The sequence below is a fragment of the Arachis stenosperma genome, chromosome 3, assembly GCF_014773155.1.
Source record: "Arachis stenosperma cultivar V10309 chromosome 3, arast.V10309.gnm1.PFL2, whole genome shotgun sequence".
Lineage (NCBI taxonomy): Eukaryota > Viridiplantae > Streptophyta > Magnoliopsida > Fabales > Fabaceae > Arachis > Arachis stenosperma.
Genome location: NC_080379.1, coordinates 162,664,075 through 162,787,435, shown reverse-complemented (window position 1 = coordinate 162,787,435; position 123,361 = coordinate 162,664,075). Strand labels below are relative to the sequence as shown.

Genomic DNA, 123,361 nt, shown 5'->3' with positions numbered 1-123,361 from the left:
GTATTTTTAAGTAAATTGTAATGATATTTAATATTTTATTAATATTAAAATATAAATTAATTTTTTAATTTTTTAAATATTTTTAATTATATAAAATATTTAAAATATTTTTTATTTTAATATAAATAATAATATATAATATTTTTAAATATATTTTAATAATATATATTAAGAATAGAGTTAGACATATAGATAAATAATAATATTTAAGTTTGTTTAAAATATATTCAATTTTTTATTTTTTATTAAAATATAATTAAACATAATAAATATATATACTGAATAAATATTAATGAGTATTATATTCAAAATGTATTCGACATACGAATATAACAAGTCATTAAAAATTCGTATTTCGGATAGGAAATAACTAATACCATTATTATCATAATTATTATTATACGTTTATACTATCACTATTCACTATTATTGGGGCAGAGAGGGGGAAAATTTAATGTAGAAAACAAAGGAAAAGCAAGAATAGAAAGAAGACTACTACTAGTAAGTTTTGATTAGCCAAACCCCCAAAAGGAGGAAAATTCCGTATTCTTTTTCTAACTTTTCCTCCTTTCACCCAATATTTTGAGCATTGAAAACAGAACATTCACATTTTAATCTTCTACGATTATCCATTCCCTAGTTATTTTAAAAAAGAGTGATGATAATATAAACTATTGCGAGTAAGATTTCAAGTGACTATTGTTTACTAGTTTTTTAAATAATTACTTATACAAATTTCAAATTACCTTTTAAGAGTATAATTTTGGTATACCCACTGATATAAATACTGGTACAAACTCATTTAATTATATTGTTATATTATTAGAAGTATTTAATTATTGCAATGCTTATATCAAAAGTCATATATCTAAATTAGCATTAATCTTAAATATTCTTTCTATTCCTTAAAAAAATATGAAAAAAACAGCTATATGTCACGACAAAAGAGAAGTGGTCTAATGAAAGTTTATTTGATAAAAAATTCTGAGAGAAAAACTAGTACATTCTTCGTGAATTGCGGATCCGATATTACCAAAAATATTGATCAGATATACAGATTCAATATCCTTTTTTTTAGTTTGGATCCGATTGCATATATTCATAAAATATAAAATTTTAAAAAAAATTATTTTTATTAAAAAATATTAATAAAACTTTATTTTTTATTCATTTAAACATGTTTATTTTTAAAATATTATTAAATATTTTTTTTAAATAATAAAAATAAAATAATACAATATATATGATAATTATTAATTAAAATAAAATATAAAAAAATTTATTTATTTATTTTTTTTGTAAATCCACAAATATATAAATACTTTAATTTTTTTATCCTAATGTATGTGGAGGATAAATATTCGCAATTTTTTAATCGAATCCGGATAAATATCATATATATGCGCATCAAATACGAACTATTAGCACCTCTAATTCATAACCCTTTTTTTTTTCTTCAATCATATTTTAACACCTAAAGCTAAGGTTGTAGGTAGTAACTGGCATGCATACATATGACGGGAGGAACGAGTAAAAAGGGAACACATGTGACAGCTGACAACAAAGTTTGATTAATAGACTACTTGCGGATCCAAGGGATTGCCCCTTGACTTTAAGGACCAGCACTTGCCATAACCATTCACTTCCCTCTCTTCTCAGTTCTCACTACTTATAAATAAATTAATCATTCAGTTAGGGAGCAGTAGTTTGATGCTAACAGTGTTTTTTTTTTTTTTTTTTGACATGAGATACAAATTATTGTCTTAATAATTTATACCATGTCTTCCTTTATATATGCTGTCTCTAGATGAGTTGAACCCACACTGCAGCCGATCTTTGACTATCTTAATTTTTGGTATATTTAGAAATTTTATTTCTTAAATGCCTGATCAGACGAAATGATATATGCGGGCGGGGATCAGGAGTAAATATTAAATAAGGATATCTGATTTCTGTTTCCCTCGGTGCCAGGCTGCCAGCTTCCAACCAAAGTCATTAGAATTGAAAGTACAAACTCAATTTCAATTTAACCAATTCTAAGGGTATGGTTTGGGGTAAGAAAGCAAAAGAAAAAGGGCCATTAAGAGATTAATTTTGGGTGTTTCATAAATATCTGAGAGACTAGAGCCACACTTTTCACATAACCCATTCCCCTTATCTGCGACTTTGAAAAACTCGGATGCAAATGTAATCACGTCAATAATGTACATTAAATGGCTAAAAAGAGTAGGAAGCAATTCATGGGTACAAGGCTCTCACTGAAGACCAATTGAAACACACTCACTGCTCATTGCTTTCAACTCTCAAAAGACCAAATACGTACATCTTCACAAAAAAATAGATTTATCTATAAAGATTACATTCTTCCCCGTAAAGGGGTATGTAACAATAATCTATGTTAAGCTCGTGGTTTTAAAATACAATAAAAAGTGAAGCTCTATTTCTGAAACAAATGGACATGCCAATAACCACACTGCTACCCTATCCAACGATACCTTGGTGCCACGACTGTGTGTCGGCAGAGCAATTCTGAAAGCCGGGTAAGCAACCATCTCTATTTACTGCAAAGGTACTCAATAAATTGTACAATGATATTCAACCAACCGTAAGCCTCTCTTAAATAATGCCCTTGGAAATGCTGGAAGTTGCATTTATCTTCAGTGAGTGCTCAGGGATATAGGCAACACCTGTGGAGATTACAATGTGAGCCTATAAGAACTTGAGCAATATCATAGATGCATAAGCAGAATCATGATTGCCACTATTTGCATCGCTTTAAAACTTTATCCCGCTCAGGAATGACGCCGAATGCACAAAACAAACCATACCCGGTAGTAAAAGTGCTTATGATTCTCAGACATAAATAGAAACAGTGATCAATTGGTACATAAATGACCTAGAATAAAATGACACCAAATGAGCACATGGGGGGAAAGGTTTGCCAAAGCTAGGTGAAGGCAAAACAAGGCTGTAACATCTCGACTAAAAACTGCTGTCTGTAAAGTTCCAACTCTTTTTGCTACACCCATAACCGTGTGTGATTCTTCAAAATAACCATACGTCAAGCAGAGAAGAAAACAGAATTTTAGGCACCGATTCATTGTTCCATTGTCTCATAAACAAGTATTGACCTAATATTTCTTTAGGTAGAGCACAAAGCATGCAGTTAAGAGAGAAAAAGCACCATCCAAAAGTTTGGTTATCCATACCTTTTTCTTTGACATTAATTTGCAATGAGTCAAGCGTGATTATGCCATCAGTCAATGGAAGTAGCTCAAGCTTAATAGTTGCTGTGGATTGAGACGGTACACAACTGATGCAGCCAAACACATTGTAAAATAAATCAGCTTTAATTTTAAGGAGTTTACAGAATTAACAAAGAGGCCTGGATTATTACCCAAGTGGAACTCTACTCTGCAGCCATAAATGTGTACAACTCAGACCAGAACTAGGAATGACATCATTCATTGAAGATGACTGAGGTGCACCATGATTGCTTTGTTTCTCATTTTCTTTTACAAGAGGACTGAAGCTCTGTCCTTGGGTAACATTAGTATGCCTTTCAACATTCACCCTTCCCAAAAACTCAGTGAAACCAACAAATGGACTAATTGAACTAGTGGGTGAATTCAGTGAGACCACTGAAGGTGGTGAAGTAAATGAGGCTGGAGCAAGCACCGTCAAAGTTAAATCTTCAGATGTAAAATTTGAAGCTTGAAGAGTCAAGACCTGATAAAAGGCAATTAGGTAAATTCAATTGTAGCATCACTAGGAAAATATAAAAGCAAAATAAATATAGGCTCCAATGTACAGCCCCAAATTAAGACAATCTATAGCTAAAAACATATGTTGACCTGCACAGGAAGTGGGGAATTTCTTGCATAAGGTCCAGGAGACTCTCCTGACATCTCAGATGCAACAGAGATCAGTATATCCCTTGATGTACGTGGTCGCCAACTGGTTGGTTGCTTGAAGAATAATTGTGAAGCTGTATTAAGCACAAAACCAAAACAACTGCTTAACATCTTACTATTCATTAAAAAACATGACAACAAACCGTAGGTAAAAGATGTACCTGTATAATTACATCGACAAGATACCACAATTGCATATTGATCATCATTCAAAGCAGCCTTCCTTCGGTCAAGACTCTGAGATGAAGAATTTAATGATGATGCCGAGTTTCCAGAATGTGATTTTGACAATTGAGAATTTGTTTCATCCTGCATCTTAAGATTCTTCCAAGTTGCAGGTTTAAGAATAAAAGAATGCTCTTCCCCTCTCCTGTAAATAAAGATTCCTAATAAGAATTATTGAAGATTAGAGCTACCTACATCAACCAAACTCTGAAAGTCACCAACCATGTTTACTCTCTTCCCTTCATTTACCATGTAATAATAAGGCATGCATAGTCCCATGGCATTATCAGCTAATAGACAGTGACAGAAATTAACTGATGAGAATTTTTATTATGGTGGAGGTGGTGGTGGGGTGTGCGTGTGATTATTTAAGCAGTATTATTATATGGAACTAATGAAAATTTCATCCCTTCGGGTACAAAGTTTAGGGCCTTGCATGTCAATGATTTTGCTTCCTTAACTAATGTTGAATCCAAAGATATAATAATAGTTTGCACGCCATCACAATTAATCAATTCCCACTCTTTACCAGGGTAGCGATTCTCGAGCACAAGCATATTCAAACAGCAATATGCAGTGTGAGATCAGATTACCACCAATAGAAACATCAAGACATGCAATATGAACAACAACCTGAGGGCTAAATTTGGTAAAGAATGATCATGTCCAGCTTCAATACATGAAATTGGTAATGATGATGGTAGTCCACTTTTGGTAGCCTCATCAAAAACAATTGTTATGGCATCTATAAATATCACAATATCTGGAGCATCTGCAGGAGCAACATTCTGCAGAAGAACTTAAAATTAATACCAAAAAATAGAAAAACCAAACTCAATTTGCAGTACTACAAAGTATGGCAACGTTCATGAGAGAGAGAGAGAGAGAGAGAGAGAGAGAGAAAGAGAGAGAGAGAGAGATTCCAAAAAATTTGGTCCATTGACACCACAGTTCGAACCTTTATCTGAACGCACAAAAGATCATCTGTGTTGCAGTCGGCAGCAAAAGAATGAATCTCCACAGGTTGTATTATTTCAAGTTTCCTTCTCCACCTTCTTCCGGGTGTATAAATACCTTCTAATCCACAGCAAACAGAAAATCTTTCTCGCTCTAATGAGACTCCTCGAAAAGATAAAAGTTCTTCAACATCATTTTTTCTCCTTAACTTCTGAAATGAGATCTGATCCCAATCCTCCATGTCAAAGGCTGGCTTAGAACTAGCTGCCTTAACAGGAGCAACAGGTGGAATACTAGTATTTTGGGGTAATGATGACATGGAGTAACTTCTGAAATGGGCAAAGAATGACTGAGACCCAGCGGAAGCAGAATAATGGTGTCTGTGAGAAGCGCTTCCAGTTCCTGTACTTGAAGGTAACTTAGTAGGAGATAATGGTCGAGAAGGGGAGGAGTGAGTGTTATCTAATGGAAGTAACCACATCAACAGTTCACCACACTGATCCTGACTCATGTTAACTGAACTGCCCTGGTTCTGTGGAGACAATACATTATCCTGGTACTTTTCATATTGAAGGATTTCTATACAAGGGTCTCTAAGAAAATTAACACCCACATTCACCTGTAAAAGAACCTGGATCCTTCCAAACAGGAAAATAGAATCAGATCAGTAATCTAAGTCAGTGGGGCTGCCCATGCATAATTAGGGAAATTTTTGGTAGTGAATGCTAAAACTATATAATATTAGGTTGCAAGGAAGCATTTTCCGATCAACTGGATATGTTTCTGTGTCAGTTTCTTTGCTTCATTAGCATACAATGCCTCAGCACAATTTTATTCAAATACAGTAACACTAATACCATGTCATGATCCATGTAGCCGACCCACGTAGTGGGATAAAGCTTTGTTGTTGTTGTTGTTGTATAGTGACACTAATACATTTGTATTAAAAGTTAAAACTCTTCATAAGTTTTACAAACACAATGAGCAAACAAATTCAATGCCATATCTCATTTACTTAAAAAGCTATTCATAGACTAAACCCAAAAAAAATGTGTATTTGAATCCCAAAACCAAATTGTTTGGGCATAGAAGTAAAAAACTTTTCTCCAAACTATGATCGTGGCTTTCAACAAGCCGAACAACACAAAGTATATGTCTTAATGATTGTATATTGGAACAAGATTGCCAAGTTGTATACAGTGCAGATGACAAATTAGTGGGGGGGGGGGGGGGGGGGGGAGTGAATTATAAGACAAAGTCCCACACTTATTTGGGAAAAAGAAGAAATCCATGTCTGTTATTGCTAAATCTAAATCAAGAAAAATGCATGACGATAATTTTTGAAGTTTTATGGCACATACCACTATGTCTCCATTAGGGAGAGCAAAACACTTGACAGAATTTCTTGCCACACCACCAGAAATATTTGCATCAAAATTTCCTCTATCAACAATAGCACTAATAGAAGACGAGTCTTTTGCAGTCTCTCTAACTCCAATTGTTGAGGCCTTCAGATCATTGAATTCAGAGGAGCCGGACTTTTCTGAAGAACTTCGTTTGGACCATAATGGTTCATCATACTCCGATATCCTTACAAAGAAGTGAGAATTCTCAAATCTTTGCAACAACAATGCAGTTTGCCTTTTGTGAACCTCCATCCTTAAAAGGGATTCACCAGCAGAAACATCTGCCGGGTGATCAGCCTTTGGTTTCGACAGGCTTTCCTCTTTCTGCTCTTGACTACTGGAACTGATTTGCCCTTCTCCAGATCCTGAATTACTTCTGTCCTCAATGTTTCCATTTTGTTTCTCGGGGCTGTGACCTATGCCATTCTTACTCATCATTGCAGCAACTTTAAATGGAGTGATAATCTCTGTATCATGCTTACATGCAGACAAGCATGCCACGATTTGAACTTGCTCCCCTGAATTACAAGTAGAAAGTAAGGTCAGTCAACTTTCCACGAGTCCAGCAAACTGAATCACACATGAAACCAAAACTGAGATTCATGAATATATAGAATGAACATATCCTACCAGGAAAAAGAAATGAACGATCAAGAGAGTGCAGGGACTGTATATCCGACACGTCATTCCAGCTTTTAGGAAGTTCCTCTACAAAAAGACATAATAAATAAATAAATAAAAAGAAATAATTGAGAATTGGCCATATTATATTACAAATGGCCATAACATCACATATTGTGGAAGCTGAAATAAAATGTTCAATTAATTCTACCACTTTAAATTTAATATACTAATCCAGCTGCAGTTATAATTTTATTAATTTCATATGTATCTTATGAGCATGTCTATATAGCCAACAAAACTAACACACTATAGAATGGTACTACTCAACACGATTGCTAAGCTTGGATCTGGATCAAGAAACTATAACCATGTTCAAACCTCAGTTGCTAATTTAAGATCAAGAAGTAAAAGAGTATTGCTGTTGGAGACATACTGCATGGAATGGCAATCCATCCTTCTTCTTCAGAAACATCCACGTGCTTAGCAAGAATTGGCGTGTCCTTTCTTGAACCGTTACCAGACACATTGCCATTTTCACCATCAATTTCTCCATCAAACTCTTCAATTGTGGACAATCGTGAATATGGATCCTCAGAGTCAAGAGTCTCCGAAGAAGTCCCAGAAGTAGTCTGGGGAGTATCCGCCTGAGGCGACTCTGGAATTGGTGTCCGCTCCACATGCACATGTGAAGTAGACCGCATCAAGAAATTCATGGTGCCACCAACTTTATCTGCAAATTTAAAATACTAATATTGATAAGGACAAATCCAAAACCGACATATAACTTGACATTATAATCATCTCCAGATTTTGCACATAAATATACAATGCACCATGTCTAGCAAGGGTTTTTCCTTGGTTCGTGGCAACTAAAAACTTCCCTGAATTGTACTTCTATTATCAGAATGCTGAATTTCCACATCAGAGGATCATCCTAAACGTAAACACCAGATATTGATCCTTAGTAGCATTGTAAATTAATCAAATAAAAATAAAATTTCCCTTTGAGTTCACTCATTAGCTACTAGTAGCGACTTTCAATAATGCTATAAAAGCTAATAATTCAATTAAATGAAAAGAAACTGAATTAAACTACGGTGAAAAATTAGTAATAGAAGCACATAATAAGCAAGGTAAGAGAAGACACTGTTTGGTTGGACGATGCCAAATTCTAACGAAAACAACGACATAAATGAAAGATATATACGTCAGCTGAAGTAAGCGGCGACAAATTTAACATAAACGAAGAAAAATGGAAACAAAATTAATCAGCGATTGTGAAAATTGAAATTAAGTGAGTAAGAAGTGAAGGAAATGGGAAGGATCTGAGGTTGGAGGAAGAGAATGAGTTAGTTACCTTCAAACAGAAGAGGAGTGAGTGATCGATCACAGTTGCAGTTGCAGTTGCGGCTTCAGAGTACAATCGGAGAGAGCGATCTACTGAAAGCTCTCTCGCTCTTTCTCTCTCTCTATCTCTATTCTCTCCCTTTCTCTCTCTTAACTCTGTCGTAAATCTCGATCTGAATTTTCTGGTGAGGTGTAAAACGGCACAGTGCAAAAGAATTTTCCTTAAACCTCAATCCACTGGAACGCAGCGTTTCGTGGCTCTCTGTGTGTTTCGTTGACAGGCCGAAAACTTTTGGGCCAGTCATGGTTTGGGCTGGAACTCGATGGTAAGCTTTTTTAACCAAAAAAAAAATTCGAAACGGGAAAAAATGTAAAATGTAAAATTGGAGATGCGGGGTATCGATCCCCGTACCTCTCGCATGCTAAGCGAGCGCTCTACCATCTGAGCTACATCCCCGGACTTGATAGCATAATATATTTTATGCTATTATAAATTTTTATTAAGTATTTTATTTACAATTTTGACTTCTTTCAACTTTTTTTTTCCCCTCGTTGAACAACTTTTTTTTCTTTTCATTTTCAACAGCGAACAATATTCAATCAATTCATGTTGTATTTTTTTTTTCTCTATATCTACTATCAAATACAGTCACTAATCTTAATTCAATCAATTTAAGACATTACATTTATTTCTATCCTAATCATGCTCTTGGTCACTAAAGTGTATTGTCAACACATTATATGTAACATGAACGTGTTACCCTGGCGTAGAAGGTTTGGTTATTTTGCAACGATAAATATCTTCAGTTACCTTTTGCCGTTTTGAAATGGTTAGGCATGGGCCTAACTTCGCTTCAATAAGAAAGAACATTTGCATGTGAATCATTTGCTCTCGCACTATTCATAAATTCAAGGGACATGTTGATTACATTACGTGATGTAATACATCCATTTGATTCCTTTCCTCATTCCTCTCCCCTCTTTTTGTTAAGAACTAGGTCATAGGATACCTCTATTATATTTTAAGATATATTACTTGTATATACAATTACAGCCTAGAATGGCTTAACAGTTCTTACTTTGATTCATGGCATTGAAAAATGCACATTAACCATTTGTGAAAAGTCCCCATTTGTTATTTTTCATTCACTAGAAATCCCTCTCCCTCTATACTTGTACTTAATAGCCCAAACCAGGAAATGAAGGAAGTTCAACCCACTCAGCACACACATAAGCCAATAGAACCTCTCTAGATGATAGTGATTAAGGTTTGCCCCAGAAAGCCATGGTTTATGTGATGAGCTACCAGTGATACCATTAACTATTGAAACGATCACTGAACTCAAGTAGTACCCCATAGCCAAAGATGCCCAAGATAGTGATGTGGCCAATGATCTCATCTTAATTGGTGCTTCTGTGAAGAAGAATTCCAATAAACCCGCCAAGGTGAAAAGATCTGCAGAACCAAGGAATAAGTACTGAAATGCAATCCAAAAGAATGTTATTGGTAATCGCTTTGTTGCATCATCTGTTAGGCCTGAATTTGTTGCTACATTTTTCCTTTTCACTTCAACAATTGCTGCCACTGCCATTGCAATTATGGAGAGTACTAATCCAATTCCTACTCTTTGGAGGTGTGTTACTCCCATCTCTGTCTTGGTAGTTTTCCTTGCAAATGGAATTATTATGTGGTCATAAATTGGTGCTAGGATCATGATAAAGATCACTGGGAAAACCGGTAATGATGCCGGAGGAATATTTAGGGAACCAAGCTTTGTGTTCATCGTCGAAGCTTGCTCAATGGAGAATGTGTTTAGCTGAGCAAGGCAGCAATTAAGCATAATGGTGCATGCAAATATTGGAAGCATTTTGAGTACTATTTTGACATCTTCTACTTGCTGCACTGTGCATTGGATTGATGAGTGGATTGCTTTGTTCTGAGCTGCACTGTTGAGGAATTTGAGTGTGTTTGATGTGGTTTCATTCTCAGTTTCCTTGTTGCTTGCTTTTGCAGCATCTTCTTGTTCAATGTTATTCCCTGGGAGTGGATTTGAAGGACTTGAAGCCATGTTCACAATAGCATTGCTTGAATCCTTGAGGATGCAGCTACTAACTGAGGCGGCAATCAAAACCTGCTCAAATCAAAGGCATGTATTAGAGTTAGAAATTTATAATTTGAATACCTCTTCATTGAATGTCAATGTAGAACATTAATATGGGACATTATAGGAGTAGTATATTAAAACATACTCACATTTTTTTTTCTTTACCGATTCTATATTTTGTTTTAATTCTGTTAATATACTATTCAATCACATGATGATGCCTAAGACATTGTCCATTTCTATGATGCTTATATGATTGATTACCTTCAAAATGGTAGTAAGAGGACTTCCAAGAGGGATCTTGTTCCTATAAGTAGGAGAACCAGACAAGAAGACAGGGATAGACAGAAAAATGGTTATGGTAGATATTCCAAACCCCCATTGCCAACCTTTGTTGTCCTCAACCCACACTACAAAAGTAACTGCCACAAGGGCCCCACATGATAAACAGAACACAAAGTAGTTGAAGAAGGTTGATCTCTGCTTCCTCCCAGATGGGGTACTCTCATCAAATTGCTCAGCCCCATGTGCTGGCAATGACCCTTTTATCCCTCCAACACCAAGTGCCACTAGGTAGAGTCCAACAAAGAACATTGCTGCTTTTGCCCCGGTAACTTCCTCGCATGGGGTGGCGCCGCCGCATGGCTGCAGTGACGGCACTCGAGCTTGTATGGTGAGCACAACCAGTCCCTGCATAAATTCCAAAATCCTTTATTCTACAAATTGTCACAATGATTGGAGAGAATGATTATTTTTACTCTAGAGGAAAAAGTAAGTTGTTATCTTTATCATCAAAACTTGAATCTTATTATTAAAAAATTGATTAAATCAAATAGAAAAAGTGAAAAACTATAGTTGCATCTGCTAGTGTAGACTTTTTTCTACTTGAGATAAACTTACTTACCATTCAAGTAATTAAGAAAATAACTTTAGCTTTAAAACAGATCTACCTGAAGTCCTGTTCTTAACGTTTTTCTAATAAGGGGAAAAAACAAAAGCATTTCTCTATATTTGGTAGGGAACTCTAAAAACTGCAACAAAACAAATTAAAATATCTAGTGGCCGGTACCACTACAAACCAATTAAAATAGATGTTTTTCTGTCTTAATAACATTAGTGACACATGCCTTTTTTTCTTACTCTTAGTTCCCACCACGTTAGGTCAAGAAATGAAAGTTAGCCCAAGGAGTGATCAAATCACATAATGAGAATTGAGAGCCCTTGTCTCTACTAACATACATACCTAATAACAACGTTGCCAAAATATCAAAATTATGGTACTATTTTATGAAAGGTCAAGTTCAGTGGATAATTAATTAACACGATATCACAAAAGGAGGGTCCCAAAACCACGTGTTAATTGATCCCCAGCTAAATCCCCTGGACTGTAGTACAGACAAGGACTACTTAATTAGATTCCGATATACCGTTGATTAGTAAAATTATAGACTTTAATAATAAGAGGCTGATAGAATATACTTGTCTATATTATCATTTATCAGCTATATTGCATGGAATAATTCATTGAATCAGTAGACATATTCAAATGAATAGAATAAAAAACAATAACAAAATATGAAATTAGATGAGTATCATTTATTATTTAAAAAATGCTTTAAAAAACCTAAAAAGACTCATGAATAATACATTAAGTTGTAACATAATTCATGACATGACAGAATGACATATTATTTAATTCATATAGTTAATTTCACCTAATATATAGGACAAAATTATATTTTTGGCTGTATACTTTTCTCTTCAATAAGTAGGGTTATATACTTATATATTTGTCTTAACAATTAACACAATCTTTAAATGCGACGTATGATATGCATGCACATGTATATGTATGTTGCCGTTTTGAGTAAGGTATATCCTCATATATATAGTGTCCTAAATTCGTGATTGCAACTGGTGATGATAATGTGTATCAATTTATAAAGGCAATCAAGTACGTACGTGGTTTCATGAAAACTTCTTTTGACAAAACTATGTGCCAAACATTGCCATATTTAATTGCTAGCTGAACCTACCATACTGCCATTGAGCGAAACCATAAGTTCATGAAGATTTGAAGGAGAATCATGTTTCATTAATAAGGCTGGAGTTTCATTTCATCTAGCTATATACCATAAATAGTGGTGAAAATTTAAATGCAGTCAATTTTATGTGAAGTTAATATTTGAAAACCATTAAATAATTTGATTAAATTTTTATCTAATGATTCTCAACTATTAAATTTATGTGAAGTTGACTTCACCTGAATTTTTACCATAATAAAAACTTGTATACAAATGTGTATTATTTATAATTTAAAAAATATTAAATTTATAATTATTAATAATTATTTTATTTAATATTTTTTAATTATAAATTTTACATAAAGATAATTATATGCGAATTTTATAATCATGAATACTCCTAAAAAATATCATCATATAATGATCATGATGATAGGGACCACACGTGTTAAAGTGTTAGGCGCAGCACAAATTATAGCTAAAGAGATCTGTATTTGACTTGTGATATATGTACCAATGGGAAACTATATATGCCAATTCAATGATGATAACAACGTATAACTATTTCTCACCTCTCTTTATATTAATACTATGCACGTAAGATGTAACTCAACAAAGAAAAAGGTGTAGAATAAAGAAGCTTCTATCAAACTATGTTCATTCATATAATTAAGTGGTGAAAGTGAATTATTGATGATGGTGTTATTGGTGTGTAAATGATGGTTGACTATTTTGTGTTCAAACTATATGCAACCAACACCTTGAAAACTTATAACTAATTATATTGCGCAAATGAGCAAAATTCCTGTAATTGAAGTGCTACAATATAGTTTGTCAATAACTTTTTTTTTTGTCATTCTGTTGATTAACATTATTGTAGTATTGTTTTTGGGCTTTAGATATTTTAATACTAATATAATAATAAATCAGTCAATGATAATACAAAATATTTTATATTATCAAAAATAACTCCTTTTTAATGGATAACAAAAATTTTATTGTTATAATTTTTGTAAAAAAAATACAGAGGGTAAAAAATAATACAATCAGTATATATTAATAAACTATTAAGGCCCTATAAACCTTAACAAAAAGGGCTATTATTTAAGAACATATATATATATATATATATATATATATATATATATATATACGTTTCAATTAGAATAAAAAAAACTATAACATTGAATAGGAGTATTTTTTATATATATATTTTTAATTACTAGCTAGCTAGTTATTAGAAGTTATGAATGCTTTTTAATTTTTAAAGTATTGAACATTGATATCCATTTTTTAATTCTTGAATTAGTTTCCCAATATTACTTATTAAAACTCTCTAATATACTACAACATAAAAATATGTAAGACAATAATGTATGTTTCATTGTTTTGAATACATATTAAATTCAAAAAACATATAGTATCTCTCATTTTTAATATAATTGTCCAAATAAGTTGATCAAGTATTGCTTAATAAAGTAAAGTCCTTGGCACACAAAATTAAAATACTGTCGTGCGAGAATAAATAAGTCGGTCCAGTAGCCTTAATAAATTCCTCTTTCTGACTTTTTCTTCAAATCCCAACAGAAAGAAATATTATACGGAAAAGAGAAGCAAATTGTTAAAAAAAATTTATAATTAACTTTTGAATATATTATTAACATAATTTTTTATATAAATTATTATCCAAACAAGTTAATTGATTCAAGATATTATAAAATAATCCATAGCTAAAATACACTTTTTTATCCTTAAATTTTACTCATTTTTAAATCTTTCCGCTTACCTTTTACTTTTCTCAATTTGTTCTATCATGTTTTAAATTATTTTTAATTTAACTCCACGCTATCAAATTACCGAAAAAGATTGTAGGCAAACACTATCCCTGTCAAATCCAAGTGTATATACCATGTTAGCACAATTTATGACACGTCAATATTTTTCATCAGTTATTATGTTGGTAATAGAACCAAAATTGAAAATCATTTAATTTAAAATATAAGAATTAATTCGTGAATAGAAATGTCAAGGAGTTAATATTTTTATTAGTATTAATTAATATTTTAAGTCAATATTTTACTTTTTATACTATTAAAAATTTAAAGTTTAGAATTTAGCATAAAAATATTTTTGTAGTTAAATATGAATAAAAAAATAATAAATGTTGTCATGTTGCATTCATCAGTTGAGGATATATATACCTACTATTTTTCCTAAAACAAACAACACAACAAAATTCAACTAAAAAGGAAAAAAAATGAAAAATTCAGCCTACTACTTTATTTCATTACTATTATGTTGTCTCATATACTCCAATTACGCAAGGATTAGTAATGGCGTCCCCAACCAGCCATGTTGATTCTTTTGTTAGACGGTGGCCACACAAGAAATGTAAAAAATAGTATATATATATATATATATGTGTGTGTGTGTGTGTGTGTGTATATGGATATGTATATAACTATATATGTATATGTTGGCCCCCACTAGTAATAGCTCTCACACACACTTCTTTAGGGAGTTACAATCCAAGTCCAAGGCTAACATTGTACTAATGTGAAGAGAGAGAAATTAAAGTCACCCCTTACATCAACAACATGGCTTTTATTTTTATTAGGTTTATTTCTTTTCCCATTTGGTGGCTGAAGAGAAGAAGCTAGCGATGAGAAGAAAGAAATACACTGATTCTTGACTTGGTCCATAGGATCTTATTATTAGTTAGTGGGAGTGTTCACTCATGGATTTCATGAGGTTTTATATATCTATGACCCTAAGTTGGAGGGAGCCACCCAAATGCACCAAAAAGTGATGTAGAGAATCAAAAGGAGGGGATGGACAGGACATATATATTTGTTGTGTTTTATTTATTATATTTTCAAAAAAAAAGCATATATATGATTTGTTTGATGTTTCAATTCTATGATGGGGATTTGGTTGCACAGTTTTGATGCAACCCCACTTTGCAACTTGTGTTTACAACTTGCACAAAATTGACTCTCATTCTCTTTACTTCAAAGTTCAAGCACATCATGGATTTGAAGGAGCTAGGATCCTTGTTCCTTAAAAAATTCGAATATATATAGATATATACACACACATAATTTTCATGACACTTTTGTAAATTAAAATTAAAATTATAAATTTTTATTATTCGAAGACTAAAAAGAGAAAATTTAGGATATAGCAGGCAGCATCAATTTTAGCTTGGTAATCAAGGTTAAAAAAAATTAAATTACTAATAATATAATAAAAAAATAAGAGTAAGAAATAAAAAGGAAGTAGAAACTTAGATCCAGTCGACTTCAGGTGAAGTTAAATGATTTGACTTATTTGTCTAAATTTTCATTTAACAAAAATTCACTTTACGTGAAATCCACCTGACCTGAGTTTTCACCTAAAAAGAATAAGAATAAAAAAGAAGCAGAAGCGAATTGATACCAGGAATTCGATGAGTGCGCTAACGAGGTAGACGTGATAAGTGGTGAAGAAGGCGTCGGAGAAGAATCCTCCGACAAGGGCGAGGAGGAAGGCCGTTCCCATGAAATTGGTGACGTTGATAGCGGATTCGGAAGGCGAGAAGTGCATGAACTTGCCCATATACACAACTATATTGCTTGCATTTGCCAAAAACGCCAGGTTCTCCATCACCTCCACCACTTTTCATACATATGCACATGATGTAACCATCTCAATCAGTGCCAAAAATACTATATTATTATTATTATTATTATTTAAAAAAAAAAAAAGAAAAGCTATGAGATTTAATTTGAGACGGACCAAGAACAAACAAGGCGGCAACCATGCCACCATGGCGGCCTCTCAGAGCCGGCTTGTTCCTCCAATCCACATAGCCTTCCCATCTTCTGCTTACTTGCTGATCTTCCAATTCCTGCAATAATAATATATCCTCATTTAATTTTATATATTTTCGAGCACTATATTATAATAATAATATTAAAGAAAAAGTTTTAAGTGTATCGAAAATTCGGTTTTTTTTTTGGTAATTTTAACTGTTATGATTGAAATCAACTGCTAAAACTCTTTCAATGTTATGAGAGGAGAAAGTGTTTGAGAGAGAGGGGGAAATTAAAGTGCGAAAAAGATGAATATAGAAGATGAAGGAAGAGGATGGGAATCGAACCCACCATGGTGATGGTAGTGTGTGTGAGAAGCTGATGAGGGAGGAAAGGTGTGAGAGGAGATTTATAGAGTGCGGGGAAGCAGGGAAGAACGATCAAGCAAGGCTCCAATTTGGGCAAAATGGTCTATAAACTATGCATCATTATTTCTATGATTCTATCTCACTCTTATATTATTACTTTTCTACATTTATTATGGTCAATAGCTCTAGCCCACTATTAATATTTTCTTTTTTCCATTTTTATGGTATTTTTTAATTTGTCTAGCCAAAAATTTATTTGTTACATATCAAAATTTTATTTAAGAATTTGTTGTTATACAGTGACAAATTACTAGATACACAAGACGGTATTTAATTATCTGATATTTATTTAAATAAATTAGTAAATTAATTATTACATCAAAATAAGTTGGTTAACTTACAGGTAATTACTAGTTACTATAATTCCTATTCTATAAAAGATGGTTGAATATTATTTTAGTTAGTTAGGTGGCTGGGTTGGAGGAAAAAAAAATAGCCAAATTTTTAAAAGAAAAATATTTTGAATATCATGATATGTTTAAAATATTTTCAAGATATGAATATGTTGAATATTAATCTATGGCATAAAGTGATGATGTCATTGGGTTCTCGTTCATGTAAATTATTCACTTGCTACACATATATATATATATATATATATATATATATATATATATATATATATGTCAAAAAGGAATATTACACTAAGTTATTTGGTTTCATAGATGAATTTTGTTTTGTCATAATTTTTTTTTTTTACTTTTCAGTAGACACAAAACGTGATTAACGTTTTTATTACAAAAAAATTAAAATTTAAAAATTGCTAAACGTCATTGCCGTTTTATTTTTTATATTTATTATTTATATTTTTAAAAATTATTAAAATAAAAATATTATATCGTCATTTTATTTTTTTTATTATGAAAATAGAAAACAACATCGTCGTTTTTTATTATAAAAATAAAAAACAACATCGTCAGTATAACACATAAAGAATCACTTTTAAAGATATATAATACTCGTCTGAATCTAATATTAAAAAGTTAAAATCTCAGGACTTTACATTACTTCGAATTTAATTTATATATATAATCTAAAAACTTTTATATAGCTATCTAATCATATATTATCATATTAATTAAAATAATTAACTTTAACCAAATTTAATATTCAAAAATTATTTATTTAAAAATATAAATTTAATTAAATAATTATATGAAATTTTTTTATTCTTCTCAATACATTAAAATTGAATTCTACTTTTAATTTTAAACTTTTTAATAATTCTACAATACATTGAGTCAAATTAAGGTGATAAAAAAAAAACTGAAGGAATTGAAGTGTATAATAAGAAACAATGATATCAACACAATAGATTCACCATTTTCTTTATCTTTTTTAAATAATTAATATATATATATATATATATATATATATATATATATATATATATATAGCTACTTCGTATTTTAAAAAAATATATTGTCAATAATCAACCTATGTGTATATATAGATATAATTGATATATATGCTCTTATTTAATACATTGATCTTCACGTACTAGAAAATATTAATCTATCTGAAATCCGAATATATATTATTTAATTTATTTTATATATAAATACAATTAGAGATCTCATTAACGATTTTCCATTAATTTTATTTCAAAGTTATTGCCTTTGTAACATTTTGTTTATAAATCGACTCTTAATAGAAGAGTAATTTAACAAAAATGTTAACACAAAATCTCCTTCTTCTTTTTCTTTTACTATTTAACAAATTTGCATTTGTTCCTAATAAAAGTACTATGTATGTACATCTGGAATGTCATATATACCAGCTTTCAGCCGTGTGATTTGATGGCAATATAATTAAAAAAATATATATTAGAACCAACCTTTAGTTAGTCAACTTTAGTATTTATGATTAAAAGTTAATAATTTAAATTTTAGAATTTAAAAAATAAAATAATTTTAAAAAATTATCTAATATTGACCAAAATAAATTAATTATCTAATATTGCTCTTTTAAATAAAATAAAATATACTTTTATCCCTTAAATTTGTCAAAAAAAATATTTTATTTTTGAAGTTTTCAATTTACATCAAATATATCATTTTATTTAATATTTTAAAAAGTTTAAAAATAATATAACAATAATTTTATAAGAATAACCTTCAATACAAATAAATCACACATAGTTCTATTACGGACTCTTAATTATCAAGTATTATTATTGAATTGTTATTAAATTTTTTGAAAATTTGATTGGCAGTGATACAATTGAAACAAAATAAAAAAAATTTGAATAAAATTAAAATAAAATAAAATTTAGAGATATTTTTTAAAAAAATTATATATATTATCATTTTAAAAATCATAAAAATAAATAATTTGTATTTTAGTCGTAAATGGCAAGGATGTCGACAAAAAGAATCAATATCGTTCTTATGTCAGTATCTTATAATTCTCACTCAATATCACTACAAGAAAAAATTACTGATAGTTTATTTTATTTTAACCATAATAAAAATAGTAGCACATTTACCAAAAGTTATACATTAGCTGTGTTATATGTTGTTACAAAATGATTTTAGAGATAATTATAACATTCGTCAATAAAAAATTTTTAGTAGTCACAAATCTTATATAATTTGTCACTATAATATATAGCATAATAACAAATATATATATATATATATATATAATTTTCATTTAAATAAATCAACTAAAAGAAACACTAGTCATAATATTGTCACTAAAAGTTTATTATTACAAATAATTTTCTAATCTGATCAAATAAATTTCTTTGTGTCGGATTATTTTCTATAATATTTGATTTGCACGTAGTTGCAAGAATTTGTAGCATTAGAAGAATTTGCACAAGTTAGAGCATGTTTTGATCAAATTTGTTGATATGTCATATCAAAACAATTTGGAAATTAACCCTTCTATATCACCTATGACAATTAACCCTTCTATTTATTGAAAAAATATGTAAATTTCTTGTATATCTACTACTGTATAATAGGAATTTAAAAGGATTTGGTGTTTAAATTTGTTATAAAAAATTTCTTTAACATATAATTTATAAAAAAATATATGTTACTTTGAGTAAAATAAATATGTTTTTCAAATATAAAATATTTTTATTTAATTTTAAACCTATTTAGATATATTAAAAAAAACTTTTATTATAAAAATAAGTTATTTATTTTTTCTAAAAACTAACAATAATTATAGTTTCTAAAAAAATGATCTTTCTAGTACTTTTTATTTTTACTATTAAAATTTTGTGAAACACATTAAACAATATAAAAAGATCCTTTTTTATTATGTTTTTTAACAATTTAATAATACTTAAATAAATTATTTATTTATTAAAAAAATTAAAAAATCAATCCAAACTGATTTTAATATAAATAAAATAGTATATTCCTTTAAATAAATACCTAGGTATCGTAAAAGCTTTATCTCTTTATCCCTTTTTTTTGGGTTTAGCTAACATATATTGTAACTTTGTAAGAGTACATGATAAAGCTTGTTATTAGTAAAAAATTTATTAAAAATATTTAAAATTTTGTACTAATGGTAAGTTCACATGTTAGCTAAATTTGTTTTTTCACAATAATATAACATGAACCTTTATTAAAACTCTATTTTAATTAAAGGTTTATTTATCATGTGTTCTAAGAATATAGGTTAAAATTATAAAATAAAAATATTTTTATTAGAAATATAACAAAACTAAGTTTTCAATACATTTGTTTTGTATCTATTAAATAAAAATATTTAAAATCTTTTACTAATAGTAAACTTATCATGTGTCCTTAGAATACATATTAGTTGAACCCTTTAATTAAGAGTAAATAGTTAAATTAGTCATGTTAGTCTTTCTATAAATTTTTTTATTGATGGTATCAAAAATTGTTAATGTGACACATTAAGTAATACTACAACACACTCCAAGAAGTCTTAATTGACTATTAACATAATAAATTTATAAAATTAGATCAAATCAAAATCTAATTAAAGAAAAAACTTGAGGTATTAGAATCTCTCAATTTAAAGTTGATTTAATATAATTTTATAAATTAATTATGTTAATAGTCAATTAAAATTATTAGGTGTGTATTGTAATGTTATCTAACGTATCATATCAACAAATTTTGATATTATTAATAATGAAAATGGTGAAAAAACTAACAAAACTAATTTAAAATATTTAAATAACAAATTTAATTAAAAAATTTTATTAAAAACTAATTTAAAAAATAAATAATCTTTTCAAAAGACTAATTTGAGCATTTATTCTTTTAATTAGACCTTTCAGAATTCTCTTACTTCCTTCAATAGCATTAATTTTGATGTCTCATATCATTCAAGAAGCAAAACCAACCTTTTAGAATTCTCTTACTTCCTTCAATAGCATTAATTTTGAGGTCTTATGTCATTCAAGAAGCAAAACCAAACCACCGTCCAAGTTCATAGTGCTTATTATATACATGTACAGTTTAATTTTAATATACTACTATAGTGTATCATATTTTATATCATTGTCTAATTATATCTATTTTATATCTTAAAAATATATATTTTAAAATTGAAAACTTTTATTAAAATAAAAAAATTAATTTTTCAACATATTTATTAAAAAATTTAAAATATTTCACGAATAATAAATTTGATATATATTTTGAAAACACATATTAACTATATATATGTATGCATGTGCGCGTGCGTGCACACGTATGTCTGAACCAACATCAAAATACTGGGATCTGAATTTATGATTTATACCAACATTTTTTTTAAATTATATTAGCGGTAAAAATTCACATATATAAAAGTAGTAGAATATATATATACTTTTTATGTAAAGATATTATAACAAAGATAAAAGTGTAGAATTTTAGATAGGACATAGATTTAGGAGTAATAAAGATGTTCTCATAAGAGTGAAAAACTACAACATTTAGAAAAACACTGAATAAAGAATTTTAGAATTTGATAGACTAAAATATTATTGTCGATGTAAGCATTTTTTTTTTTTTTGGTGTGCATGGAATCTTGTGTATTAACACTTTAGCCAAATCTAAATTATGATAAAATGTCATTCTTTACAATTTACAAAAATCAACAAATAAATATTGATTCTGTTATATATTAAATGATATGATTTATGAGTAATTTTGTATGGAGGTCCATAAATTTAAAGAACCACATACTTAATTAGTACCAATCATATTTTAAGAATATATTCAGTTGAATAATAGTCTGATTTATATTATGATCTTACTAATTATACATGCCAGTTTCTCAATTTTTATCTCAGTATTGTAAAGTATAATATAACAGAGTTTTTATTTTAAGTCATCATATCAAATGGCGTAGACGACAAAACAAAAGATGATGCTCAAATTTATAGTGATTAAAAAGAAGAGCTGTATAACAAAATTCTTGTTACAGATTTTACAACAATGCCTCCAATTATTGTTTCTTATTACAACGAGAACAATGTGTTGATAACTAAATTATAAAAGTTAATAACCTTATCTAATAACTCATAAATTTCTAGTATTTAATGTAATTAAATATTAGAATTAAGCTGTTAAATAAGTTCATTAAAAAGATATTAATGGTCTTTTAACTAATATAATAACATCTAAATTTAACTAAAAAAATATCTAAATTTAAAAAATTAATTAATCATTTTTTAATGTTCTCTATTAATTAGTGGTCTTTTAGCTAATTAAATAATTTAATTAAAAGATATTTTATGTTGTAAATATACTCATATAACGACATTAATTAATAATATCCTAACATAATTAAGTATTATGATAAAAAAATATTTAAAAAATAATATAGTATATTTCTGTTAATTTTAAAAATATAATTAATATAATTAAAATTTTAGAGAGTATTTTAATATATACTATTAATCTCAATGCCTATTTTAAAGTTTAATTTAACGGACAGAGTAATATTTAAAATTTTAAATACAACCACATCAGCGTTTTCCTAAATCCTATTCATCCCAAGCCATTTAATCCTTATATATTAAATACATCACACTCAGGAGGGTATGGTTTATAATATAATTTTATGGTTTTTTATAATGAATACTTTTCATAAAGACATTAATTTATCGGGTAAAGTACTATATATTTTGATTTCCAACGTTTGAATTGGATTTTAATTTTGGTCTTTAATATTTTAAATATTTTGTTTCAATCTCAAAAAATTTTAAATAAATATAATGTGATCTTACAATTAAAATTGACAATAATAGTTAACGAAATGAGTGTTATGGACGTTAATAACATTACTAATTAAGTCATATATTTTTGTTACAATAGAAAAATATAATCAAAATTTTTTTGTAACACTTTTTTTTTCTCAATTTTCTTGTTGTATAAAACTCTAAATCCTAACAATTAATTATTAATGCTTCAAAATTAAAAGAAAAACTTTTATATTAATGATCGTTGGTTCATCGATTTTACTTACATACTGAAATTGAATGTTATTTATTCTTTAATATGCGAATTGTTTGTGTCAAATTTAATAGTGAGACAACATTATTAAACTCGCTTAAAACTGTTTTTAGATAAAAATAAGACGTTTAAAAATTTTTGGAACTAAAATAAAATGTTTGAAACGTTAGGAACCAAACTAAGATTCATCTCAAACGTTAAGGACCAAAATAATTCTTTACCCTAATTTATTTTACTTTCTCAAATTTGTTGACAATATATTTTTCTGTAAAATTAAATATATGTTATAAAAAATACTTTTGTTTTTTCAAACTAAAAAAGCTCATTGTTAAATATATGTACATATATAAAGAAGCTTTTCATCTTTATTTTAAACATTTCTATTTTAATCACTGTTATTAATTTATTTTATTAAATTCTGATGTATTATTTTAAATATAACGTTCAATGTTGATGATGTGACAAAATACATCACAATACATTTAATCTTGTAGGTCAGCACTACTAGTCTTGCCGAAAGTGATATAGAGTAGAACTGGGGTCAACATAACACACCTCATCATTTGACAGAATAAAATGATAAAAAATATTAAGGATCAATATTTTTTATTAATTTGGTTAATATTTAAATTTATATTATTAAAAAATAGAATTTAAAATTCAATATTTAAAATATATATATTATTAAATATTGGCTAAAAATAATAAATTTTGTTGATTATGTATAAGTATTACTCTAAAATGATATTGATATCTTTTCAAGTAAAATAACAAATTTGTAAAATACATTACGGAATTACGTTACATACACTAATTCTGCAAACGAAATTCATGGAGTAAAAGAGGGAAAAATGATGAACTAACGAGAAATTAATATTTATTGGATTCGCAGTAGAAGTAGGTTGACAATATTTTGAGTAAGTAATTAAAATAGCTTCTTAAATTGTATTTCTTAAATAGTCTACTCTTAAATTTTTACTCAGTTGAATCAATTTCTAAAATTTTCAACCTCATCTTTTTTGTCCACATACACTATCTTATCTTCGCTCATTACGATTTTTTTTTTCTTTTGCACTGGTTGTAGATTTTTTTAATTTTCACTAATAAAAAAGCATAATTGCAGAATTCTTTATTCATAAACATTTTTCTTGTTGATTTATTGTTTTTATTTGCTTTTTAGGGTGAAAACTCAGGTGCAGTCGACTTCACGTAAAGTTGATAGCTAAGAGTCGTTAGATGAAAATTTAGTCAAATTAGTCAAATCATCTAACGACTTCCAGCTATCAACTTTACATGAAGTCAACTGCACATGAGTTTCCAGCATTTTTCTTTTCTTCAATTGCATCCCCCCCCCCCCCCAACTTTTTTTTTCTTTTTCAGTTTTCCCTTTTCTTCAATTGTGCATTGCTTTTTCTACCCTTCATTTCGTTTTCTATTTGATTAAATGACTACACTTTAGAAAAATTAAAACAATATATAGGCTTTAACTTAAAAAAATGTGTTGGTTTTAAAATGTTTACAATTTACAAAAAAAATAAAAAATCACGAATAAGTGAAAATATAAACGGCGTGGATGGAGAACTGGACAGGGACAAACGTGCATGATTGCTATATAAAAAAATTTGAAAAATCATTTAGACTAAAAGGATAAAATTTTTAAAAGAACATCTTTACTATTATAAGGTTTTTACTTTTTAACATGTCTCTTAATTTTATTTTGTTATTTATTGCATGCATGCATACAACAAAATTAGCATTAAATTGCATGCAATGAATTCATTCATCAAGTGACCCGTCAACTGATTGAGAATATGTCCCCATTCCATGTCATTATTGTTGAACACGCTAAGCTACTAATACTAGATAGTTTATGATTTATGATGCACCTTCAGGATTTATTTTATTTAAATTATTAAGAAATATATAAACTGTAAAAGATTTAGATATATGTAATGTGTGATATTTTGGATACTATTCGATTTAAGTAGTTAGAGAACATGCTAAAATATTGACGTATTAAATTATTTTGATTTAATTAATTAGTACACATATTAGGGTTGTTGGATTTAATTAGTTAGAAATTAGAATACCATTAGTTAGAAGATATCAGAATATTAAAAATTTATATAAAATTCTATTTTTTAATGAATATATCAGGTATCGATACGAATTAATGTGATGTATCTTTGTTAATTGAACACTTAAATAAAAATGTTTATTTTATCTTTTGTTAAAGATATTTTTGTGTTGTATTTTAATTAGTTTTTGTATAATTTATTCAGTATTCTTCATTACATATTATTAAATTTTTAAATTTTTTTTCAAAAATAATGAAAAATATTTAGATTGGATTAAAACCAAAAAAATAATAAATTAACTATTAGATTTTTTTCTAAAATTATTTATATAAAAAAATATGTCACACTCGTCTATATATATATATATATATATATATATATATATATATATATATATATATATATATATAGGTGAATGCTACCCAACCCCCTCTAAAATAACATGTAAGTTACCCTTCATTATGTGTCACATTGTAATTGGTTCTTATCTTAACCATAGTTGGGTTATTTTATAATTTATTATTCTTAAAATATCAAAGCTCCACTCCCGTTAATTGAAGCACATTCCACTCCTCCATTCTTTGTTTATCACTTCATCACCTGGATTTGGTCCTTCCAAGCACCGTCGCGTTCGTGACAAAAAGCGCTAACGTTATCGCCATGCCCTCCCACACAACCTCTCTTCCCAGTATAGTATAGCCAGTACCTCTTTTTAGCGTGAATCACTGCTTACCCACGTAATTAATGGTTAATTTGGTTATTAAATTTTTTTATTAAAAAATATATCTTTATTTAATTACGTGATGGAACATATTTATATGTAAAATATAATATAATAAAATAAAGTTATTCAAAATATTTAAAAGTATAATTAAAATCATGAACATACAAATATAATAATAAAATTTGTACTCCAAAAAATAAATATTTTTTTATCATACATATATTATTTAAAAATAATATATTATTAAAATTAATAACAGAAATTTAAATGATAAAATTCAAATTTTTACCGTATTTTTTATAGTATTTTATTTTTAATTTTAATTTATTAGTACTTTATTATTTAATTAATAATTAAACAAATTTTTTTATGAAAAATTATTTTTTATATTATATTAGAGAAGAGACCAATATAACAGTTTAAAAAATAAATTGTATAAATATTTAAGAGATAAATATGAAATACATACCTAAGTAATGTTTAGTTTGGTTATAATTTTTTTAATAAAATAAATCTTTATTTAATTACACGATAGAACATATATTCATATGTAAAATATAATATAATAACTCTATTTAGAGTACTTAAAAGTATAATTAAAATCAGAAAAATATATTTTTTATTGTACATAAATTATTTTAAAAATAATAAATGGTTAAAATTAATAACACAAATTTAAATGATAAAATCTAACTTCTTACAAGTATTTTTATAATATTTTTATTCTTTTAATTTTAATTTATTCGTACTTTATTATTTAATTAATAATTAAATAAATTATCTTCATGATAAATTATTTTTGTATTATCTTAAAGAAGAGACCAATATAACAGTCTAAAAATAATGTAAAAATAATTTAAAAAAAATAGATAATATTAAAATTTTTAAATACAAAAGTAAATTATATAGATAGATATTTAAGAGAAAAATATGAAATACATGCCTAAAATAAATAAAACAGACAAAAATAATTCTCCATTTTTCAATAGTACTCCCATTTTGTCTGTTTTATTTATTTTAGGTATGTATTTCATATTTATCTCTTAAATATTTATATAATTTATTTTTTAAACTGCTATATTGGTCTCTTCTCTAATATAATACAAAAATAATTTTTCATAAAAATAATTTGTTTAATTTTAATTAAATAATAAAGTACTAATAAATTATAAATTAAAAAATAAAAATACTATAAAAAATACGGTAAGAAAGTTAAATTTATTATTTTAAATTTCTGTTATTAATTTTAATAATATATTTATTTTTAAAAAATATATGTATGATAAAAAATATGTTTATTTGTTTGGAGTACAAATTTTATTATATTTGTATGTTCGTAATTTTAATTAAACTTTTAAATACTTTGAATAGATTTATTTTATTATATTATATTTTACATATAAATATATGTTCCGTCACGTAATTAAATAAAGATATTTTTTAATAAAAAAATTTAATAACTAAAATTAACCATTAATTAGAGGTTGTGTGGGAAGACAGTAGATGGCGATGACGTTGGTGCTTCTTGTCACGAACGCAACGGTGCTTGGAAGGACCGAATCTAGGTGATGAAGTGATGAACAAAAATGGAGGAGTGGAATGTGCTTCAATTAACGGAGTGGAGCTTTGATATTTTAAGAATAATAAATTATAAAATAACTCAACTATGGTTAAGATAAGGACCAATTACAATGTGACACATAATGAAGGGTAATTTACATGTTATTTTAGAGGGGGTTGGATAGCATTTACCATATATATATATATATATATATATATATATATATATATATATATATATATATATATATTTTAAAGTAAAATTTATCATATGAGTTATATCAATAACAAACTCAGGCCTCTTAAAATTTTTATAAATAAAAAATAACTAATTTATATTCGTACGATATATAAAATAATTACTATGTTATTATTATATTATAGATTAAAATTCATCACTAATTTAAATTTGTTTTCATTTTTAATATAAGTATTAGAAATAAATAAAATTTTTATAGTTAAATGTAGTGTAACAAAATATATATAATATTAATTAATTTTTAAAAAATTCTAAAAAAATAGTTTTTTTTTTTAATAAAGTGTTATTATAAAATTAATATTATAAAAGCTAATTTCAATAATATGATATAATAGGTTATTAAATATATTTAATACAAGATACATTGAATATAAATTTTTGTTGAGTTTAAATTTAAATAATTTTTAATTGAATTTCAAATATTCATACTTTAAAGAGTCAGAATATTTTAACATCATCTTTTTTGTATCTTTTTAATTCAGTCTTAAATTTTTTAAATTATAATTTTTATTTATAATTAAGGGTAATATTTTAATACCATCAATTAGCCACACATACAAAAATACCGAATTAATTATACAATCATAATTATAATCTAACTTTATAAGCAATACAATAAAACTATATATAAATAATATAACTAAATTTTATCTATATCTATAGTCACGTTTCATAAATAATATAATTAAATTATATTTATGTTTATAATTAAAATATGAATAAAAATACAAAAACTTATCATGATGGTTGATTTTTTTGTTTATCATTTTTTATTATTTTTGTTGTGAAAAGTTTAGTTATTTTAATAGTTAATTATTTTTTAAAAAAGATAATTGTATAACACAAAAAAGTTTTATTAAGAATAATTTATTTAGGTGTGATTAAAAAATATATATAATAAAAAATTAATATCATTAAAAGATAAAATTAAAATTTTTATTTTAAAATTACAAATAAAGTTTATTTAAAAATAAAATTAAAAATCATGTTTTTTCTCTCTTTTCTAAAATTTATCTACGAATAATTCTATAAGTATTTTATGATGAATAAAAATATTAAATTGGTACTGAAATTTATTTTAGTAAAATTCATTTTTATTCTGTTAAACGTTAAATAAACTATTAAAAAGAATTTTGTTCCCTTTATTAGAGTAGAATGATAAACTTCCATACTTCCATTATGTTATGGCATTCAATAATTTAGTCCTGTTATTTTTAAAGTCATGATTGCACTTTATGATTTTTTCACTTTTATCTATGAATTTTTAAATGTGCAAAATAATAATAATAATAATAATAATAATAATAATAATAATAATAATATGTCACAGTAAAAAAAGAAGCACATTATCAAATAATTTATCATCTGAATTATATATGAATCAAATCGATAATAGAAGGGCTAATACCAACGTTTGGTATTTTTATGGCATTTTAAAATATTTGGTAGTGTTTGTTTTGAGGTATTGAGATAGAGATTGAGAGAATGAAATTCAGTATCATGTTTATTGATTTAGAGACTGGTATTAAAATTTCTGTTTCTGTCTCCAAAATTTTAGTATTTCAGTACCTCTAAAAAGTAGGAACATAAAAAACTAAAATTTTTAGAGATAGAAATTGAAACTTTAATAACATTTTATACCTAAAATATTCTCATTTTAATTAATTAAATTTCAATTTTATCTTTTGTGCAAATTAAATTAGAACTTCATTCTTATTTTTAATTTCTATCTTTTATTTTATATCAAACAAAATACTAAAATTTATTTCAATTTTTGTCTTCCAGTCTCAATTTTTTCGTCTCTATAATCTCTTCACCAAATGCTACCTTTGATAACATCTTTATCTAATAAAAACGAAGAACATTTTTGCTTGCACATTAAAAAATCCGAGACAATTTTAATAGTTTACCCCCATAAATAAAAGATAAGTTCCCTTATATATACATATTTCTCGTTATCTCTTTTGTTTTTCCTTAATACACATTAAGCTTCCTACTTAACTATAACCGTGGGTACTGGGCAGTTATGAGTTATGACTTTGATCACGTGCTAATGCTGGCTGGAACACCTGTGATTCTTCTTTCTTCTCAAGTTGGTTCTTCCAATTTGAGTCGGTTGCTCGTAATTCATGTTAGCTAGTGTGAAATGATTGACGTTATTTTACAACAAATAAAGGCCACTTGGGAAATGGATATACTCTCAATTTATTTTTCTATCTGACAAAGTTAAATGTAGATTTAAAGTTTTAAACCTAAAATCAGTGTAAAAATATCAAGCGTAACCCGAAAATCACGTTGTTATTATTGAAAAAAAGAAGCAGCATATTTTAGAAATCAAAAACATAAAATGATCAAAATATGACTTGTCGAACATATGATAATGCTACTTGCATTGTCTGACAAAATTCTAGTATAAAATAATAGTGTATAAAAATTAAACATTTAACCTTACCAAACTAATAAATTATACAGGAAAAGAGTATTGATTTTTGTCCTATATATAACCCAACCTAATTAAAGTGATCCATGAAACTGTAGACCCAATACAAAAGAAAGCGAAAGCAAAAGTTTTAGCCTTTAAGACAAAATTAAAAGAAAAGAAAAAAATTTGAGTGGTCTATATAACCCCTTTCTTATGACACTTATGGATACAAAATATATTCTTTCGTGCTTTAATATCTTGTCACTAGTCCTATTACTGTTTTTTATTTCTTAAACTCCAAACAAACTACTTAAATTAAAGGTTTTGCTTTAGCCTTTCATCATATATAGTAATTAGTAGTAGTCAGCTTCAATATGTGACACAATGACTTTTTTTTTGTTTTTTAGATTTTTTCTTTTCCTCTGTTTTTTTTTTTTTGCTCTATTATATCACTATTCAAAGCAAGTTGCTTCTTTAATTTGCTAAAAAGTCTGATTGGATTGCTTAACGAATGAAGGAGCCGGGCATATAAACGCTTTACATACTTTTATTTATTTATTTATTTTTTGTTTTTTCCCATATTGGTTTATCTTTCACAGCTGAAAAAGACCTATAAGCGTAATATTCAAGGAATTCATACACAACCACCCTTTTACCTATCAACCTATGTACTTGATCATATACTCATCCGTTCATAGTATCAGAATATTTTGTATTTTTAAAATTTTTTATGTTTCAGAGTATTTGTTTTAACTAATTTAAAAAAAAATACTTTTTAAGTTATCTTTAACAAGTATATATGTAATTTTAAAAAAAGCACTTGTAGTAATAATGGTTTATATAAAGATACTTTTGTATGTGTACACAATTTTTTACTATTATTATTTTAAACTTTTTTTTAATTCTATTATAAAATTATTTTTTTTAAAAGTTCACACAGATATAGAAAGAGCAAGATATAGGAATAATTATATCTCTATAACACTTTTTTAAATAAGAGTATTTTTTAAATTTGTTTAAATTTTAACAGTTTTTTTTTCTTTTTGTTTTTCCTTTACCTTATGCTAAAATTATTTTTTATTAGAGTTCAATAAAGATCAAATTTTAAATTTTTTGGTCATAAAATTCGAATACGATGTCGAGCTCTATTTTTTCTAAAAATTTAAATAATTAAAAAATAAATAAATAATTATATCTCTAATAAATTTAAATATTTTATTTTTATCTTGGAACATTTCTTATAAATATGGATATATTTTTTCAATAAACCAATATTATAGCCTTTCAACCTTAGGTCAAATGAGAATTTCTACATGAAGCAAACTCATGAAATGCATGCAATAGATTTATTGATTAGGACAATATTATCTCCTTTTAATCTGAATGTCAAAAGTCATGGAGAAAAGTCTATGTAACTCTAAAACTAATGTATGTATTTCATGATATTCTATCCCACAAGCTGTATCTCTTGGAAAAGTCATGTATGATGATTTCTTTTTGTTTAGGAACAGAAAGTTTAACAAATTATACAATTTAGATATTATGAAAAATAAGTTGTTTTAATCTATTTATTCCTTTGTTATGAGAGAGAGGACGCACACACATACAGGAGTATAATTTACGATTTTAATTGAAGATAAATATTTTTTTAATTAAAATATATAATATTTTATTCTAATAATAAATATATAAGAGTGTACTCAAAAAATATTATTGTATTTATAATTAATTATAAAAATATTATTTATGATATTTTTATATTTATTTAAACTATCTATTAATAGATATATAAAAGTGAATAATTATAATCCTATTTTTGAATTGAAAATTTTGTTTATATAAAAATATCCTCAAGAACTCCGTATATAGATTCAACAAATTTTTGTTTTTATTCAAGTAATAAAAACTAATATTAATATCATATTCAGTAGTAAAATTCTAACCAAAAAAATTGTTATCTATAACGATATATACAGCTGACTTTGAGTTTGGGTTGCAGTAGTGCATCGTTCATATGGAATACACGTAACTATAACAAAAATCAACGAATTAATACAACGCCACACTTCTACAGTTCTACTCCTAGGGCGTCGTGATATTATTAAGAGGAACATATTATTATTTAATTTAAAAAACATAATTTTAATTTTTGAATATTTAAAATTTTTATTATTTAAATTTCAATGAATATTTAAATAATCATCTAATTATAAATTAAATGTATACAAATTATAGATAAATTCAAAAAAATTATTTAAAAAAATAAATAATAATCAATTTTAAATATTTAATTTTTTTTAATTATTGGCTCATTATTGTCCTCTTAACGTGATGACGATTTCTATGCATTTAATAATCTGCAAAACGCATCGCCCAAAGAGTCAAACATAGGTAATTGAGAAGATATTTTTTTATGTTCTTCAATGAATTCATAAAAATTTTGGTATCTTCTGTACAGTACATTGCATCAATCTTAGTATTATTAGTATTTATTTATTCTATCGTCTTATTATATAGTTTCTTCCTAGTAGGGTATGTATCTCTTTGATTATTCCCTATATATTTGACAGTAAAAATGTAAAATTGATTGTATACTTCTATCTTTGATTAATTGAAAATAAATAACATATGAAAACGAGAGTACTTAATACTCAAATGGATCTTAAAAGTTGTATTCACATCTTAATTTAATTTTTAAAATTAAATTTTAATTTATTTAATTTAGTTGTACAACTTAATTTTATGATTTATATTAGTTTCTTATTTTATTTTCATCTTTAATTTTAAAATTATTAATAATGTGTTAAGATAGATTCACGCTATAATTATTTTATTGAATTTTTAATAATTATCTAATATGATAATTAATTTTTTTAATTTATTCTTTAAAAAACTCTTAAAATGATTAAGTGAAATTAAAATTAAAATTTTAAATATTTTATAAAAACAATTTAAAGTAAAAATTTTCAATTTATATTTTAAATAAATAAAAAAAGTTAATCAAATAAATATTAATATATCTCAACATTTATTAATAATTCTGTGACAAAAATTGAAATAAGAAGTAACATAAATACTAAACTAGAATTTAAATTAAATATATCGAAATCATTACAGAACCAAATTGACGCGGTGCAATTCAAATCAAATGTGTATCTTAACTTCACCAACTATCATAGTGACGTCTTAAAAACAAACCCCTATCACAGTGAGTTAGTGACACATATTAACACATACAAGCTAAGTTAAGTGAGCTGTACATATGTTGTCACAACCTGTTCATAACACGTCTATGACCTATATAATAATCAATAATCAAAGAGACCATAAAAAAAGATAGGATGGAGCTGCATCAATCATTCTTAAAAATGGCACACAGAATAATAAACTGATAATAATTAATGGAATGTCGCATATTAAAGCAGCCAATGCATGCATAGACAGTTAAAAATTAAAGAAGTATAATTGGTTTAACAATTAAAAAGTGATTTTGAGTTTGATCTATGCATGCAGAAAAATCCACATCCTTTTCGAATTTCTTTAAAAAATTCATTAGTTAATAATTAAAAAGTGATTTTAAGTTTGACCTATCCATGCAAAAAAACTCACATCTTTTTCGAATTTCTTCAAAAGATTCATTAATAAATAATAAGTACTCTTTTAGGCACTTCACTCCAAGTAATTATACTAATATCACTTTATATACCGTTGGTTAATAATAAATATTGAGAAATTAAATTAATGAATTAAAAAATAATTACAACTAAACCTAATATTCATAGATGAATTTTGTTAAACATAATCAAGTAAACTTTACTGTTATATCCAAGAATGATAGTAAAATTTTATTTTAAAAGTTATGGTTTTTTGTCTTTTTGTAGATGATATTAGCATTTGTTATGCATGTAGTGAATTCAACCATTAATTTGGGTTAGTCAGTTTATTTATTCGATTAAATAAGATTTAAATTTTATTTTTTATGCATTTATCAATTTATTAACTAATAGTAAAGACACCATATTTTTTCAATAATTAAATTAGTCCTCAAAAGATAAGATATTTTTTAAATTGATCATTGAAAGATTTTTTCAATTAAATTGGTTCTTCAAAAATTGCGAATTAATCATATTTGTCTTCGACTCACTCCATTAATAATTTTATTCGAAGACTGATATTGTAAAATGTTAATTGATACAATATATAATACCTGATATGTTTAATTGGATATTGACTAAATATGTTTATGAAAATTTATTAATTTAGTCATTTTTTTCAATTACAAAAATCTATTCTATTGACTAACTTGATAGACTTTTGTAAACATATTTAGTCAACATCTAATTGAACATGTTACGTGTCATGTATGTTATCAGTTAACATTTCACATCATCAATCGTTAACAAAAATTGTGAGTGGAGTAACTGAAGGACATATATGATTAATTCGTAATCTTTGAAGAACCAATTTGATTGAAAAATCTTTCATAGACGAATTTGAAGAATGTATTATCTTTTAGGGACTAATTTGACTATTAACTCATTTAGATCCACAACGGATCAACTAATTATTAACTTATCGGATTGGAAGATAATATAAAAAGGCCAAATCAACTAAAAAATATTAGAGTATATACCCATTTTGGTTCTCAAAGAATTTCAAACCTGACATTTTAGTCCCCAGCTAAAATTAATTACTCGATTGGTCCCTAACAATTAATTCCGTCAGTCATTTAGGTCCTTGACTCCGTCAACTCTAATAGAAGACAAAATGGTCCCTGAAAACTCTAACAAGGGACAAAATGATCCCTGACCCCTTTATTCAAAAATGACAGTGTTCTTCCCCAATTTTTATCATATCTCGCATAACCCTAAGCAAGATTAAGCCATGGTGTAATTGTCACACGTGTCGCACCTACCTCAACATGTCATGGACCACACACTTCCTAAATTTTTGTGACTGGTACATCCAACTCCTCTGCGCTTCACCCACCAAAAGCATCCACTTCCACGTCTTTGATAACATCACCTTCAACCCCGACAACATCCACGACATCCTCAAGACCAAGTTTCACAACTACTTCAAGGGCATGCCTTTCTCCACTCTCTAGCAAGCAATATAGATTATTGGACATTCGGACATCATGAGAAGTTTCTCCTTCGACGTCATATGCAAATTCTCATTTGAAATAGACACTGAGTACTTCATTTCTTCTTTTCCGGAGTCCAAGTTGGCAGACAGCTTCGACCTCGCATCCAAGCTATTACAACGAGCAATGTCGCCGTTGCCGCTCATATAAAAGCTGAAGCGATTACTGAATATTTGTTCGGAGAAGAAGCTGAAGGAAGCGATCGGAGTGGTGGACAATGTGGTCATGAAAATATTAGGATAGAGGAGGAGGGATTCATGTGATCCATCGAAGACGACAACTAGTTGAGAGACATAGGCATTGGTTTCCTGAGTATGAATTGGTTGAGAACAAGTTGAGGATTTTTTTCTTGTGAACATTAAATTTATAGAGTGTGCATTGTGTAGTTTGAAGTTACAGTGTTGGACTGTTAGTGTTATGCGAGATATGATGAAAATTGAGAGAGAACAGTGTCGTTTACGAACAAAGGAGATCAGGGACCATTTTGTCCCCTGTTAGAGTTGTGAGAGACTATTTTGTACTCCATTAGAATTAACGGAATAAAGGATCTAAGTGACTGATGGAGTTAATTGTTAGGGACCAATCGAATAATTAATTTTAGTTGAAGACTAAAGTGTTCACACTAAAATTCTTTGAGGACCAAAATGGATATATACTCAAAATATTAAGTTCAATTAAATTAAACTAATAGGAAGGAAGAAAAATCCAATTTTAATAATTACTTATAAAAAATAAACCAAATGCATTTGTTTTTTAAATTGAACTAATTAACTAAAACCTGAATGTCCATCCTTCAATCTTGATGCCATTATTCATCTTAACGCCATTGTTCATCCTTCAATCTTGATGCAGCATTAAAAAATTTTTGCGAAAAAACTTCTAAGTCTTCAAAAATCTATTTATCTCTTACATTTCAAAAATTTTATAACACCATGACAATAAAACGTACTTTTTTTTGCCATTTTCAGCTTGGCGAACACTGTTTACGATCTCCAGCCACCACTGTTACCAATTCTCTATTGATGCATCATCAGCTACTTGAGGTATGTGGACGTCCACCAGCTACCAGACTCTATGAGAATGTGGACAATTTATCAAGCAATGGGTCATTAATTTTGGGCACTGATGAAAACAAGGATAAGTCTTCGTTATAGTTTTGATTCTGGTTTGTAGCTTTTGTTTCACTGCCAAACCTCCATGCATCATTTTTCAGAGAAAGACTTTTAATTTGACTAGACTATTAACATTCTCAATCTCTTTTCATAGGTATTTGTACCTAAAATAAGTGGGTAAAGCATCCATGGGGGGTGATAGATTAGTCTGTAATTGCAAAATTTGATGTTCTAAAATAACTGAATGGTTCTGTATCCAATTTTCTTCCCAAATGCTCATTATCGATTGTCCCCTTATTCACCAAATAGCTCCTTCCTCTAGCACCTTTCTACCCTCAAATAAGCTCTTCCATGTCCATGAAGGGTTCAAACCCGCTTTTGCGTTTAGGAATGAAGAAAAGCGAAAATACTTACTTTCATATACCTTAAAGACCAGTGAATTAGTCATTGTTACCAGTCTCATCTTTGTTTTTCCAACATTGCTAGATTAAAGGCTTTCAAGTCCTTAAAATTCATATGACATTGACTTTTGTCTTTGTATAATATATCTCATTTAATCCATTGCATATTGTTTTCACTCTGTTTCTGACTCCATCAAAACTGCATCATACTCCTCCGAATATCATCAATGAGAGTGGTGGAAAGTTTGAAACAATCAAGTGTATATATTAGGATTGCAGCTCCAACTGATTTTATAAGCACCTCTCTTCCACTTGTTGAAAGTAAACTCCGTTTCCAATGCTGTAATTTCTTTGTCACTTTGTCCTTGATGTAGCCAAACGTCTCCTTTTTTTATCTATGCACTACTGATGATAATCCCAAATACTTGTCTTATAATCTAATGTGTGGGACTCGTAGGATAGTAGATAAGGTTATCCGTTCCTCTTGAGGGATATCATTGATAAAAAAAAAATGGATGATTTGTTCAAATTCACTTCCTGGCCACTTATCTCACTAAGAACCTGAATAATTTTCATTAATTTTCCGCATGCTTTGCCTTGTAGCTTTTCAAAATAAGTTAGAATTATCTGCAAAAAATGGGTGGCTAGTTAAAGGATATCTACTGTTCAATTTAAGCCCGCTAATCTCATTATTATGTTCTCTTCTGTGGAGTAGACGAAAAAATTCTTTTGCACAAATCAGAAAAGATAAAGGAAAAGGAGTCCCCTTACGGGAGGCCCCTTGTAGGCCTAAAAAAGTTCTAAGGTTGACTATCCACAGTAACAGAATAGGATTCAGTAGTAATACACTCTTTCAGCCAGCCAATCCATCTATCACAGAAGTTTCATCATTTTCCACAAAAAACTTCACTTCACTCTATCATACGCCTTACCCATGTTGAGTTTTAAGGCCGTATCCCATTCTTAAAACCTTTTATTCTACAAAAAATGCATATACTCATGAGAAATTAATACATTGTCACTAATCAACCATCCTCTAATAAAAGTACTCTAATTATCACTTACAATCCTATCTGCAATAAATTGCATATGATAAACCAATATCTTAGAGATTATTTTATAGAAAATAGAACTCAGACTTATTGGTCTGATTTGAGGCATAGTAGAGGCGCTGTTTACCTTGGAAATCAAACAAATATAATTATGGTTGAAGGAATTTAGCATTCTTCCTCTATTGAAAAAGCTTGCAGCTGCCCAAACTGTATCATTCTTAACTATCCTCCAGAAATGCTAAAAATATTTAGTAGTAAAACTTTCATCCCCTGGTGCAGAGAAGGGATTGATGGAATAAACTGCTCTTTTAACTTCTGGTTGACTAACCGGTCTTACCAGAATCCAATTTGTACTATGCATTGTTTTATGAGAAATTGCTTCAATTTTTGCTGTCGAATCTCTAGGATTAGAAGATGTGAATAGGCTCTGAAAATATTGTTGTGCAATTTCTGCTATTCCTTCCGCATCTGACCTCCCCATCCCTTGACCATCCTCTAACTTTTGCATCTTGTTTTATCTATTTCTGACTTGGATTCTTGAGTGAAAAATTTTGTATTCCAATCCCCCCATTTCAACCATTGTGATCGTGACTTCTCTCTCCAATATCTCTCCTCATCTAAATACACCTCCTCCAATTTCTACTCTAACATTCAGATCAAGATCCCATCCGCCTCATTATTTTTATTCTTCTCTTCTTCGATCTTACTTCTAAGGTCTTGCATTTTGATTCTTGTATTACTGGCTTTCTGTTTTTCTCACTCCACTATTCAGTGTCTACATTTTTTAAGTTTTGAGTGAAGCACATATATAAGGGACACTTCAATTCTTTCCTTCCAGGTTTCTTCCACTATCTTTACAACATCTCCAACATCACACCACCTCTCTTTCCACCTAAATCTCTGTTTAGTTCTCCTCTGTTCCAGGTCCGAGTTTATCATTAGAGGTTTATGATCAGAATCGTGATCTTCTAAATGAAGAATCACAGCTCTTGAAAAATCGTACCAACATTGCATAGATATTAAGCACCTATCGAGTTTCACCTTTACCAAACTGTCTTCATACTGTCTATTTGTCCAAGTAAACTTGCTACCTTCAAACCCCAAGTCCACAAGTCCTCCTTCATTAATAAACTCATTAAAACTTGCAATAGAAGTTACTGATTTCATCCTTTCACTTTTTTTCATGGAACGCTGTGATTGCATTGAAGTTCCCAAGTACCATATAATGTTTGCCAGCATTGTTAATGATGCCTTTTAGTTCTCCAAATTGATTACACCTCAGCCTTTATAACTATGTAAATGAAGAACAAGTACCGTCCATGATGTATTTAGCATATTGTCTATCACTTGAATTGGATATAAAATTCTGCTTTGTTCTCCATTATAACTGAACCTCTTATCTTCCAAGCCAAAGCCAAACTTCCCGCCAAACCTTGTGGGTCTACACAATGCACTTCATTAAAAATCACCTTCTTACACTATGTGCTAACATACGAAGCGTTATTTTGGGTTTCACATAAGAATAGCACCTCAAGGGATTCATATTTTGTAATCTCTTGCATGTTGTAAATTGTCAATAATTTTTTTAAATTCCAACAATTTCACGTGATCATCTTCATAAGCCCTTGGATGCCAAATTAAGGTTGGCACCTACCCCCTTCAGCAATTGTCCTTCTTCCGTAATACATTGTATCGTCTTCCACCAAATTCAAAGACCTTCTCTTCTCTCCTGACCGTGCATCTGCCTTCCCTCTTTTATGTCTGGCTAATTGTTTAAGCAGAATTTTTTTTAACTGTTAATTCTACACCTGAATTCTATCCAAAATAGAAAATTCTACTGTTGTCCCCAACTACCCTCCCTTCCATACTATGATCATTATATGTTATTGCTAAGATATCATTATCACTCAACTCTTCCAGCACTCTTCCACCTCCTTGTACCTCCTCCTCGCCCCTTGATTTGTTATCATCAACTCTATTTGTTTTGTTGTTTTTAGATTCTCCAAAAGGAGTATTCTTCCCCTGTTGAGCCTTTTCCAGTTTTTCCTTGTCTTACATTAATAAACTTGCAAAGCTTTTGAGTAAACTCATTGGAGTAGGCATTTGTGGTTTCTCCTTCATCACAGCATCAATCTTTGGTCGATGTGGATTTAAATTTTCCTTTTTTTTCCATTCTTTCTCTGACCAATTTGCTCCGCTTTCAACCATGCTCCCCATCTTTCCTCCTTTACATCCCCATTAGCCGTATCATACAATAAAACATAACAGTTTTGTTGTTCATGACCGATGTATCCACAATAGTTACAGAAGTATCCGATCATCTCATATTTAGTCGACAATTCAATCACTTTTTTATTCAGGCCAGAAATCTTTACTTCTCTCCTTAGAGGCTTTGTCATATCTAATAAAATTTGAGCTTTGATATCATCAACTCTATTTGTTTTGTTGTTTTTAGATTCTCCAAAAGGAGTATTCTTCCCTTGTTGAGCCTTTTCCAGTTTTCCCTTGTCTTACATTAATAAACTTGCAAAGCTTTTGAGTAAACTCATTGGAGTAGGCATTTGTGGTTTCTCCTTCATCACAGCATCAATCTTTGGTCGATGTGGATTTAAATTTTCCTTTTTTCCATTATTTCTTTGACCAATTTGCTCCGCTTTCAATCATGCTCCCCATCTTTCCTCCTTTACATCCCCATCAGCCGTATCATACAATAAAACATAACAGTTTTGTTGTTCATGACCGATGTATCCACAATAGTTACAGAAGTATCCGATCATCTTATATTTAGTCGACAATTCAATCAACAATTCAATCACTTTTTTATTCAGGCCAGAAATCTTTACTTCTCTCCTTAGAGGCTTTGTCATATCTAATAAAATTTGAGCTTTGATTATTCTAGCTTCCCTCCCCCTCATAGAAAAAAGTCTACATCCAATACCTCCCCTAATCTCCTTGCTATTTGCTTCCCTAATTCCTTAGTCTTATAATGTTTTGGAATCCCCCAAACTAAACTCATATTGGCACCCTCTCTTGAACAGGGAAAAATTTTGGAGAGGAATCAAGTGAGATAACATAAGATGAGAAAATACCACATCCAACTCAAAACCTTAAGTTATCAAATTAATAAGTCTCCCATCTTATAAACTTCTCACTCTTCTTTACTTTTTTTGATGTGGGACTAATTTTAACACTCCTCACACTTGTAATACTAACAAAAAAAACCTTAAGGCGTATTACGAGAATAACCATTCTATAAAATTGTTTTCACTTAAATTGTTTTAAATAAAAACTTATATTAGACACAATTCTACTATTATATTGGAACTCCTTACTCATTCTTAATTACAAATTTACAATCTAGACTCGTCATTATCATATTTGTATTCAACTATTCATAACATTGCAACTTCGCATAATTAAGACTAATCGTATTGTTAAACTACGTATTTGTCTCGGGGTTCTACATGATATGAATGTGATAACACAAGCACTAATAGCGAAACTAGCTAGGTTGAATTTCATGAAGGTTCCATTCCAAAAATTAATTCTGTAATAAAAAATAAAGTAAAAATGTTAAAAAGAATTAATAAACTTAAAATTATATATAACTTATAAAAGGAAAATGAAATTTGGACAGTCATTATCTTTTTTTTCCGTGAAGGAGGCTACTTAGATAAAGACGTTTAAAATATATATAATCTTTTTTTAAAAATATTTTTTAGTAATTAAAATTTAATACATATAATAATTAAATCGTGTTATTTTTGTCAAAATTAGATGAGATAAAATTAAGGGTTAAGTATGATTTTGGTCCCTAACGTTGGGGCCAAAAATTTATTTCGTCCCTTGACTTTTTTTCGCTTCAAAAAGGTCCCTGAGATTCCGGTTTGTTTTAAAATAGTCCTTTGCCACCAAAAAAAAATTTTAATACGAAAATGCCCTTGATGGTTGGTATTACTTCCCGCGAAAGAAAATTTTCCTTTCCCAAGCCACGCTTTGCCTGAGAATAGGACCCCAGAGTGTAACGTTTGTGTGAAACGATTGTGCGAAACCCTTGGAAGGCCTTCCTGCGACGTCCGGCATTGGTAGCTTGAGAGAGGTTGCCGGAAAACTTCCTGGGTCGTTAAGTTGGCTTCGTCCAACAAAAATCCCTTGGCGAGGTAAGCATTATGTGAATATAATTTTTCGATTCTTAATAGGGTTTGAACTGATTGTAGTTGTTGATGTTCATATTTGGTTGACTAAGTCCCTGTGTTGATTAATAGGATTTTTCGGGAAGGAGATGGCGCTCTTCAACATGCGGGTGCACCATGGAGGGTTATTTGGATATGAAAATGGTGTGCTCAAGTACCTGAAGGGTCAATGTACAGTTGTGGAGGACATTGACGGCGATCGGTGGAGTGTGTTTGAGGCATACGAGGAACTGAGACAGCTTGGATATTTGAAATCCAACATTTCTGCATTATGGTACAAAGACCCAACTGAGGATGATTATGAGCGTCACTCGAAGCTGTTGGTAGGTGACACAGAGGCAATTGAAATGTCTACCATAGCAGGGAGGAGAGGCTTTATTGATCTGTTTGTGGTGCATGAGGTTGAGGATGCGAAGGGATTTCCGGAGGTGGGTTTTCTGGACGTGGGGGGAGAGAAGGTAGGTGGCCAGAGTGAGAAACCCTTGGGTGGTGGTATGGATTTAGTGGTGTTCGAAGGCAATGTAGATAACAGTGATGGAGCTAGGGTTGCTGGTGAACAAGAATGCGAGAATAAGGATGGTGGAGTGGAATTAGGCCAAGAGGGACGTGAGGCGGTTAGTGATGATGTTAGCAGTGGTGAAGACAGTGATGACCCAACATACTTGCCATCTAATGAAGAGGAAAACAGTGTGGAAGACATCCACTTCACTGACAGTGATGAGGTGTACGACTATGAAAGTGGATTCAGTGAAGATAATGCTGTGCCAAAGGACTGTAATGTGGAGAAGGGCAAAAAGGTTGTCACAAGTGACTTGGATGATGAGGATGCAGTTGACAGTGATGAATTGGAGCAGGACCATGTAATTGCAGGAGCAGGGATGGGTGCTGATGATGGGGAGTATGATGCTGAGGAGGGGGGGCAGAGGTTTCCAGTGCATAAGACACAAAAGGACATGGGAAAGTACCAATAAGGTGGGTACATTGTATGAATCTCGGCTACAAGAAGGAGGCCTACATCAGGTGCTACCAGGAGGTGATACACCCTGTAAACGGCCCGGAGCTATAGGAGAGGACTCAATATGATGATGTCATCCCACCTCCATACAGGAGGCCAAGCCACAGATCGGTGAAGAAGAGGAAAAGAGGGGCTGCAGATGAAGACAATAGAAGCCAGACTCATGTGTCACGGAGGGGAGAAGTCCAAAGATGCTCCAATTGTGGTGGAGTTGGTCACAAGAAGAGCGGCTGCAGGCAGCCTAAGAAGAGGGTAAGAGGGGTTGTGACATGCTATTCTAGGGTTCAACTACCATTATTTAAGCCATCTATATAATTTAACTACTATATGATATGTGTGTAACTTTCTCTATGATTTACATTTTCATTGTAGGCCCAAACTTCAACCAAAAGAGCCAACAAGAATGCACCTAAGCTGGCACCTGGTCAGACAATTTTGGGAGGGAGAAACAGGAATACTACACTATCACCACCCAATATGCCAGCATCTCATACCAGGAAAACCCCCACAAGGACCAAGAAACGTGAAGCCCGGCCCACCACAGAAGCACCTAAGCCCAAGAAAGCTTCCACCAAGCCCAAGAAAGCTTCCACTCAGCCCAACACCGTGGCCCAGCCCAACAACAAGGCTGCATCTGCTGCAACCTCCACCAGCAACAAACAGCCTCCTAGCCAGCCATCTGTGAGGAAGAGGCCCTTTTCTGTCATTCAATGCAGTGCACCTCATCTACCCCTGCAGAAGTTGAGGTTGATGGCCAAGTTACCCCCATCTCAGTCGGAAAATCTTTAGGATTTGAGTGTGGAATATTTTGTGACTTTTGTATTGATGACTTGCAAGCAGTGTTTTTAATCTTGGTACTTTATTTTGGTATTAAGTGCCTTAGGACACTTGAAATGTTGCTTCTCTGTTTTTTGGTTTGAGAACTGTATTTTGGTATTAAGTTCCTGAGGAAACTTGAAGTGTTGCTTCTCTGTTTTCTGGTTTGAGAACTGTAATTTTGTTATTAAGTTCCTGAGGAAACTTGAAGTCTTGCTTCTCTGTTTTTTGGTTTGAGAACTGTATTTTGGCATTAAGTTCCTGAGAAAACTTGAAGTGTTGCTTCTCTATTTTTTGGTACTAGGCATGTGAAGGCAACCACAAAATATTTTTGTATGTTTTAACTACTCATCAAATGAAATATTCCATTACTAATTATTGAAATTTCAGATCTTGTATTGAATGCTTTTCTGCTTTGCTCATAAACTACTTTTACATTACAAAATAACACAACTCCACCATTAAAGAAGGTGACAATTTGGGCAACAGTAAACAACACTTTCCTTCATTAATTCAAACAGTTTCATTAATTCAAACAGTTTCAAAGATACTACAAACCTAAACCATTGTAACATCACAGAATACTCTCAAACTCTACCCACACAACACAGGAAACCTCATAACATTCCCTACCAAATCATCTATAACGTAAGTGCATTCCATTCGGGTGCTTTAAGTTGTGATGATTCTGCAGGAATAAGAACAAAAACCCCACCCACCCAGCAATACATAGAGCAGCCACAACCCAAAGCTTCGTCTCCAACTCCTTTAATCTTGCCTTCAACTTCGTTATCTTCCTCCTATTTCTTGCAAATTCAACCTCTTGGTGAACACCACCAGGTTTCGGATCTGCCCATCTGAAGAAATCACACCCATCCTGAACCTAATAGGAGCCATAGAAACATATGAAGAAACCCCAAATTCTCAGACCCACAATAGCAAAATAGGAAGAACACTTTACCTTATAGTATACACAACCCCAGAATCTTCGTCCAGGGTTATCCTTCGTCGATGAAGTTCGCAAAATCGGCCTCTCACTATGGCCACAAAGCAACTCCTTTGCATCTGAACGAAAACGTGAGGCTCTTGAGCTCTGGGAAGCCATGGACGCCACTGTCTCGTGAACCCTAGCCGTCCACCTTCAGCAGCATCTCCCGTCGTTACTCCTCCCTCCCCTGCACTTCACATTCATTCACTTTCTTGATTTAATCCTTCTATTATTATTTATTTATATTAATTAACGTTTCCCATATCCGTTAAAACGGTCATATCTAAACCTAACGACCACAGGGGTAAAATCGTCCGAGGGACGATTTTAAAACAAACCGGAACCTCAGGGACCTTTTTGAAGCGAAAAAAAGTCGAGGGACGAAATAAATTTTTGGCCCCTACGTTAGGGACCAAAATCATACTTAACCCTAAAATTAATTTGGCCAAAAATCAATAAATTATACATTGAACCAGTCTAAATTAATATTTTTTATAAAAATAACTATAATATTCTTATTATAAAAAATGACTAAAATACTACTACTACTACTACTACTACTATTATTATTATTATTATTATTATTATTATTATTATTATTATTATTGAGAACTCTAAATCCTAATCTTTCTTTTTTTATGTGTTGTCATATAGTTATAATCTTTAGTATTATCAAAATATATACAATATGAGTATTTTAGTCATTTTTTATAATAGAATTGTTATAATCATTTTTTATCAAAAAAAATAATTTAGATCAATTCAATATTTAGTTTATTGATTTTTTAGTTAAATTAATTTATCTAATCTAATTTTGACAAAAAAAAATAATTAAATTAATTATATATATTAAATTTTAATTATTAAAAAATATATTTTAAAAAATATTTTAAATGTTTTTATACAGGTGGTTCTCTTTCGTGAATTAGGATCCGCCACTGTGTGGGTGTGTGTTTACATTGCAATTGCCTATGAATCGATGCTTAGCGATTAGCGTGATATTTCAACCGCACAACCAGTATTATTGTGCCGTGCAATTTAGGTCACAAAATTTAGGGGTGAAAATAACTCATTCACACACACTAATAAGTAATGAATGGAAAACTAGTAAAGCAAGTTAACTATTAAACCAACCAAATGTGATCACGATTTTTTTTCCCTTCGTTCCTTTCTTATGTCATGCATGTGTATGAAATGGCAGACACGTGTGTATATATATATATATAACATTATAGCATATATACGGATCATACTATTTTTACTGTACGAAATTTTATTCGCTATTATGCACGGTCACGCATCACATTACGGTCCCATTTGTCATTCATTTGGTACATTTTATAAGGGAGAATTTTTTGTTAAGAGCGGAATGGGATGAAGTGAAGATATTTATTAAATTTATAAAAATTTATATAGATTGTATATGATAAATTTTTTTAGTGAATTTTTTATTAAAATAATAATTTTTATTCTTTACCATCACATCATTCTTTATAAAGTGCGATAATATTAACTACTATTGTGAAATCAGATTTTGTCATATGTTTATATTAAATAATTTAATAATATTCGAGAGATAATAAAAATCAATCCAAATAACCTAAAGTTGTTTTATTTAATATTTATTAGTTATCGTTAGAATAATTATATAATTTTAAATGTAATAAATATATAATTACAAATATTATATATATATAAAATTATGAATGTTATGTTATATAAAAAGACTTGTTTCTCTAGTATTACTGTAAATAATTTATCCTAAAAATTAAAATTAATATTGTGTATATAAGTTTTTTTTAGTTTGTTTTATATTGATTTTTTTTTTGGTGCATGTAAGTGACAAGTATCAAATTTTAAACTTTTTATTATAGATGTCTATTATATTTATTACAAATCTTGCATTTCTAAAGGATAAGATTTTTAAAGAGTTTGTAAGTGTAATGCATTTTTTACTTTATGAGTTTATGTTTGAGATTGGTGAATTAAATTTACTAAATTTCAATTCCAATAGGATATTAGAACCTATTTTATTTAATTTTGTTAATTAGATCACTTACTTATAAATATTCATTTTTTATGATCATTCAGGACATTTACAAGTTTTAACTTTTCCAAAAATAAAATCTCTACAAAATTTATAAGTGTTCAATCTCTCATCAATGAGTTAATTTTTGAATTTGAATTAATCTTACTCAATCTCAATTCTAATAATATCATATAATAAAATTATTTATTGCAAAAATTTAAACTAATAGATAGAAAAATGGATGAATTTATATCTAATATTTTTTATTATATATTTGTATCCAACCATTATCGCGTTGACATGACTAATAATAAATATATTTATTAATAACACTTTTAAAAAAAATATCAAAAGTTAATAAAAAAAAAATACAGTTGATTAGGTGTCGAATGAAAACACTACTTTGCTAATTTGTTTAATTAACTTTACAAAGTGTTGTTCTTCCTCTTGTCTCATATCATTGCTACTATTGCTAACTGTATATAGGTACATGCAAGATAATAATAATTGCTATTGGTTTTATGGGTCCGGATGCTAAATAATGATCATTGATAATGTTTATGGTAATGCTTTAAGAGATTTTTCCTTGATAAGTTGTTTCTCATTGGCTGACCACATCAAATAAGCTTTCAGAGTTTTAGTTGTTCCTCCACCAATGATCTCATTCGCTTTCTGGTGAAACATTTTCTTAAACTTTTGAATTTTAACTTAATGTATTAGCTATCTATCACTATCAATCCTGTAATATATAAATATGAATATCTATTTATATTGGCTGAAGATGATATATCACTAAATAAGTGTAATTTGTGACCTAGAATATATGTTTAAATAAAAAATATATAAAATATTTTTTATTGTAAAATTATATTATTATGTGACTCCACACAATTTGTATGGAGTAATTTTTCTTAAGAAAATGTCTCCGCCAATTAGACACAAACTCTTTTACTATGAGTGGCTTAAAACCTCTGAATTAAAATGCAGTTTGTCAAAGTAACAGTCAAATTTCCAAATTAATTTAATACCAATAACTTGGCAATGGCAAATTCCACACAAAAAAAATATAGAAAAACTTTTAACTATACTGATACAGTTGTATTTTAATAATTTTTAACTGTTGATCTTAATTATAAAAATATATATAATATACATAATTAAAATTAACGGTTAAAATTAACTAAAATAGCAATATATCTGTTGGGTTTTTTTTTCTTTCCTTCGTGAGGCCCAAGTCCAACATTTTGGGGGTGTATTCTTGCACCCTAGTGTCATAACCCTAATTCAGTTTTTTGAGGTCTTTTGAGAGGAGAGAGAATAGCCACCAAGTAAGAGAGAAGAGGAAAAAAACAGAATTCCCATTTTTGTCCAAAGCAGTAAATTTCAAATGGCAGTTTTTCAGATGTTCACCATTGGATCGGCTTGAAATTTAAACTGCATGTTTCTATCATCTTGTTCTTCATTCTGATCGGTGGAGATGTTGATTGGAGGTTTTCAGTAGGAGAAATTGGTTTCGCAAGAGAGAAATTAGGTTTCCTATTTTTACACAGAGCAGAAATTTTGGAACGGCAGTTTCTCATTCTTTCACCGTTGGAATGACGTGAAATTTGAATTGTAGATTCTTCACATCTTGTTCTTCATTCTGAACGGTGAAGATTTTAATTGGAGATATGTAGAGGGAGAAATTCGCTTCGACATTAGCTCTATTTTTTGGGTATATTTCATCTTCTTGCCTATTATTTGTGAGCTTTGGTGCATTGATGTTTTGGCTGGTTATATGCACGTTTTTGTGCTTTGTTTGAGACTCTCTTCTACCTCATTTGATTATAGTGGAGCTATTTCATTGGTCTGGACGACCCGTGGTTTTTACCTCTCACATTGAGGGGGGTTTTCCACGTTAAAATCTTGGTGTGTTCTTGTTATTGCTTTACTTGCTATATTTGCTTATTATAGTTGCTGCCATATTGTGTTGTGAGTGCTTCCATATTATTCTTGTGTTGGACATTGTTGTCGTTTCCGCTGCTAGGCTCTTTCATACTGGTATCAGAGCTTGTTGGTATTTTTCTGGGCTTGTGATTCTGTGAACAATGGAAGCTAATACTAATACTAGTAGGATGATCACTCTTAATGGTCCTAATTATGATTTGTGAAAGTCAAAGATGGAAGATTTGCTTTATGTCAAAAATTTTCATCAACCAGTTTTTGGTACAGAAAAGCCTAATGATAAGTCTGATGATGATTGGACTTTGTTGCATAGACAAGTCTGTGGATATATTAGGCAGTGGGTTGACGATAATGTGTTGAACCATATTATTGGAGAGACACATGCTCGAACCCTTTGGATTAAGCTTGAACAGTTGTATGCTCGAAAAACTGGGAATAACAAGATGTTTTTTATCAAGCAGTTGTTGGCTTTGAAGTATACAGATGGGACATCAATGACAGATCACTTGAATAATTTCCAAGGAATTATGAATCAGTTATCTTCTATGGGCATCAAGTTTGATGAAGAGGTTCAAGGATTGTTACTTCTTGGCTCCTTACCAGACTCGTGGAAAATTCTCAGAATGTCATTGTCTAATTCTGCTCCTGATGGTGTAATCTCTATGGATCTTGCCAAGAGTAGTGTTTTGAATGAAGAGATGAGAAGAAAGTCACAAGGTACATCGACTACACATTCAGATGTTCTTGTTTCTGAGTCTAGGGGGAGAAGCAAAAGTCGAGGTCCTAAAGGTAGAGATCAAAGCAGAAGCAAGTCTCGAGGAAAGTATAAGAATATTGAGTGTCATCATTGTGGTTAAAAGGGACATGTGAAGAGATTTTGTTGGCAGCTAAAGAAGGAGAAAGCCAAGGCAAGTAAAGACAAGAGCACAAATAAAGATGATGATAGCAAGGAAGACAAGGTTAATGTAACTCATGATGATTTTCTTGTTGTTGAGGAGTTTAAATCTGTTAACCTTGTTGATAATAGCACTAGTTGGGTGATTGATAGCGGTGCTTCTATTCATGTTACATCTAGGAGGGATTTGTTTACGTCCTATACTCCTGGTGATTTTGGTGATATGAAAATGGCTCATCAAGGTGTTGCAAAATGTGCTGGTGTTGGACAGGTTTGTTTAGAAACCTCCAACGGTACCAAGTTGACTTTGAAGCGTGTGAAGCATGTTCCAGATATTCGGTTGAACTTACTTTCTGTTGGTAAGTTATGTGATGAAGACTTGGATAGCTCATTTTCTCGTGATAGCTGGAAGCTCACCAAGGGTTCCATGGTTGTTGCTAGAGGTACAAGACACTCTACTCTTTATTTAACTCAAGCAAATATTGTAAAAGATGTTGTTAATGCTGCTGAGTTTGTTGATGAAACTGATTTATGGCATAAGAGATTATGTCATATGAGTGAGAAGGGTATGAATATGTTATCCAAGAGGAATCTTTTATCTGGTTGTAAGGTTGCTTTGCAAAAGTGCAATCATTGCTTTGCTGGGAAACAAAACAGGGTTTCTTTCAAGAGCCATCCACCTTCAAGGAAGCCGGAGATACTTGATTTTGTGCATTCTGATGTATGTGGACCGATGAAGACAAGAACACTTGGAGGGTCTATCTATTTTGTAACCTTTATTGATGATCATTCTAGGAAATTATGGGTTTACACTTTGAAGACCAAAGATCAAGTTTTGAATGTGTTCAAGCAATTTCAAGCTTCTGTTGAAAGAGAAACTGGGAAGAAGTTGAAATGCATTCGTACTGACAATGCTGGTGAGTACTCAGGTCCATTTGATGCTTATTGTAAAGAGCATGGTATAAGACATCAGAAGACTCCTCCAAAGACTCCTCAGTTGAATGGCTTGGCTGAAAGGATGAACAAAACACTGGTTGAAAGAGTTAGGTGCTTGTTGTCACAATCTGGATTGGCAAAATCCTTTTGGGGTGAAGCTTTGAGCACTGTTGTTCATGTCTTGAACCGGACACCATGTGTTCCCTTGCAATTTGAAGTGCCAAAGAAGGTATGGTCAGGTAATGATGTTTCTTATGATCATTTAAGAGTCTTTGGATGTAAAGCTTTTGTTCATATTCCTAAAGATGAGAGATATAAACTTGATGTAAAGACTAGGCAGTGTATTTTTATTGGCTATGGCATGGATGAGTTTGGTTACAGGTTTTATAATCCTGTTAACAAGAAGGTGATTCGAAGTAGAGATGTTGTCTTTGTTGAAAACCAAACATTGAAGGATGTTGATCATGCAGAGAAGCCAATGGTTCAGCCTAGTGATGATTTTTCTGAGATGGATATTACTCCCTCTATGCCTATGGTAAAAGATGGTAGAGTTGAAGCTCAAAATAATGAGCATGATACATGTGCAGGTGAAGATGGAACAGTTGATCCGATACTTGATGAAGTTGGTGATGATGATCAAGATGAAGAACTAGCTTTGGAAATTCCTGCAAATGCACTCAGAAGGTCTACAAGAGAGAGGAAACCTTCATCAAGGTATTCTCCACATGAGTTTATTTTGTTGACTGATGGGGGAGAACCTGAATGCTTTGGAGAGGCTGTTGAAGATGAAAGCAAAGCTCAATGGCTTGAAGCTATGCAAGAAGAAATGAAGTCCTTGCTTGAGAATGATACCTATGAGTTGGTGAAGCTACCGAAGGGTATGCGAGTTTTGAAGAACAAATGGGTATTAAGAATCAAGAATGAAGAACACAATTCTAAGCCTAGGTATAAGGCTAGATTGGTTGTTAGAGGTTTTAGCCAGAGAAAAGGTGTTGATTATGAGGAGATCTTTTCTCCTGTTGTGAGGATGTCATCCATTCGTGCTGTGCTTGGATTAGTAGCGTCTCTTGATTTAGAGATTGAGCAAATGGAAGTGAAGACAACTTTTCTTCATGGTGATTTAGATAAGGAGATCTACATGGAGCAACCGGAGGGCTTTATTGTTAAAGGAAAGGAAGATTTTGTGTGCAAGCTTAAGAAGAGTCTTTATGGGTTGAAGCAAGCTCCAAGACAGTGGTACAAGAAGTTTGAATCTGTTATGGGAAAGCATGGTTACGGTAAGACAACTTCAGATCATTGTGTATTTGTGCAAAAATTTTCTGATGATGATTTTATCATTCTTTTGCTTTATGTGGATGATATTTTGATTGTGGGCAAGAATGCTTTGAGGATTAATGAGTTGAAGAAATAGTTGAGCAGGTTCTTTGCTATGAAGGACTTGGGTCCTGCCAAACAGATTTTGGGCATGACTATTACTCGTTATAAAGTTTCCAAGAAGCTTTATTTGTCACGGGAGAAGTACATAAAGAAGGTGCTTCAAAGGTTTGGCATGAATGATGCCAAATGTGTTGCTAGTTCTTTTGCTCCTCATTTTAAGTTGAGTACCAAGCAATGAATGAAATTCCTTATGCTTCAGCTATTGAAAGCTTGATGTATGCTATGGTGTGTACTAGACCAGACATTGCTCATACGGTTGGTACAGTGAGTCGTTTTCTCTCTAATCCAGGTAAAGAACATTGGAATGCTGTTAAATGGATTATGAGATATCTCAAAGGTACAACTAACTTGAGTTTGAGTTTTGGTGGTGAGAAACCTTTGCTAGTTGGCTTTACTGATGCAGACATGGCAGGAGATATTGATTCTCGAAAGTCTACTTCAGGTTATTTGGTCAAGTTTGCAGGGGGAGCTATTTCATGGCAGTCAAGGTTACAGAAGTGTGTTGCACTTTCTACCACAGAGGCAGAGTTTATTGCAGCAACTGAAGCATGTAAAGAGTTGTTGTGGATGAAAAAGTTTCTTGCAGCACTTGGTTTTAAGCAAGACCGTTATGTCTTGTTGTGTGATAGCCAAAGTGCTATTCATCTTGCCAAGAATTCTACTTTTCATCCAAGATCTAAACATATCGATGTTAGGTATCACTGGATACGGGATGTGTTAGATTCCAAGTTGTTGGAACTTGAGAAAGTTCACACTGATGACAATGGTGCTGATATGATGACAAAAGCATTGTCAAGAGAAAAGTTTGAAACATGTTATTTGATCGCCGGAATGGCGAGGGTCTCCACCTAGTCGAGAAGGGGGAGATTTGTTGGGTTTTTTTTCTCTCCTTTGTGAGGCCCAAGCCCAACATTTTGGGGTGTATTCTTGCACCCTAGTGTCATAACCCTAATTCAGTTTTTTGAGGTCTTTTGAGAGAGAGAGAGAATAGCCACCAAGTGAGAGAGAAGAGGAAAAAAACAGAATTCCCGTTTTTGTCCAAAGCAGTAAATTTCAAATGGCAGTTTCTCAGCTGTTCACCGTTGGATCGACTTGAAATTTAAACTGCATATTTCTATCATCTTGTTCTTCATTCTGATCGGTGGAGATGTTGATTGGAGGTTTGCAGTAGGAGAAATTAGGTTTCCCATTTTTACACAGAGCAGAAATTTTGGAACGGCAGTTTCTCATTCTTTCACCGTTGGATCGATGTGAAATTTGAACTGTAGATTCTTCACATCTTGTTCTTCATTCTGAACGGTGAAGATTTTAATTGGAGGTCTGCAGAGGGAGAAATTCGCTTTGACATTAGTTCTATTTTTTGGGTATATTTCATCTTCTTGCCTATTATTTGTGAGCTTTGGTGCATTGATGTTTTGGCTGGTTATATGCACGTTTTTGTGCTTTGTTTGAGACTCTCTTCTACCTCATTTGATTATAGTGGAGCTATTTCATTGGTCTGGACGACCCGTGATTTTTACCTCTTACATTGAGGAGGTTTTCCACGTTAAAATCTTGGTGTGTTCTTGTTATTGCTTTACTTGCTATATTTACTTGTTATAGTTACTGCCATATTGTGTTGTGAGTGCTTCCATATTGTTCTTGTGTTGGATATTGTTGTCGTTTCCGCTGCTAGGCTCTTTCAATACCCATGTACTCGAAAGCTTTCCAAAAATATAACACCATCCAATATTGGAAGCCAGCTAAATGTACTGTGGGCATAAGGGGATGCTAAAACAAATCAGAGGCTCAAAACTCAAAAGTGACATGAAGATCTTGTAAATTAACCAATATGATTCTCAGTACGCGGCGCATAAATTAACCAGTATATAAATTAATGCAACAAATCTTTTGAGTGAAAACACATACACGAAAAAAGTGCAAGTGTGTTCTTAATCTGGAAATTGTGACGTAACTATATGCTACACAAAATTCTTAATCTGTGGCACACAAGGAAAATTCCAACCTTTGAAGACTGGATTTGAGATTTTGAGTTGACATGTTCAGAAAACTTTGTTACCCTTGTGTATATTATTATCCCCTGCTTCCTTCTTCTCTGACCATTATTCTCAATTGAGAAGGAATAATACAGAACGTTCAGTTAGATTCATCAAATTTTTTATACATATATAAAAATTAATAATCCCAAGATCTGAACATCTTTTGTATAAGTATTATCCAAGATAGATAAATGATTAAAGATGGCCACGAAAAATATGTTCAAATAACATTATTGATGTTGACGCAATGATACTTGCTCTGTTGAATATCTATAAAGGTTAGAAAGAAAGGAATAGGGTTCATCTTGCTGTTCTAATCCTTCTGTGCAAGATATTCTTTTTCATTTTCCCTACTTGCATTGCATTGTGTGGTTATATTATTGTGTAAAAAAAATAAAAGAAAAAATTTCTTCAACATCTCTGTACCATATATATGTTATAAGATATTAATATATAATATTAAGAGACAGATCTTTTGGAACACTAGAAATTATATTTCTTCGCCTAAAGTGATCTCATTTAAAATTTATTTTGACAGATATATGATTAAAATTACTTATGTGATATTGTGTGATTAAATTTATTTCGATAGGCTCGTCCAAATTGAATTTTCACGTGTCGATATATTTTTTATCCATGCAACCCATCTCATCCAGTAGAAAAATTTTCTTTTTGGTTGTGAAATAAGATTTTGCCATTGTTAGTATTAATTATTATCTTTTTTGTAGTCTGGTTGTTGTTGTTTGTTAGTGTTTGTATGTTGAAATGTTACAGTTTTTGGTCAACTGAGTTTTATCAAGTCGTAGCCCATTGGGCTTTCACTAACATAATTGGGTACTAAAATACTTAATTTTATCTTTTTTGTTAAATGTTATTGCAAAGAAGTAATAAGAGAGAATTTGAAGAATAAGAAGAGGATTTGAAGAGAGAGAGTAAGTGTTATTCAAGCATTATGAATGAACCAGTAGTTTTTCTTATTCTGCAGAAGTAACAAGTTCACCCTTATATACAAGTTGAAGCCATACTAAGTAACAAACTTCTGCCTAATAATTATAACAACTTCTGCCTAATAATTATAACAAACTTGAATTTAAATACTTGTATCTATCTTCTTCGTTCCTTATTTAGCTAACTAATAATATGAATGACATTTCCCCTTAAGTTGCTAGTTTTGAGACAAAACTGACAACTTACAATCTGAATTAACAACCGCCACAAAACTCATACATTTTCCCTAAAGTTGGGAGAATAGATGTCCAACAATCCCAACTTGATGTAGAAAGTCTTAAAAGGAGCAGGTGCAAGTGGTTTGGTGAAGATGTCAGCATTTTGTTCTTTGGTGAAAATTGGCAAAAGTTTGATAAGACCTGATGAAGATTTTTCTCGTACGACGTGGCAATCGACTTCGATGTGTTTAGTGCGCTCATGAAAAACGGGATTGGCAGCAATGTGACGAGCGGATTGGCTGTCACAATAGATAGGAATAGGACTAGAACAAGGTAAGCCAAGATCAGACATAAGATAAGAGAGCCATTGAGCTTCACAAGTTGCTAAGGCAAGAGCACGATACTCTGCCTCTGAAGAGGATCTGGACACTGTCAATTGTTTCTTGCTCTTCCATGAAATGAGGGAGGTCCTCAAGTAGAAACAGAAACCAGAAACGGACCTTCTTGTATCGATGCATGATGCCCAATCGGCGTCAGAGTAACCCGAAAGCAACAAATCTGAGGAAGTTGAGAAAAATAAACCAGCCGCATGGGACTTGTTTGAGATACTTTAAGACACGAATGGCAGCTTGATAATGAGCAATGGTTGGACAATCAAGGCAGTGACTGAGTTTGCCAACGGCAAAAGAAATGTCAGGTCTTGTTGTGGTAAGATAAACAAGCTTGCCAATTAATCGTCGATATGAAGCCACATCAGAATAGGGAGGAGTTGAAGTTTTACTTAACTTGTTAGAGTAGTCCATAGGAGTAGATACAGGTTTACAATCAGTCATACCATAGTCAGCTAGAAGATCAAGCACATATTTTCGTTGATTAACAGCAATTCCCTTGCTTCCCCTGGCGACTTCTAGTCCTAAGAAGAATTTAACATCCCCAATATCCTTGATTTTGAAAGCCTCGTGAAGGTGTCTCTTGGTAGATTCAATCTCTTGTATATTATTCCCAGTGAGTATGAGATCATCAACATAGGCTAGGGCAGCAGTGAATGTCTCACCGGTCCGTTTTGTGAAGAGAGAGTAGTCATGTTTGGATTGAGAATAACCAAGAGATGTGAGCATAGAGGTCAGCTTAGCATTCCATTGTCTACTAGCTTGCTTTAATCCATAAAGAGATTTTTGAAGCTTGCACACCAACCCGGTTTGAGAGACAACAAGGCCAGGAGGAAGTTGCATGTAGACCTCCTCGTCAAGATCACCAAGAAGAAAGGCAGTGTTAACATCAAGCTGGTGAAGATGCCAATCTTTCGCAGCAGCTAAAGCCAAAAGAAGTCGTAATGTTGTCATTTTGGCTACAGGGCTATATGTATCAAAGAAGTCAAAGCCCTGCCTCTGAGTGTACCCTTTTGCAACCAGTCTTGCTTTATGTCTCTCAACGGAGCCATCAGGCTTCAGTTTGAGTTTAAACACCCATTTACAACCAATGGCTTTCTTTCCTATGGGTAAAGGAGTGAGGGTCCAGGTCTTATTTGTAGCCAAAGCTTTTAATTCAGCGGAGATAGCGTCTTTCCAACAAGATTCAATAATAGCCTCCTCATAATGTTTGGGTTCAACAGACGATGCAATAGCCACAGATAGTGTGTGATGTGTCTTAGATAAATTATGAGAAGAAACATAGTTAGAAATTGGATACCTTGAGGATTTTGTCACAGCGGAATCAATTGAGGTTTGAAAACAATGAAAATCATTAAGATATGCAGGTTGTTTCTTTTCTCTAGTAGATCTTCTAATATTGGGAAGTGAGGGTGGAAGTTGTGAGTTATGTTGTGCATGTTGTGATGCAGGTCTAGGAAGAGAGGGAGATGCTGATGCATTAATATGAGTGAAATGAATATTATTTTGAGGTGTGATGGATGCATGAGCTGTGTCGGAAATGAATGTATGACCTTGTGGTGGATTGTGCGTGTGTAAGTAGTCAAAAAGTGTATCAAATGCAATGGAATCATGTGCTTGTGCAGTGGAATAAAAGTTCATACTATTGTCATTAGTAGTGGATGCAGAATTTTTGAAGGGTAAAACATGCTCATAAAATGTCACATCTCTAGAAACTATGAGTTCATTAGTTTTTAAATCCAAAACCAAAAAACCTTTTATGCCGGGCTTGAATCCAAGGAAAACACATTTCTTTGCCCTCGGATCAAGTTTTTTCCTTTGACAAGCAAGAGTAGAGATGAAAACTAAGCAACCGAAGACCTTGAAATTTGTGAAATTAGGTAATGTGGTGTTTAAAATCTCAAAAGGAGTTTTCTGAGCTAATAACTTGCTAGGAAGACAATTAATTATGTGAGTTGCATATGATAAAGCAAGATCCCAATAACAAGATGGAACGGAAGAATGAAACAAGATGGCTCTTGTGACCTGTAGAAGGTGTTGATGTTTCCTTTCTACAATTCCATTTTGTTGGGGAGTCTCTACGCAAGACCGTTGATGCAAAATGCCTTTAGAGTTAAAAAACTGTTCTTGAGAAAATTCTTTACTATTATCTGAACGAATGCAGAATTTGCAATTTATTAAATGGTAAATGTCCTAATCTAAGATGCCAAAGTGCAGTAGGGTCAGTGAGTGACGGTGAAATGGTGCCAATGCTCAATGCTGTGTGTTCCTTAAGTGAACGAGAATTTTTTGTGAGTGCATATAACCCATCATTGATTTCAGCTGCTCCAATCATCCTCATTGTATGGTAATCCTGTATTTCACAACCAAACTTGTTAAAAATGAATTGACAGTCAAGTGAAGAAATCAATGCTGAAACGGAGATAAGATTTAATGCAAAATCTGGGAGGTAAAGCACATTAGTGAGATATAATGAATTTGAAAATTTAACTTGACTAGCTATAGTAGCAACTAAGATGCTTTGATTTGGCAATCTAACCCTAATTGGATTTATTTTAGTGTATGAAGCAAATGCAGCAAGACTAAAAGTAACATGGACCGTGGCACCTGTGTCAATGACCCAGGATTCATGACTATGAGGTGAAAGAGAAGACATAACCACAGAGTTACCTTCACTTGAAGACTGTGGATTTGTGGCAATAGTAAATTGATTCACATTTTGAGGATTAGGTGTTGAATGGTATTGGAGAAGAGCTAACAGGGCGTCCTTTTGCTCAGCGGTAAATGAAGTACCTGAACAAGCATTCGCCTTATACAAATCAATGCTATTGTGACCATCAGTTTCATCGAATTTCACTGTGACACTATTAGCAGATTGCAGCATTTTTTGCTTGAGGTGGGGAGGCAAACCATGCTTCTTGTAACAAGCATCAACAAGATGACCGGTTTTCCCACAAAAGGAACACAACCTCAGAGATCCTCTTCCACCAAAATGTTTGCCTCCTCTGCCTCCCCGTATATCTCTTCCTTTTCTTCTACCATTCCATGATAGATTGTAAGTGGCATTCCGATCCACTGCATTGATGAGGACTGGAGAACCAAGTGAATCAGTCCCAAGCACCTGCCGTTCTTGCTGTAGAAGCAAAGCAAAGGCTGTATCAATGGAAGGCAAAGGAGTCATCATCATGAGACTTGACCGAGTGGTAGAGTATTGCTCATTGAGGCCCCGAAGAAAGCGCACAACAAACGTGTCTTGCCGATAGTTTCTTATCACTTGAAATCCACAAACACAAGTAGATGAACAAGGACATAGAGGTATCGGCCGAAAAAGTTCTAATTCCTCCCAGATTGTTTTCAATTTTGTGAAATATGAGGTAATGCTCAAGTCGCCCTATTTAGTAGAAAATAATTCTTCATCTAATTCTGCAATTCGAAAAACATCACCTTGATAAAATCTCTGTTTCAATTCTTCCCAAATATCATGAGCATTGCTATTCCAAATGACGCTGCTAGCGATGTCCGGACTCAGTGAGTGTGTGATCCAAGAAGCAACTAGAGTATTACAGCGATCCCAAGCTTCAAAGGTAGCATCATCCTTGGATGGTGGTGGCAGAGAACCATCCACAAAAGCAAGTTTATTTTTGGATTTAAGAACCATGCGCATTGACCGAGACCAAGAACCATAGTTTTTGTTGTCTAACACAATTGGAATTAGGGATTTACCAGGATGTTCACCGGGGTGAATGAAGAAAGGAGTAGATGGATCCATGATTGGATGCATTGGATGTTTGGAGCTAACATCTTGAATTGCATTGATTTGAGTAATTAAATTGGCAAGAGTTTGTAGATCAATATTGCCAAGGGAGGAATTCGGAGGCGGTGGATCTGAATCCATTGAGGAAAGAGGAAAAAAAATGCGTACTGGGTTGTTGGAAATCAAATAAGGTAGAAGAACTTCTTCTCTAAAACTCGTGATCGAAACGCATCATCAAATGCATGGAACTGTCTCTGATGATGACATTCTCATCAGCTCTATCGTGTGAGTTAAGGAGAAAAAAAATGAGAATGATGAAAAAGAAGAAAAGAAAACAGAAGGGATAGGATGAAGGTGATGCAGCATTGCAATGGCAATGGCTCACCGCACCATGTTAAATGTTATTGCAAAGAAGTAATAAGAGAGAATTTGGAGAATAAGAAGAGGATTTGAAGAGAGAGAGTAAGTGTTATCCAAGCATTATGAATGAACCAATAGTTTTTCTTATTCTGCAGAAGTAACAAGTTCACCCTTATATACAAGTTGAAGCCATACTAAGTAACAAACTTCTGCCTAATAATTATAACAACTTCTGCCTAATAATTATAACAAACTTGAATTTAAATACTTGTATCTATCTTCTTCGTTCCTTATTTAGCTAACTAATAATATGAATGACATTTTTGATGGTGAAAACTCAGGTGCAATTGACTTCACGTGAAGTTGATAATTGAAAACCGTTAGATGAAAATTTAGTCAAATCAATCAAATTATCTAACGACTAACGGCTCTTAGTTATCAACTTCACGTGAAGTCGACTGCACCTGAGTTTCTACCCTTTTTGATACCATCTTTTAGTGAAACCCGAAAACGGTCACATTTTACTATTTCAGGATAGTTTGTTTTATTATTTTTTATTTATTTTTGTCATAATATCACTTCTTTTTTAATACTAAAAAAAAATAGGTTATATAATGTATTACAAGGATTTGGTTAACCAGTTAATTTCTTAAACAGAATTCTAGAAGCCAACATCTTTTTTCTTTTTTTTTTACTTTATTTTTGAATTAATATTAATGAACTTTTTTTTATGTACTAAAAGTGTTGATTCTTTAACTATTATGATACTATTTTTTTTTAAGTTCAAACTGATAAAAAGAAATACGTAAATGATTATATATCTAATGTGTTCTATCACATAAAGTCTCTTTTTTTGCATTAGTGTAAATTCTCTTGCATAAGCTTTCTTATTCTTTTTATTTGTCTTAGGGTTAACTTCTTTCTTTTGGTTAAATAAAAAATTAAAAATCAAATTATAAACTTTTCGATCATAAAAATTCTGATATTGCTACTTCTAAAAATTTAAACGACTAAAAGACACATAAATGATTATATATCTACCACTAACATTGTCGTTCCTAAACTAACGAAGAGAAATGCTTTTGTAAAAAACTCTTCAAAAATGTCTATTTCCAACTTCATCCACTAATGAAGAGAATTAGTACACCATTGTTCAATTTTTTCCTTTTAAATTCAATAGATTCATCCGCATTGCATTCAACACCAAAAATACGACCAACCATTAACAAAAATATATAGACCATCAAAGCATGCATGACCTAAAATTACAAAAAAAAACAAGACTATTTTTTAAAGTAAAATCAATACAAAGTAAATGTTAGAATTTTTAAGCTTTTTGTAAATATTAGAGATAGAAAATATATTTTATCTTTAAATTAATTTATCCTGTTTGATTTTTGACATTTATGTTAAAAATTATAATTATTTAATCTTATCATACGATAGGAAAAAAAGAATAACGGTTTTGTTAATTTTCTGTAAAAATTGTTAACATAATATTATGAGTATTTGGATAAATGAACGCAACAATATAAACAAGGCGTTTCGAAGTTCAAACCTTTCTTTTATTAATGTTCTTGGTTTTTCTTTTTTTTTGTTTTTGTCATTCAATGTTCTTGGTTAAGAGCCCATTGCTAGAGAAGGATTAATGATTGTCCATTTACTAGGGCCCAAAAATATATTTTGTACGGTAAAGATTTAGGGTTAAAATGCTGGTCGCCTATGGCCGAGGCATGTGTGTGAGTTGCCTCTTAAAATGCCAGGTAAGATTCAATACCAACCGTAACTGACATTAGTTTGTGTGTAAACAAAAAAAAAAGGTTAATAATGAGAATGAATTTTTTTAATATTTTTATCTATTAATTTTTTTTGTACCTATTTTTATCTGTTATTTGGTTAAGTGTATTTTTTATCATATATTTTTTATGTGAAATAAAAATATTATTAAGAAAATATATTAAATAGTAACAGATTATACTAGACAAAATAATCGAAGAAAAAAATTGAAAGGATATATATTCCCTAATAATAGATGGTTTTGACTTTAAAAAAAAGCCTTAATTTTAGATTAGTGTGTGTTAGTGGCCAGTGGGCGAATGTGTGTATGAAAAACAAAAAAGTTTCATTATGTTCGTGCATCATTGTAAATACTAAATGGTGACAACTTCCATATATATGAATGCTTATGTTATATAATTGAGAATAGTTAGAATTTAATTAAATATATCGGAATATTTAATAGTTTTATATGGTTTTTGACGCGAAATACTAGGCTACTAGATTTTATAAAAGTCTACTAGATTTTGTAACAAACAACATGTGCTTCTTAACGTTCAAAAAATTAATCTAAATATAAAATAAAATAATATTATGAATAGGAGAAGGTAGGGGATCAATGTTTACTCAACCATTCGTGTATTGAAAATTGTGAGTCCCGTTTAATACTTGAATAATTATTGTTGGATGGAATTCATTTTAGCATTACTTGTGAGATATATATAAAAATGAAACATGGTGTATTTTCACTACCAAAAGCCATACATGATAAAAAATGAGACATAAAGTTTGAGAATCAAAACATGACATTAACTAAATTCACTGGAATTCTTGTGCTTGCCATCAACAAATGAGGCTTCATTTTACTGGAGGAAAACAAAAAGACTAGAGAAAAGAGAAGAACCCCTCATAATGGAGTCATGACTATTAGTAACTTATATTATTGAAGGAAAAGGAAACTAATAAACGAACGCACGAGCTCAACGTAACCTACATTCTTCAAAACTAATCTTGATATCCTTAATAATAACCTGATCTCCGTACTGTGGAACAAGAGTGACGACAATGGTGTCGTCATCATCAGCATCCAACTGCTCCAACAGATCCGTTATGCCAACGGTGAATGTGGTCTCGGTGGCGCCGGGGTCCTGACCAGCATGAGACACATTCACGAAGCTTCCAGCAAACTCCCTGTACTTAGGGTTCGCCCACTTGTAATCCTCTTCTTCATTGATCAACACATCGAACTTCAAATGCTTCGTCCTATCGAACTGAAGCGTGAACACCAGAGATTCCTCCTTCTCGTCCTTCTCCAGCTGGCTCCTATTTGTCTGCGGCCTTTTCACGACGGTGCTCACTATCTTATCCTTCAACGTGAACGGCAAATCCAGCTTCTTCACTTTCCGTCCGTGCCTCTGCGCCTTAGTCCTACGTGGCGTGGGCTTGTATTTCAGCCATGGAAGATCCAGCTGTTTGTAATCGTAGCCTAGCTTCTTGGTGTCGAAGGCGTCACTGTTCTTGACGGTGACGAGGTTGAGGTTCTCGTCATAGAAGACGTAGCTGGCGTTCTGGTAGTCAGGGTCGGTGATGTCCTCTCTTCCGAAGGATTTCCAGACGCTCCACATTCTGTCGATGTTGGCATGGTGACAGTAGAAGATGGGGTCTCTGGCAGCAGAATAGAGAGCTCCCATGTCCTCAATGTTAGGCTGAGTTTTATCACCGGTCCAACTATGAACCGTGTTGTGAGGAACCAACTCTATGGATCCAGATCCATTTCCTGAACCGCTTAAAGGCTTGTCTCCAGCCCGGTAAGGCTTCCCGTAGAAGCATAATGGCCTCTTCACTTCGTACACTTGTCTGTACATTGTTGCCAGGTTGGCTTCCACGTCACCACTCCCATCAACACCCGTGCTCCTACCATTCCAGTTCAAGTCTACGAGCGTTGGTGGTAGATGGTTCTGGTTCCTCAGAGCATTGTAGAGTGGGGATCTCCTGTCTGTGAATATTGCAGGCATCTCCATGCCTTCAGGGGCATCCCAGTTCCAGAAGGGCAATGCAAAAGTGGGATCGTTGATCAACTTCCCCAATATTCTCTCATAGAAGTAAAGGTACCAGCGATGGAAAGGCAAAAAGATCCAAGAAAAGTGGACCTGCATTTCAACGCCTTTGTGACCCACTTGGGTATAAGAGTTGTGGCAATAAGCACAGTGGATCCTAGACTGTTGAGTCCAACTGTGAGGGTGATCGTCTGGAAGAGATTTCATGATGGTAATGGCTTTCGTGTACTTGTCTAAGTCAGCATAATCATGAGCAGGTGTTCTAATCCTTAGGCTTGTGTACTTTGGGATAACATACTCAATGGGTTCTTTGTCTTCGTAGTTTGGAGGGCAACACGCGATGGGCTTTGCGCCTGGGGGAAGGCTTGGCTTGTGGCAAGCGTGTACGTCGGTGGCTACCGCATCCGCCAAGGCCAAAGGGTTGTAGGAGAAAGTGGCGGCCGCCGCCCCCAGTCCTCCCAGGCCAACCAGAACATCCCTCCTGTTGTTTTGTGGTTCTCCTTGAGGGTTGCTAGAATTGCATGACACCTTTGCAATTCGGTGGCTAGCTTTGGAGGGTTTTCTGGAGGAGGATGGAAGCAAGGATGGCGAGGATGCAGAGACCTTGGTTGTGGCCAAGAAAGAGAGAGGGGAGAGAGTAGCCATGGTGGTTGAGATTTTCTAATAGCTTAATTTGCTTTTGGGCTTCGGCGCAGGAACATGTAGAATATTGGTCTTCTTATATAGATACATGCTCATGCATATTGAGTTATTGACATCGTGCATGAATATATCAGATATTAAAATTAGTTATTAGTTTAAAATATATATTAAAAAAATTAAATTATATATATATTTATATATAAATATATTAATAATAAATTTTAGTATCTAATTTTAATATATAAATAATATTTTTGTAAATATATATAAGTTATTTTATTAGGATTATGCTAGTGTTACTGCGATAATTATAATGTTTTAAAAATATTATTAAAATTAAAATAATATTATTTTATTATTAAGCAACATATTTTAAAGTGTTTTTAATTTAATAATATTATATAATCAACGTATTGCTATAATATACTCGTATAATCCACCAATATATTATCAGAGTTAGTGAAAATTATACTTTTAAAAAATGTTAAGAAGCTGATATTTTTAGTGTAAATAATAAAGAAAGAGTTGGTTACTAGTTAGTATTATTTCAGATCTAAGGTAAAAATTAAAAAATAATTCTTAATTACTTAAAGATTTTCAAATATCTTTATATAAACATATAATAATTAAGAAGATATTCTACATATTATATTATGTTTAGAGAAAGTTTTAATAGCTAATATTGCAGTCAATGTCTAATATGAAAAACTATCTAAAATTTTTTAAAATAAAACATTTAAAATTTAATTAAAAAAATTCAAAATTCGAATTTAATAAAAGAAAAATTTCAGTAAAATTTTTAATAAATTTGTTTAATAACATGTTATAATATTGATTGAAACTAAATTAATTTATATAATATTAATTTTTAATATTATTCTTATATTAAATAATTTAATTACACATATTAAATTACTTATATAAAAAAATTTTAAAATAAAAATATCTAATCACGATTAGATTAAAATAATAAAACTCATAAATAATTAAAATTAGAAATTCAAACTTAATTAACTCTCTCACTTTATATTTTACTAAATTTTTCGGTTAGAAAATTCAAATTTAGATTGTCTAATGCGTTTTAACTATTATCTTTATATAAATATATATTTTCTTAATTTTATTACACATTTAAATATTTTTGATATTTAAATTTAATCAAGTTAGTAAAAATCTAACAAAAACTAATTTATTAATAAGAGTGTAAATAGACGCTCTAATTATCTCCACTAACGTAAACTGTTTCTCCTCTTTTTTCTTCTTCTTTACGTTTTTTCTCTTCATTATCCTTCTTTTATTATTATTATTATTGTTGCTACATTTTTTATTTTTCTCTTCCTCCTCTTTTTATTAATTTTGTAGTATTATATATTTTTTAATTTAATTTTCTTGTTTGTTTGCTTATTAAAAGGATGAAATAAGAAGAATTATAAGAAGGTGTTGAGTTGAGAATACAATTAATTTAAATAATGATGACAAATATTGAGTTATTGGGTTAAACACTCAATTAATTTTGATTGCTTTAATTATATATTGCAGGCCAAAAATTAAAGCAGCAGCAACCCAAAACAATGGAACCAAGAAACAAAGATTGTTGGTGAGATCTTTAACTCTGAAACAAAGCCCAAGAAAATGAAACAAAGAAAACAATTAGATTGAATGGAAAGTCAAGTCAATCCAAGTCCAAGTTGATTCATTCAAGTTGAAACCAACCATAATCAACGTTCACAAGGCTTTCTTCGGTCAGATTCATGAAGATAGAGAGAGAAAATTTCTTCCTGGTTCATTTACCAGAGAAGAAAGAAAGAAAAAGACAAATTAAAAAAACAAATGTCTAATCGCTCTAATTAAAGCAAGCTAAGATAAGTCAAAAAATAAATGTGATTTATTTCTATTTACATGCAATTTATTTTTTTCACTCCTTCAAATTTCTGCAACGCCAATTTGGGATATATGAAAAAAGTGATTTCTGATAATCACTGTTGTGAATCAAAGGCTAAAATTGTTTCTTGGGGACAAAGCACTATCTTAAAGATTTGAATTTGGGATTACCACTAAATAATTTTTTTTTGCTGTTCTGAAATTTTCGATCAAGCAAAAAAACCAACTTCGATATCCTTAATTTGGGTTAAATGAAGAAATTGAGATGACAAGTTAAGAATGCTCAGAGTTCAAAGAGTTGACTTGAAAAAAGCCTAAATGGTGACTCAGCACAAGGCACAAAAGAAAAAGGTTTTCGGTTTTGAGGATAAGGAAAGAGAATCAGAATTTGAGCTTGTTTAAAGAACTTTCCTGTGAAGAGTTTAACGTTTTTAGACAGTGTTTCTAAGCTAAAGGAATATTCCACAAAAATGAAGAGTTTCATTAGAGATAGTTAAATCTGGTTCAACTTATAATATCAAAGGCTGTTATGCATCATTTTCCTTCATGTTTTTAATCTTGTATTTTAATTTCAATGTATATCTTTCTATATTGTCTTTGAGAGGTAAAAGGCTGAGAGAGAGACATTGAGAAAAAGCATAAGAGTGAAAAAGGTTGAGTGAAATATCTAAAAGAAAAGTCAAGAGTAATTTCAGATTTTCTTTGGTTGTAATTTTCTATCTTGTGTCTTGTACTAATGAGATGTCCCTTGCTAAGTTAAGTAAGCACTTAATGTAAAGAATTAGGTATTAGCATAATCAAGTCAAGTTTAGAAATAAACTTGTCTGTCCAGATAGGATTGTGTAAATCTTATGAAATTTGTGTATGTAATACTTTGATTATAGTAAAAATTTCACCATGACACTGGATGTAGGTTGTATTGCAAAGGTAATTGAACCAGGATATATGACTGTGTCAACTTCTTCCTTTCTCTTAGCTTGTTGTTTTGTTTTTAGAAATTTATGAGACAAAATAAAACCGTCTCTTAAATTTTTCGCTGCACAGTTCAAATAGAAATTAAGTTTGAAGTTAGGTATAAAGACATAATCTATCAAAGTAAAAGAAGGCCATAAATTCGACTCCTCTTCATTCTCTAAGTCTTCTGTAACCTTCAAAAGATAAAACAAGATAAAAAAAATGAAGAAGATGGTGATGATGAAGAAGATGAGGAAGAGGAGAAGGAGGAGGAGGAGTTTTAAGTTATGCAAAATATATCATAAAATAGCACCGAAATTTTTTAATCGTGACACATAAATTTTTTAATTTTGACACTGAAATTTTTAACCGTGACACAAAATTTTATTAAAAGAGTAAAATAAGAATTATGAAAATATAAAATAAGAAGACGATGATAAAAAAGAAAAAGAATGAGAAGATGTTGATGACGAGGAAGAGGAGGAGGAGGAGGAGAAAAGAAAGTTTTAAATTGTACATTACAATATAACACTGAAATTTTTTTATTTTGACACCAAAATTTCACTACAAAAATGTAAATATATATTTTTTTAATGTTGTATTTTTTTCTTACTATTTTTGTTTTGTTTCTCTTCTTATTTTAGGAGCATTATTTTTTATATTAGACTTGAATGAATATGTACATAGTATATTGTAATCTTATTTAATTGAATGAATGTAGGTTCATACTTTTTGGATTGAATTCTTTCTAAAAATAAAAATAGCATCAAAATTTATTTTAAGTGACACTAGAATTTAAATACAATAATACATAATGTAAAAAATAAATTGCATACTAAAAAATCATATTGACTCTATAAAATAAAATAAAATAACACTAAATGGACACCAAAAATTTAGTAATACGACACAAAAAAATGCCTTGCTAAAAAATATTATATATTTAGTAAATTGAATGCTTTTATCTCATATATAAATCAACGCATGTAAATTTAAAAATTAACATCAAGATGTCATTATTCTAATACCAAAATTTTTATTTAAGAAAAAATATGAGTAGTCAATATATATTTTATACAATATGTATAATTGGGTTGAATTGAAATTTGAATTAAAATAGAGGTAATTAATTAATTTTAAGTATTTTTTAATTTAAAATTTGAATCAAATCATGACTCCCGTAAGTTATGGCAATTAATTAATTTTGAATAGTTTCCAATTTAAAATTTAAATCAAATCATGATTCCCGTCAGTTATGGAATTAAATTAGGATTATCTCCCTCTCTCAATACGGTGTGAACTTCTTCTCTCACTCTCTCCTCGAAGCAAAAGCCGGTACAGTGTCGCCATGGTTACCAGTCACCATCGGACATCGCGCCGACTCTCTTCCGATTGGCGCCGTCGTCCGCACAGGCCACACTCTTCCGACTAGCGCCGTCATCCGCACATATGTAGGGAGGACGCGTATATTGTGTGAGTCAAGCTCGGGGCACCGCAGCAACCCGGACGTCCAGCGCCTCCGTCTCAGCCGGTTTGTGCCTTCTTTCCGTTGCCGGATGTTCACTTTCTTTGTGAACGTGGAAGGCTATTCTTGGGTGCTTAGTTGTAGACGATGATTATTGATTATGATTTATTTGACTATCAAAGTTTCAAAATGTTCACATTGGATGTTCGTTTTTGTATGATTTTGGATGTTCACTTTCTCAGTTTTCATGGTTGTTTATTCTTCGAGTAATTCAACAAGACCCATAAAGCAGGCTAGCGCTGGGATGACGCGAGTGCGGTTGTTCGGGGTTGCAACTTACGTCGACGACGCTGACAGTTGCAGGTCACGGATGTTCGGCCGCGTGAGGAGTGGCGAAGCTTCTTCCGACGAGGGCGTTAGCGCGAGGAGGCAGAGTGCGACTCGGTCGACAAGAACGGAAGCTACACTTCACAAGACAGAACAGGCAACTAGAAATTAGGGATAATGATGTTTAATTTACATTATTAATACATATTGAGCCAAGCAAATAATCCATTGTACATATTGTATAGATACCTCATTGTCTTTCTAACGGGACTCTTTAGTTAATCGTATAATTTTAAAATAATGTTATATATCTAAAATTTTTTATAAATGAAGTTTAATTAAATTACATAGTAAGATTTAGAATAATAATATTATTATTAATTTTATTATAATATTAAATTAATTTAGTTGGAATAAGATTAACAAAAAAAATCATATTTAAAAGTGTAACGTTGTTCGTAATTTTAATCATATTTCTTCAACTAGTTACATGATCATGATTATCCAATTACTTGAACAATGTGCCCACCACGTGAAGTGCACCGTGCACGGCTGCACGCTGTAAAGGTACGAGCAACTAGCAAGGAGTATTTTTCCAGTTTCCACTCTAATAAATATTGTATTAGTATTTTTATTAGGATTATTAATGATGATAGTGTAACATTTATTCGTTTAAGCAATTAATTAAAGACCCTGGTTGCCGATGCTATGCCCTATATATGGACAAATGTATATGGACAAACAAGTGATTATTTAATATTTAAGGCATATTCCAATATTGATGGAGTTTAATATTTGTTCAAACCACAATATTTTGTACTATTCTTGTTATTATTTATTTCAACAACGTTTTTCTAAAAGAAAAATAATATTTGTATTAATTATTATATATTGTACTTTTCCTATATAAAAATAAATATCTTTATTTTTTATCAGTTATTTTAATATAAAAATTAAAATTATATATATAATAGTACATATAATATTGTTTTTTACAATAATAAATTGCAACCATCGTCTTAATTATAACTAATTACTATGTTACCACATGACCCCTCCTCCGTAAAAGCGCATGTGATACTTGCTTTTTAACTAATATATGAGTATATGGACAAAATGTTTATTCTTCAAAGAAATAAAAAAATAAAATATTCAATATTATATTCTTTACCCATCAAATGACTCGTTCTACTTTATTTTATGGATAGAATGTGGAGTCCAATTAATTTAAAAATGTCTCATCCACTAGCTAGTAAAAATAAACCCTTTTTTTTGTGACTCGTAAAAATAAACCATATGAATCGACTTGATGATATCTCATTTTTAGTTAATAATTAATTAATTAATATGTTTTCCTTTAAATTATTCTTTTCTGTGGATAAATTCGACGATAATTTTGTTTAGCAAAATGCTGTATTTTGAACATACAAAAAATATTACTGTCAGATTTTTCTAACAATAACTGTGTCTTAGATGATAACACGAACCTTCATCTCTCCCATTTCGAATTTCTCCTTCTCTCTCTTCATCATTACTATCTCTCTCTCATCATTACCTCTAGCTTCGCCACTGGTTCTCTGCCCTCTTCCGTCGTTGTGTCGCCGCTCTATTGTTCTCAGGAGTCAGAACATTTACCGCTGGCCGTGCTCAACGCTCCACGTGGATTTGGGGAAGCATAACCTCCACCGCGAGCCAAGTCTTCACCACCGCGACGTTCACCGCTCTCTCCACCGATTGAGGCGTACTCCGGCGAGCCATGCACCTCTATTGTTGCTCCACTCTTCTTACTCTGAGGTTGGTTTTGAGATTTTGTCAAATTTCAATTTAATCTTCTCTGTTTTAAATTCATTGTGGTTTAATTAGATTTTAATTTTTCGTTAGTAATTTAGTTTAGTTAAACTATTTTTCTGTTAGGTTGATTTGGAGTAAAATTAGAATTTTTTTATTAGAATTTCTCTTGATTCATAGATAATTAAGCATACTATTGTTATTCTTGAGTTTGTAATTTGAATTTGTTTTGGGATTGTAATTTAGTTTGATTAATTTAGGTTAGATTTAATATATTAGGTTTTAAATTATTGAAGTGTTTGGAATTCACTGATTTTGTTATTTTCTACGTTGATGACTGTTTTGTTCAGAAATTGTTGCTAAAATTGTTTGTTAATTATTTAAATTTAGTTTAATTTAGTGTAGGTTTGGTTAGAATTTTAATTTTAATTTTAATTTTGAATTAGTATTAGAATTATTTCAGGGATAGTTTTCTAATTTTAGTGGATTTAGGTCAATTAAGTTAGGTTAGATTCAATACATTAGGTAATTGTTAAAGTGTTTTGAATGGTCTAATTATGTTAATTGCTGCGTTGATGGCTGTTTTATTGATAAATTATTGATGAGATTGTTTGCTAATTATTTAATTTTAGTTTAATTTAGTTGGGATTTTGATTAGAATTTTACTTTCAATTTTGAATTTATTTCAAAGTTAGTTCATGGTTAGTTTTCTAATCTTAGTGGATTTAGGTTAATTAAGTTATGTTAGACTCAATACATTAAGTCTTGAATAGCTGCAGTATTTAGAATTGTCTAATTGTGTTAATTGCTGTGTTGATGACTGTTTTGCTAAGAAATTGTTGCTAAGATCGTTTGCTAATTGTTTAATTTTAGTTTAATTTAGTTTAGTTTTGATTAGAATTTTCTTTAAATTTTGAATCAGTTTTAAAGTTAGTTTTCTAATCTTGGTGTATTTAGGTTGATTAAGTTAGGTTAGATTCAATATATTAGGTCTTGAATTATTGAAGTATTTAGAATTGTCTAATTGTATTAATTGATGTGTTGACGACTGTTATTTGTAGACATGTCGATAGGCAGAGGTGTTGTAGATCAGGCTGTTGGTCGTGGTCATAGTCATGGTCGGGGTAGAGGCAGGATTTTTTCCGGTAACTCCGAAACTTCTGGATCCTTTTCCTTTACTCCGACCACGCTGGTGACGCCATAAATTACGGGTTTAGCGAAATAGCTGTTCATCATGGTCCCTAACTCCAACTACGTATTTCCGTTCACGGCGCGACGCTGACCCGAGCGACGAATGCTGCAGCCCCAGAGTTTAGTCACGGAAGTAAGGCAGCAGCTGATGCCCCTTCACCACATAGTTGTGCATTTGGCCTGATGGCGGCATGGGATAAGTAACACGTTCAATGCTTATGTATTTCCTGTTTATGGTTATCAATGAAAGTGTCTGATTTGTTTATAGTTTAGTTAATTTAAATGTTAATTGCTGGTTATTGTTTTTTAGTTTTCATTATTATCATTCTTGTTATTGCTGATAGTTCTTGAAACCTAGTTCCTGTTTAGTGGATTTAGGTTGAGTTAGATTGCTGGTTATTGTTTTCTAGTTTTCATTATTATGATTTCTGTTATTGTTGAAAGTTCCTGAAACTTAATTCCTATTTAGAGCCCGTTTGGGAACGCACAAAAGTTACTTTTTTTGACTTTTGAATTATGAAAAGTTACGATAAGTGTGTTTGGCACTATTTTTAAGAAGAGCTTTTAACTTCCCCAAAAAGTTAATTCATAACTTTTGGAAGAAGTAGAAATAGATGACTTTCTCCTTTTTGATAAGTCATTTTATCACTTCCGTGAAAAAAAAATTGGTTTCAAAACAAAAAAATTTACTTTCGTTCTTGATTCCGTGGAAAAATGTTTCCTGTTTCTGCTGGAAATACTGACCCTCCACCACCATTTTCACGCAAGGTTCCATCTTCTAGAAGTGGCCTTCCACCATCATCCTCACACGCAATGTTCCATCTACTGGAAGTGTTGGCCTTCCACCACCATTTTTCCGTAATGATTCATCTGCTGGAAGTATTGACCCTTCACCACCATCTTCTGTTCCATCTGAACCAGCATATATTCCTTCCAAGTATTTTTTTTATCATTTTATCATTCTATTTTTATTATTAAATTTGTATTGAATATTTTGTATGCTATGAAATCTCAGTTTTAATTTTATTTTTTTATATGTGATTTTAATTTTATTTTTTTTATATGTGATTTTATTTTTATACAACTTGCTATTATTTTTATAATTAGTTTTATAATTTTCTTTTTTTTTATGTTCTTCCCCAACAAATTCATGAAAGTGGCAAGTCCGAAGAAAATTTAAAGCTGATTGGAATGAACGAAATACTGTTATATTCATGAAAATATGTAAAGAAGAGATAGTGGCTCGAAATAGACCTGGAACACATTTTAACAAAGTTGGTTGAGCAAATTTAAAAATAAAATGCTTGAAAGAGACTCGTTTAAATTATGAGTCTAAACAATTTAAAAAAATTTAATATCCATTCTCTTTTGTCAAAAAAATTGTATTTTTTGAGTTATTTATCCAAACGCTACAACTTTAAAATAAGTATTTCTATAGTTAAAAATCCAAACACAAAATAACTTATTTATAAGCTACTATTAATAAAAGTCCTTATACTTTAAACTCCTTTTCTAAAAGAACTTATTTAAGTTATTTACCCAAACTGGGCCTTAATGGATTTACGTTGATTTGGATTGTTGGTTATTGTTTTCTAGTTTCTATGATTATGATTCATGATTCTTGTTTTTTCATGGTCGCGGGACAGACGACGACGACAATGACTACCTGAATCTGTAGATATTAAGTTTTTGTTTTATTATTTCAAACATTTATTTAGTGTACTTGACTTTTATTTAATTTACATATTATATTATTTATTTATTTTAAACAAAAATTCTTTATTATTTATGAATTGATCACAAATTGTGTGAATAAATTTAAATTTAAAATTAAATTTGACTATTTATTTTAAATTCCAAAAAAATAATATTGCCGTCGAAATTATCGTAAGAATAATTCGACGGTAACATGAAGCGAAACATGTTTTAGCGCCAATATTACCATTAGAAAATTCTGCCGGTAATCAATTAATTTTCTAAATTGATAATCCATCACAAAATTTGACTGTATAAAATAAATCTAACGGTAAATATTTATTGACAAAATTTATACTATCTAATTATTTTCGATGATACATGTGACGGTAAATTGATTACTATCGAATATAATTAAAGAATTTGACAATACATTTTTACGGTACTTAATTAACATTTTTGTAGTAATTTGTATTTTTTTTAATTTTATACTTTTAAAATACCTGATTTTATGATATAATAGACACACAAAAACTCTCGGTATAATTAATTTAGCCTCTTTATTTCTAGTGCAAATAAAATCCCGCTTTTTTCAAGAAGTCATTCATTAATTTTTATCTATTATGTCCTCTATTATTAAATAAAAAGAAAAAGTTAAAAGATTACAGAATTAATAGAGAGAAAACAATATTAAGAATACTTTATTTGGTCTTTTTTTTTTTAATTTTTTATATTTTTAATAAAATTTAATGATTATTTAATGTTTGTGCAAAACTAAAAAAAGACATTTAATATGAAATGGAATGAACATACACATAAAGAACATATAAGCCGAAACAAAAATTATAAAATAAACGCAAAAATTTATGAAGTCGTACACATAATTCATGAAGTCGAACATAAAATAATTACATAGGCAAAAAATGAAAAGAAAAAAAAAAGGAAGAATGAAGTCTAAAAGATCGTTTGACGACTGAGTTTCTACAAAAATATATATTTTTAAGTGATTTTTTTTAAATCATCGTCTAAAAAAGTAAAATAAATTTTATGTTTAAATATTTAATGTAAAAATATCGTTTTATTTAATAATTATATTTAGATAAAATAATATATAAATATTATTTATTTATTATATTAAAAATATTTTTTAAAATAAAAATGTCTTTTTAATTATAAATAATAGTTTCTAAACAAATTATTCTTTTATGTTTTAATATTTTTATTTTTACTATTAAAATTTTATTAAACACATTAAAACATAAAAAATAATTTTTTAATAACTTATAATGTCCCAACAAACTTTAAATTTTCGTGTTATTATCTATAAAGTTATGTGTTTTACTTTAAAAAAAAATTGTTTGTTGAAAAACAAATAAATAATAAAAAGTTGCATACTCTTGTAAAAAGAAAATTCATGATTCAAGTGAATTTCGTAAAAAATAGATTAAGTGAAAAATAGTTAAAATGAAAGATTTGGAATAGGTAAACTTGCAAAAAAAAACTTTTATTAATAACAAATAAGTAATACAAGGAGTCACCAAAAAAAAGTAATACAAAAACTAATGACGAAGTATAAAGGTGGAGAATAAGTATTGAGACCTCCATTAATATTACAAGAGAATGAATGTATTTTTTTAGAGTGGATAGAGGTTGATTAATCTTACTGTCGGGTGTTTTGGTAGAACACTCGAATGCCAATTTTATTTGTGAAGTTGATGAATCAACTAAGGAACAATGAGAGAAATTTGAGAAGAGAAAAAGATGAATTTTTGAGGTTCTAACTTTTAGAAAAAAAAAAGTCTTTTTAAAAGGTGGTTTGAATTTTTTTTATAGTGTAAAATTATTTTGAGGAAGGAGTCCATTGTGTAATGGTTATAGTGTGATGTTTGGCCTACTCCATTTACCGCAAAACTTGTTACTAAATAAGGTAATTGATAGAAAATATTTTTAGATATTTCTATCACTTCAAATCTTTTTAACTAGAAATAAAAGAAGTTGATTTTTACAAGTTAAATTAAAATTCTGGGTATCAATAACAAGGAGGTGTATGGGTAAAAAGGATGTTTATGACATGAAAGTGTGAATGGATAAAACCAGTGTTCATGACATGTAATATTAGTGAATGGACATTTAATTTATTTTTTTAATTAAATGACATTTTTTATACTCTAAATTTAACAAATCTACTTCTATCAATTTAGTTCCTACTAAAGAGATATTCAATTTTTTAAGATATTTTTTTTATTCTATCTTTTTATCTAATACCTTTAGAAGAAATTTGACTATTTTTTACCATATTTTTGAGTATTTTAAAATTATTTATGTACAAAAAAATTATATTTTTAATACGAAAAAATATAAGAAACTAATGGAATATTTGTACAATGTGTACAATAGAAATTTAGGGAGTATTAGAGATATAACCATTATTTGTTATAAGAAGTTAAGAATACAAAATTTTTTTCTGCTATTGCTGCGTGCACTTGCTCTAACTGCTTCTTCTTCTCTTCTTCTCTGTTTTGTATAATATTATCTATTTTTAAATTTTGTTTAAAAATATTAAAATTTGGTGTAACACAAAGCAATAATGATCGTAAATTAAAGCAGAATCCAAGTGTGAAGTTCAGATATTATTAATATAGTAACACAAAAGCATGTTATTAATAGGATCGAAAGATCTCCACTTTGAGTTGTGAGTTGTGACTAGATTCTTTCAAACGTTGAGCCATCTATAGAGATAGTCGAATGGATATAAAAAGACTGGCAATTAAATACTGAACAAGGAATGAAGAAGGGCCAGTTCAAAAATGTAAAATGGAAGATCAAATATTTAAGTATTATTTCTTAAAGTTTTATATCTCTACAAATAAAAATGCGATGAATTAATTACTTAAAATTCAAATTAAAAATGAGAGACAATTATGGTATGTCTTAAATGTGTGCACGATTAAATTGAAAATGAATTTTCTCCATTTTTTTTAACAATCGAAAGAATAAAGTATAATCTTTTATAGTTAATTTTATAAATAAAACTAAAAAAAACATAAAAAATATAAAAAAAAATTAAAAATCACGCTTTCTTCCCTTAACAGATTGTATTAAACAATCAGTTGTAGGAGAATGGAAAACCGTAACAACGTGCGCGGTTTTGTTTATTAATGAATTTATTCATTGAAGAAAAAGCCATGCCATGTACAAAACAGTGACAGCACCACCGCCCATTCAGAAATAAGAATTCTTTATATATAAACATTCAAATTCCAATACCATCATTATTAACGTGCCCCTTTCGGATAGTAGATATAGTATCTAATGTGTTCAAGTGGCTGAATATAATATCAGATGTTCTTTTCAATTAAATGAAGTTTGAAATCCAGATTAGGTATGAAAAGTTGGGTTGAATCCAACGAATATTAAAGAACTCATTTTGCACGTGGATGTTATTGTTACACGATGTATTTCGTTTCGGTAAAAAAATATAAATTTATTTTATTTAGTATTTATTAATTTTAATAATAATTAATAAATATTAAATAAAATAAATTTCGATAATTTTTTTGTTATTAAACATTTTTAATTTTATTCACCGTATATTGTCATTATATTGTGATTAGTTACTTTTTTTATCAAAAATAAAAAAAATTCAAATTTACTATCTCTTAAGATGAATATAAAACATTATACCATTTAAATTATAATCCTGATCCATTGGCTATTGTGATTAGCCACTTGCAATTTAGAATTGGTCAAAGTAGATCCCGTAAATCCAGGGCAAGGTAACGGGAACATTATGAGTAGGCTTTGATGCCATCTAGGTTTGAAATTTATTTTATAGAAGAATGATAAACATCCTAATCCTTTTTAGCCTGTGTTTTTTTCCCTGCTTTTAAAGGCTGTTTATCCAACAGAAGTAAAAAACTCTATTTTATGGGCATAATTTAATCGGATTGGTCCTAATTTAAGTGAAACATATATCTGAACTAATTGAAATGTAATTAGGTTGATTTGGATTGAGTATAATTTTTACTCAGGCCCGAAACAGTCTAGCCTGATTTAAAATCAGGTTGGTTCGATTCAAATAAATTAGTACCGAATTGAAATAGAAAATAAAAAAATTTAGAAAAATAAAAAATGTTGTGAATATTATAAAGATTTTATAAAAAAATAAATTAAAATTACAAGCTATCATTATAGATAAATAGTTAAATACTGTCGCAAATTAATATTATAACATATTAAAAATACAAAGTAACATCAAAGATTAATATTATTAATTGTTTTTTAATTTAATATATAAGAAATTTTGGTATTCAGTTGGATTGGCTTTTCGGTTTTTGCAAAAACTGAATCCGATACTCGATCGAAATAAAAAACGGATCTAATAAGATTATGAATACTGCTAATTATCCTATCAAGTTTTAGTCTTTAGTCGATTTTTTTATTCAAATAATATTATTTAATTAATTTAAACACACATTTTTATAGAAAGTTACGTATTTTTTTTATAAAAAATTATTTATTTTTAATTTTTTTTTTTAAATTGAATGATGGCCAATTTTTAAAAAATATTTAATTATACTTAAGATTATATTCGATTATCTGTTGGCTATTAAAATTAACTAAATTGGATTGGTTTGGTTTTTCATCGGATAATCGAGTTATTGGGACTCACTTACATCCCTATTCCATACATATATATATTCATTGGAATATTTTTTTTGTTAATATTATTTTTAGTATTTTCAATCAATTTATAATTATTCATTGGAATATATTATTGTGCTCTTCCCTTTGTGTGAGACAGAGAGAGAGGGGCTAATTGGTTATGTATATATATATATGGTATATGAAGGTTTTCAAGTGTTTTAAAAATATTAGTAGTTCAGTACGTAGTTTTAATTAGTGATTTTTATTATAAAATATATATAATTGAGATTCACGGATAGAGTTAATGGAATACTAATTTTTTTTTTAGAATATGAATATGTTTGGAATATTTATTTATTTTTTATATTATATATATTTAATAGTAGTGGAAATATATTACATGTATAATAAAAATTAGTTACTAAATTAATCGTTTGTATAGAATAAATATTAAAATATAAAATATATATTAAAAATAAAAATAATATATATTTATATATAACTATATGATAGTTAATTTAGTGACTTATTTTTTATATTAACATAATATTTTTTGTAGGGATATTGAAAATACTTTGATTGATTTTTGATTTGTTTAGTATTTATTCTCTTATCTCTTTTTTTTCACTACTATCCCTAAGAGAACTTGTTCATAAGCTATCAATATTGTGACGAACAAAATCATAAACAATAAAAAATAAATATTTTTTTTGTCAACTGTCTTTTAATTTATATTAAGAGAAAGATATGTTGAAAAAGTTAACATGAATTTATTATATCTAAAATTATATAATTATTTTAACGATAATTAACAAATATTAAATAAAATAACTTTTGACAATTTGGGCTGAAGATTTTTATTATTTTTTAAATATTATTGTGTAAATTAAATACATAATTATTTACCAAATTAAAAAAGAATACATAGTTAAATTTTATTGAAACAACAAAAACAATAATACTTGGCACCTGTTATTTTAGAGTGGGTATCACAGAATTTTTTTACCTTTTGTTTTCAGAATCTATATAATTATGTTAAATTATATTATTGGAAAGTTTTCAAATGTTCCATTTACTTTATTGGAACTTCAATGTTTCATGTATGATTAGGTTGTAAATTGATTTTTTGTCTTGTAGTTATTTATAAAAAGACAAAAATAATCCTTCAATCATAAAAAAACAAAAGATAACACATTTAGCTTGAAGAAATATACGTGCACTGCTACACACTAAAACAATGTGCAGAAATTTTATTTCTTTATTTATTATAAATTATATTGTCTGTGAAGTCTCATAAAAAAAAGAGAATTTTGTTTAAAAAATGTTTAAAAATAAGATTATTTACAATAATATGAGGTAAACTTATAAAAATAATAAATTTATTAAAAGAAATAACAATTTTTTATATTTCAAAAATTATATATATCATGTTATTTTATATTGATTAAATAATTATGTATCTATTTTATATATTATTTCTTAATTTAAGAAGTTACGATTTATAAAATTGACACATTAATTTTAATTGAAAAAAAAATCATAAACTTTAATTTTATTTTGTACATAATACATGACAAATTATTAAATTTAATATTTGTAAATATGATAATATTATGTTACTACAATTTACTTTTTCATTGCTAAAATAAAATTATTCAATTTGAGTAATTTATTTTTTATTTTTAAAGGTATAAATTGTAATTATTAATTATGATCAATGATATGCTTAGTAAAAAAATTAATTAAAACTTATTTTACTTCTACTTTTTTAAAATCAAAGTATTATTGATATTTTAAAAAATCAAATAATTTAATTTTTTAGTGAAAATTTTTCTTTTAAATGCATCTAAATATGTTTAAAATTTAATAAACATATTTTATTATTTTAAAAAGTATTTTTTTATCCTAAAAAAAATCTAATCCAAATAAATACTTTTTTGAGTAATACTACATATTCAAATTTTTTTATGAACCAAGTCTAACCAAATTAAATTATAAGACTTGAAATATATTAGCTATAACTGATTTTTGTTATGTTAAACTAACTTGGTTATACTTGATTATAAGTAGATATCCTTAACTTACAAGTGTAAGCAATTAGTTAATATAATTTAACAAAAATAGATTTAATATTAATTTTAATTTTTTTTATTAAATAGTTTCTTATATACAAAAAAGTTAATTTATTATAGCTTGACAAAATTCATGAGTCTATAATTCTAACTTTTTTTTTAATTTGACTATAGATATCTTTCACCTAAAGATGTTCATTTATGACTTAATATTTTAATTTTTTAATAAATATTTTTCACCAATAATATTAATGATGCACAAAATTTATTATTTATTTTTTCTATCAATTTCTTATTACTTATTTATTGTCAACTTTTAAGTTATTTCTTGACAAGTCCTACCCATAAGACTATCCATACCACTATCTTATATCATAATTTAATTAACAAGAATGATTAGATTAGTTTTTTTTCTAAGGCTTATCATTAATTAATTAATTAAAAAATATTTTAATAAATTTATTTCTTTAATTGACGAATATCAAATAAAATTAATTTATTGTGAAATTCTATATTATCCTAAAAATTTAGCACAATAAATTTAATACTTATACTTTAAAATGAGTTTAGTTGATAAAATTAAAATATAAGTAATATTATTCTTGCACAAACTTTTATTAATATTATTATAGTAATACTTACTTGAGCAATTAAATTTAACTTATACTAATATTAAAATGGTCTTTTTATCCTTTTTTTCATTATTTTTTAATTTTATCTCTTTTTTAAATAACCTAATAAAAATAGATTAATATTTAAAAAATTAATATTTAAAATTTTAGAAAATAATATGCATTTAGTAAAATAACATGTATTCAATATAATGGAAAAAATTGAATTAAGTAAGTACTATATATGTACAAGAGAAACAAAACTAAATTATAAAATAGTATTATTTCATATAATAATAATAATAATATTCCTGTAAAATAAATAGACAAATAAAATATATCGTGCCAAAGGAAGTCATCTGTTTTAGAAAAACGAAAAAAAAGAAGAAAAACTAATAGAAAGATAAAATGATCAATAAAAATTGGTTAGAAAAAAAAAAGTAAAAGATGTATTAAAAGGAAACAACACAACACATGAACACAAGTGCAAGATAGTAATTTCTTCATTCTTTTCATGGGCTAAGGAAACAATTTGTCTCTGTTTTATGGTGTTCTCTAAAAAAGCAAAACCACTCAATATATTTCTATTCAATCTTATCCTTCTAATTATTTTATTATATATCTTAATGCTAAAATAAAATGAAATAGCAGTGTACCAAAAAATACCGTGGTACATGTGAAAACCTTCCTATATTATTTAACACATAGTAGCATTGATCTTTTTTATTCTTTAAAACTTTCACGTGAAAAACAATCCATTTGCTCCCCCCGTAAAAAGTTTTCCGTGGATGACGTGTCACACCTCAGTCACATACTCACATGCCTGGTTCTTGTTATTCATTATTGCTATCTAGGGGTTGTACACTTGTACTAATTTAATATTAAAAAAGGTACTTAATTATAATTATATGGTTTCAACTTTCAACCGTACTTCGAATTTTGAAAGATTTAACAATGCAATTGTTATGCTACCGATGTAAAATAATTTTATACTATTATTCATTATTAGGGGGTGAAAATAGGTTGTCAAACTAGACTTTACTCTTAACAAATTAAGTTTGTAATATATATAGTTAATTAACTTAAATTTAATTTATAGTCTGTTATAATATTTTTTTAAGTATTAAACTTGATTTATTATTTAATTTGGCTTGATTTAAAATCTGTTAAAAGACCTAATATAAAAATAAAAAATTTAAATATTTAAAAAATGTTTTTAATAAAAATTATATATATGTAATATATTAAACTTAATATTTATAAAAATATTTAAACTTTTAAGAAATCAATAAAAATCTAAAAATCAATTAAATTTGTCTTAATTACAAAATTTATTTTTTATTAGTATAAATTTAGTTTTATTTTTTTAGATAATTTTATTAATATTCTGAACATTATTTACATAACTTGCCAGTCTGGTAAATAGAGTCAATACTGAATACCGATGCGTTGGCGTGGTAACTTGGTAATTATGTTTCAAAGATTATTATTATATCTTTATTTGAAATATAAATGCCAAATCTAGAATAGGATAATGCAATAGAATGAAAACGTTTGAACTTTTTGGCACGAGGGCGGCTTCGGCATTCGATGGTTCTATTTTTGTTTTCTGATGATAATGGGTGTGCGTTTTTTCCTATTAGGTTATTCAGAGGCTCAGGGAGAGCTTAGGTATTTTAAAATGAAAAATACTGTACATCATTAAAATTTATTATTTTTAATTATTATTTAATAATTAATTTATTTTTATTAGTCTAATTTGTTAATTTAATAATTTAATAATATTTTTATTTTATATATTTTAATATTAATAACTAATAACTAATGATTAAAAATAATAAATTTTGATATTTTTTAATGTTTATCTTTTAAAATTTAAATAAATATTTTTTTAATATATATTATCTCGATTCATTAAATTTATTGATCAAATGGGATATTTTAAAGTCCTATTTCTCTTTTTTTTTTTGCCAATTGATCTATTAACCGTTTGAAAACTTTTTAATTTTTTTAAATATTAAATTATTAGGAGTGATTTTTTTTAAAGAATGATTCAAATTATGTATTATATATTGTTGTGGATCTTTACAAAATACATTTTATTTTATTTATAATTAAAAATATTATTTTTATAAAATAACATTTTACAGTACTATTATAATAATATAAAATATTAAGATAATTAAATATTCTCATATTTTATGTTAAAATCACCCGTAAAAAAAATTAGAGCTTGACACTAAAACTATTATTGTACATCATATATGATAAGATATAAAAAAAGTTAGAGAGTTAACTACAACATAATCTAACTTAAATTAATTTTTTATATTTTAATTTTAAAATTTAAAAAAATTAAGATAGTAAAAAAAATTTCTTATAATAAACCTCCTATTTTTCAACTAATTAACTTAATTATATTTTTAGTTAGTTTTTTAGTAAAACCGTAATATTTAATATCAACCGACCCCACCTATTGAGACATATTGAAAAAAAAAACCCTCAAGCAAACTTTTTTATTTATATATTTTTTAATAATAATTATATTAAATGTATATAAAAAATTAATTATTAAAAGTAATAAACAAAATAAAAAATATATATTATAATATAAAATATATATTAAAAATAAATTTAATTATATATTAATTAATTTTAATAATTAATTTTTATGTACAAATAATATTATTGAATTCAGTAGACCGAATCTAAATTAGTTCAGACTTCAGACACGTTTTGAAAAATTTTCACGTGATTTGAATTCCTGAAACGCAAATCGCTGGAATTTTTTTATTTATAAATAAAATAAATATTTTATTTAACAATGTGCGTATTAATAAGTGTACTTATATTTTATATTGTGATTACACATCTCAGTATATAAAATAAAAATAATTAAATATAAAGTTTAAATATTATGTACCTAAGATATATTACATCTACTTAGATGTACATATTAAAAAAGAAAGATTTATAATTTATAATTATAATTTTTATCGTTATTTATAATAAAATCATAATGGAAGAAAGACTTTTTGAAAAGAAAATTTTATTTTTGACCAAAGATTAAAATAAGATGAAATAAAACATTTAAAATAATAATGAGACGTTTCAAATGTTAAAAGACAAAATTAAAACTCAACATGATCATTAGAGATTAAATCAATTCATTATCCTAATGTAAAAATAGTTTTCACAAGATATGCTCTTTGTGAAAATGACTCAAACATTTAGTTAACTATTAACTTACATACTCAATCATAGATATAAATTAATCGGACTTTTTTAATTCATTTTGTGTAATCATACAAAAGTAAAACTAGTCAAGATATAGTAAGTATATTTTTTTCGTTTCTTAACCAGACTTGGATCCAAGTTTTAACTGATTTTTTTTTCTGATAAATTACTTTGAACTCTTATAATAATTATTGAACTAGCAAGGAGCAACATTTAACAGACAAATAAAAACGAAATAGAAGAAAACCAAAAGTTTCAGGTTTCTACAACAAAACACACAAGAGTTTTTTGGCAGGAAGTGAAACAAAAAATAAAAAAATTTTAAAGGCAAAAAGATTTATAATTTAAATCTACATGCTACCTTAATCTTTCTTTTTGGTCTGGTAACTAAATCCTCTATATATGTTTTCACCAAATTGGAAGACTATTTTGTTTTTTAGGTTTTTTGTGGTATTTTTTAACCTAAGACCTTTGTTCTTTTTTTTTTTTGGGACATATACACATATCCACTCACTCACACACACACACACTATAACTACAACTAACAACTCAGCTTATGCTGAGTATCGAACTCGGATGTTGGAGTTTAAGAGGCAAAGACTTTGCCATTCTTACACAGTACTCACCCGACATTTGTTTTTAGACCAACCCAAGTTGTTTTTAATTTGGACACAGCTTCCTCCAAATACTTAGGTACCACGGCCCAAAGGCCCAACTCCATAACTACTACAGCTATTGAAGGCAAAACTGTATTGCACAAATTCTGGAGGGAAAAAAAACGAGAGGAAGATACAAAGACAAGCTTGCTCCAGCAGTTCTGGATAGGATATATTGATCGATGGGTTCACCAATACCCCTTACAAGAGCATTGACCATCTTCAAAATGATGAAACCTGTTTCTGTCCCTCACAATAATTTCTCTATAAAAAAGTTTGGATATCATTTTTGCTACTTCATGGCAATCCCAACAAATTCTAAGATTCATAACCACCCTAATTGGAATGCCTTCCTTCAAACTAATCAACCCAAATGCAATGGCTAACCTCTCACTATGCCTACTCACAGCAACCTCTTTCTCCTCTTCTTCTATATCAAACAGCACAGAGTTTGTGTTTGTCACATGCCCTGCATTTCTCAGACACCTAGAAACCTCTTCTACCTTCAATTCTATCTCATCATATCTGGGGTGAGACTTGTCCCCAACAATGAACTCATGAGCCTCACCATCAACCTCTATGACACTACAACCAGGTAGCTTAGTTACACCCTTGGCCTTCATTTTCTGCCTCAAACTAATAACATTTTCCCAATTCTTGTAATCAGCATATATATTTGATAAAAGGACATATGCACCATCATTCTTGCACTCCAGTTCCAAAATCTTGTTCAATGCAAGCTCACCAATCTCCTTGTTCCTGTGCATTCTACAAGCGTGGAGCAACGCGCTCCACGCTCCTACATGAGGCTTCATAGGCATGGTATTGATGAATTCTAGAGCTTCATTGAGTAGCCCTGATCGACCGTACAAATCAACCATCAAGCCATAATGTTCAAGCTGAGGCTCAATTCCGTACAAACACCTCATCGACTCCAAATGTCTTCGCCCTTCCTCCACCAATCCAACCACAGAGCAACCTCTTAACACCGAAATGAAGGTAACTTCATTTGGCTGAACTAGGCCATCTTTTTTCATGATGGAGAAAAGATGAAGACTCTCATGGCCAAGTCCATTCATGGCTAACCCACCAATGGCACTACTCCAAGTGTAAACATTCCTCTCCTTCATTTCCCAAAACACTTCCAAGGCCTTATCAATGTCTCCACATTTCGCATACATGTCAACAAGAGCAGTCCCAAGCGACACCGTGATCCTAAGCTTGCTCCTCTCAACATACGCATGTGCCCATCGTCCCTGATCCAATGCCCCCAATTGGGTGCAAGCACTCAACACCAAAACCATGGACACCTCATTGAGCCTCACACCCTCCACTTGCATCGCCCGGAACAACTCCAACGCCTCTCTCGACCTCCCACATTGCGCATACCCTGCAATCATGGCGTTCCAAGCAATGTAATCTCTCCGAGGCATTTCATCAAACATCTTCCGTGCAAAGTCAACGTCCCCAAGTTTCGCAGAAGCATGAAGCATTGCAGTTTGGCAAACCAAATCAGGCCTCAAAACATGTCCAAAAACTCCATAGCAAGAGCCAAGATACCCCAATTCAGCGTACATGAAGATCAACCCGGTTTGCACGTGCGGGTCATTGTCGAAGCCGTGTTTTATAACAGCAGCATGAAGGCACGTGCCAGAGTCATGAGCAAGTAGCTGTGCGCACGTGCGGATCATGAAGTTGAAAGTGTAGTTGTCGGGGGAGAGGTTGTTGCGGAGGATGTGGTGGTTATAGAAATGGAAACTGTAGTGTGGTGTGGGGCCCTTGGAATATGCCCTGATGATGGAGTTGAGGGCGAAGAGGTTGGGGTGGTTGTGAGGGTGGCGGAGGAGGTGGGTGGTGGTGGTGTAAGGGAGGTTAATTGGGTTGTGGAGTGCAATGGTGGCGAGGAACTGGGCGTGGAAGTGTGGGTTGTTGAGTGTGCCGTTGAGGAGTAACTGTGCGTGAATTTGTTTGAGTTCTTTCACGGTGGTGCTTCGTTTTATGAGTGAGATTGTTGGGTGCTTTGCAATGTTTGTTACACACTCAATAATGTTCATCCTAAATCACCACATGCTTACATGCATGCATCTTCTTCACATGTATTTACCCATTTATAACTACACTTCTTTTTTGTTTGTTTCTTAAACTTGTATCAATTGTTGGACTCGGACTATAACCGTTGGAGGCGCAGGCCCGTCATTTTTTCTTTGGGCTTATTTCAATGTAAACAGAGTAGTCGTTGACCAAACAAATAAAAACAAATAGTTTATATGATAGATAGATATATGTAGTGATCCTGATCTAAGAGCCTCAAATTTAGTAATATAGTGGGGATCATTCACATGCTAGTATGCTACTGTCGCCTGCATTCAGCACCATTCCCTATTTGATATGAGTTATGGATGCATTATTGGACCTCTCATATAGCATATCCCATCTCGTGAATAATGATTAATGAAAATGCTACTATCTATAAAAGTGTTACAGCATGGATAGATAAGGATGAATGCTCATTTAAGGGTGAATCTGATTTCCTATGTAAGGAGCAAATTCACATGAAAAAGTACAATTAATAAAGTTTGAATAGTTGAATTTATTTGCCTATAAAACATGAACGAGGCAAATGGATTGAACATAGTTACAAATACTTCCCTTTCTCTATCTCTTACAACAACTTAATATTATTCTCTTTTATGTTACAATCAAATACCCTTCTTCTTATATTACTATTACAATTCTTTCTCTTCTTTTATTTTATAAGTATTTTAAATTCTATTTTCTATTACTCTTTACATATAATATTAATAACAATATTAACCATCTTTATTATATTGAGATAGTAACAATAAACAAATGCAATTTTCTCTCTCTTTATTTTTAATACTTTTTCTTATCTTTGTATATATATACACAATACAACATATAATATTATTATATATATATAAATATTATTGAGCTAATTATATTAATAATAGAGTCTTCTATTTATACATCTTTATTTTATATATATCTTTATTTATTTTACAATACGTTATCAGCACGAGACTCTGATCAAATCTTTAGGAAGACTCAGGTAATATTTTCATTATGTCGAAGCTCTCTCATCTTGAATTCAATGCTCTTGATATATCTGGAAACAATTATTTATCATGGATACTAGATGCCGAAATCCATCTTGATTCAATGGATCTTGGAGATACCATTAAGGCTGAAAATAATGCATCCCAGAAGGATAAAGCCAAAGCCATGATTTTTCTTCGTCGTCATCTTGACGAGGGATTGAAAAATGAATATCTTACATTAAAAGATCCTGCAGATCTTTGGAAAGACCTTGAAGAAAGGTACAATCATCAGAAAACGGTGATACTTCCTCAAGCCCGGTATGAATGGACGCATTTGCGTTTACAAGATTTTAAATCTATAAATGAATATAATTCTGCAATGTTTCGAATCACCTCACGAATGAAATTGTCTGGGAAAAAAATAACTGATCATGATATGTTGGAGAAAACTTTCTCAACCTTCCATGCCTCGAATGTGCTCCTGCAGCAGCAGTATCGAGAGAAAGGGTTTAAAAAATATTCTGAGTTAATTTCTTGCCTTCTTGTTGCCGAACGCAACAATGAGTTGTTATTGAAAAATCATGAAACGCGCCCAGCTGGCGCCGCCCCATTTCCTGAAGTAAATGCGGCAAATCATTACCCCAGAAGAGGTAAATGGCAAGCTTTTAATAACAAGAAAAATTATGGAAGGAAAAAGAATTATGTTCAAAAGAGAGGATCTCACCAAAAGTGGGACAAAGAAAGGAATATCGGGCAGAATAAATCAACTGAGGAGAAGTGTTTCCGCTGTGGTGAAAAGGGCCATTGGTCACGTACCTGTCGTACCCCAAGGCACCTAGTCGATCTTTACCAGGCATCTTTGAAAAAGAACGACAAAGGAAAGGAAACAAATTTTGTTTCAAATGATGCTGAGAACTCCACCACTCATTATGATGTATCTGATTTCTTTGAGGACCCTGAAGGAAATATTGGTCATTTGATCAATGATTGAATAGTTTAATATGTGGGATTGTGAAGTATATATGTAAATAAATAATGTAAAGAACTTATTGTCAAGTTTTATTTTCTATGTATTTAAGTTTCAAATGTGATGTACATAAATAATGAAATATTAATGTTTATGAATTTTGAAATCAATGAATATGCCATGTTTTTAAAAAAAAAAAATTTAGTATATGACATTATTTTATATGCAATATTTCTTAGAAAAATAATTTTGATCAGGTATTCAATTTATCTGTGCATATTACTTATTTTATTATTATTTGTTTTTGAAGAGAATGGCAATGATATGTAATGAAGATGTATGCCTTGCGGATAGTGCAAGTTCGCACACTATTCTCAAAAGTGATATATATTTTACCCATCTTGTGCCAAAAGAGGAATATGTTAATACTATTATTGGCTTAGGCAATGTGATAGAAGGCTCCGGAAGAGCTATAATTTTGTTTCCTGGAGGAACAAAATTTATAATAAATAATGCACTATTATCTACCAAGTCTCTGAGGAACTTGTTGAGTTTCAAAGATATTCGCCGAAATGGATATCATGTTGAGACGATGAATGAGGGAAATCATGAGTATTTATATATCACAACTCATGATTCAAATAAGAAAGTTATATTAGAAAAATTACCCTCACTTTCATCTGGGCTGTATTATACCAAGATTAGTGCAATTGAATCACATGCCACTGTAAACCAGAAGTTTACTAGCCCAAATGAATTCATAACTTGGCACGACCGTTTGGGTCATCCGGGAACAACCATGATGAGAAGAATTATTGAAAACTCTCATGGACATTCACTAAAGAACCAGAAGATTCTTAAAACTAGTGAATTTTGTTGTGCTGCATGTTCTCAGGGAAAGTTAATTTTAAGGCCATCACCAGTAAAGATTGGATTTGAGTCTCCTGAATTCCTAGAAAGGATCCAAGGTGATATATGTGGACCTATTCATCCACCATGTGGATCTTTTAGATATTTTATGGTCCTAATAGACGCATCTTCGAGATGGTCACATGTGTGCTTATTATCTTCTCGCAACCTGGCGTTTGCGAGATTATTGGCTCAAATTATTCGATTAAAAGCACAATTTTCAGAAAATCCAATTAAAGCAATTCGTCTTGATAATGCTGGTGAATTTACTTCCCAAGCTTTTGATGCTTATTGTATGGCTAATGGAATAAGTGTTGGACATCCAGTAGCTTATGTTCACACACAAAATGGGTTAGCAGAATCACTTATTAAGCACCTCCAATTAATTGCTAGACCCTTGCTTATGAGAACAAATCTCCTAACCTCGGTTTGGGGGCATGCTATTTTACATGCCGCAGCACTTATTCGTTTGAGGCCAACGAGTTATCATCAATTCTCTCCTATGCAATTAGCTTTTGGCCAGCAGCCAAATGTTTCCCATTTAAGAATATTTGGGTGTGCAATATATGTTCCCATTGCACCACCTAATCGCACCAAAATGGGACCCCAAAGAAAATTGGGAATATATGTTGGATATGATTCTCCCTCTATAGTGAGGTATCTTGAGATACAAACTGGAGATGTATTTAAAGCCAGGTTTGCGGATTGTCATTTTGATGAATCAAAATTTCCAACATTAGGGGAGAGAATAAGCTTCCTGAAAAGGAACTTAATTGGAATGCATCATCGTTGATGCATTTAGATCCTCGATCAGGGCAATGTGAACTAGAAGTTCAAAAGATTATACATTTGCAAAGAATAGCAAATGAATTGCCTGATGCATTTTCCGATACAAAGAGGATAACCAAATCTTATATACCGGCGGAAAATGCCTCAATTCGAATTGACGTCCCAGTAGGACAAGTAGCCACTGAAGCAAATTCACGCCAGAAGCGTGGCAGGGCGGAAAATGCTCCAATTCGAATTGATGTCCCAGTAGGACAAATAGCCACAGAAGCAAATACACGCCAGAAGCGTGGCAGGCCTGTCGGTTCCAAAGATAAAAATCCTCGAAAGAGAAAAGAGGTAATACGATTCCTGTTGAAAAGACATAGTAAAGACACCGGCAGTTGTCCAAAATTCTGATATAACGCCAGAAGACGTTCAGGTACCTGAAAATTGTGAAAATGACGAGATCTCGATAAATTATGTCTTTACAGGAGAGAAATGGGACCGAAATAAGACAATTGCCAATGAAATATTTGCATATAATGTGGCATTAGATATCATGCATGAAAGTAAGGATCTTGAGCCAAGATCAGTCGAAGAATGTCGACAAAGGAATGATTGGCCAAAATGGAAAGAAGCCATGAAGGCTGAATTAGACTCACTTGCAAAACGTGAAGTCTTTGGACCTGTAGTCCGTACACCTGAAGATGTAAAACCTGTTGGATACAAATGGGTATTTGTGAGAAAACGAAATGAGAAAAATGAAGTTGTGCGCTATAAAGCCCGACTTGTGGCACAAGGTTTTTCACAAAGGCCCGGTATAGATTATGAAAAAACGTATTCCCCTGTAGTGGATGCAATAACATTGCGTTATTTGGTCAGTTTATCTGCATATCATAAGCTGCATATGCATTTAATGGATGTGGTAACAGCCTATTTATACGGCTCATTAGATCGGGATATCTATATGAAAGTCCCTGAAGGACTAAAGATATCTAAACCATCCAGTGAATATTCACAAGGGTTATACTCAGTCAAATTGCAAAGATCTTTATATGGTCTAAAGCAATCTGGACGAATGTGGTATAATCGTCTTACTGAGTATCTGGCCAAAAACGGTTTCAAGAATGATGATATATGCCCGTGTGTTTTCATAAAGAAAACAGCTTCTGGATTCATTATAATTGCTGTGTACGTTGATGATTTAAATATCATTGGGACTCCTGAAGAGATTCCAACCATTATAAAAACTCTAAAAGAAGAGTTTGAGATGAAAGATCTTGGAAGAACTAAATTTTGTCTCGGCCTGCAGATCGAGCATATAAAAAGTGGGATCTTTATTCATCAAACAACATACACAGAAAAGATCTTGAAGAGATTTTATATGGATAAGTCACATCCATTAAGTACCCCAATGATTGTAAGATCTTTAGATGTGAAAAAGGATCAATTCCGTCCTAAAGAAGAGAATGAAGATATCATTGGTCCTGAAGTACCATATCTTAGTGCCATTGGAGCGCTAATGTATCTTGCTAATAATACGCGACCTGACATATCATTCGTGGTAAATTTACTAGCAAGGTATAGTTCCTCTCCAACCAGAAGACATTGGAGTGGAATCAAACAAATTTTTCGATATCTTCATGGAACGGTTGATATGGGATTGTTTTATCCCTACGGATCTAAGTCACAACTAGTTGGCTATGCAGATACCGGATACTTGTCTGATCCACATAAAGGGAGATCTCAAACAGGATACCTGTTCACATATGGTGGTACAGCTATATCTTGGAGGTCCACGAAACAGACAATTGCTGCAACATCCTCTAATCATGCTGAAATACTGGCGATTCATGAAGCTAGTCGCGAGTGTTTTTGGCTGAGGAGTTTGATTCAATATATTATGTCATCATGTGGACTGATTGATCATAAGATAGCTCCAACTGTCCTGTTTGAAGATAATACAGCATGCATTGCTCAACTTAAAGGCGGATACATTAAAGGCGATAGAACAAAGCACATTTCTCCCAAATTCTTCTTCACTCATGATCTTCAAAATCAAGGGACAATTGATGTCCAACAGATCCGTTCAAGTGACAATCTGGCAGATTTATTTACAAAGTCACTCCCAAAATCCTCCTTTGAAAGATTGGTACATGAGATTGGGATGCGCCGATTTCGAGACGTTAAATAATGTCAGCAAGAGGGGGAGACTGTACTCTTTTTTCCTTGGTCAGGTTTTTTTTCCATTGGGTTTTTCTTGACAAGGTTTTTAATGAGGCAGTCCCCAAGGATATGGTACTCTTTTTCCTTCACTAAGGTTTTTCCCACAGGGTTTTCTTTAGTAAGGTTTTAATGAGGCATATTCCTAAATGAGCATTCAAGGGGGAGTGTTACAGCATGGATAGATAAGGATGAATGCTCATTTAAGGGTGAATCTGATTTCCTATGTAAGGAGCAAATTCACATGAAAAAGTACAATTAATAAAGTTTGAATAGTTGAATTTATTTGCCTATAAAACATGAACGAGGCAAATGGATTGAACACAGTTACAAATACTTCCCTTTCTCTATCTCTTACAACAACTTAATATTATTCTCTTTTATATTACAATCAAATACCATTCTCCTTATATTACTATTACAATTCTTTCTCTTCTTTTATTTTATAAGTATTTTAAATTCTATTTTCTATTACTCTTTACATATAATATTAATAGCAATATTAACCATCTTTATTATATTGAGATAGTAACAATAAACAAATGCAATTTTCTCTCTCTTTATTTTTAATACTTTTTCTTATCTTTGTATATATATACACAATACAACATATAATATTATTATATATATATAAATATTATTGAGCTAATTATATTAATAATAGAGTCTTCTATTTATACATCTTTATTTTATATATATCTTTATTTATTTTACAATAAAAAGGAAATTTACACTATCACACCAAAAATACAGAAGGGGATATCGGATAATCAGTATAAGGGAGTTAAATAATTTGGTGAAAGAGAGGTTAAAATAAATAGAGAAGTAAAAAAGTATCGCTTTAATTTCTTCTGCTTATATCACCACTACTATTTCTCTATTTCATATCTCGATGCTTTCATTTTTTTTAGTGGAAAGCTCGATCTTTTAAAGGAGTACAGAATTCTAGTGTCAAGTGATTAAACATTGACATTATCATCAAGGATAAAATTCAACAAAAAAAAACCATAAACATAACACTAATAAGTAACTAAACAATACACACAAAATCAAATTATTCCTCAAATATAATATATTAGTTCGAATCTTTTTTGATTGTGTTCTTCCATTACTTGTACTGCATAAGAAGCCAATATTCTTATTTCTCCAACTTTATTCATCTATAGTCTTCAATTGTTACTTTTGATTCCCACTCTTTTCTTGACTTGTATTCACTTTCATTAAGACGGTAAAATATAGTAATGACTAATAATGACTCACTAATTAAGTTAATTAGGTGGCTAATAGTAATTAGAAAACCCTAAGAAATTAAAACTTTTCTCACACTATATACGATGACGAGCACATAGTTTTTCACATATAGATGATGTCATATGTATGTCAAATTGTGAGTGAAGTCACAAGATTATTACAAGAGTATGTATGTGAGACAAGGAAATCCTGCACAAAGCAGCTGGTAGAATCAGTTGAAATTAAAATGGCTCGATAGCCATGTGCTGCTGCTGTTTTTGGTAATTTACAACATTCTTGTGTAATTATTTATTTCTTTATTAAAATTTTAAATGTATGCACACATAATACCATTGAATTTGGAGCACACATTCAAAGCGTACCAAATTCCTTGACATTTCGTTTTGTTCTCTACTTCTCCCTAAAGTCTTAACATAAATAGCTTTGAAAATAAAGGAACACACATTCAAGTCAAAAGTCCATCATCATCATCATCATCATATATAATAGGTTTGTTTAATTTAACCATTTCCCCTTCAAAGCAAGTACAAGAAAGAGCAATAGTCCTTTTTTAATTTAAAGGGTCATTTTGCTCATTAATTATAAAGAAAAGAAGCCAGCATATGAATTGAAGAAAAAGTGAAAAACTAGCTAGCCAATTGCTCGTTATAAGCTTTAAGGTATATATAGATTCATGCATGTGTCTGTTCATACTTTATTCTTGTGTTCCAACATCGATGTATTGAGTGAATAACGTAACAAGCAACAAATATCTGCGTTTATTTTCTTCATATATATATAGAAATGAAACCAATTGAGCAGAACATGTGCAAACCTCTCTGTTACTTTAATTATAGGAATCAATGTCCTGCTCTGATCTACTGCATATATAAGACAAATAATCTCCAATCTGTGATCTTTATTGAGAATTGAGATGTACCTTGTATCTAATTATCAGCGCTTGTTTAATTTCCTATGTAGATCCTGCAAGTTGAGAAGTAGAGAAGAGAACTGATATATTGTAATGACGAACCAATTATAAACGGAAGATCAGAGCTTCACGTGTTGGAAATTACACGGGTTTATTTATTAATTACTATACATTGTTGGGCTGATTTTTTTTAGGGAGTGTTAGAGTAACAATGATTATCTTGAACAACATGAACAACCACCAATCAAATACAAGTACACTACACCCTAATTTAATGCTACTCATTAAATTTACTCTTTTAACCCTATTAAATTGTTCACACATTATTCAAAAATGTTATTAGTTACTTATACTTTTCTTTTTTTTAATATGGAAAAAAATATTGGTGTTTTTGTTGAAAATAGAATTATTTGATATAATTACAAATAAGTAGATTTTGCAGATAAGAAGTCAACACGTGGGAGCGTATTGGACAAATAGCAACATCCTGGCCAACACATAGAGGACGCGTTGCACACGTGACAACATCTTGACCAACACGTAGGAGCATGTTGAATAACTTCCACAATACTGTAATACACTTCAAATGTCAATATTCAACAAAAACACTATTTTTATTTGCATATAAAAAATAACTTCTGACATTGTTGTGTCTTATTGCTATTAAATTATATATGACAATTTGAGATGTTTATTGTGGATTATTATACACATCTTATGGTTTATCTGATATAGGTTATTTAGTTATCAGCTTGTATCATTTAGAATTTTTTTAAGGGTAATACTAGGTAATTAATAATTTTCTTGAACAATATAAACAACCACTAATCAAATAAAAATACACTATACCTCTAAATTATCCACTTAAATCTTAATAATATTAGAATAATCATCCGCACACCTAATAAAATGAATATTCAATATATCCATTATTTATATTGTTTAGTATTTTCATTGTTTACTTATACTTTTTTATTTTATTTATTTTTTTATATATTTATATTATAATTAGTTATATACAAAGTAACAACTCGGATGTATTTAATTTAGTTAAATCTGTGAGGATCATTTACTTACTGAAGTTTGGGTGAAGGTAACTGTAGTTTGTACCGTAAATAAAAGATGAGGAATGAAATAGAAGAATGTGGGAGTGTGTGACCATACTGTTGGCTGTCTTTGATTCACATTGGAAGCATAGCAGTTATCCGTTAGCAGAGTACACCGCCTCTTAAGTCACTCTCCCCATTCTTGCATTCATTTTCTTTTCCATATCCTCTGCTACTTCATCAACTCTTTTCATGGAAGAGGCTATCAACCAACTCTATGCTCCTCAAACCCTTTTTCACCCCTCTCAACCTTCTTTCCAAGGTTTTATCATCCTTTCTCTTCCACACCCTTCATTCTAATTTCTAGCACAAATTCTTTAATTTCTTTCTTTTCTTTTCCATTGGCAGGATCAAAATCAGTGGTCAACTTCGAGAGTGTTAGTGTTAGTGGCAGCGGGCCCTTGTTATTGGAAGACAACACTTTTGGCGTTGATGATGAAGACTATGACTGTTGCTTGCAGCAACAAGGTAGCAGTTACAAGAAGAAGAGGCTGAGAAGCGACCAAGTTGAGTTTCTGGAGAAGAGTTTCGAGGTGGACAACAAGCTTGAACCCGAAAGAAAGTTCCAACTCGCAAAACAGATTGGCTTGCATCCAAGGCAAGTTGCCATATGGTTCCAGAATCGAAGAGCAAGGTTCAAGACCAAGCGAATTGAGAAAGATTTTGCTGCATTGAAACAAAGCTTTGATACCCTTCAACAACAATATGACCTTCTTCTTCGTGACAATCTCAACTTACAACAGCAGGTAATAAATAACTAATAATCAATTTTTATAAGCCTTTAGTTGTGTTGGTCAATTTAGAATTTGCTTGTTGCAGGTTGATTCATTGAAGAAGAGAGTAATTCCGAGAGAAGAAGAAGGTTTGGATGATGGTGTGAATTCAAAGCATATAATAGAGGAGGTGGGTGTGAATATGATATCCAAAGTGGAAGATGCCACAACCACCACCAATTCATCAAAAAGCGATGTTCTTGATTCTGATAGCCCAAACTACACTGATGGAAACCATTCCTCCTCACCTCATCATGATTTCTCTTCTCATCATCAACAACATAATAACAATAACAACCTCTTGAAAACCCTCTCTTTCTTACCAAAGATTGAAGATGATGATGATCATGACAACACTTGCAATTTTGGGCTCCCTGTTGTTGATGAAGATCAAGCCTTTGATTTTTGGTCTTACTGAGGATGTTACTGTTAGTGTTATACTACTATAGTTACTGCACAATAATAATGTTGACCATCCTGTTACTTGTAACTCTTTCAAAAACCAATAAAAATTGGTAGTGTTGCGATGTCATATTATTATTATTATTTTTCAAATCGTAATTTCTAAGTAAATACGAAAAAATTATGTCAATTGAGTTATAGTAATATAATATATTCAATGGTGTCATCGGTACAAGTGTACAACAAAGAAAATTCTAACACTTTTCTAATTTTTTTACTGTAATTATAATGATTAAATGTAGAAAAATTTTAAATATATTTAATATGTTAAAAGTATAAAAGTCTTTGGTATTATTTCTATTTAGAAATTAATTTAAAAGATAACTACCAGAATGGTTTAAGAGGCAACAAGAATCAAACTTTTTAGGCTATAATAATACCTGTATGTTTAATTGAATCTAAAATATAAATTTAGGAGTATAAGGTAGCAATCAACACAATGTTCTATCTGATAATTACAATATATTTGATGTTTAATCCATTCAGAAAATATAAAAGAAAAATAAAAAATACCCCATGAATACAATATGTTAGATTCTCTCACCTTAAACTTGTTTTTACCAATATTATCACAACTAATAAATAGGTGATTGAATCGATAAAACTAAAAATTTAAAAATTAAAATTATATATTTATGTATAAAATATATAATTTTTTAAAAATATTTTTTAATTATTATTTTATATTAATTAACTATTAAATAATTAAATTAATTTGACTGATTAACCAATTATTTAACTTTTTTTATCAATTTATTATTGATTGATCTTTACACTAAATTGGACTAATTTAGTGAACAGTTTCTAGTTAAAGCGATTGAATTTGTTGATTCGTTCTGGTTTCTAGAACAATAATTTTTACTTATTAGTATTTTTTACATTATATTTTAATGACATTAATACATATTTAAAGTCCTATAATTCAACTGGGGTAGGTAGATTTTTATTTCTTGATCCTATTACCAATCGTCACAACCAAAATTCCGAAAGAAAATTTATTTAAAAAAAAAAACAAAAATTTCCATATTTGATGGGACACAGAAGACTAAGATGCATGTATATATGGTTTTGTTCACATACATTGACTATGTTGTCACAATCTGTATGCATTTGATGCCAACTTGTGTATGAACATTATTATTACATAAGTGAGGCCCTTGCCCCTTGGAACTCGTGAAAGTTGCTTCAAACATCAACTTAATTATACTACTGCTTATATGCCTATAAGAAGAAAATATATATATTACACCCTCACGCACGAGCAACATTAATTAAATTTAGCTTAATCCAATGTTGGTATAAACAAATCAATATTTTAATCCCAATTAAGAAAAATTAAACGCATGGAAAATATGGTTAGATGTTGTGAATCCTTAGATATACGTAGAAGTCAAGGTTTTTGGATACGTTGTGGTTAAGCTGGAAAATTTTGATTGGCGAGACACATTTAATTTTTGATAATGTTAGAAAGATAAAACAAGTTTGGACTATTTTTTTCACCAAATATTTTCGTTTAATTTTAAACCCCGTTTAGTAGTTGATCAGGGTATTGCGTTAGGAAATTGTTTAATTTTTTAATTTGTTTGTGGGTAAATGGACTATTTGTACAATGTGTACAATGGGTTATTGAGTTATAAAATGAACATTCTTCATGCTATCTAGAATAACCATCTGAGTACTAGGGATAATAAACATCTCTCCAAAATCTTCAGCTGAGGAAAAAAGATAACACTAATGGTTATATCTCTAATCTTCCATAAACCTCCATTATATACATTGTACAAATATTTTATTGGCTCCTCATACTTTTCCTACATATATTGATTTTAATCAATAACAGTAATCTCATTGTTATAAATACTAAATTAAATTAGTCATAATTATTTTTTATTTGGAATTAAATGAGAATAAAATTATATATTATCTTTTAGATTTTAGATATATTATTTTTTGGACTTTAAATACTATTTTTATTTGGACTTTAGAGTTTAATAAATGTCATGCTCAAATATAAATAGTGACTTTAGGATTTCGATCTCTAATATATCAAAGTCGTCTTAGCAACTCTTTTTCTATTAAAAAAATTGAAATTCAGCCATTAAAAATACAAAAGCTTTTGATTGAAAAAGAATGAGCCAATTCTTTTATTAATTTTTTTTATTTTTTATAAATAAAAATACGCTTTCACACTATGATATATATAATTTTTTATTATTTAATATGAATTATCTAAATTATAAAATAATTTATTCCAACTTATTGTTGATGACAGTTTAGTGTAGTTTAAAGTGATTAAAATATTTTAAATTCATTCTTCTGTTTCATTAATTAATTAATTAATACTATGATTTATTTCTTTATGAAGGTGTTGTCATCAGTTATATATAGAATTTTTTTTTGATGTCAAATTGTGATTCGTCCATGGAAAAAGTCCATGCAAAGTTCTCACACTTTTAAAAAAATATATTATCTGCTTAATATTTTACTCATTGAGTTACATCATTTATTGACAAAATGCAAATTGGAGGCAGCTTTCATGGATGGTTCTGCTTTGACATAATTCACGTGAAGCCAATATTTTGAAAATAAAACTTTCAGCTGATCTTTTCTTTAAAAAAAAAAAAGAAAATATATGTATTTCCATGCAATTTGTTATATGTTATTTATTAGTATTTTTAAGGTTCTCTCCTTTTTAATCTAGAAATTATTTTATAAATTTAATTTAATTAATCAAGTAAGCTGTATATGTGTTCATTCAATATTATTTTTTATTTCATCACAATGACAGAGAAATTCCAGGCTCTTTCCATAAATTGGTCTTTTCTAGAGTAAAAAGAATTCTTTGTTGTGGGTAAAAGAAAAAAATTGTTTGAGGTTTATAATTCCATTAATTTTTTAATTAGATCTTTATATTTTAAAAATCTGTAGTTAAATCTTTATATTAGATTAAAATTTATGATTAATTTATTATTAGTTGTAATTTAAAAAATATACTAATTCTAAAATATTTGCTTTCAAATGTTTTATAATTTATACCATATCATATCAAATACAAAAACAAATATTTAAAATATTATATTTTTTAACAAAGAAAAATAATTTGAAAAGACCTAATTAAAATATTTTATTTAATATAAGAGTTCAATTACAAATTTTAAATCATAAATATCTAATTAAAAAATTGATGAAATTATAAATAATAAATATAAACCAAAATTTTTTTTCTTAGTACAAAAACGTACAATTAGCTAGACAAGGAATAATGCATACAAATCTATAACAATCTAGCTATCTGGTTTGTGAATTGTGAGATTCAAACCGAAAAAAAAAACACCAATTTATTTAAAGCGAAATTCAGGTTTCTAATTATATATTGTCTCCCTAAATAAAGAAATGTATATAGACACTTCCTTATCACTGAAAAATCAATTCAAGTAGATTTCTTTCCAACGCACTAAATAAGTAGAGGGATTCTTAAAAGTCTGAAAATGATCTATCAATAGAGATGGGGAATTATGAGAATTTCTTGATTATTAAATACTTTGATTATTTATAATTTATATAAATGAGCCACCGATGAAATAATTTACTCAAATATCGATCAATTAAAATCTTTAATAATGTTTGGTGAGTCAAAGGCCGACTAAAGGAGTAGTCATGATTTATTATTCTGTTCATTTTTAATGTCATTGTGCTAACTTATATTGAAATTTGATTCACCAATATTAGGGTAAATAAATCGTCCATACATGTGATCAAAGTCTCTGACACCTATACCAAAACCGAAACGACACCAAAATAAGCTTTAATTTGTTATATACTTGCAATAATTTTTTTTGAGATAATACTCTTGGTCTCTAAATTTATATACGAGTTTTAATTTAGTCTCTAAAATTTCATTTGTCTTTATTTAGTCCTTAAACATTACAAACATGATTCATATGTTAGTCTTTGAAATAATTTTTAATGTATAAGTGTTAATAAAATGCTGTCATGGACAAGCGAATGCCACATTAGATTTTGTAAAATGATGTCATTTTAGTTTTGACACTCAAATAACCTACAAACAACATGATAAGTGGTGTTTATTGAAACTTTACCTAACAAAACAAGTGACGCGACATTATTTTTGAATTATTTGAATGCTAAAACCAAAAACTACATTATTTTACATGTTTCAGTATGACATTTGATTGTCCATTTCAACGCTCCATTAATATTTTAAAACTAAAAATCATCTTAAAAACTAATGTGAGACACGTTTATAAAATTTGGGAACGAGATAATTAAAATTTTAGAGATTAAATTGAGACTCACATATAAATTTAAGACCAAATTGAATATCAACTCAACTTTCTTTTATATATTATCTAGAGGACGAAGTCAATATTTATTAAAATAATAAATATATCAAATATATATAGATATAGTATCACAAAAATTTTAAAGATGTTTATGTTTATAACCAAAATATATTTATATAATATCATCTAATAGTATCAATAGAATTAATTTAGTTTAAAAAATGAGAAAAATAAGTAATTTTACCATTATCGTTAATATTTGAGTAAGAGTAAGGGGAAAAGTGGATCGGACTATCTTTTGAGGGTTCTGTCTTGGTTTGCTTGTTTTAAATTCGGTTAAGCTTACTTCATTATTTTATTTAACAGTCTAAATTTAAATATTTTGTAAAGTCTATTAATTACAAAAATTCAGGCTAATGTAAATTTGTTGGACAATTCATTAAAATACTATTTTTGTAAAAATCAATTATTGTTAATTTGGACATTCAATTACTCATTTATAATGAACAAAAAAAAAATAATAGTCAATACTAAAGTCAATATTATAATTTTTTTTATTAAAAGAAAGAGTTTATATCCATAAACTATTGTTTGGTTATATGTATAGTTGTGATATAGACTAATAATAAATATGTAAATCACTTATGATTTATAAATAGTGAATTATAAATTCTAAAATACATCTAATATAAATTTAGATATTTTATTATTTTGAGTCAAATTTTTAAATAGGTTGGAAAAATAAGCCTATAAAAAATAACTAACATACCTAAATTTAATAAACGATATATTTACGACATAAATTAGACTCATCGACATTAAAGTTCAATTCGATCTGATTCACTCCCACCTCTAAATAAGAGTAAGTATAATAATAAAATAGTAGTCAACAATGGCATGCTCATACTTGCATTTATTTTGCTAGTCATGGCTTAGGTCAAAAGTTTTTTTGTGGTCCTAAAAGGAGGAACATTGTTGTATTTGCCATTTGCTTTTGGAGATAGGGAGATATTAATTAAGTTATTAACATCAACTTCTATTCACTTTCAATTCAATAAATTAAAGTGGAGCAAACTGTTCATTTTACATTAGTCCAACAGTCCTGTGTAGTCACTGGATGATGAATACCAACAAAAACTGATAGTGAAATTGATGGTGATGAATGAAAAAAAAAATTGTTTATTTTTTAAAAAAAATAAAGATGTATATATAAGCCATATTAGAATGTAAACTTGTGCAAGGACCACTCTATATAAGGTTATGGGCTAATAATAAAGTTTCATTTAATTTGGTGATTTAAAAAAATGTGGCAGGTGTTTTCAATCTTATCAGACTACAAAGAAATTGGCTTTTCAATCTTCACAGAAAGTAAGTAAATAAATAAACAAAGGACTTTTCGTTTTGTTTATATAATAATCTTGAATAGTGGAAACTGGAAAGAAGAGTTAAAGCCAAACAACACTTATAACTGCTTTTTATGAGAGCGTATACATGATTATATGTATATAAATTGTTCCCCATGAATAGGCCGGAAAAAAGTGATAAACAAATGCTAAATTAGAAATTTAGAAAAAGTATCCATTGGGGAAAAGAAAAAGAAAAAGGTGATTTCTTGGATATCTAATTAATTTGAGGGTATTAAATACTTTTTTACATGTTTTAATTAATTAGTGAAATTTGGATCCTTTAAAATTTGAAATTTATTTTAGAAAGTAAAGTGTGATCTTTTACCATTAGTTTTATAGGTGGGATCAAGAATAAATATGAAAGAGAAACTATTCAAAGGTAGAATATCACACTTTACTCTCTAAAGTGAAATTCAAACTTTAGAGAATCCAAATCTTAATTACTGATATGTGTATTTATTAATTTCAATCAGCAAATAAATTTTTAATTTTTAAAAATAAAAATTAATAAATTTAATACATATATATATATATATATATATATATATATATATATATATTAATACACTGTACATACATTTAAGTCTGGTTAAATCAAACCACCATACATAGTAAATCTTAAATAAATTATTTAAAAAAATATATAAAATTGGACCGTTGTATATGCTGCTGGAAAAAGAGGAAAGAACATACAACCCTAATTATTTTCATCTAATTTCGTTTTTTTCTCTTTTCTATATTAAAAAAGAATTCGCTTTCGTCTTCTATGTTTTTATTGAAGAAAAAAAAGAGAACAATAAAAAGAACGATGGATTATGTTGGGTTCCAGTTTGGTTAAATCCAACCACCATACGTGGTAAATTTTAAATAAATTATTTAAAAAAATTGGACCCTTGTATATACTGTTGGAAAAAGAGGGAAGAACATACAACCCTAATTCTTTTCATCTAATTTTATTTTTTTCTCTTTTCTATATTAAAAAAGAATTCGTTTTTGTCTTTTATGTTTTTATTGAAAAAAAAAAGAGAACAATAAAAAGAACGATGGATTGTTTTGGGTTCCAACAACAAAATCAACAACTTTGAATTAGGGGTGTTATCGGTTCGATTTGGTTCGGTTTTGGACCAAAAACCAACCGAACCGATATGTTTGGTTCCTACAAATAGACAACCGTTCGATTTGCTGCTTTTACAATAATCGAACCGAACCGAACCGAACCAACAGCGATTTGGTTCGGTCGATTTTTTCGGTTTTTAATTTCTAATGAAAAAAATATGAATCACAATAATTAGAGGTTTAAAATAGTCAATAAACTAAAATAATAAGAGTAAAACATTGAAATGGTTAGGGGTTAGGGATTTTTGTTGTTAAGTTAAAGATTAAAATTGTTAAAATATTGAAATGGATGCATATGTTCGGTTCGATTTGGTTCGATTCGGTTTCTATCGAGCCAACCGAAATCCGAACCGAACCGATTAGTTTTGTCAGAAAAAAAAAACAAAAAAAAACCGACTTTTTTGGTTTTCAAATCGGTTGTTGTAATTTTCGGTTCAGTTTGCGATAATCCCTACTTTGAATTGAAGAATAGTAAAAAGAAAGATGGATTGTTCTGGATTACAGCAACAAGATCGACAACTTTCAAATATTAGAAGGAGAAAAAAGAAGGTATATCCTGAGAGTAGGGGTGGAAAAAGGCCAGGCGGCCTGCCAGGGGCCTGCAGCCTGGCCTGTGTTTGGCCTGGCCTGGCCTGGCCTGTTATAAAATAGGTACGGGCTCAGGCTCTTTTAAAAGCCCTTAATACATTAATAGGCCAGGCCCAGGTTTATTAATTAGCCTTATAGGCTTGTCAGGCATGCCTGGGCCTGTTAAAATATAATTAAATATATAAACAATTATTTATTATTAATAAAATTATGAGATATTTTAAATTTATTATATTTTATTATAAATATTTTTGTATATTTTAAATATGTTAAAAGTTTAAATTTTTTTTAAATATTAAATATATGACATATTACATATAACTATTTTTATTAAAAAATAATTTTTTTAAATAATATTTTTATTTTTGTGAAAAAAATTATCAGGTCTTTTAACAGGCTTCAGGCCAGGCCAAGCTGAATAACAGGCCATGCCTAGTACTTTATAAAGAGCCTATAACAGGCTACAGGTCAGGCTCAGGCCAATCAACTGTATGACAGGCCAGGCCTGTTAAGAGCAAAGCCTGGCCTGGCCTGGCCTGTTTCCACCCCTACCTAAGAGTGAATGAGAGGGAAGAAGACAAAAACGAATTTTTTCTGTGAATATAGAAAAGAGAGAAGACAAAATTAGATGGAAAAAGATTAGGATTCTATGTTCTTCCCTCTTTCTCCAGCAGCATATACAACGGCCAAATTCTAATTCTTTCTCTTTTTTTCTTTAAAATAATTTATTTAAGATTTAGCACATATGGTGGTTTGATTTAACTAGACTTAAAATATATGTATAGTGTATTAACTATTAAGATATGTATATATAAAATATTTTATACATATATTAAATTCATTAATTTTTATTTTTAAAAATAAAAAATTCATTTGCTTATTAGAATTAATAAATACACATGTCACTAATTAATTAGAACATATAAAAAGGGTATGTAATACCCTCAAATTAATTGGGTATGGAAAAAATCACCAAAGAAAAAAATCCTTAATGTATAAGTAAATATATAACCCATTATATACTTAACAACTAGGAATCCATATGCACATCATTTCTTGCGGCGTTGTTTCAGAGATGCCATTTTTATTTTTAGAGTACTATTTCTACTCATAAAAGTTGAAAACGCTGATATATCTACCCATATAAAAAAAAATTACCATTTGTACCCATAAAACATGAGTTCTATATAACAAAATTATCCAAATACTAAAAAATCACATAAAAATCCCAAATTACCCTTATTATCATCTGTATCATTTTTTTTTCCACCACCACCACCACCACTAACCCCATATTCTCTCTTTCTCTCCTTCCATTTTCTAAGCTCGTCGCCGCCACTAGAGTCCGTCAACTATGCCAACTCCTTCCCCTCTCTCTCTCTCTCTCTCTCTCTCTCTCTCTCTCTCTTTCCTTTTATATTTTGCTTCTCTCTCTTCTACTTCTTCGAAAGGTTGCATGATGTAGGTTCAGTGGTCTCTGGGTTTGTAGACTGAGGAAGAGCGGGTGGAATTGCATATTGGACAGGGGCTGGAGCTCTATGTCAGCGAGAGATGAAGGACTAGTTGGAACGGGTTGGGGCAACAGCAACGGCTCTAGGATTGTAAAAGACGGCAAAAACAGAAGGTGACGGTGGTCCTGGACTCGCGGAGGTGAGGCGAGGGAAAGAAGAAAAAAGAAAGAGGGAAAGGGTGGAGGAGGAAAGAAAGTGGGAAAGGACGCGGCGGCGGAGAGTGGAGGTTGGGTGGGACTTGACAGCGCCAGCGACTGTTGAGTGCCGCGGCGGTGGTTACGCATAGGAGCTAAGAAGGGGTGAGATAGAGGAAGAAGAGTGAAAATCAGGAGAAGGGGGACAACTTGGTGTTCGCCGGTAGTGGTGTGGTAGTCTTAGACAATTTGTTTTTTCTATTGTTGTTGTTATTGTTGCTTTATGTGAAGAAGATGATAATGAAGGTATAGTAGTAGTGGTGGTGATGGTAGTGATGAAGGAAATGAGATGGTGGTGTCTTTAAATTGAGTGATGGTAGTAATTAGAGTTTAGGGTGGTGATGAGGAAGAATTTTGATGGTGGGTTTGGAATTGAAAAAGTGGTGGTGTAGAATAAGTGGTGGTGGTGGAGTAATTTGGGAATTTTAAATAATTTTTTTAGATTTAGATAATTTTGTTAGCAAAAATTTATGTTTCATAGATACAAATAATAATTTTCTTTTTCTATGTGTAAATATGTCAATGTTTTCAACTTTCGTAGATACAAATAATAATTTACTCTTATTTTTATATATTCAATAACTATCAGCGTATCACACTCCTAGTAATTTATGACCTACTGCTATATATATATATATATATATATATATATATATATATATATATATATATATATATATAAAAGAAGTTACCATATTTTAAAAAATATTGTTAAAATTAAAATAAAATTTGTTATTATTTAATAATATTTTTAATTAAAAAATTATAAATTTATAAAAATATAATAATAATATTTTATGATCATCATAATTATAGACACACACCACCACACACATAATAATATGTATGTGTAAGTCCCAAACACAATAATAAAAAACAGTGTTACAGAAATGTTTTTTCTTTCTCATATATATATATATATATTGGAGTATGGACCATTTAAAGGTGATTAATATTACTAAAAAATGTGTCCAAAAATCATGACTAATAATTTTAAATAGGATAAAATGTTAAATATTTATAAATAATTAGTTGTTCTTGTGTACGTAATCTAAACGTAATTTGATTTTTAAGAGTCGATATCGAGCTGTTTTCTTTAACGTCGAGCTACAGACTTGAAAGATTCGAACTTTTTGTTTAGAGAGATATCACGTCGTCGAGAGTATGAGCAAAAGGGGAGTGTACCTGCAAAAAGCACTTCAATATTTAAGTTAGTATTGTGAATTCAGTGTCCTTTGAAGATAAAATGTCATACCTTTATACGCGAGGTAAAATAGGCCAATTACGTTTCTATAGATCATCTGAATTGAAGAGCAGTTATTAGGTTTTAGTGGGTGATAGTGTCTGGATGGACATTTTTATTCCAAAATGTAGTCCGTTGAGTCTGATTGTAACGCATGGTGCCGAGCTATAACGTATATAGCCGAGTTATGGTGCATAATGTCGAGTGATGACTTCGGATTTGTAACAGCCATATTATAGCCCCCAAGCTTGACCTGGAGATGTATTTTAATGAAGCATGTTGAGCTTTTGATGAGCCATAACTCGGCCATTGAGTTAGCCTTGGAACCCTCAGTTCAAGATGCTTTATTAAAATATTATTTAATTGATATGAGTAGGAGAGAAAAACGATCTTGAATGCCCATTAAAGGACGTGCATGTTTCCAATGCACATTATTTTTCTTGATGTAACTGATGGGATGGTTTACTGGATTACAAAACAGTTTTAAAGTTTTAATTAAAAGCTTTGGAATCCAAAAGGTTGTGTTGTTTGCACAAAATTTTGTTGTTATTAGAGGCATTTGAAGAAACATGAGCAAAAGAGGTACGCTTCATTTTCCCTGTAGCTTCTGCAACTTCTGCTCTTCTTCTTCTTCTTCACTTTGTTCTTGCTAATAGGTTTCGAAAACGAGAAAAAAGATAGGGTTGATTGGTCATACGACTGGGTAAATGATGACGTTAGAAAGCATTCCTCACTGTTTTTATATCAGGAAGCTGTGAAGAAAATAGATAAAAGTAAAATCGTGAGGGGTGGGTCTGGTCTTCGATTGGAGTTGCTTCCTTGTGTCCCTAGTGACCGTGTGTTTCATAGAGGGGATGGGTTTGAATTCTTTTATATGTATAGTTGTGTGTTGGAGGAGTTGAGGGTGAAGTTTTCCTTCACTGATTTTGAATGTCAGGTGCTGAGGCAACTAAACTGTGCACCTTCCCAACTCCACCCTAATGGGTTTTCTAGAAGAGACTCCCTTTGTGGAATTGTTCTTTTCCTTATTTCAGGCTAAAGGTGTTTGAAAAGGGGGTTGGGTGAACATAAATAGTTCGCCTAGGTTTGCTATTTTTAAATTGTACAAGTCGTCGTTTAAAGACTTCAAAGAGATATATGTGAAGGTTTCTAATGCTGAAGGTGATTTCCCATTCTATATGGATGAATATTTGGGGGAAAAGTTTTCTCTTTGGTGGTGTTCGGAACCTCATAATATTCTGGGACCAGAAACCATTAGTGCAAGAGATGAATGCATCATTGAGTATTTAGTGGAAGTTGTTTATCGGAAGGAGTTGATTTCAGTGCTTGATGTACTCCAATGGGAAGATATTAAGAAGACTGTTATAGAATATTTAGGTGAGGTATTGAAGTATAGAGATTATTGTGTTTCAATTTATATTTAGCTGACTTGGTGTTTTATTTCAGGAGGAAAGTATCCCAGGGTATCTGCTGCCACTCTGAGAGCTCGGGTGAAAAGTAAGAACCTTGAGAAGGAGGGATCGACTTCAAAACCTGATAGGGTTGTTGGTGCTGGCGAGGTTAACTAGCCCAAGTTGAGAAGAAAAATGGTTATTTTAAAAAAGAGAAAAACTGACGTGGTAGATTTATCGGAAGGGTCTAAGGACGATAAGGAAGAGATACCGGTGGAGGAAATACGAAGTTTTTTCGATAACAACAAAAAATTGCATGACGTTGCCAATCAAAGTGATGGCTCGTCTCTATCGGGCAAGGATTTTCCTTTTATGGTTGTGGCCGACGAAATTTTCCAATCGTCGGCAGATGTATCTTTGGTGAACGAGGTCGGGGATGTCGCCATTGACCAATATATGCAGGTATTTATTTGGTTATGGATTGGGATTTTGTATTTAGTTTTTTTTTTTATCATTGTTTGTCTGGCTGTGTTAGGTGGTTGGTTTGCGTTTGGCAAGCCTAGGGTGAAGCTAAGAAAGTAAGCATCGGAAACTCACCGAGCAAAAAGAAGATCCAAAATTGAAAGAGGAGTTTGATTTAAAGAATGTTAGGGTAACTGAATTGGAAACCAAGTTGTTTAGGAGTGAGAAAAAGTTGAAGTTGGTGAAAGAAAATTATGCAAAGGAGGTAGGGCATCTGAAGAAAAAGGAACCCGACTTTTATAGTATGGGTGCTCAGATGATTGAAGTGACAACGAAGTTGAAGGAGATGGAGAAGAGTAAGGAAGCAGAGATTCTGGACTCCTTCGTTGAAGCTTTTGAACGAGCTTCGCTGCAAGCAAAGTTTCTAGCCCTTGAATTTGATTTATCCCAAATGGATCTAGGGAAGACCATCCGAGATGGAGCTATGGTGGAAGATGATGGCGCGGCTGAAGAAGAAGAAGAGAATGTTGAGTAGTTTATAGTTTTTTTTATGGGATTTGTATATTTGTTTCAATTGAATTATTTTATTTGTTTGGTAGTTGGTGTGCTCTTAATGGAGCTATTGGAAACTTTATATTATTTTGATGCCTAAACACAATGTGAAGGTTTAGATGTGTTTGTGAAAATTGTCTTTGGTTGCTGTGTGTCCGGTAAAGGCATTTGAATGATCTGCCTGATAGTACTACGTTTGAATGTATGTGTGTTTGCTTCACCTTAGTCAATAGTTTGTTTGATTGTTATACCTTAGAAAGATATAATTAAGATAATAGGATTGTTTAACATAGATCAGCATTTTGTAATTTAATCGGTGAAATCTGAGTATTATGATTCTGAATAGAAATCGGTGGGATAACATCTTGAATTCGAAAGAAATTAAAGATGCTCAAAGCAAGATAGAGTCAATTAAAAATATAGGAATATATATATATATATATATATATATATATATATATATATATATTGATAGACCTTTGATTACAAAGATGCAGGTAGGCAAGTCTCGTTAAAACCTTTCCAACCAAAACTCTTTTTGGGAAAAATCTTGTGAGTAGACAAAAGAGTACCTACCTGGCCCTGACTTTTAACTGAAATACTATTTTAAGGAGGAAACATTCCGGGAGTTGGGTAAATTTGTACCGTCCAGAGATTGGAGCCGATAAGCTCCATTACCGAGCACTTCAACAACTCGAAAAGGGCCTGCTCAATTTGCGGTGAGCTTTCCATGTGTAGGTGGTTTTCTTGCTTGCTCTGTATTTCGGAGCACCAAGTCGTTTACTTGGAAGGATCTTGGGTGAAGCTTCTGGTTGTATCGCCGAGCTATATGCTGTTGCATAGCTCAGTGTGTTATTGCTGCTAAAGTTCGAGTTTCTTCGATTGTATCTAGATCATGTTGGCGAGCTGTATCTGTTATGCTATGATCGGCAAATTGTGTCAGGAGTGAGGCTTGGGAGACCTCGACAGGTATCATTGAGTCCGACCCATATACTAGACGAAAAGGTGTTTCCTTTGTTGTTGAGTTGATGGTTGTGTTGTACCCCCATATGACTTCCGGTATTAATTCGGCCTAGAGACCCTTGGCATCGTCAAGCTTCTTTCGCAAAGCATGTAAGATAATTTTGTTTGTAGCCTCGGCCAAGCCATTTTGCAAACTGGTGACCATTATCAGTTATAATGTGCCGAGGTATGCCGAATCTACAGATAATATTCTTCCATACAAAGGAGACCATTTGTTGTGATGTGATCTTTGCTAGGGGCTGTGCCTCTATCCATTTAGAGAAATAGTCGATTGCTACGATTAAAAATTTTACCTGTCCTACCGCCAAAGGAAAAAGGCCGAGGATGTCGAGCCCTCATTAACTGAAGGGCCAACTTACCTCGGAATTGTGAAGGACTTCGGCTGGTAGGTGTGTAATCGGGCTGTGCTTTTGGCAATTGTCACAACTTTTTACCTTTGTTTTAGAGTCTTGTTGCAATGTCGACAACAAAAAACTAGTTTGGAGTATTTTTTAGGACAAACTTCGGGCTCTGAGGTGTGTTTCACATATTCCTTTATGTACCTCGGCAAGTGTAATTTTGGCTTCTGATCTGGAAAGACATTTAAGCAGAGGACAAGAGAATCCTCGTCTATATATGAAGTTGTTATATATGGTAAAAATGAAGCTTGTCGGCGGAATTGTCGAGTATTATCAATGTTGTCTGGTATGATGCCAGTCTTGAGATATTTTATATAGGGTGTACACCAATCCACATCCTGTGTTACACTTAGAACTTCCGTTAGATTTATGCTTGGTTTGAGTAGTGTAAATTGGTGTAAGGAAGAAGTTGGTATTTGTGTGCTGGCGAGCTTTCATAAAATATCAACTCGGTGGTTATTTTCCCGGGGTATGTGATGTATTTCACGTTTGGAAAACTTTGAAATTAGGGTTTTAACAATATCAAGGTACTTTGATAATAAAGGATCTTTTACCTGATAGAAGTTTTTTACCTATTGCACGACGAGCAAGGAGTCACAATATACCTTTAATTCAGTAATATTTAGGTCGGCCGCGAGTTTTAGTTCGGCGATTAGGGCTTTGTATTCAGTTTGATTGTTGCTTGCTTTGAAAGAAAGGTGTAAGGATTGCTCTATGACGTACCCGTTACCATCCTCGAGTAAAACTCCAGCACCACATCCTTGAGGATTAGATGCCCCATCTATATACAAAGCCCATTGAGTTGAATCGTCAATGGAAATTAGGACCGTAAATTTAGCAATGAAATCTGCCAAATATTGAGACTTTATGGGACCTCGCCCCTGGTATTTGATGTCAAATTCGGAGAGCTCAACCGACCATTTTACTAGTCGGCGAGCTAATTCTGGTTTTTGGAGAACTTGTCGTAAAGGTTAATCTGTGCGGACATAGATTACATGGCTATGAAAATATGGCTGAAGACGTTGGGCTGAGAACACCAAAGCTAAGGATAACTTCTCTATCTTAGGATAGCGAAGTTCGGCATGTTGTAGAGTCTTGCTAATAAAATAGATCGGCTGTTGCTATTTCTATCTTTCTGCAATGAGAATAGAGCTTATAGCCCAGTCAGTAATAGATAAATATAAGTAGAGTGGTTCAACTTGAAGGGGTGTTTGTAAAATAGGTGGTTTTGAAATAGTGTTTTTCATAGTTGTGAAAATATTTTCAGATTCATCAGTCCAATGAAAATCTTTTTTCTTTTTTAGTGTTTGGAAAAAATAGAAAGATTTAAAAGCTAAACAAGGTAAGAATCTAGAGAGTGCAGCAAGTCTCCCTGTTAACTGTTGGATTTCTTTGATTATTTGTGGGCTCGCCGTGTCCAACACAGCTCGGCATTTTTCTGGATTGGCTTCGATCCCGCGGTTGGTGAGCATGAAACCGAGGAATTTTCCTCCTCGTACACCAAAGGCACACTTCTCAGGGTTGAGTCGCATATTGTGTTTTCGTATTTGGTTGAATATTTCTGCAAGGTCATCAAGATGATTGTCGCCAAGCTTTGTTTTGGCTACCATGCCATCGACATAAACTTCTAGGTTTCTGTCGATCTATGCTGCAAATACCTTGTCCATAAGGCGTTGATATGTTGCTCCTGCATTCTTAAGTCCAAATGGCATAACTTTATAGCAGTAATTTTCGTATTCAGTAATAAATGCAGTCTTACTTTGATTGGATGGATGCATTAGAATCTGGTTATAGTCAGAATATGCATTCATGAAACTCAGTGTTTTATAACCTGATCTACTAAGCAATCAATAGATGGTAAGAGATAGAAATTTTTTGGCATGCTTTGTTGAGATCGGTGAAATCAACACACATGCGCTATTTACCATTATATTTCTTTACCATGACGTCGTTTGCCAACCATGTTGTGAATCTAATCTCTTGTATGAAGCCAGCACTGATTAGCTTCTTAGTCTCTTCCAAAGAGGCTTGCTTTCTTTCAAGGCCTAAGTTTCGCTTCTTCTATGCTATAGGTCGGACAGAAGGGTCCAACGCAAGCTTTATGAGAGATAACTGATGGGTCAATGCCAGGCATGTCGGCAAGTGTCCAGGCAAATAAGTCGGCATTCTGTTATAGGAATGTTTGAAATGAGGCTTTCTCTTCCGAAATAAGCGTAGTTCCTACATAAGTAAATTTTTACGACCTATCTGCAAAATAGATTTTTTGTAAGTCCTCTGTCGGGGTTGGTCGTTCGAGAACATCCGCCCTTGGGTCAAGGTCGGCCAAAACTGGGAGTTTGTCCTGACTGCGGATGTTGTTTACTTGGACATTGACACCTCGGTTGGGTTTCTTCAGACTATTGTTGTAACATTGTCGGGCGTCACGGGTGTCACTGTGAATTATCACAATAGTATTATCCTGCATAGGGAACCTAACACAAAGATGAATTGTGGATACTATAGCGCCGAACTTATTCAAGAAAGGTCGGACAAGTATCAAATTGTAAGGGCTAAAACATTCAACAACTAAATATTGAACATATGAAGTTTTTGATAAGGGAGTCTCACCGAGTGTGGTTTGTAACCACATAGATCCCAAAACTAGGACCCTTTCACCTGAAAATCCGACCAGGTCTCCAGGAGAAGGTTGTAGCATGTTGTTACTTAGTTTCATCTTCTAGAATGTTGAATAGAAAAGAACATCAGCACTGCTTTCCGGATCCAGTAGTACTTTTTTAACCAAAAGATCTCCTAACTGGATGGAGATTACAACGGGATCACTAGATTTATTGTGGTTGTATTAAAGTCGCAGGCTTGAAACGTCATCTGAGGAAAATGTGAAGGCGATTGGATATTTGTAAGACTGTCCTCTATCGATTACATAGCTCGGTAATAGCGTTTCTTTGCTGAGCTTGTAGCACCTCCACATGTAAAACCTCCAGAAATACAGTTAATAACTTTTCTTGGTTGTTTAGGATGACTTGTAGTTGCCCTTTCCTTATCTCGGCTGTGCTGTCCTGCCGAGTTACGGTCATCAGAGGGAGGGGCACTCCTTTGTATATGGCCACCGATGTATTTATCTAAATGGCCTTACCGGACTAGTCGCTCTAAGAGGTCTTTGGCGATGACACACTCATCAGTGGTATGTCCATATTTCTGGTGAAATGTGCAATACTTTGATTTGTCTACACCCATTGAATATGGATAGTTGCCAGCCTTCCGTGGTGGCTTGATTAATTTAGAATTCAGAATCTCCTTGATGATGTCGTCCCGCTTGGTATTGAACTGAGTATAGGATTCATAACGGGGGGTTAGTTTAAAACTTTTCTTACTATCTCGTGGTTTATCCTCTTCTTTGTGTTGGGGTTTATCTGCTTTCCGAGCTTGTCGGAGTTCTTCGATATCGATCTGACCCTTCGCCTTTTCGCAAAATTCGGCCAAGTTCTTCGGCTTGGCGACAGCAATAGCCTCTTGAAATTTTCCTGGTCGGAGTCTGCTTTTGATGGCGTGCAGATGCACCTCGGGGTGGATGTCGGGTATACTCATCGCCACCTTTGTGAAACAAGTCATGTAGTCTTTGAGGCTTTCATTCTGACGTTGTTTAATTGTGTTCAAGTAGTCAGAGTCGTGTAGGTAGATAGCTGAGCCAGGAAAATGAAAAACAACGGCATAAAACTTTATCTCATGCACCATTTACTATCATTATGGATTTGAACTTCTTGATATATTTCTTCGAATCTCCTAACCCTTCGTAAGGGATTAACGTAGTCAATAAGGTGAACCTTCTAGGGAGCTCGAAATTCATCACCTCGGCCGTGAATGGCCCAATAGAGTTGTCGGGCTCAGCGTTTTCATTTTCTGGCCGAGCTTCTTTGTTTTGTTGAGGTTGCCCTTCTTCATTCTGAGCAATTTCGGACACATGTGTTGGACCAGATTGGTGCTCAGCTTCTTCTGTTTGTTCTTGACGACCGTCATTATTTTCAATCCGAGCATTAGTTAGCTCAGCAATTTGGTTCGCCATTCTTTGATTCGCCTCCGCTATGCGTTGGTTGGCTTGTTGTAACTCAGTTACCATCCGAAGAAGTTCGGATGGCGTAGGTGGAGGTAGATCAGCCACGGTCAAAAGTGGAAGCGCTGAGGCCAATAAAAAGGAAAAGAATTATATCTTCGGCCCCACGGTGGACACCAATTGTTCTTATGTACGTAACCTGGACGTAACTCGGTTTCTAAGAGTCGACGCCGAGCTGTTTCCTTCAACGCTGAGCTACATACTTGAAAGATCCGAGTTTTTTGTCCAAAGAGATATCACGTCATGGAGAGTGTGAACAAAGGAGGAGTGTACCTGCAAAAGGCACTCCGATGCTTAAGTTAGTATTGGCAATTCAGTGTCCTTTGAGGATAAAATGTCATACCTTTATAGGCGAGGTAAAATAGGTCAATTACGTTTCTATCGATCATCTGAACTGAAGAGCAGTTATTAGGTTCTTGTGGGTGAAAATGTCTTGTCGGACGTTTTTATTACAGGATGTAGTCCGTTGAGTCTGATTGTAAGACATGGTGCCGAGCTATAACGTATATAACCGAGTTATGGTGCATAATGTCGAGTTATGACTTTGGATTTGTAATCGCCATATCACCAATTATTTACGTACCTCTAGCTATTGCCAATAAATTTTTTTATTTAATTTAAAACTTTCAATTTTCGAATCACCAAATCAGATGAAATCAAAATATATTTGTTTTTGTTATGTAATCAAAACTGGAGACCCAAACTTTATAAAATTTATAATAAGTCATATTCTTTCTATTAAAGAACAGATCAACTGCCAATATAATTAAATAATTATAATACCACTCAAACTAATTTCTATATTAACAAATTAGACCACAATTAGAATAAAAATTCTAACACAAAACACTAAAATATGTCCAGAAATCGTGGATCACCATTTGTAACACCACGCAAAACAAATTCGTAAGTTATGGTTTTCTTAGAAGATAAATAATAATGTCTTTACTTATAATAATAATAATAATAATAATAATAATAATAATAATAATAATCTCTTAACCGTAAACTTTTTTATAATAATAATAATAATAACTTGACCGTAACTGCTTTATTCCAAAAAGCAATATTAATAACAAAGATAATAAATCTAAATAATAAAATAATTTTGAAAATAATGATAATAATATTTCATACAAAAAATATATAAATTATTAAAAATAATTAAAATAAATTAAGATGAGTGAGTGAGAGAGAATTGAGGATGAGAGGAAAAAGAGAATTAAAATAAGTGACTGAAAATGAGATGAATCAATAATTGGAGGTGAGAGAAAATGAGTATTGGATAGGCATAGGCGCATAGCTCTCTTCCCATGTGAGGATAGAGGATAACTAATGCCATCAAACTTGGCAAATTTTTTTTGGGTGGTATAGGACTTGGCATTTTTATTATTTCCTAACTGTTTGGCATTTTTTCATTTTTGGGGGGTTTGTTGGAGTATAATGGAGCTCAAGACCTAAAGAGAATAAGACTAAACTCTTCATACACTTTGAGTATGTAATCTCTAAATTTTAATATTCAATCAGATGGGATTTGATTTAGTACAGGAAAAAAAATCTATTATATATGTTGCCAACTCAGGCCAATCAAGTCACAATGTAGTTCATTTTGCTTAGTTGGTATAAAACCCAACAATATGTTATTTTTTCTAGAGTGATCATATCTTAAAGTGAGCTAATGATTTTTTTAGATCATCTAGTAGAATAAAATGGTTTGTAAGGTATTGTTGGAATGTTCAATGTTGGGTTTCAAGGGAGAAGTTCCAAGTCCAACTACGTGTTTTTTATTATTATTATTATTATATACTAAAGATAGGAAGATTCGAATTCGCGATCTCTAAATGAGGAGATTACATCTTTATTATTTTGATTCTCTTAACATATATAAATAATATTAATTGATTATAATTGATCCTAATTATATTCTAACAATACCATTTAAGCTATAATTCATTGACAAACTTTAACTACAATTAAAATACACAAAATAAGAACGAATATTTCTTTAGTGAAAGTGAAGATTATAACTAATTTTTTTAAAAGAGTATGTATTATATCAAATGTTTTTATTTTTTTTAATTATTCTTTACTCTTCATTAAAAACTCTATTCAGTAGTCATCATAGTATTATTCAATAAAGAAGAAAATACTGCATCCAGTTGAAAATCTAAAAGTATTAAAATTTGTAATTTCTCATTTTATATATTATTCACTTCTTCGTTTTTTTATTTTTGATGTGAGACTATTTTTTTTTTTCTCTATCACACTAATCCACACATAATAACTAGTTTTTTCAAAAGTATTAGAGAACATTTTCCTCTAATAATAAGATATATACACACTAAATGTTCATTATTTTCTTCTATCCAGACACCTATTTTAGTTTTTTTTTTCTTTCAAATTACACCCTCAAAGACACACATTCTTTTCTTTATAGATTCCATATATCAATTTCTTCAGTGATGGCTAAAATTCGAACTGCATGTATTTTTTGACAAGACAAATATAATTATCACTGGATCAGGCTTTGCAGTGAGTCACCTATGTTAGTTGAAGGGGAGTCACCTGTATAAATATTTTATTAGAACTTATAATTTCGGAGTGTAATTGAACAAACTACTTATTATTTTAGTAATTAAATTTAGAAAGTTTAATCATCACCTTAAATCAGACATAGAAAATTTTAGAAGTTTAGATCAAATTAAAGTATATCTATAGCCAACCAAAAATTAATTGTCATGTTAGACATGTATACCATAATCGCGATCCAAAATTTTTTTATTAGAACTTAATTAATTAATGTATTATATAATTGTACTTACGGAATAAATAAAAAAAAAGTTTTGAGATTAGCACTTTTATTAAAATTTGAGCAGTATTTAGTCAATAAAAAAAATAAATAATTTTATATTATTAGATATAATCTTACATCATTAAAAATATTAATAATAATTAATTGATGGTTACAAATCATAAAATCTGAAGAATACCCAATTTTCTTTCTTTCTTTGTCCACATAAATTTTTTAATTATATAAAAAAATAATTATTAAATTAATTATATATACAAAATTTTAAAATTTAAAATATATATTAAAAAATAAAAAAAATAATTATACATAAATATATTGTAATTGATTTGATGATTTATTTTTATATTTTTTTGAAAAAATCTTAAAAAATAAATTTTTTTACATTTATTTTATATTTGAATTAAGTCTAACTATTTTTTTATTAAAAATATTAATTTCCTAATCATGTTTTATTTTATCTGTCCCCAGCCACCCCCACCACCAACATTCCGATTCAGGAAAACGACAATTGCCACGTGTCCATCATGCCGTATCCATCCACGTGTCAGATGCAGCCAGGTTCGGGAATCTTGACATGGAGAGGGGCCCATCATCTTTCATTTTACGTGGCGGAATCTGGTGGAGGTAGTGGGCCCAAGCGACAATGAATGTGACCGTGAGGGCGACATGGGCCATGGGCTTTTTTTGATATGACACACGCGTCCATCTCGTTGTGTAAATGTTACTAGCAGAGTCAGGTTTATCTTGTTGGGTCCATGAATCACGTGCATAGCACGTGTGAATGTTCTTTTACTTTTTTGAGTTGTCAATTCTTGTTTCGGTGTTTCTCCAAAAAAACAACGAAACCTCACATTTGTTCCTGAGTTAGACGTCCCACCTAGATCAAGGGCTTGTTTGGGTGAGCTTCTACGAAAAGATCTTTTTTCGAGTTATCTTTTTTTAAAAGATCTTATAGAGAAGTAAAAGTAATTTTATGTTTGGATATCTCATGTAAAAAGGTCTTTTTATCAATCAATTATGTTTGGGTATAACAATATAAAAGTACTTTTTTGTTTATTTATTACATGAAAAACATCTTTTTTTTAAGGAAAAAAGATCTTTTAAAAAAAGATGTAAATTACAGCTTCTCAAAAAAGATCTTTTTTTTATTTTACTAATGCTTTTACTTTTACTATTAGAAATTTGCCAAACACGTTAAAAAATAAAAAAAGATCTTTTTTCATTGAAAAAAGATCTTTTTTTAACAAAATAATGGCGCCCAAACATGCACCAAATCTTTAAGCGTGAAAATTGCGACCGTAGTCTTATTCATTATATAAAACTCATTCTTTGATTTTGGGTAACAAAATATTTAAGTAACCAACAAGATATAACTCAAATGATATAATTTTCTATTTACATCTAGAGATTTGGATTCGAGTCTTATTAGTCACTAATGAGATGTATTTGCAAAGATTTCAACGTTCAAATTAGACTCACAAGAGGTACTAGGTTACTAAAAGAATGGATGACAATTTCGTATCTTCTACTCTAATTTATAATTTTGTCCAGATAACTCTTATATTCGAAGGGTGTTGCTACTCAACAAGTGGCAAATTGAATTTTTTTTTTTTTTTTGTACATATGGCAAATTGAATTTTCCTCTACTAATGTTTGCCTTTTGTATTTGGGCCAATTAATTGAACCATGATTCCATATAGGATAAGTTATCATTGAGGGCTTAGATAGTAGATTTACAACTTACAAGTCCACCATCACTTGCTTGGGCTGGGGTATTCAGTTAATTTGGGCCTTCATACAAAGCGAAAACGGTTTAACCTAAAATATGAAAAGAAAAACACGGAGGCTCAATAAAAGCCTTGGTTGCCAAAAATTGAACATAAAAGGAGGGAGTGGCAGCTGAGGCAATGGCATATTGGAGGAATTGTTGGCCTTCTTGAGAGCTGCATATGAATTCGAATCCTGGTTAAAATCAGAAAAGTAGTGTTTAGAAGAAAGACAGAAATAAGAGAAATTAAAATTGAGAGATAGTTAAAATTGGGCTTGTCCGTTTAAGTAAGTGTCGGGAGTTTGAACCTTGCCTTATGCATGCAGCAACTCATTGGCCAGCGGCAGACCCACGGATTAGTCCTTAACCTGTCGGATTAGGGGATACCGTTTGGGTAAACCAAAAAAAAAATTGAGAAATAGAAATTAAAAGATAGAAATTAAAATAAGTCTTAGTATTATATTTGGTGTAAAATAAAAGACATAAACTAAAATAAGAATGAAGTTCTAATTTAATTTGCATAAAAATAAAGTTAAAATTAATTAATTAAAATGAGATATTTTAGGTATAAAATATTATTAAAATTTCAGTTTTTATTTTCAAACATTTCAATTATCTATATTCTCATTTTTTAGAAATACTAAAATACTGAAATTTTAGATATAAAAACTAAAATTTTAATATATATATCAATTTCTAAACTAACAATATATGATACTAAATTTTAATCTTTCAATATTTATTTCAATAATTCAAAATAAATGCTACGAAATGAAAAATAATATATTAGAGATGATATATAGATAAATAATTATAATTATATTAGATGCACGTTAAAATTAATTATTAGTATAAAATATATATTAAAAATGAGTTAAGCAATATATATTTGTATGCAAATATATAGTGTTGTAGATGATTTTAGTGTAAAATAGTATTTTTATATAATAAAATCATGTCTCACAGACGCACACCACATATTTAGGCCAGCAACCACTTTTTTAAAAAATAGAAACCATTAAAATCACAATGCCAATAAAGGTTTGGCTAGTTTTCATAAGCGGTATTATTTATAAAAATGTGCATGGGGACGGGCTCTAGAATATGTTCTTAATATATATATGTAGAGACATATGGAGAGAATTTTTTTATTTGTTTATTTATTTTGAGCTTGCCAACCCCGAAAGTGGACAGGCCAACAATCCCCCATAAGATAATATTCGATATTTAAAGGGATAAAGTCGGAAAGCAAATGTATAAAGGTAATTAGCCATTATTTGAAACGCATAACAGAGAAAATGACATCTCAAGTTCCCAACAAAACTCATAGGCAAAAACAATGGAGCAGATAAATTACTTCTTGATATTGCGACGCTCGACTACAAGTATGTTTGGCTTAAAAATAGTAAGTCATCATACCATCTAATTTTATATATAATAAATAATAATATATTTTTCAGAGATGCCATTTTTATTTGGAAACTTTGGATGCCTCATTTTCTTGCTGTCACACAGTGGTAACTTGTAAGAATAAATTCAATTTTCTTTTCTCTTCTTTGTTTGTGCATTTAGCAAATGTAATGCAAGGATATAGGTAGCAGCGAAAGTAGGTTGGACTATTTATCGGAAGTTCATGGTTCGGCTTAAAAAAATCTTACTAAGTCGTTGAGCGACTCGTTAAAATATTTTTTTATAAAAATAAATTATTGTTAGGTTAGATTTTTAACTATTTACTTATATTATATACAAAGTAAAACTAAAAAGAATTAATAGTCAAGATTAGTTAAAATTGTAGTTTTTTTTTAATTTTTAGATTGTAAATATAGTTATAATACGTGACTAATGATTGATATTTAAATGAATTATGTTTTACAAAAAATTTTGAGTTATAATTCATGAAACATATTTTTTAAATAGACTTATGGGCTTGCAGGTTTTAAACAGGCCATACTCGAATCTAAAAAAAAAGTCTATGAAATAACAAATATAGACTTAGTTTGAACTATCTATTTATAACATAACCAAACTCGTTAAAAGTAAAGCTCGACTTGGCTCGACTGATTTCTACCTCTACATATGTAACAAGGCAATATAACAGCAGCGGTGAAATAATGATAGGTATCTATATAAAAAATAATAATAAGAAAAAATAATAGTTTGTGATACAATGAAAAAATATAATAGAAGTATAAATTAATAATTTTAAAAAATAATAAAATTAAAAATAATTTAATAAATTTAATATAAAATTATAAAAATAAAATATTTTTTATTCGTTAGAATTATGCATAAAAATAAAAAATATTTTGAATATAAATTTTTATTTTTATTTTTATTTTAAATTAAATATTATTAAAAAATAAATAAATAAATTTATATAATATTTATAAATAATTATTTTATAAATATTTATCTTAATTTTGTTACGTATAATAACAATCTAATAAATTTTTTAAATATTTATTTTAATTTAAACTTATAATTTTTATACGTTTTAAAAGTTAAATAATTTATATAAAATTTTTATATTTATTTTTAAATATTTTTATTTTTAATTTTTAAATTATTTTATTAAATTTATAATTTAAAAATAAAAATATAAAAACCAACCTCTTAAAAATAATAGAAAAGTGATTAAATAGACACGCTAATACATATTGAGCGAGCTGCTAGCTTAGTATATATAACAACGGGTATTTAGAAGAATAGGTTGTCATGCATCTTCCATATATTACTACTAATTAATAACCTATCCTTGTGTGATTACACATAAACGTTAAATTCGATTCTTTCAGTAAAATAAAATAAATAATATTATATATTTAATTTTTTTTTGTTAATTAAGTTTAATTAAATTAGTTTAACATCAACAAAAGTTAATTAGTTATGAATAATATTATTTTAATTAATTTAGTTTAACATCAATTGATTCATAATAAAAAATTTTGATATGTAACATTACTAGAAGAGAATAAATTAAATAACCTTCGTATATAATTTTGACTATGCATTTCATTAATAATATGGATTATCAATATCTTTCGTTGCCTATACTCTAATTAATTTCCTTATATTATGT

The 123,361-nt window shown here is 30.4% G+C and overlaps 6 protein-coding genes and 1 non-coding gene across 7 annotated transcripts; 1 reads left to right on the top strand and 6 right to left on the bottom strand.

The window, feature by feature from the left end:
- Positions 1-2,047: 2,047 nt before the first annotated feature.
- LOC130969068 (uncharacterized) lies at positions 2,048-8,652 on the bottom strand. The gene is made up of 11 exons (XM_057894644.1): positions 8,484-8,652; positions 7,560-7,856; positions 7,133-7,210; positions 6,458-7,020; positions 5,098-5,727; positions 4,773-4,927; positions 4,076-4,284; positions 3,855-3,988; positions 3,398-3,729; positions 3,210-3,313; positions 2,048-2,687 (listed from the first exon to the last, which is right to left on the bottom strand). Exons 2-11 carry the CDS (start codon positions 7,837-7,839, stop codon positions 2,617-2,619), a joined length of 2,556 nt encoding a protein of 851 aa, XP_057750627.1. The 5' UTR covers positions 7,840-7,856; positions 8,484-8,652; the 3' UTR covers positions 2,048-2,616.
- A 205-nt stretch (positions 8,653-8,857) lies between these two features.
- On the bottom strand, positions 8,858-8,930 carry TRNAA-AGC (transfer RNA alanine (anticodon AGC)). The gene has a single exon. It is a non-coding gene; the product is annotated as a tRNA-Ala (tRNA).
- A 192-nt stretch (positions 8,931-9,122) lies between these two features.
- LOC130970152 (protein NRT1/ PTR FAMILY 4.6-like) lies at positions 9,123-16,867 on the bottom strand. The gene is made up of 5 exons (XM_057896148.1): positions 16,748-16,867; positions 16,380-16,491; positions 16,041-16,258; positions 10,843-11,268; positions 9,123-10,605 (listed from the first exon to the last, which is right to left on the bottom strand). The coding sequence occupies exons 1-5, from the start codon at positions 16,748-16,750 to the stop codon at positions 9,616-9,618; spliced, it is 1,749 nt and encodes a 582-aa protein (XP_057752131.1). The 5' UTR covers positions 16,751-16,867; the 3' UTR covers positions 9,123-9,615.
- Positions 16,868-44,679: 27,812 nt separating this feature from the next.
- Positions 44,680-45,147, bottom strand: LOC130967148 (uncharacterized). Its single transcript, XM_057891968.1, has 2 exons — positions 45,004-45,147; positions 44,680-44,925 (listed from the first exon to the last, which is right to left on the bottom strand). Exons 1-2 carry the CDS (start codon positions 45,145-45,147, stop codon positions 44,680-44,682), a joined length of 390 nt encoding a protein of 129 aa, XP_057747951.1.
- Positions 45,148-62,543: 17,396 nt separating this feature from the next.
- On the bottom strand, positions 62,544-64,489 carry LOC130967483 (polyphenol oxidase, chloroplastic-like). The gene has a single exon (XM_057892349.1). It carries the CDS (start codon positions 64,455-64,457, stop codon positions 62,736-62,738), a length of 1,722 nt encoding a protein of 573 aa, XP_057748332.1. The 5' UTR covers positions 64,458-64,489; the 3' UTR covers positions 62,544-62,735.
- Positions 64,490-85,115: 20,626 nt separating this feature from the next.
- Positions 85,116-87,032, bottom strand: LOC130967147 (putative pentatricopeptide repeat-containing protein At5g40405). Its single transcript, XM_057891967.1, has one exon. The coding sequence runs from the start codon at positions 87,030-87,032 to the stop codon at positions 85,167-85,169; it is 1,866 nt and encodes a 621-aa protein (XP_057747950.1). The 3' UTR covers positions 85,116-85,166.
- A 9,131-nt stretch (positions 87,033-96,163) lies between these two features.
- Positions 96,164-97,476, top strand: LOC130967600 (homeobox-leucine zipper protein HAT5-like). The gene is made up of 3 exons (XM_057892530.1): positions 96,164-96,433; positions 96,520-96,917; positions 96,991-97,476. Exons 1-3 carry the CDS (start codon positions 96,364-96,366, stop codon positions 97,360-97,362), a joined length of 840 nt encoding a protein of 279 aa, XP_057748513.1. The 5' UTR covers positions 96,164-96,363; the 3' UTR covers positions 97,363-97,476.
- Positions 97,477-123,361: the final 25,885 nt, after the last annotated feature.

Bases quoted from the DNA above. Each gene is read 5' to 3' on its own strand.
- LOC130969068 (XM_057894644.1), bottom strand. From the start codon at position 7,839: ATGAATTTCTTGATGCGGTCTACTTCACATGTGCATGTGGAGCGGACA. The intron at 5,728-6,457 runs GTATGTGCCATA...GGAAGGATCCAG, and splicing joins TCCCTAATGGAGACATAGTG to GTTCTTTTACAGGTGAATGT. The intron at 3,314-3,397 runs GTAATAATCCAG...TGGCTGCATCAG, and splicing joins CAGAGTAGAGTTCCACTTGG to TTGTGTACCGTCTCAATCCA.
- LOC130970152 (XM_057896148.1), bottom strand. The intron at 11,269-16,040 runs GTATCAATTCGC...GAATTTATGCAG, and splicing joins GCGCACTCATCGAATTCCTG to GGACTGGTTGTGCTCACCAT. The intron at 10,606-10,842 runs GTAATCAATCAT...TGATTTGAGCAG, and splicing joins CTCTTACTACCATTTTGAAG to GTTTTGATTGCCGCCTCAGT.
- LOC130967148 (XM_057891968.1), bottom strand. From the start codon at position 45,147: ATGGCTTCCCAGAGCTCAAGAGCCTCACGTTTTCGTTCAGATGCAAAG. The intron at 44,926-45,003 runs GTAAAGTGTTCT...GGCTCCTATTAG, and splicing joins GGGGTTGTGTATACTATAAG to GTTCAGGATGGGTGTGATTT.
- LOC130967483 (XM_057892349.1), bottom strand. From the start codon at position 64,457: ATGGCTACTCTCTCCCCTCTCTCTTTCTTGGCCACAACCAAGGTCTCT.
- LOC130967147 (XM_057891967.1), bottom strand. From the start codon at position 87,032: ATGAACATTATTGAGTGTGTAACAAACATTGCAAAGCACCCAACAATC.
- LOC130967600 (XM_057892530.1), top strand. From the start codon at position 96,364: ATGGAAGAGGCTATCAACCAACTCTATGCTCCTCAAACCCTTTTTCAC. The intron at 96,434-96,519 runs GTTTTATCATCC...TTCCATTGGCAG, and splicing joins CTCTCAACCTTCTTTCCAAG to GATCAAAATCAGTGGTCAAC. The intron at 96,918-96,990 runs GTAATAAATAAC...TGCTTGTTGCAG, and splicing joins ATCTCAACTTACAACAGCAG to GTTGATTCATTGAAGAAGAG.